Consider the following 126,685-nt stretch of genomic DNA (forward strand, 5'->3'; position numbering starts at 1 on the left):
TAACAAAGTAAAGAAGACTAATAACGATAGGTAAAAAATAATAATAACAAAAAATAAAAAATGCGAAATATGCACGTTGAAGAAAATAGAAAAAAAAAATTAAAAACATTTATTCAATAACATAAAATAAATCATAAATCATGAATATTTAATTTTAGAAAACAAAGATCAATAACGATTTCCAATATAGAGGCTCTGATATAGTTGGAATGCCAATACGAAGTTGAGAGTACTTACACATATATATATATATATATGAAAAAAATAATATTTGTCATTAGTGTGGTTACTATTATCATTTTACATGGTAATAAATTTTATATGTTTATATAAATAAAAACAGCTAACAACAAGTGAAGTACTAATTATGTTTTCAACGGCTTTGCCTTGCTCATGCCAAACAACTAAAGTAATTTCTCCACAACATGATAATGATCCCATGTATATATAAAAACCATATAAATATTGGATCTATTGATATATATATATATATATATATATATATATATATATATATAGATATCTAAGGTATTGGAGGTCTCAATGGTAAAGTCAAGCTTTTGTAACTCGGTGATGAACTCCAGATTTTGGCTTCCCAATTTGCTGGTGAGCACTAGGTTTTCTAATTCGGCTTTAACACTTAGCTTTGACTAAAATTCGTCTTCTTACCTTCCAATAGTGGTTTTAATTCTCAGCCTCGTAAGAATATCCTTGAAGCAATTCAATAGTTTAAGTATTAAATTCACACAACTCTTAAAAAAAGGAAAAAGGAAACGAAAAGAAGACGGAGTTAAAAAGATGAAAATCATAATATTTAAACAAAAAATAAAAATAAATAGAAATTACCTTGTATAGATGAATTGAGAGAGATGGAAACCAAACACTCAAAATAGAAAATTTTCTTTTAAATATAGGAAACTCGAAGTCGAATCTTCACTTTACGTAACGTGACGTACATTAAATATACGCTTTCTTATTCACCTTGTTAAAAAATAAATATTTATAATTCTTTAAATTTGAAAAATAATTACTTTCTTAGAGTAGATATATTATCCAACCTTTCAGCAAAAAAAAAAAGAAAGATATATTATCCAGCCAAGCAAGCTATTAATAATTCTTTTAAAAAATAGCTATTTTTCTTTTTACATTTATATTTCCTTCTATCAAACGTACTGTTAGATCCGGAGCAGATTGTATGTAAAGATACTAGCCAATGATGATAGTTTGTTGTGGCAAATAATAATATTTTAAAAATTTAATTATAAATGTTTTTATATGAATTTCCAACTTAACATATTGGTGATAAATTTACTTGGGAAAAGAATTTGGAAAGAAACGGGAATGGAGCGTCGACATAGAAGAAGGCACAAGGTGCCGTGGCATTGACAAGACCACGAGGCTAAGGGGGATTGGTTTTTAGTAAAAGCAAGGAATGGAAAAAAAAGAGGGAAAAAAAGGTAAAAGAAGGGTGGTATTCGTACACATAATATTTGTTTGATTTACAAAACACCAAGCAACGCCCACAATATACAAATCAATGTCTCTCTCTCAGATACCAAAACCGCTTTTCAGTCACTCGTTTTTTCTTTTATATAGGTTTTTTGCCTCTGCATTTGTTGTTTTTTGGGTTTTGATTATGAGGCCCCACCTCGATTTTGTGGTGTACGATTGCTGTTTTCAGACAATGAAAGAGAGGGTGATAGAGATAGAAAGTGAGAGGGTTCTACACTTTTTGCATGAGAGGCCGACCTCTCCAACGTCATTGTTAATTTCTTCTTGGTATATTAATTCTTTATATTATATACATTTTTCACGGGCTTGCATTTTTTTTTTTTTTACCACGCTCTTCCAACCATTCCAACAAATTACAATGTCCTTTTAATTAATAAATCAAAGGATTTTTCTTTTCATTTTTTTTTTTTGGGTAAATGGTTGGTTTTATATTTGGCTGATCATCATCAACATATATATATATATATATATATCGAAAATCTTTTTGAGTGTTGATGAATCAAATTTATAGTCAGATTTTGTTCGGTTTCTATTTTGTCGCTTGATTTATATAATGTACCTACTATATACATATATATAGTAGCGGTCTATTAGTTTTTTATTTAAAGTTTTCACACTTAGAAGGTAGAGATAGACTCTCTCTCTCTCTCTCTCTCTCTCTCTCTCTCTCTCTCTCTGATGGGCTAGCTTGGTTATTTTTCCAAAGAAATTTTGAGCTTTTTTTTTCTTTTTTTTTTTTTTGGGCAAAGCGGAAGAAATTCTGAGTTGCGCGTGGGCATATCTATATTATGGGATGGTACTGTGCCTGCAGGTTATTTCTCTGTAAAAAATAAAAAAATTCTTTCTGTGTAAAAGGGAGAGAAAGAGAGGGTCTACCACGAAGGTAAGTCTGAAAGGGCATGTGGGTGTTGGGTCTCTAAGATCAAAAAACCAAAGAGGCCGTGACTTGTTGTGAGGTCAATCATGGGTCAAATCCCACACAAGAAAACGAGGGGAGGGATAGAGAGGGACTCACCCAAAAAGCTTCATAACACACAAACAAAAACAAAAAACAAAAGAGTCTCATCAATTTACCCCCAAAAAAAAAAAAAAAGTCTTATTAAAAGCTGTGTAACTAATCAATTATAACACTATCTAGTTATTATACAGCATCAAAATTCACTAATTCATAAAAAGAAAGAAAAATCAAAATTCACTAAATTACCAACCTCATCTCTTAATTCACTTTCATCCCATGCATCCTCGACCTCTAGCTTCTATTCTCTACCATATAATACTCGATAAATTTTGATCATCTTCAAAGAGGGATTAATCTATTAGATAGGGCCCTTTGACCCAGTGTTTGTGTTTATGAAATAAAGTATATGCACTAAAGCAACTTTTAATAATTTTGAGATTGGTCACATATAGATTACAACAAATAGAAGAAGACAATACTTGTGTCCAGATTTTGCAGAATAGAAAGGGTGCTTTGATAGTGATTTTTCACCAATTAGAGTTCATTGGAGGAGTATATAATTTCTGTACATATATATGAGCCCATAGAATTTTGATGCTCATGACTTTTGTTCATGGCAAATCAAAATCCAATCCAAACTCTTATTTATTTGTTTTTATTTTTTTCTGTTGCAAAGTCAATTATTATTTAGGCATTCGATTTTTCTTGCAGTCGAAGTTTCTGTGAAGTTTGGATTAAGCTTTACTTGGTCGGTCTGCAATTCAGACTAGACAACAAAATTTTTAAGATTTTTCATGAGGGGGAGATTCTAGACACGGATATTTTGAGTCATCCTCTCATATATGTGCTTTATCTTTCAGTATACCAATTTCTGCGTAATTTTTTTCCTTTTTTTTTTTTTTAATAACGAAAGACACTGATTTTTGAGGATTCCCCAAAAAAAAAAAAGAAAAAAAAACCATTTGATCGTTACTAACAAGAGATTTTGTTACTTTAAATTAGAAAATTTTATGCATAAAAATATTAGTCATATAAAACTTACGTGGATTAACTTTATGATTAAAAGTTTTAATTTTAAACCAACCAGTCAAACGTGTATGTATTTTAATTTTAAGACTAAAACTCGAAATAACATTTGATCAAATTAAAATTTTGTGCACGTCGTGACTATAAATATTAGTTTAAAAATTAATATTTGTTGTGATTAAATATGACCCTTGCTGCATAGCATTTTGTTAATTTATATAAATATGACCAATAGTATTATTTTGACAATTTCTTTTGTTAACATTTTATTTGTTAATTATATCAAGAATCTTTAACAGAAGGCATGGGAAATTAGTAATTACTGCTGCACTGAAAGTCCAAAGTATATATATTATATATGACCTTGGTGAACAAAAGTATATAAAATATATAGCTAAATGTAAAATTGGACATTGAAATTGTGTTGCTCATAGCAGCATTAATATACTATGAAAAACGTTATTTCAGTGGGGATAGAAAAAAAAAAAAAAGCAAAAATGGTACTCCAATGAATATTTTCAAAATCCAGCAGAATATAACATGGATATACTAGAAAATGATGAACAAAATATATAATTATATAAATTGTAGAATATCACTATTCAGGTGATTTCTAAAGCAAAAGCTGGAAGTAGCAACTGCTTTTTGAATAAAGTCAAATGATGAAATATGCCAGGATAAGGAAAAAAAAAAAAAAAAAAAAAAGAAAAGGAAAGAAAAGAAAGAAAAAGAAACAATAAAAAATGAACAATTTGAGTACCATATAGAAGTCAAATTTTAACACTATTACTTTCACTTTTTTTAATGCTGTTTTCAATTGGATATGGGTCCTCAAAGAAGGAAGATGCTCCCAAAACCTTGGTAATGATCATGTCTAACTAGCTGATAATTTATGCCAACATTTAGTATTGGATTTATTAAGAAAATGAACAAAGATTCAATGCCTTCCTAATGAAAATTTTATCATGCATGTGGCTCTATCTGCAGAAACCCTAATGCGATTTGATTTACACCCACATATCAATTTTCACTTTTCTCTCTCAGTTTGTTTCATTGAAAATAGACCTAATGAATTTTCTACCAGGTGTGCGGTTAAAATTTTTCTAGGGTTCTAGCATACTTAAACCCCAAGTTGATGACGAGCCATATAGACAACTGTATATGATCAACTTTTTCCAATCCCATTGGAAGTTTTCTGTCTTTTTATGTTTATATTCACATGGACTAGATTACCACACACACACATATATATATATATATATATATATATATATATTAATCATCATTATACCACTTGTGTTTTTAAATTCCTTACTCTAAATCACTGAGAATCATCTTTCAAATGATACGCCAAAATTTGGCAATATATATGTATATACAATATATATAATTCATATTAGAATATTCAAACTTTATAATACAATGCAAATTATAAATCAAGCTAATTTCATTTGCAGTGCATCCTTACTTATATGCGCATTGTATATATGTTGATTTTTATGAAGTGTAGATATCCTAATGAGATTAATTAGTACTATATATATATATATATACAGATACACAATCCCTTTTTACTCAATGTCACATCCTATTACGAATAATATATTATATGATATACACACACACACACATCCTATTACGAATAATATAATATGTATATACACACACACACACATATGAATGCCCACGTCTCAGAGCCAAAAGAAAAAAAAAAAAAAAAAAAAAGAGAATGCCCACGTCGTATTACTAGTGATAGAACTTTGATGTCCGCATAACCTAAGCGACAATGTCTAGGATAATAAAATTATATAATATATACACACACATTTACATGTTAAAATATTAAAATATATACTGCTTTAAAGATCATATATAGACTGACGTATACATTTCCTGAAACATGTATCTGATTACCAGATAACCTTGAAGAGTAGGTCATGGATTCAGTCAGATGTAGTTTTTTGTGTGATATCCATGAAGCCCTACGGACGTGTGGTCCTGGGCTGCCTCAATATCCGCCTTGTTTTTTTTTTTTCCCTCCTGTAAACACATATCAGCTTCTTCTTCCTCTGGATATATATGTCTAAAAACTGCTTAAAGCTAACAAGGCATGTTACCTTGGGAACTATCAGAATGGTACTAGTTTTGAGTTTTGATGAGTACCGATGAATTATGGTTTTACCGCTGACCAAACGTTCATAGACTAGCTAGTTTTTTCTAGATTAAACGAATTATTTAATTAATTTTTTTTCCGTAGTTTTAGGCTGTGATTAGTTTGACAAGTGAAATTTCTGGATAGGAGTGGAAGTGGTAGGCGGTGGTGGCAAGCCAACTTAATTAACTAGGTTCTCTGCTTTTTTGTCTATAATTGTTAGCTTTTTAATTTTTTATTTGGCATAGCCTTTTTAATATACTTTGTTGCTTCATTAGCTTGACCTATAATATTATCCTTCTATGATCAAAGTTGTGTGTTTATAATTTTGAATTAATGCAGATAGCATGAACTATAAAAATAAATGAATGTATCGTTTCCATTATTTGATTAGAAAGGAATTAAAAAGAAAAGAAGCATATAACATAGAAATAAATAATAATAATAATAATAAAGAAAATATACTAACTATATTCTATAACTTTTACGCTTTAGTCTTGGGATTTTTCTTTCCTTGCCACTTTTCCAAACTTCAAAATATAAAACAAAGGTTCTTATATACGTGAAGAAAAAGAATATATATATATATATATATATATATACTTGGTAAAAATGAGGAAAATGAATATATATGATATAACATTGAGGCAACTTGTATTACCAAAAATATATATATATATATATATATATATATGTATATTGAGGCAACTTGAACCTCTAGATTTTGAGTTGGTGGTGATTCCAACGTCATTCTCTTGACAAGATTTGAGATATTTGTTGTTATGTTAGTGAGCTGTATAAATGGTTCTTAAGGCGGATAAACGTTCAACAGGAAGAGAGAGGGACTAAAAAAATGAAAGTTTCATTTCATGTCCAGTCTAAATGCAATAGAAGCAGTGGAAGCCAAAATTTGTCAGACTCAAACAGGGAGTGACATTACCACACCCACACTACTTTTTTTGATGAATATTGAATACATTACCACACAGCTGGAGAGTAAAGGAAAAGACAAATCCATTGCAATTTTTCTACCTTTGTTTAAGACCCAAATTGAATCTTGGCATCCCTTTCTATATTGCATGGCTTTTTCGGTTGGTTTATGCATTTATCAACCAACACATTTTCTTTTACATTATACATTGCATGCAATCCGATATCGATTTGGAACTCACATTATGTGCAAATATTTGGTATCATTCTTTCATTTAGGCATTGAAAAAAGCATCATGAATGACAGAAGCAATATACCTTCAAGAAATTGCATCATCTTTAATTTCTTCATTATAAACATACCCAATTCGACATTTTGCTTCAATCTGCATTGGAGTAGGTCGAAATTCTTTTTTCCTTTTGGTGGTAATAGAGTTGGTCAAGATTCCTAGTAGTAAAAAAGTAGTATAAAAAGTACGAAAGTTCAATTAAAAAAAGAAACGAAAGATTCTTATCAGGATGTGATTCATCAGAACCCAAATATAGACGCACCAGAAGACAGAACAAGAAGGCCCAATGTAATCCCCCAGAATCTTCATAGTCTATTATATACAGCAAAATTGGTCTCCATTTTATAATGTTGGTTGGGCCACCTGAAGTTTGTCTTGGAAAGCCTTTGTTTGTTTCTTCGATTAATGTGATTGGAAATATATACTCCATTTTGATTAATTAATGTGTTTTGAAGGACGTAGGATAATCAAAACCCGACACCAACTGCCCCCTTATTTACCAAAAAAAAATAATAATAAATTTCTTGTCTAATTTTAGAAAATTGTCTTAATTATTGGGTTTAAGGGATCAAGGAGTAGCAGCAATGCCATAAAAAGGACAACAATTTTGAGGAAGCTTCTATTTACACCACAAATAGTAGTAACTACTAATATTAATCTTGACTCGTTCACTTCATAAATTTTTCATTTTCAATTTTGATATATTTGGTTTTTCTAATCGGATATTTCAATAAATTATTCTATAATTTAAAGTTGAGCAATCTAAAAATATTCTACCACCGAAGAAGATCAAATATTCTCTTAACTGTGTTAAAAGGTAATTTGATCGTGCCAAAAGAATAACTAAAATTTTGAAACAATTATCTCGCACTTTTGTTTTATTATTAGCATAAGGTTGAAATTTAAAATTCAATGCCATAAGGCCCACCAAATATGTTCTCTAGATTGAATATGGTCCATATTTAAAATAGTCTATGCAAATGGTAACTAAACCAGCCCAATTTTAGAAGCATGAATAAAGTATCCGAATCTGAAAAATAAATTCTTCCTTACCATATAATTTTCAAACTTCCCTATTAACGATTTCAAGCTAAATGAAGAAACCCATGATAAAAATATAATAACTCTTCTATCTATTTATCTCAATTATAGCTCTAACCAAAAACCATTAGAAAATACAGTGCATAGTATATAAAATTCCTTTACTATGGTTACCGAGCTAAGGGCGTGTTTGTTACGCAGGACTGGGCAGGTCAGGACAGGATCCAGTCCCAATCCGGTGTTTGGAAAGTAAAAATAGGAGGGGGACAGGTTTGTCCCGTTGATCATTTTATCCCAAATGAAGGGGATAAATCTGACCCATCTGGAGGCTGGGTCACTTTTGTCCGACTGAGCTCTCTTCTACCGCATCAAGTCCTTTTATTTCCCGCCACTGATAGGAATCTTTGTCACGGAGGTTCTTGGCGGTTGAGTCTAAACCACTTTCTTTTTGATTCGGAACCCTAGGAGGAGAAGAAGCAGAACTCAGCCTCAGTCATGAACGATCATATCTCCGGCGTGTTTCACCGTCCCATGGCAGGCGTTGTTAAAAGAATCCGGCTAGAGAACTTCATGTGCCACAGTCACCTGGAAATCGAGCTTGGCGACTCTGCCAATTTCATCACCGGTCAAAATGGAAGTAAGTCTCCTCTTTCTATCTTCTCTATGCCTAGGGTTTATGACATCCAGAATTTGTTGATTTTGCCTATGGTTTCAATTTTCTCAAGTTTTTGTTTTTTATTTTTTGAGTGTATTTCTCTGTTTCAACCATACGCACGGTTACCTTTGTTCTCTCTGGTTTTTTAACCTTCGGATCAATCTATATAAATTACCCATTTTTCTCCTAAACGACAATGCAACACAAAATATAATCTATGGCCCATTGTCGTTTAGTTTATTTGTTAAATATTTAATGATTTTGTGTATTGCCCAATGATGTATAAACTCAATGTAATGAGCGGCTTAGCGTGGTTTTGTTCCTCAGGAGCCTTTTGTCATCACCGCCTCTTCTTCTTCTTCTTTCTTCACACACACACACACACACACACACACACACACGCAACCATACACATAATACACACATTCTCACAATTACGGTGGTGTTGAAAGGCTTTCGAAGAACGCCATTTGCTTGAAACTGTGGATGAATCATTCAAAAGCTATGAGGTCCGAGGGCTTTTTATATTTTTATTTTTGTGCATTTCGCTTTTCTAGATGGAACCCATTTGTGAATGAAGCTCCAAACCGGGCTTAGACTTGTTAGAATCTCTTTTTATTTATGGAAATTTTGATTTTTGTTTTTGTTTTTTTTTTTTTTAAATTTCGCATTAATGTTTGTGCATAAAGTATAGATTTTTTTTATGAGCTGCGTTATAGACAAGTGAATGGAGATAAATATGTATTTTTGTGTTTTATTTTAGATTTAATAATATAGATCTGAATGCAAAATAGCTGTTTTAGTATGCTTAACTTGGTTGATTACTGGATGTTTTGTTGGTTTGGGTTTGTTTCTTTGAGTTACTTCTTTTACTACTGGTTGTATAGTTGCTTAAGACCCAAATTTTGACTTTTAAGAATTGTATTGATTGCTTTTGCCCTATGATGGAAAATTTTATTCTGGGAAGTGGTACCGTGAATTTTCACATTGGAGTTTTTTTTTTACATTTTTGCTACTGTTACCATCACCACCACCACCACTTCTTACTCTCTCTCTCTCTCTCTCTCTCTCTCTCTCTCTTCTCAATGCGGTTGAAGATGTAAAGAGGCTCTTATTGAAAATTCAGTGGCTATGCCCCTAATGACCAGCAAGCTATGAGATCTGAGGGCACTTTAGAAAGCTTTCTTTTGTTACTGGCTGGCATTTTACTTTCTACAAAAGCAGTACTTTAAACCCTTTTGGTACTTCCTAGCATGATTGTTAAAATCCCGTTATTTGCAATGCTGTTAAACTTTTATTGATATATTATGTAAATTTTCCCTCTTCCTTTAACGTTGAGAGAAACTTCATTCTTTGGGCATCAGTATTTTCTCTTGTGCTTCTTTACTCTAACCATTAACTGGATCCTTTTGATTAGTGATTCTGTAGCCTGCAGTATTGCTTTAATGAGTTAGACACTTTTAGTTATCTCTTAGACCTGAAGTATCCATAAAGATCTTTCTTAATTTGCATTTAAGGTGGTTGTTGAAATTGTTTCGGACTTTCTTTTAGGTTTCAGTGGCCTGAAGCATAGTGGGAGCACTGTAAATATAACAGAGAATTCAAGTTTGTGAATAACATATAGTTGGTTTATATTTTTTTTTTTTCAAGAGGCATTTTTTGCATTTGAGATATTTTAATGTGCTTCCTATGCTTGCAAAATAGTGTTTTAAGACTTACTTCTTAGTTCAATTTGGTTTGTTTATTTATTTATTTTATTTTTTGTTGCAGTTATGCAAATGTTCATGTAGAAATTAAAAATGAAGGGGAGAATGCTTTGAAGCCAGAAATATATGGCAATGTCATAATTATAGAGCGTAGGATTTCTGAAATAAAACTATAATTATAAAATAGTCCAATCCAGTCCGATCCTGCACCAAACATGGGACAACTAGTCCAACATTCAGTCCAGAACTATACCAAACACAGTACTGCACTATTCGATCCTGTCCGATCCGAACCTATCATGTCCGATCCGAACCTATCCTGCATACCAAACGCCCCCTAAGGGTTTGCAATCTATGCTTTCTTGGGAATTCCCTGCAACTCAAAGAACCTTTTTGATGGATTGGATTTCAACTTCAAGACTCTGTAGAGGAAACATCTTATGCAGCTCATGTAAATTGTAGCTCCGATGCATTGCTAGATTTGATGAAACTCATCTCCAATGATAAATACCATTCTGGTATTGTCATTTTTTAAATTTGATATTAAATACCAATACTAGTAGTAAATTTTAACATTCATACATTTAATAAAACTGCTACTAACATACTCTACCAAAAATATTAAAATAAAACAATGCTAAATTTTAAATTTTATTAAATAGAAATAGATTCCACTTTTAGATTACTTCTTACAAATGAAAAACAAAATAATATTAATCATGATTGTAGGATCAAAAGCCAAATTTGATACAATTTCCCATTTAATGGTCCAAATGGAAAACTATTATTATATTTTAGTAAAGACATATATCCAAATGGCATGCCAACAAGCCTTGAGATGCTAGTGAGGCTGATTTTGTTATTACAGTTCTTGTTCTTGATTTGATTTAATAAACAGAGTAATCATTTTTTTTTCTTAATTACAGCTTTGGGAGGAAATGGAATCTTTTACCACGTCGAGATTGTATATACTCTATAGGGCTAAATTTAGGAATACAGAATATCATTGAGAAGGTGCCTATTAGGCTTTTCTATTTTGGCTAATTCTATTTTACACAAATATATCTATATTTTTTCAATTTATCCAAATTTGGTTTAAAAATGTTATACCACTAAAGATAAAAAATACTCTTGATTTTCTTAAAAGATAATTTGATCGTGACAAAGGGATAACTATAATTTTGAAGCAACTATCTCCACTTTTGTTTTGTTAACATAAGGTTGAACTTTTCTTAGAAGCAAATAAAAATAAATAAAAAAGGCTGAACTTCTAAAATTTAGTTAAGACAAAGCACCCGACGTATATTAGATTGAATGTGGCCTTTACTTAAAATAGTCTATGCAAATCCTTAAAGTAATAAAGCAGTCCAACTTTAAGGCTGCAAATCCTCATGTATCTGATTCTGAGAAAAAAAATTATTCAAACCCCCTTATAAATGACACGTTTATCTATTTATACCAATTATAACTTTTAAAAAAACAGTTTAATAGAATTAGTGACAATAGAATTACCAAAAAAACAAAAAAATGAATTAGTGACAATAATATTATTAAAAATCATTATATTCATAATGACGTAACCCAAAAAAAAAAATCAAATATTATTTATTAAAGTAGATTGGATAACATTTTTCTTATAATTTTTTAGTGACTGATTGGATAATAATATCATTCATAAATATTAGCAAATATATATATATATATAAAAGATAATTTTATGATATGATTGTATTTAAAATTGATATTTTTTGGATGCAAATATCGATTTTGATGTATATAGTATACAAGATATATGTATTTAAAAAATATCAATTTTAAATATGTCCGCATATAAATCATCTGATCATAAAAAAATTTTATATATATATATATATATACAAAGATTCATGAAATGGAAAGTAAGATAGTGAATCTTTACACTCTTACCATAATTATAGGTAATTTTTTTGCTTTTTCCCAAATCTGGGAATATCCATTTCAAACATTTTTATGCAGAGAAGTTCTACCTACACTACAAATTGCACTGTAGACAGTTTCTATTCATATTAAAATTACCAAAAAGTCCGAACCTCCTACCACTCTTTTTGAGCCACCGTGGTTGGCATTGTTCGACTATTTCTTCTCTGCTTGCCCAGACGTACGAATGCATTTTCAGTTAATCTACGACACATGGATTGTGCTCTCTGTCGGTGACTAATGGTGGGGGATCCACGATAGCTTATCCTTTTTTAATTAATTATTAGATATTATCAAGGAAGTATTATATATACATACATATATATATATACATATATGATCCTGCCTAGCCATATGGTGCCATAATTACAGCCAAAAGCAATCGTTTGGGTGGGTTATAATTTGGCTATGAGGTTGTCGTGGTTGTGTAGATTGGCATGTTTTGGGTTCATTGATATGGGTTGTGTCATCTCAGGAGTTTGGGAATCTATTGGTGTTGGTGGGTGGTGGTCGGCAACCGTATAAAGTATTCAAAAGGTTAACGTTTAGGGTGTTTTGGTAATTTCATCTGGATAGGAAACTGCATAAAGTAAATTGCACAAAGAAACTCTTTTATATATTTGATCTCCACACCTGGTTATGTAACAACAAACAACTACCAGTCTAATAATCCAATCTTAAATCATAGATTCTTGTACTGCTCACTGCTCAAAAATAGAAGAAGAAAAACATCCTTAAAAGTCCTGACAGTTCATAACCAACAATTTTTTCAGAGCCCAAATGCATAATCATAGGTTCTTCTTCCTCTTGCTGGTTTTACAATTCCTCAAACTCTGCTCCAGTTTCTCTTCCAACCCACATCATCGTCTGTTCCCCTGCAAGCCACCCCACCATAGCTCTTACCCCTTCTGCAACACCTCACTCCCCATCACCACCAGAGCTCAGTCCCTTGTCTCCCTCCTCACCCTTCATGAGAAGATTCAACAGCTCTCCGACAATGTCTCTGCAATCCCAAGACTCGGCATACCCTCTTACGAATGGTGGTCCGAATCACTCCATGGAATCGCCATCAATGGTCCTGGAGTTTCCTTCGATGGAGTCATCAACTCCGCTACAAGTTTCCCACAAGTGATTCTCACTGCGGCTTCCTTTAATAGGACGCTTTGGTTCTTGATTGGTTCGGCTATTGCTGTTGAAGGCAGAGCAATGTACAATGTTGGGCAAGCTGGGTTGACTTTCTGGGCACCCAATATCAATATTTTCAGAGATCCCAGATGGGGGAGAGGCCAGGAGACTCCAGGTGAGGACCCCATGGTTGCTTCTGCTTATGCTATTGATTTTGTTAGGGGTTTTCAAGGTGCCAATTGGATGTCTGGTAGTGGAATAAGGAATAGATTTGGAGAGACGAGAGTATTGAAAGATGATGATGATGGGAATCGTGAGGATGATGATCTTATGCTCTCTGCTTGTTGCAAGCATTTAACTGCTTATGATTTGGAAAAATGGAAGAAATTCAATAGATATAGCTTCAATGCTGTGGTGAGATTTTGTTCCTTTATTTATGATAGAATCTAGGTGTTTAGAATTTTTGAGCTTTATTTTTTAATATTTTTTATAGGTTTCAGAACAAGACTTGGCAGATACATATCAGCCCCCTTTTCGTAGTTGTGTTGAACAAGGCAAAGCTAGCTGCTTGATGTGTTCTTACAATGAAGTAAATGGTGTTCCTGCTTGTGCAAGGAAGGATCTCTTGGATCAACCTCGGAATGAATGGGCGTTTAAAGGGTAATCTTTTTTTAGAGCTCTAGTTGTGTGTGAATAGAATAGAGATATATTGGATATTCAATCTTGATTTTCGTAGCTGAGTATGTTATGGCCTTTGGTGGCATGAAGTACAGATATATCACCTCTGACTGTGATGCTGTGGCCACGGTTTTTGAATATCAGAATTACACTAAAACTCCTGAGGATGCAGTTGCTGATGCTCTTAAAGCAGGTCATTATAATTGTTTTATTTATTTATTCATTTTTTCCTTTTTGTATTAACTTTGTTGAGAATTTATGGCAATAATTATGAACTAGAATTTATGGATTTTTTTTTTGAAAAGTGTTACAGTTTATTCAGTTATTTATAGGGACGGATATTAATTGTGGAACATACATGCTTCGGCATATGCTCAATGCAACTAAACTAGGGAAGGTGCAAGAGGAGGACATAGACAGAGCTCTTATCAATTTGTTCTCTGTTCAGCTTCGTCTCGGGCTGTTTGATGGGAATCCTAGAAAAGGGAAATTTGGAAGTTTAGGACCTCAAAATGTCTGTACCTCAGAGCACAAGAAATTGGCACTTGAGGCTGCAAGACAGGGAATTGTTCTCCTTAAAAATGATAAAAAAATTTTGCCTTTGAAGAAAAATGAATATTCCTCTTTAGCCGTCATTGGCCCTTTAGCAAACAATGCAAGTAAAATGGGTGGAGGCTACTCAGGTATCATAAAATGTCTGTACTACACCTCTACAGTTTATTAGGTTCATATAAATTTCCTTATTATATTTGGATTTTAGGCAAAGTTTCAGAGTTCGTTAAGTCTTTAGGTTCTCAAAAAACATTATTGCTCTAAATTTGATCATGAATATTGATAATCTATGACTTGTTAGCCACATTCTCGAATCAGTTTTAGAATAATGAAATCCAGTACTGGGCTGAAGCTTGAACTACTAGCCTCCATACTCCACTTTCCTCCCATCTCTCTCCCTCCCTCCCAAAAAATATACGATCACCAAAGAAGCGGGAAAACTGGCATTTGGATTCAATTTCACAAGTGTTCTCAAGCTTACATTATTTCTTGGGTTACTGCATAGTACACAAAATTCATTTGTTACTGCTCCTAAGCTAAGGATTTGCAATTAATACTTTCTCAGGAATTCCCTGCAACCCAAAGAGCCTTTTTGACGGATTTCAAGATTATGCAAAGGAAACATCTTATACAGCTGGTTGCCTTGATGTAAATTGTACCTCTGATGTTGGGTTTGATGAAGCCATTCTTACTGCCAGAAAAGCTGATTTTGTTGTTATAGTTCTTGGTCTTGATTTGACCCAAGAAACAGAAGATCTTGATCGAGTTAGTCTTCTCTTACCTGGTAAACAGATGGCTCTTCTATCCACCATAGCTGCTGCTAGTAAAGAACCAGTGATTCTAGTTCTTACTGGTGGTGGGCCTCTTGATGTATCATTTGCTGAGAAGGACCCACGAATTGCAAGCATTCTCTGGATTGGCTACCCTGGGGAAGCTGGTGGTAGGGCACTTGCAGAAATTATCTTTGGAGATTATAATCCAGGTAGGTATCTAAGAACATGAGTATACCACTCTGAAGGTGTTTTGATGCATGCCATGACAAATAGATCTTTTTTCTTTGTTATGTCCTTATAGTCATTTCCTGGTGTTTAATGATTTAGATATGCTTACATGATCCAGAAACAAAATCCATTATATGTAATATGATAAAGGTTTACAATTCAAATACTGTTAAATAAATTTAGGTTGTTTGTAGTCTGTTACGTATCTGTATCCTTTTTGACTTTGGTTTTGAGTGGCAAAGCCTAACATGATATTTGGATGTAATATAACACAGGTGGAAGACTGCCCGTGACTTGGTATCCTCAGTCATTCACCAGTGTCCCAATGAATGATATGAGTATGCGGGCTGATTCTGCTCGTGGTTATCCTGGAAGAACATACCGATTTTATACTGGAAATGTTGTTTATTCATTTGGACAAGGCCTGAGCTACAGCAACTACGTTTATGAATTCTTATCAGCCCCAAATAAACTAAGCCTAACAGGATCTTTGCAGGCTGGTTCTGGTAGAAAAGTACTACATCAAGTAGGAGATGGGCTTGATTATGTAAACATAGATGAGGTAACTTCTTGTGATTCATTGAGGTTCTCTGTGCAAATATCTGTGAGGAATGATGGAAACATGGATGGTGGCCATGTTGTGTTGTTGTTCTCAAGAGTGCCAAAAGTTATCAAAGGCACTCCAGAAAAGCAGCTAGTTGGATTTGACCGTGTGCATACTACTTCATATGGCTCTACTACAACGAGCATTTTAGTGGATCCTTGTGTACATCTTAGCATTGCAAATGAATATGGAAAAAGAATACTGCCATTGGGTGATCATACATTATCGTTAGGAGATTTAGAGCATCTTGTTTCAATTGAAACAAATTAATGCAACATGTCAATGAAAAAGGTAAATTTACAGATTCAGCATCATTTTTATTGTTGAAACACAGCGCTTGTGGGGAAAAATAATGCCTTGATGGAGCTGAGAAAATGGAAAAAGAATCTTGTGGCCTGATTCCTTTTCTTGTTCCTGAGACTGCCCCCACAAGGTACCGTAAAATAGAAGAAGAATAATCCTTTTGGGCGGAGTTTGAAAGTGTATGGAGCATGTTTGATTGTTGATACTATCTTACTATATCTGTCATCCAGGTTGATTATTTTATCGGGTATGATAGAGAATGAAGGCACAGTTCTGATTATAAAGCATAAATCTCTGAATCCCTGTTAGTCTGTAGCTTAATGTTTCTGTTTCAAGGAAATAAATCCCATATTGCAAGGTTAGGAATTTTCCTACCTAGTTATCCTTATGATATAATTGTGCTTTGGAATTTTATGCAACAGATTTGGCAATCAAAGGCCAACGTAAAATGGTGACCCCTATTCATATATAAAGTCTAGTGCAGACGGCAAATTTAGCATCTCACTGATGGCAAAACATCTCTTTTAATTTATTATCTAAAGTTGAATTTAATTCCCATGATCTGAGGATGTCTCCCTCCGTATAGACTGGTAGCAGATGAAAATCCAATGGTGACAAACCGAGGAAGAACCTTCTTCAAATCAATCTGATAAGAAAGACTGGTATTCTCTTTCGAATCCTAGGTGTTTCCATACTTCCAATGGAGACTTAAAATTCTTCATAGCAGCATAATAGTCGATCCACGCGTTGATGTTATCTCGCTATGCAGGCTAACACTCCAAGGAGTGTAAACCGCAGAAGCAATTTGAATTGCTGTTGATCCGGACCATGCTCAACTGGAGAATCACATTGAGGGTTCGAAATCATGCCGAACTCGACATGGTCATTTTGGTTTCAAGATGAGTCCATGGTTGTGGTATTGAATAGGCATACATATCCTCCTGCTGAATTTGGTGGGATTTGAGAACCCAATGGGGCAAGTTAAAACACAATGCCATGGCCATAACGAGGAGCACCTTGAGTGTTGATGGTGAAGGAGAAATGGGTTGTGAAGTTGGCGAGTCCCATATAGGGTCATTCTCAGCATAGGTGGCTCACCCAACTCGGCATAAATAATCAACTCAATGGCTACAAAAAAATAAAAAAAGGCACTGCATCTCCTTGATACTGTATGTTGGTTTGGTCATGGTCGAAATGAGATATTTGGAAATGATCTGAATAGGAGGCACAAGGAAGAAGAAAAAGAAGGGTCAATATGAACAAGAGAGGTGTTGGTGTTGGTAGAAGGTTGCCCCAAATGAAAACCATGTCTCAGATAAATTTGACAGAAGAAAATGAACAAAGTTTTATAAGTCTTGGACAGTTTATAAATGATTTTGTTTAGAAAACTAGTAAGCGCAAAATGAAATTTTAATTTTTTTAATTTTTTTTAATTGTTTACTAAAAAAATCCGAGATCCCTGGGGAGAAAATACAGGTAAAACCATAAAAAATAAAAAAAATAAAAAAGACCGAAGAAGCTGCTTCTTTTGACTGCAACAGATTACATTCTGGAATCAATGCTTTCCGAGGAGTCTGAAATGAATCAACTTCACAGCTTGTAACGAATCAGTTTCGATAACACCTGCAAAGAAAAATAAAACATATAAAATAAAAACGTAAAATAATCAACTTCCATATAATGAATAATTATATGTACAATAGAATAGAAACATATTTTAATAAATAAATAAATAAATAAACGTGTAATACCTTATCCAAACTTTCTAATCTTCTAAATAATAATTTTAGATCGGATAATAAATAATTAGTTTCTTTATAACAGTTCAGTGATATATATTTTTTCGAACAACAGTTTAGTGATAATTAATAATTAATAGAGGAAAGCGTTGATTTTATTAATTACTGAGTGAAAGAGAGATTTTTTAGATATTGATAAATTGGTATAAATATAGTAATATATGATGGATATAATTGCAAAACTAAATGCGGATAAATTAGTTAAACAAGGTGGAATCATATTACTAGTGAAACATAAATAAGGCATGAGATCTCATTCTAAATAGATCATTCTCAACACATATTTAGAACATTTTCCTTTAATATTCCATGGGACAAGAACGGAATCAAATTCAATTTTGCAGAGTCAGATAACTACTCCTTCTTAAAGCAAAGCCCCAAAAAAAAAAAAAAAAAACACTCCTCCTATGTTATTGTTAGTATTTGGGCTTAGAAACAGGCCCAAAATCGTTGATTGGATTGGCTTGGGCTTGACAACTAGTCCGCCATACAAAAATTCCATAGGTCCTTTTCGGGGCAAGCGAGGAAATATAATGTTTTGATAATAATAGAGCATCAGTCTCTGAATCCCTTGTTAGTCTGTAGCTTAATGTTTCTATTTTAAACGAGTAAATTCGATATTCCATCCAATGGGAATGTAACTTTTTGGTTTAGGAATATTTCTACCTAGTGCTAAATAAATCCTAAGTAGATTTTCTCAGGAAAATTTGACAACATATAAGTGAGTAGTAGTACTGGTTCAAGTTTACTAATCAGAATAACTAAAGCAAATATGAATCTGGTCTCTCTGTCGATTGGATTGGGTTGTTGGTATAATTGTAAGTTGAATTTTATGTGGAAGCAGATTTAGCACTCAAACGCCAATGAGAAAGAAGATGGTTCGCATTCATATGTGAAAAAAAAGTCTGCACAAGACAAAATAATGCATCCATTTGTCACGACTCTCTCCACCTTTTTTCTTTCTTTAATGAATTCCATTATTCCAGGTCATCATGTTCTGTCATTATGAAAAATGATAAAATTGATTACACAAAAAGCAGCCGCAATGTCTTTTTATGCTATATATATGCATCATGAAGGTTTAGAAGAATTAAACCTCCACAAGAAAACCCATTTGTCTAAACCTTGGAAAGCATATTTCAAGAAAACCTCAGCACCAAGTTGCAGGGGGTGTAGAAATTTTGATTTTGGAAGACAGAAGAGGAACAAAAACTTAGCTAACTGAAAAGCACTTTACACTTAGGCCCCGTGTGGAATGCAAAGCGGAGATAGCTTTTTAAGGTTCAAATTCATAGGGTGTTCAGTTAATTTTACAGAAGACTTTAGAAGAGCTGTTGGGCATTATGGAATGTGACTTTTTAAGAAAGCTCTTCTAAGAAAAAACAAGGAAGCTGTTATAATTCAAATTCAAACTTTGAATGAAACTTCATAATTCCCCTTATATCCCAAAAACTACTCTAGTATTTAGTAATTATACATATACTATTAACCTTTTTTTGTTTGGTAATTACATGTAGTATTAACCTGGAAAAAGAGGTCACTTTTCACTTTTCATTATTCCAAGGCCTTTATTTCGATTAGCTGGACAAACATGTCCAGGTATTACTCTGTGACCCAGTTATAAAATAATGTGGTGGGCCACCATATTTATTTGGCATAACTCACTTGATAGATAATCACAAATGGGAGGTAATTTTGTGAACATTTACAAGTAGTTTTTCAAGATAAGACTGAGTTATTATATAATAATTTTCAAGTTTTTGGTGCATAAAATTAGACCCATAAAATGATAAAAAAATAAAAAAGAGCCCTCAATTTAAATTAAACCTAACGTGGAGTTGGTAATTAGGGTGACGTAGCAAAAGAGGATAAATAGGTTGGCTCACACAAGAGGTGTGTATGGGTTTAGTAATTTGAAAAGGGAATGCTAATAAAGTATTTGGTGTTACATTTTATACCTACTTTAATTTTTCTACTTCTAAGATGCTTTACGTCATGAATTACAAAAGCTCTACCAAACTTTTCTAATATGTATTGATCTAATGTCTATAATACTGATAAGAGGTATTTATTTATTTATTATTATTTTTTTATATAATAGTGCATCACCAGAGCATAAGGCATCATTTTTCTCTTTAGACATCATAGAACCACGACGTTCGTCTACTTTTTACTTTTATTTTATTTTTTTGTGAAAAAAGAACTCAATTGTAACTTTTACATATAATTTATGTATATATAAAAAAAAAATTACATATAAAAAAAAAAAAGAAACACAAATGCTTATGAAAATTATCTTAAACTCATCAAATTAACGAATGGGAATACAAATTAATGATAATGAAACATTATTTGATAAACAATTTGTTATCCATAATATTATTGCACCTAATAATCAACAATTGATAGATGTTGGCATATCCATCTATCAATGTTGGTGGTATTATTTTACCAAAATTTCATTCCAATTTGAATTTTCTACAACAATAACTTTTAGAAATAGGGTGTAAAATGACCACCCAATATAATAAACAAAATTTTTTATTGACTTTTTAACAAAAGTAAAGGGGGGAAACCAAAAAACAAAACAAAAAAAGGCGTGGATGGATAAGCCAAATTGGGAGCGAATCGATTCTTTGGCCGAAGGATGAAATACCGGACCAGATAGCTCCCACCCTTTTTTTGCCACATGGATCAAGATGAACCGACCAATACAATAACTAAAAAAACATAGTGGGTTCTTTTTTTTTTTAAAAAAAAAAAGGGGGAATAATAAGCAATCTCATAGTTCATTCCAACAGGTCCATTTCCCATTTTGTATTCCTTTTAAAAGAGATCAGATCTTTCTCTTCTTCCAATTGCACCAACAGCATCAATACCATTGACATTTGACTTTTTAATGCGAAAACTATAATTCCTTTCATAACTAGCAGCAAAAAAATTTTGGTGCTTTCACAATCACAAATATCCAATCCATCTCTTTGTTTATCAATTTTGTTGAACATTCATCTTAACTTATCTAGAATTCACTTGCACATACATGTATTTATTATATTAATTTATTCACATTCATGTATTGTTGTTATGTCAGTTGCTATCCAAAAAGTTGGTATACCTAGTAGCACCCTTGCGTTAAAATCATTTTTATATCTTTAAAAATGAATTAAAGATTAATGTGTATATATATATATATATATATTTCAAATTTTTCTAAAACAAAAAACAATCATGATATATTCATATATATTTTTATTGAACTTAATAAATTAGATTAAACCAATTTTTCATTACAAATCAAATATTAGAATCTTAACAAATCATAAAAATAAAGAACTATAACGTACTTTATTTAGCGACCATTGAATTTCGATAATGAGTCCCACTTCCATCGTTATTTTTCTTATTTTATTTTATTTATTTTTATAGTAATGTCCATGTTTATAAATGTATGTGCACTTCGCCCTAATTTTCCTGTAATGCTTAGATGGTCGTGCTCCATGCGATTCAACGTGTCCGAAGCAAAAGCTCCCACGTCATTACATTTAATCCACGTGTCACGTCCTGCAGTTTCACTGTCCAATGCCATCTCTCATCTGTAAGGGTTTACGTAGACCAGAAAAGTGTCGAGAAAATAAAAGAGTTTCTTTACATTTTTTTACTTTTTTGGAAATATGGTTTGCTCCCAACAAAAAAAAAAAAAAAAAATGATCGCTGATTTTATTTATTTATTTATTTTTTTCTTCAACGAATAACTTTACTGGATTAAACACTATATCACTACTTTAAGGTAAATTCTTTTGAAAAAAGATTACATCTCATCTTGAATTCAAAACTTGTTTGGTTAAGGACTTGGGAGGAGAACTCTTTTTCTTTTTTTTTTTTTTGCTTTATAACCTGGGATAATAAACTTTTATATATATTCATATGGTATGTATGATATTGATCCTCTTTCCATATACATATGATGATGTTAATCTTATTTATTTATTTGCTCTTGTGTGTGAAATGATAATATTATTGATCTATGTAAATATATCTTGACAATTTAAATCAATTAAGTACAACTCAACTAAAAGAAATGAATTAATAGAAGGGACAATTACAAAATCTCATTATTTAGTTTGAAAGTTTTCATAATTATCCTTCTCTTTTGAATTTTTTTTTAATTTTTTCAAAAACTTTCCTTCTACTTTCATTTTCCCTTAAAATTATTCATTTTCAATATAAAGTAGATAATTTCATCCAAAATTAATAAGTTAAAAGACCATAATGCCCATCTAATTCAAACATATAATTTACCTTCATAACTTTTGAAAATTAATTTGTACCTAGACATACATGCATCATATCCCTAAATTTAACTTACAATAAAATCTACTGAAATAGAGGAACCCAACATTAGTTGCTCAATAAACAAATTCGTCCAAGCATTCTAGGTAGAATTGCTCACTGTTTCTTTCTTTTGATTTTTTTTTTTCTATTTTCACAAAAGTATAGTAGGTGGTGAATAATGGTTTTGAGAGCTTGATATATGATAAATTATATGTGTTTTCTACTGTGCATATTATATATTTTAGTTATAGTCTCGATTCCAAATCAATATTATTTAAAATTTGAATTGAAAAAAACATTAAAAATGACACAATCTTCATATTTGATTGAGAAAGGAAAAAAAAAAAAAATGACACATAGAAGATAGAAAGTCATTGAAAATTGATGCTGGATTTTTTCATTGCAGTAAATTTTATCGTATAGAAGATAAATCTAGAGCTATGATGAGTCATTGGCTACAAGTTACAATGGTTTGATTTTAATGAATAGATTTATTTTAATTAGATGGGTGTTATATGGTCTTTTAATTTATTAATTTTGGATAAAATTATTTATTTTATGTTAAGAAGGGATAATTTGGAAGAAAAATATAATTAGAAAAGAAGCATATGGAAAAAAACAAACACAAGAATAATTATGAAAATTTTTACAACTAGGAGGTAAATTTTTGTAATCATCCCTTAATAGAATATTGCACGCAATTAATATATCTATAAAAAAAAAAAAAAAACCCAAAATATTTGCACAGAGAACAAACAAAGCAATGAATCATATACTTGTCATATAATATATTTTTTAAAAAGGAAAAAAAAAAGAAAAAAGAAAACAAGAAAAGTGAGAGAGGAATGTTAAAAGTGTGGAAATAAGAAAGGGAAAGAATAAACGTTATTCTTTACCAAAACCCAAGATAAAGCTAACTTTACCAAAACCCAAACTTAAAAAAAGTAAAAGGAAAATAGAAAAGTCTAGAGTTTTATAGAGGGCGGTGGTATATATGGTATAATTGCTTGCATGCTAGTCATTAAGTGAGTAAGAGTTTATTGTGGTGGGTTATAAAAGGGTGGAGAGGATTATCAGATTGATAAGACTACCATTTTTCAATCTGACCTCTGCTTCTTCATCTTGTAGACTAAAAAGCTTAGCTTTGTGCTTTTTCTTTTTTTTAGCTGATCATAAATCATGAGCGACCCAAAATATGCCTATCCGTATCCAGCTCAAGGTAACTTCTTCAATTTCTTCCTTTCCAGTTTCTTTTAAACTATATTTTATACTCTCTCTGGATTTCTTTTTCTTTTTTTCATTTTTTTTTTCATTTCCAAATCATTTTCCTTGGTTTTTTGTTACTTTATATTTAGGCAATAATTCCCTTATTTTTTTTTAGTGACTACTTTGCTTGCTAGTATATTTGTTTGTTGTGAAGGATTTTTTATTTATTTATTTAATTTTTTTGGGTCTTCTCCCCGGGTTGTTGTAATTATATTAAAGCTCTGATATAAATAATTATATGTTTAAAGACTGGTGGGTGATTTTTTTGGCTATTTTGGCAGGTTATTATCAAGGTCCTCCAGTAGTGGCTCCTCCACAGTATGCTGCTCCACCGCCCAGAAGAGAACCAGGATTTCTTGAGGGATGGTAAGCGCAGAACCATTTATTATACTAGGATTTCTTTCTTTTTTTTCTTTCTTTTTTATTTTTATTTTTTATAGAAATTGGCTAACAAAGAAGAAAAAAAATACATATAATATTGTAACATCCTAAGAATGGATTTGAAAATTTTCCAGAAGAATCGGTGATCTAAAATTCTGGAAAGGGAATTTTAATTAATCATTTTGAGTGGGGATAATCTATAATATCTAAGAAATTTTCTAATAATTTGGTTTGGTTGTGATGTGTTTGTTTGTTGTCTCAGTCTAGCGGCCTTGTGTTGCTGTTGCCTTATTGACGAGTGTTGCTGCGACCCCTCCGTCCTGTTTGTCATCTAATAATTTCCTGTAAATTCATCCATTTTTATCGTATTTTGATATTTATATTTATACATGGTTCTTGTGCCTTCTAGCTTTGTTATTGTTGTTGAACCATTTTTCCATTTCATAGTGTTTATGTATCAGACATTTATTCTCTACTTCTACCTTGCTGTTTTTAATTATGTCCTTTTCTATTTAACTTCGATCTATTAATTTGTCAATATTCTGGTCTCTCTCTCTCTCTCTCTCTCCAAAAAAAAGAACAAAGAAAAAAAAAAGAGAAACAAAAACTGGGTATAATTTGTACTTTTTAGTGTAAAGAATATCGTTTGTTTTTTGTTTTTAAGTACATGTTTAACTTTTGAGACATTTCTTCTTAAATTGAATAGCACATTCCATAAATTAAAATGTGCCTTTTGTGAATGAACGAATTATAACTAATTCTCTTTAAATTTCCAAATTACACTGTAATTTCTTATTTGTTTCTCCTAAACTACTTTGGTTCAATTCAAATTATGTACGAGATAGGAAATTTTTAAATTTTAAATCTGGATTACAATGTCAATGGGGATGAGATAGACGGTGGGGTCGGGCGTGTAGAATTTTCGAGTTTGCTTGCCAGATATTATTTTATGATTTCGTTAAAGCAAAGAAAATAAATATTATTGATTGCTTTTTCAATACTCCAAAACGCTGCAAATCAGGAACTTTAATGATGGAAATCTACCACTTAAAAAAAAAATGATTTATAACCAAAAACACTTGCACATTCTGATAACTCTCAAAGCAAACCAAACATTATATCGAAATCATTCTTGTTTTCCACTTTTGGCACGTGGATCCTTTGTACCCGTAAGCCTGTCTCATTCTCTGTCTCATAAGTGAAATTAAGATACATTATCTTAAAATTGTAGTCTTTCAAAATTTAAAATTTTTATGAAAATTTTGATTTTTTATGGTGTAAAAGAAATTTAAATTTCAAGTTAAATGAGTAGAATTTTATTAATATTATCAAAATGTCTAAAATTATGCAAAATTTTATAGAAATTTCAATCAAAATATTCATATTAAATGTTTAACATTTTGGTTAAAAAATATATAATTTTCATTAAATTTTTTAAAATTTTCATGAAAATTTTGGAATATATATGAAATTTATTTAATTTTTAAATTTTTATAAAATAATTCATAAATATTATTGATATTTAATAAAAATTTTTATAAAATTAACTTTATTAATATTTTTTATTTTTAATTATCTTTCAAATATTTAGTGATATAAATAAAAAAAATTAAATTAAATAACTTTATTATTAATAAAGTATATATATATATATATAAATATATATTTAGCTATAGATTTAGTATGAAAATGATCTATTAAAATCTTATAATTACAAATTAATAGATGATTATATAAGAATAAAAAATAATAATCTAAGATAAAATATTATATAAAATTTATATTTGTAGTATTCAAATTAATAACATTAAACAAATAAAAATAAAAAGATGATAGAATATATTATACTATACATCAATAATAATCACATTTAATATGGGATCCATATGATTTGACATATTAACAATTATATAAAAATTTTAAGTAAAAAAAATAATAGGATGAAAAATTATCAAGAGGATATATTTTTTAATATTTATTTATTATATTTTACATCTTAAAATGAGAATAAAAAAGAAATTAATGATTTTCAACTATCCAAGAGTTTTATGTGGTATTGAAATGATATTTATGAAATATAATATAATTATAATAATTGTTTTGTAGATCTTAATTAATAAATAATTTTATCATACATATATTTTTTTTGCATATTTTTGTTAATAATAATTTATTTATTATTATTACCGTTTACTATAAATTAATTGATTAAGAAAAATATTATACTTATTCAATATTTTAGTAATTTTTTATTTAATTAGATAATTATTTGATTAAATAAGCTAATTCAAAAGTTTCAATAAAATTTTTATTTTTCAAAATTAATTTTCATCATTTTTATGAGTTTTTATTGATATTTATTATTTTTCAATATTTTCATAAAAATTTTTATATTTTGAAACGTCGATATTCCAATTTTGAACCCTGATTAATACAAGGAGAAAAATTGAAAATTATGTATATGGAGAAGAATTGTGAACGTAAAAAGAAAAAAATGATGTATATATTATGATAGTATGGAGAAGATAAAATATAATAGTTAATAAATTTTCGGTAGATGAAAAAAATGTTGGTAAGTAAAATAAATGGTTAGAGATGAAAAGTCTGGTAGATATATAGATGAGGTGGGTAAAAAAAAAAGAATGGTGGTAGATGAAAAAAAAATATTGGTTGAATAAAATAAAATAATGTGATTAAACTAAAAATATATTTGCTAATATTATTTTTATCATATGACATTAAAGAGGTAATGTTAAAATTTGATATTAATATTGATATTTATTATTGGAAAAGATTTGCCAATGGTAAAATGTAATTTGTCATTGGAGATAGTAATGTTAAAATTTGACATTAATATTGATATTTACTATTGACAAAGGTATGCCAATGGCAAAATATAATTTGCCATAAATTTTTTTTATTATATTAAAAAAATAGATAGTTATTTAGGGGGAAAAAAAAAATCCTCTTCAATGTATTTGTTTAATTGGAGATGCTGTTAGATTTTGTCTATAGATTTTTTTATCATATCAGAAAAATAAATAGTCATTTAAAAAAAAAAAAAGAAAAACCTCTTCAAAATATTTATTTAAATATCCTGTTAAACTTAAGAAAAAAAAAAAAAAAGACATTGTTAGGGTGAATCTCTACTTTTGGAGTTTGTGGAGTTTTCTAAAATTTTTTTTTTTAAATATCAAATTTTTTTCAAAAACCAAAAAAAGTTAAGAAAATATATGTAATTTTTTTTTTTGGGTACAAAGCTATATGTAAATTAATAATTATAAATATTTCTTTTTGCATATTATCATTAGAAAATAATTTTAAAATTAACTCTACATTTACATTATATAAATTTTAAAAATGTCAGTTTTTAAATCAGTTAGACAGTTATACATATTTACCATTGAAATGCTTTAATTACCGCTGTCTTAATTTATTAATATTATTTTTTCATATAAATCATCATTGTCCCCTTCATTATCACTGCTTTCCGACCTTTTGATTTCTCTGTTAGAATAGCCATGAACATGATCTCTATGGACATGAAAATACCGAATATGAAAGATCAAAATGAAATTATGAAGCAATAGGATGGTTCAGCACCGAAATACCTGGCGCAAAAGGTTGAATGACTTTCATGGATTCTTTCAAAATGCTAGGACACGGCCAATGACCCAGATATGCCGTGTTTTTGTGCATGAATGATGGGGTTTGGGTTGGGGTTTCATCAAAATTTGCCACAATAAGCGGCCCCTTGAAAGGATTTATTTATTTTTAATAGTTGAGTTGATTTGATTTGATTTGTTTTATGGCTAATAAATTGATAATTGGGCTTCTGCCAAAATGCTTATTTGAGTTTTTATGATTTGTTTAGTTTTTTGTTTTTCCTTTCCTTTGGATTTCAGATAGGAATGATTGACTTCCTAAAAAATTTTTGCATTTGAAATACTTGAATGGATGATTGATTTTAACAGTAGAAGAATTGCAAGAAAGGAAGGAACAATCAGATGTGCGATGAGTTTTGCGGTTTCTTGTTTTTTATGGGCCGTTTTCTTTCCAAATAAGATGATTTAATGGGACAAGATTCCGTTAGTAAACCTTAAAAGTTTTTAAAAATTACATGGTTTAATTCATTGAAGGGACAGAGTTTGGAATAGGATTTTTTTTTGGGACAAAAAATCCATCTTCACTGGAGATTATTCGGGACCCTAAATGTATACACCTTTGCTCTTGTATGGAGTATGGACCCCACAATGGCAATGACTTCGTGAGTTAGAGGCATTGAAGTTTTGTCCTCCTTCGTTGGGTTTTATCAATCTCGAAATGGTCTACATAGTAAAGTTTTCAAGGAAGATTTTCTAATTGGATAAGGATGCTTTTTGGGTCCCATGAGATGACTATAGTTTTGACTTCCTGAGTCATGAGTGATAGGTGAAATAATTGTTTTATTATTATTATTATTATTATTGGAGATAAAATCAGGTAGTATTTTCACTATCTATTTTTACATCATTTTTTTATAATTTTTTAACAGGTGTTAAAAATTATAATAAAAATATCAAAATATTCAATCACATTTATCATTTTAATATTATATCAATTAATTTTATCAAATGTTGAAAACTTGTGGAAAGATCATGTAACAATAACCATTAGTGACCATTAATAATTGCTTTTACAAAAGAAGAGTTGAATAAGATGAACCAAAAGATCTTGGCAAGAAATGAAAATTCTTTGCAAGCGAAGCAAAAATATTTTCTTGTCCGGCACTTTCCTTCACCAGAACTAGAAAATCTTAAAATCAAGAAACTGACAAATAGAATTTCTTGTAACTTCATACTGATCATAAACCTGTTTTAGAACAATTACTAAGTATGTGCTTGTTAAATACAATGAACAAATTTGTGCAACATACATGCAGTAAGAGTTCGTCTAGTATTAAGAAACATGTTGGGAAAATGCAAATCCTTAGATGACTTGACTTGCGAATCCTGGCATCATTGCATCTTCATTAGCAATATCTATATTTAACTCAGCTTCTTCGCTTGCCGTGGAGGGGGCCAGGTTATTGTTTGTATTGCCCTCCTTGTGAATCCCATTAATATTTTTGGCTATTCTATTCATTCTAAATTTTTGGGAATATTAACAACAAATCCATTATAATGATTCCAATAATGGAAAATTTTATAGATATCTCCTTAGGTTTGGTAAAACATAAAATATTTTCTCTTTAATTATTTATGATCTTAAATTAGTGTCATTTCTTTAAATAGAAGGTAAAACATCATATATAGTACAAAAACAAAGTTTATATCAAAGTTAGTTATCAATTGATAGTGTGGAATGACTAGAACAAGGGAAATCTCTTCTTAGGTTTTGTAAAACGTCAAACATTTTCTTTTTAGATGTTTTTATGATCCCAAAAGAAACTGTTAAAATGTGAATTTATTATACATATTAAGCATGTTTAAAATTCTCCTTTACAAGTGTCAATTCTTCTTTAAATGGGTGGTGTTGGAATGGTAATGGGATTACTAGTGTCTAAATAGGTGGTATTGTGATGTTAAAGGAATTACTAATGTCAAAATGGATTGTTAGGATGTGAATTTTCTATGTATATTAAGTTTTCTAGATTCTGCTTTACTAATGTCAATTCTTCTTTAAATGGGTGATATTATGACTATAATGGGATTACTACTGTCTAAATGTGTGGTATTCCTTTAGTGGTTTCAAATTTTCTTTTATTTAAATGATGGTATTGTGACGGTAATGAGATTATTGGTATTTAAATGGATGGTATTATTGTGCTAATGGATTACTAGTGTCAATTCTTCTTTAAATGGGTGGTGGTATTATGACGGTAATGGATTTAAATTTAGATTTTTAGATCATAAAGTTTTAATACCATGTTCAATTATCATTTATTTTAAAAATTTAAATTGTTAATATATGAGTTTGTTATATATGTCAAATTTATCTAACAGATTTGAATGGTAAAAAGTCTATTATACCCTCATATTGATTAAAATAAATATTAATTTAATATTTACTCTTTTATCATTGTATGTCAAAAATTATAAAATATATTACGTAGAAGTAACATATAAAAATATTGACCAGAAAATGCAAAGTAATTTAAACTTCAAATATTTATGCAATTCAAGAAATCTTTTTTTCTTTTTTTTTTTGACATTTTTATATCAAATATAAATAAATTTGTCAAATTGATCTTTGACCATTAATTTTAACAAAAGAAATTAACGGTTGAGGGGTGGATGAGAAATTTGAAAATCTCAAAAGGATTAATGATATTTTATGAAACTTGAGGAAGGTCTCTGATATATTCCCTTAAAATGAATTTAATTTGAGGCTGCGAAATGATCAATCCTTGAAACACCATACCTTGACAAATATTCCAGATTTTATGTTCGACAATGCCACTGCTTTTCCATAAGGGTCCTCAGCAGAGAATTGATCAACTCACAAACAAAAGAAACCCAATGATAGAAAAGAATGAAAAAAGAAAAGGAAAGTGAGAAAGAAAGGAGATTACTCTAATATTAGACACCTGCTCGAAGCATTGTTCAGGCGGGTGAAACAAAGGCTTGCAAATGTGACATATTATGTCAAAGTGAAGTTGGCTTAATTATAAACAATTTATACTTATAACTGAGAATTGTATTATATATCATATGTGTGTATATGTATATATATAATATCACGCTTAATTTACATATAATTCTTTAACGTCTTAATTTTTTTTTTTCCCCTTTTCTTGTAATTACTAAAGCAGAAAATTATAATAAATTCACACAACCAGCACAAAATTATTCTTGAATTCACTCCACATACACTTTTTTGTTTAGATAAAGAGAGACAGAGAGACAGAGAGACAGAGAAGAAAAAAGCGAGCGAGACAGGTATGTTTAAAGTGTGGAAATAAGAAAGGGAAAGAAAAAAGAGTCTTTACCAAAAGCCAAAATAAAGTCAACTTTAAACGCGGTGATCGATATTGTATAAGTGAAGAAGAAATTATTGTGGTGGGTATGAAAATGTAGAGAGGATTATCAGATTAATAGGACTAACATTTTCATCCTGAGCTCTGCTTCTTCATTTTGCAGACTAAAAAGCTTAGCTTTGTGCCTTCTTGTTTGTTTAAGCTGATCAAAAATCATGAGCGACCCGAAGTATGGCTATCCTTATTCTGCTCAAGGTTCTGCCTATCCTTACCCTGCTCAAGGTAACTCTTCTTCACTTTTCTCCTTTCTAATTTCTTTTAACATACTTTGTACCTCTCTCTGGATTTCATCTTTGCTAAAGTTTTTTTTTTTTTTTTCCAAATTATTTACCTTGGTTCTTTTTTACTTTATAATTAGGCATAATTTCCTAATATTTTTTTCTTTAATTACTCTGCTTGCTTGTAATTTTCTTTGTTATAAAGGTTTTTTTTCTTTTTTTTTTTTTTTGGGGTTCTTCTCTCTAGTTTGTTGTAATTATATGTTTAAAGTTCTGATAAAAAAAAAAAATTATATGAGTTTGGGGGGTGATTTTTTTTGCTATTTTGGCAGGTTATTATCAAGGTCCTCCAGTAGTGGCTCCTCCACAGTATGCTGCTCCACCGCCGAGAAGAGAACCGGGATTTCTTGAGGGATGGTAAGCTCAGAACCATTCATTTATTATACTGAGAGTGATTTCTTTATTTTTTATTATTATTATTATTATTATTATTTTCTTTCAGCAATTGGCTAATAAAAAAGGAAAAAATAATATACATATAGCATTGTGACATCCTAAGAATGGATTCGAAAATTTTCCAGAAGAATCGATGATCTGAAATTCTTGAAAGGGAATTTTAATTATTTTGAGTGCGGGTAGCCTATATTATCTAAGAAATTTCCAATAATTTGGTTTGGTTGTGATGTGTTTGTTTGTTGTCTCAGCCTAGCGGCCTTGTGTTGCTGTTGCCTTATTGACGAGTGTTGCTGTGACCCCTCCATCCTATTCATCATCTAATAATTCCTGTAAATTTTTCCATTTCTATCTTATTTGGATATTAAATTTCTCCATTTCTATCTTATTTGGATATTTATATTTATACATGGTTCTTGTGCTTTCTAGCTTTGTTATTGTTGTTGAACCATTGTACCATTTCATAGTGTTTTTGTATTAGACTCTTATTCTCTATTCCCATTTTGTTGTTCTTGTGCTCTTTTTAATTTTACCTCCATTAATTTGTCAATATATTCTGGTCTCTCTCTCTTTTGTTTTTTGTTTTTAAGTATAGGTTTAACTTTTGAGATATTCCTTCTTAAATTGAATAGAACCCTCCATAAATTAAAATTTGCCTTTTGTCTATGAACCCTTTCTCCAATGGAACTGGTCGAACTATAATTAAAATCTCTTTAAATTACCAAATTACAATGCAATTTCTTATTTGTATCTTCTAAACTACTGTTGTTCAATTCAAATTATGCACGAGAGGGAAATTTTTCAAATTTTAAATCTACATTACAAGGTCAAATAGCCAATTGGATAGACAATGCGGTTGGGCGTGTAGAATTTTCGAGATTGCTGATAAATATTAATCATTGCCTTTTCAATACTTCAAGACGCTGCAAATCAGGAGGGCGTGTAGAATTTTCGAGCTTGCTGATAAATATTAATGATTGCCTTTTCAGTACTTCAAGACGCTGCAAATCAGGAACTTTAATGATGTAAATCTACCACTTAAAAAAAAAAAAAATGATTTATAACCAAAATACTTGCACATTCTGATAGCTCTAAAAACAAAATAAATATATGCATAATATCGAAATCATTCATCTTTTTTAATTTTGGCCTTTTGGGTTTTATCTATGTTAAAATGTTCAACATAATAAGGAAGACTTCCAAATTGGATAGGAATGGTTTTTGGGTCTCATGATATGACTATGGCTGTGACTTTGTGAGTCGTGAGTGATACGTGAGGAATTATTTTCTTTATTAATTTTCTTATAGTTGCTTCCCAACTGCCATTCTTGCAAGGCCCCACTTGCAAGTTTAATGGTGCTGCTGAAAAAGAAAAAGAAGAGAAAGTAAAATATTTTTCACGTCTAGATGAGAATGACCAGGTAGAGTTAAAATACATTTCAACAATAAATAAGATGAACTGAAAGAAAGACCCAATGGGCAGTCCTCACAGTTTCCCTATCCCACTGCCAAAAAGAAGACAGCAACAATCTAGCTACTCGGACAACTTCTCTCAGGAAATACCATTCTATTAGTTAGGAAGTAAGCCCGGATAGCAAGCTGCCTAAAAGCTTTCAGGCTATAAATGGTATTCTTCTACTGGTAGATGCATACAATGTATATTAAAGAACAAGTTGCTCGGCAGGTATCTTCAAGCCACTCCTCTCCTTTTGCAAGAATTGAAAATTCTTTGCAGGTGAATGATATATATTTTCTTTGTCCCGCATTGTCCTTAGCCAGAACTGGAAAAACTTAAAATTAAAAAAAAACTTGCTGGCAGATAGAATATCTTGCAACTTGACATCGATTAACTTATTTCAGAGCAATAAACAAATATATGCAACATACTTGCAGCAAGAGTTCGTCTAGTACAAGAAACAGATAACTGATATATGTAACATTTTATAGAGCGATTTCATAATTGATCAAGAATATGCCATATAAGAAAACAACACATCAACTGAAACCTGTACACGGTAGGAGCCTGATAGACACTGCATACGAGAAGTATGAGTCTCAACTCTTTTATTAAGATGCATTGTGTTATTTCTTGTGTACATGCATAGACATCAAGCAGCAACTGCCTCATTCATAGGGATGGCTGGTGTTTCCTTCGGTTGTGCATCAGCGCATGACTTATCATCAGATTGAGTAAATTTAGAGCCACAGCCACCACCACATCCTCCACAGCCACTGCTTTTCATATTGTTTCCACAGCCACCACCGCATCCTCCACACCCACCACTTTTGACTATGTTTCCACATCCACCACCGCAGCCACCGCCACATCCCCCACCACAGCCACCACTCCTCACTATGTTTCCACATCCTCCACCGCAACCACTGCCACATCCTCCTCCACAGCCTCCACTGGACGACTTGGCAAATCCTGGCATCATTGCATCTTCTTTAGCAATATCTGTATTTAACTCAGCTTCAATTGCTGCAGAGGGGGCCAGGTTGTTTATATTGCCCTCCTTGTGGATCCCATTGATATTTTTGGCTACTCTATTCATTTCCAAATTTTTGGGATTAACGACAAAACCATCACATCTTTCCTTTTTCAACATATCAGAAGATATAAAAGCCAATATAAGACTGGGGACTAGCATCCATCCTTCCTTAACCTATTTTTTTCCCAAGACAGGAAAAGAAAAATCTTATAAGAGTTAGTTTTTCAAATAAGGTGGAATGATTAGAGTAAAGTTTGAGGTTGCAAAATGAGTCCTTGAAACCCTGTACCTTGACAAAACCAGATTTTAAGTTCAGCAATGCCACTGCTTTTCCATAAGGATCCTCAGCAGAGAATTCAACTGCAGTCAAAAAGTCTTGTTCACTTGAATGTTTCTCGCAATATTTAGGTTCATAGTCCAACTTTCTTCCAGGAAAAAATTTCACCTGTACCAAGATAACTCCAGTGAATATTTTTTCTTGTAATTACTAAAGCAGAAAGTTATAAAAAATTCTCACAACCAGCACAAGATTATTCTTGAATTCACTCCACATACAGTTTTCGGAATGAATTTTAATGTGCATAGTTTTTGCGTTTGTACATGTGTTTCGTGGATTACTATGCAGATGAAGTCAACTGTATGGTTTCCTACCATTTTATTACTGACGAGCTCAAAGATATGGTTGTCTTTACTGGAATTCTTAGAAGATTGAAGGGACCAATGAGAATTCATCAAAGACCAGCCAGTCCCGGTAAACTCTGCAAGAGTACATATCTCACCAGATTCCATGATTCCAATCACCTCCTTCCTGGGACTGCCATTTTCATTCACCTTTGCCCTTTCAGCAGTCCTAAAATGAAATCCAAAGTAGCATAGAGCATTTTAGGGTTTCAGAACACAGTCACAAAAACAGTGAACATGATACATGAAAAGCATCCTCATTCTGAAAATATTTTCATCACCTTCAGATGTATTTAATTTAAATACCCAGATGGATATGGTATTCATACACCACTTTTCCATGTAGGTAATATGGATATGAAAAGTTGATCTTACAGTAGCAATTTTCACCAAATACTGAATTGATCAGGTGAACTATAATACAGCTTTTGGAAAGATATTTCACTGAGTTCTTTATGGTAGTGCTAAGTATTTCCACTTTCCTCATTCTTTAAAGCAATAATTTAAAATGGGAATAGTGATCATATATTTGCTATATTATAAAACTTGAACAATCTATGGAACCTGAAAACTTAAGGTTGTTTGAAAGAGAAATAAGGCTATCAAAATTGTTAGCATCTTTAGATTGATAACTGAATGTTCATCCATATTATATATCTATGATTATGGCTCGTTAGTTTATAATATTTGAGGGGAATAAATTGGAATGTCATGAATTTTAAGACTCCCATTCGAGCCTGTATCCACATGAATCAATAAAATGTAGGACAATGTTCACTTGCCATGGGAATTGGAAATGATGTCTGCTTTAACTGTATGTGTACATATATAAGTGTGAGGTTTCTTATTAAAATCCAACAGTATTCTAGTCAAGATGCAGCAACCTGCAATTACAAATGCACATGCTTGAGATGGAATCTACTGAGAAATCTTAACATTCTTTTCATATATTTTTTTTGATAGGAGAGAGACCTTAACATTTTTAATCAGATAAATATAAGAAATGCATATAATCAAACATGGAAAATGTAAGGATACGAATAAATAAAAATCAGGTAAGGTTAACTTGCTAGCTGGAAAACAGAGAAAAGGATACCTAATTTGGAGACTGATGAGCTTGGTGCCACTTTCATCAATTACATGCATCCTGCTATTGGGATCTTTAATCTTTCCAGGAAGAGGAAAGAAACAAGAACTTTTTGACACTGGTCGAGAATGAACCATGTCAAGCGTGCGTTGTGCTGGGGCTGGAACTGTCAATGAGACAGCAACACGTAGGCCAATGGGTTTTGAGTTCACATTTCCAGAACATGGCACCAAGTCTAACCATCTCTCCATAGATAGTTTCGATACTGGGGCCAACAGATCCTTGAGTGAAAGTGAACTAGTGCCCAATGTTTTGGATGTCCTAGTTAATGGTAGGTTAGAAGGTGAATGAGATATGAGCTCAAAAAGAAGCTCTCCAGTTGGTTCACACTGGAACATAGCAACCTGTTTCTCTTTGGACTCTGATAAAATTGTGAGTTTCCGTTTAGAGTCAAAAAATATATCAGGCTGACTTTTAGTAAATGAGACAAAAAGACTTCCTTTGTGCCCATCTGGTAGGTTCCGAACACCCACAAACTCCAAAAGGACCTGGAAATAGGATTCAAGGTCAATAAAGACAAAAACCATTGGAAAATGGAGCTTGTCAGTAAAAATTTTTGGGTAGTATGTCTATACAACACTTGAAGAAGCAACAAAAGACCAGATGTTACAACTTACAAGCATGCTTTACACCATAACATAAAATTAAAACCAGAATAAATTGTGATCTATCAACAAAATACCTTGTTCCAAAAAGCATGTTCGAGGTTCTAACTAAGAAACTACCCTGGTACTTTATATTCATTCAAGTAGAAATTTCAAGTCCTAGAATCTTATAACAATATGATTATGGGAATTAAAATCCTGTACAAATTTATAATAAAGAAAGCCAAAAATTCTGTAGGGAACCATACCATCATTATCTGACTTAATAAAATTGACTTATGGATGAATGACCTTGAGTACCATGGACACGCTAAGTTTAAGCTCAAAGTAAAAATACCATGCGCCCATCTCCTATATTCTCTTCGAGCTCCAAAGAATATAAAAAAGGAGAAAAGGAAGAAAACGATAAAAAAAAAAAAAAAAAAAAAAATTACCTCCACAAATTTCACCTCTGGAAGCTGCATTTTTTCTAAATATTCATTCGATGTAACTGCCTCCTTGCTGATCATGTTTGGTGACAAAGGAATGTCTGTAACAGGAGATGGAGCACTGCCTTTGTACATTGACCCTGCCCTCCAATATCTTGTACCAAATGTGTCTTCCCACTGCTTGGTAGTACCAGAAAACCCAACATCGAGCTTCATTCCTTTACTTCTGTCTGAGTCCGTGTCATCATGTTCCAAGATTTTACCTATTAGTTTGTTCAGGTCTTTACCATAAGATACAGGATTCAATTGATGAGAATGCCAAATGAGGTCAATGTCATAAGTCGGAACACAAAAGCGATTTAGAGACTTCTCCCTGTTTCTCCTTATCAGATGAAGAAACCCTCTATACCTAGCCACAGCTCCTTCAAGAAAGAGATCATTGTTCATATGGGGTCTAGACACCTGTTGAAGAAACAATTGCACAGTAACAGAAAGAATGAAGTCAAGTAGAGAATAATGAAAAGCTAGAGGAGAAAATCATTGTAATATGCATTTGATGTGTTTTTGAACATGCCTACACACATAATCATGATTCATGAAGCAACAATGATCAAAATGCTAACAAAAGCGTAATTATTAAACAAAACTGTAAGGTATCTACACGATGCTTTTGATCATGTATGCAAAGAATTCGGTTACCAACATAATTTTATCAACTTAAATATCATTTGTGCGACTCATCCCAAGATCACAATTGGCTTTACTACCTTATGAAGCCCTTCCAACACACAAAGAGCAACATTCTAATAACCATTTTCAAACTAAAAGTTTTCAAGTGGCTGGTTCCTTTTTTACATCCCTCTATTTACATGCTAGCATGAGATAACTTTCAAAAAAACCTAAGAGTGTCAAAATATCAAACAACAAGAAGTCACCCAAGCCTTCATGTTTATAATTGATGACATGATGAAATAGGATCTCAACAAAAGAATTTTCGAAAGTATGACAAAATGGTCACAGTTTTAATTACCTGGTAGAAGAAAGGATTCTGTCTTTTAACAGCTGAAACCAGATCATATTTGGTGCAATTCTCAAGTTCAGATATTCTTTCAGAGATATCCTCTGATAATGCCCTCTTTAAGTTTAAGGTGTATGGCTCCTCAGGATACAAACTATTCCAAATTTCTTCAGTTTTCCTTCCACAACCCCCTTGAACAGAGGAAATCACGTTACTATTATCAAGGACCCTCCCATAAAATTGCTCACAATCAGACTTATAACGAACCTGGACAACATTAACCACCATAATAATGAAAAGCTTAGGAAACTACTCAAAAAGCATTGAAAGAAAGTAAATGAGAGTTGTTAAGTCCAGAAAAGCATACTGGATTGAGCCTGTGACAATGCCAAATCCATTCACAATCAAGAGGAGCAACAAGAGGTCCTTCAAAAATCAATTTCTCAGAGTGTTTGGCAAGCAAAGGAAGCCAACAAGCATTATACCTGAAAATGAAGCCATTAAAAGCTCTGTTTCACAAACTTTACAAACCAGATTTTGTTAACGAAATCGAACGAGATCAGTTTCTTTTTCCATGAATTACAAAAAAAAGTTGTTGTATTAACCATTTAATCGAACTCTTTCAAGCTCCAACCTAATAATCCTAATTCACATTAATAAATATATGAAAGTAAAAGAGAAAGTGAAAGAGTTGTGAACCTATAGATAGCTCGGAGTAGGACAGGGCCATCATAGAGGTAGCGATTTCTATCAACAGCAGTGAGAAACTGAAGCTGGCGTTTGGCTACACCAACAAGCTCCACGCTTATTCCAATCTTCTGCGCTTCGATCCATTCCATCTCCTGCTCTATCTCCATCTTCACCTCTCAATTCAAAAACCAGTAATCGCGATAAAGAAAGATAAAAAAAAAAAAGAAAAAAAAAGGCTAAATTTAGTAGCGAAAATAAAATCAGATTGAATCAGAATTCTAATCGAAGAAGGAGATGAACAAGAAAATGAAAATCAATGACAAGTCAAAACACGCACATTTTTGGTGCTTATATAGTTTGTTTTGAAGCTTCCGTTTCTTCCTGACTTTGTAACTTCCTGGTCAGATATTAAATAGCACACCCACGATACTTCCTTCGTATATTCTTGTCTAATGACCACACTACCCTTTTATTATTCAGATAATTATAATCCTACCACAACACGGTTTATTATTATTATTATAATTATTGAGCTATATTCTTTTTTATCCCAAAAAAAAAAAAAAAAAAACAGAAAGAAAGATGGAGTAATTTTCAAGGGGAAGTTCCTTTCTTATTTTTATATTGTTTTTCGAAGTTAAAAAAAATTTCAAAAGTGGAAATAATATTACCTGTATTCAAACTCCAATATTTTTCAAAAGAAAATTCAGTGTGTTTAAAATTTAGATGTTTACGTGTATATATATATATATATATATATATATATATATGTATTTGACAAAATATAATTTTGTAAAGTTTTCACTAATCAACAAAATATCTCATTCATCCACTAATAATAATAATAATAAAACCCATTAAATATTGAGATTGACTTGTAGCCATTAGATCATCCTTCAATTGATCAATGTAATTTGATTAGCATGGTAGATGGAAAATGTCTTGAAACTAAGGGTAGGAAGAAAATCACAAACCAAGTTAGCGTCACATGAATTATCATTTGCAATAATGGACCACAACATGTTATTATAATAATAACATTTTTGTGGTCTTTCAACGAATGAAAAGAACGCAACAAAAGAAAACTTATATAAAAAAAAAAAAAAAAGAACACAACAAAATAAAAACGTAAGCATGGTTTATCCAAATATGCAATGCAGTACCAAATAATTGCATCACACATTCATTGGCAGTACAACTACTCTCAACTATGCAGTACAACATGAGTATTACATGCTGATCAACGACTTCAGCTTTTTATTCACCACAAAAAAAAATAAAAATAAAAATTTTAAAAAATGATCTCCAACTTCTTCTCACTTTGATTTAATCAGACAAACTATTATCAGTTTAATTTGTTTTTTTTATTTTTCTAATATATATTTATATAGAATGATAAGACCTAGTTATTTTAGTAAAATAAAATATGTATTCAATTTAGAATTTGATGGATTTAAAATAAATTAAATATTTTAAAATATTTAATAGATTCTTATAAAATTTTAAAATTTTATAAATTTTATAAGAATCTAACGAAATTTTTAAAATTAAATTTAAATTTTATATTAATAATTTTTTTTTCACAATTTTACTTTTAAAATCCTTTTCAATCTATTAAAATTCGTTATTTTTTTAAAATATTTTAAAATCAATAATTTTTTTAAATACCTACAACTTTTTAAAAAAATTTATGAAATTCTAATTGAATACATTTTATTAAATTTGTATTAATTTTTTTAAAATTTAAATCGAACACCTTTAAATTTCTAAATATTTTTAAAATTTTTTAAATTCTAAATTTGAATCCACCTTTTTAGTCTCCATTATTTATTTGAAATTAATTATTAATTTTACCGAATTAATTATTAATTTTACCGAAAGCATAGCATGTATCCTCTTCGCAATTAAGCTATTTTAAGCACCGTTCAGACACAGTACCAGCAAAACTTGCAAGATACAAAAATTTCCGTCTTAAATATGAAATGATATATAAACTTGCAACAAAGTTTACAAAATGCAATAACTTGAGTTGATATAATTTACCCTTTTACCTTATTAAGCAGAAAAAAATAGCTAAATATTTGTATGTTATAATATGACAATCATCAAAAGTCAACCATTTGTAACTGGCTCAGACAGTACCAAAGCAAAATCCAAGCATGGTGGTTGAAATATCATGTGTTCTAAGAAGCCTCGAGTATATAACATAATGAAAGAAGGTTGGGATTTCTCTTTAAAATGTCTCTTCTGCTTTTTTCTCTGATCCAGAGCAGTGTCAACTAAAGCAGCAGCAGATTGATGGTGCTTTCATTTGTGGAATTCACAGTTCAAAGCTCAAAGCTTCACCTAAACTTGTGGAGATTTTAGTGACATTAATGGGCAGGAAGTCAAATATATGAACCTTTAGGATCTTCTTCTGTTTGAGACTTTTGGGGCTTTCGTTGATCTAAATATTCCTCTTCAATAGTTTCCTTGAGGATGAACAATCTTTGTATAACTACAGGCTCAATCATTTCCCTGGCTTCCCTAATATCAGTGTCTTCCTTGTTGAGATGGTATGCATCAAGCATGATCTTAATCCACTTGTGTAGCTCTTTAGGAGTACTGCTTAGCCATATAAAGAGTAGAAAACAAAATATTTCAAATACCGATTGCTATTATTGAGAAATAAGTTCAAAAAACTGAAGAAGCAATCACTCTTACGTATATAAGCCATTGGGATCCTTGGCTTCATGTTCGTTCCCTGGGGAGAAAGCTGTTGCTAATGCTGAGAACCGCTCTTCAGGATCTGTGATGTTCAGTAAATGCTTGAGTAGCTTTACTTCTTTTGGTGAAATGCTCCTAAGACTGCTCTTTGTGGTCGTGTACAAACGATACATTATGTCCTTTACCTGCAGTTAGATGAGTAATTTTGAGGAGACAGAAAAAGCTAGAATTGTCGCTGCGGAATGGGAAAGCATAAATAATTAACAATATGGCTATAAAGAAAAGAAAAATAGTTTTATAAGTTGCTGCTCAAATGCTGACACCGCGAAGGGACATGATGCAATATTTTAAAAACTGAAAGATTGTAATATTATTTGATAGTGTGCTAAGGATATAGAAATAAACCAACTCATGCTTGATCCTTTTAACCCTCCAAAATATCATGGTTAAATAACCCGTGGCTGTGCTACAGTTGAAAACTTGAGCAGACATCAAGACAACATATTTTAAAATCATCACAGAATATGACTCTGAATGTTGGATGAAAACACAAAATTGGAAATCCTTGAGATCCCAATGAAAAGAAGTACAATATTAAAATGTACTTGCCGTAAAATTTGTTGATGTCTATTGTGATGCATTGACAGGTCACCAAAAAGAAATCATGACTACATTTGTGTGGAATACAAGGTGGTATAATACCTCGTTCTTCATAGTCGTAGACTGCTTTGCTGAAGCCCAAGCACTGTTTATCAACAAGACCAATGAAGAATCTAGTTCCTTTGCTTTGGCAAGGCTTTTGATCTTCTCACAGGCCACATCCATTGATGGAGAGTTAAGGATATCATCAAATTTGGCCTGAGCAGCATTGAATGTTTCCACAGTCTCCAACGTGTTATCATAAGCACTGACGGCAGACAGGCATCTGGCCCCAAGCCGAGCGATTGCTGGTAAAAAAGTTGAGCCAGTTATATAAAAAAGAGACTTCTAAATGGCCAACATATCGATTTATTATTCCTTTTATGAAATTTATGGGCTTGAACATTATCCAGTCAGAAATCCAACTGGAAGTGAAATCATTATAAAAATATCTCTCCTTTATTCAAATCAAGTTTCATTATGAAATTATAACCAGACATCTTGTTAGAAACAGTAGAAACATTCTGACAAGTTATACATTTAAAACCAACTCAAGCAACTATTCATAGCATAAATTTAATCAAAAGAACAGATGCTGAATATGATCTTGTAATTACCATCACGATCCTCCAAACTGTCAAACGTTTCTGCGAGTAGGGTGAGGTGGCGAAAAAATTCCCCTGTGAAGTCTTCACGACGTCGTGCAACTACAGCATTAATGTCGGTAGGGCTGTCTTGTATCTCCTTAAGAAGTTCACTGTGTCTTTCCATTTCATCATCAATCTGCAATGCTCACTCCTGATCAAACATAACCAGGAAAAATCTCTAAACTCAAACTAGCATCTGAAAACACAGTTATCTATTCACTGCTTTGTTGTCATATTATTCATTGAATTTAAAAGCAGAATTATATCATAGTGATTGTAAATTGGAAAACACGATGTTTATTATTGACTTGAGAGCACCTTTTCAAACTCAAAATATGTTTGATTCACAGTTCTATATTTAAAGAAAATAGACAAATAAATAAATAAATATAAATAAAGAAAAAAAAAAAAAAAAAAAAAAGAGATGGGGAAAAAAATTGTAGTACCCGAATATTTTTTGTCAAAATTTTTTGGAAACTTTAGTTTGAAATGCTGTTTGATTGCAAGTGTAATGCCGAAATATTTAGTATGAAAAAATTTTAAAAATAAAAATAAAAAAATAAAAAACTTTTTTGGTTGAATTATTTTAGTTAAAAGGGTTACATACATTCGAAATAAACAACCAAACTTATAAAGCTTCTTTCACCCAAATCTGATAATAAAATTTACTTCAAAGTGAGAAATATTCCTGAATTCTCCATAAATCAAAGTAATAAAAGATACAATATTCAAAATATTTGTGTTCTCTTTTCTTGCCTTAATTATTTCAGCAACCAAACATAAAAAGTGAAAACGAATATATAAGATCCAAAAGAAGATAAAAAAGAAACTATACCTTCTTCACCTTTCTCCCCAAGGAAATCAATTTTTGTTTCATAGTAGCTTCAGTCTCACTATCAGCACGCCTTCTGCAGCGATTATAGAAGCTCTCCCTATACTTTTGCCACTCTTCCCTGAACACCAAAAACTTTCTCCATTCCCTCGACTTGGGCTTCTCATTCAAAAACACATCAATCATTTTATCACAAAACTGAGTGATGGTGTAGCCCTCTGCAACTTCCACCTCCACTTGTTCTTCTTCCACTTGAGCAGTGGCTAAGTTACTTGCTTCGGGTCCTGAACATAAAACATTCTATCTTAATATTCCAAAAAGACCCAAAAGAAAACGATTAGAGAACAGAGGGAAAACAATATCAAGATCCCACCTTTAAAAGACAACAAAAATCTCCCTAATATTCTTGTTCGGTTGCTAAGGAGACCTTTCATGTAAAAAATAAAATGTTCAGCCTTGAGAAAACCCAGCTCAAATAACCCAGTTGTATTTTTTATACACTCCCTACTTCCAAAAACATTTCCCACCATTTTTGAGCAACCAAAGAACACATTCAAAATATAAAAATCAACAATTTTACAAAAAAGGAAAAAAAAAAAAATTCTAAAAACACAAAGTTTGCAAGAACCAAAAAGAATGATAAGGAAGCGAAGCAAATAAAATCACAAAAATTGGAAGTGAATAGCAACTTACTGGTTAAGGTGCTGGAGTGGGCATTACAGACTTTGAAGAAAGGACTTATCCTTCTACCTTTTCGCTTGGAATTAAGACTTTGTTTGGAAGGAGGTAAAAGAGAGGTGGAGGATATGGGGGGAATTCTAAGGAAAAGATTATCGACGAAGGGGAAGAAAGTGATGGTGTTGAAGAGGGAAGGTTTAGTTATGGAGCTTGATAACTTCAAACCCAAGAAATTGTTCATGGTTGTGTTGGCTATGCTCGGCGGAACGGCGAAGAACAATCAGAGTTAGCACCACCCGAAGTCGCTGAGCCTCAGGGGCTGGTAACTAGTATGCCATGATTCTACTTCCAAAAGAGGATAAAGTGTTTTCTGAAAAAGAATGGTATACGACATCGTTTTTAAGGGCCGGCTTCCCACCAAAACGAAGCGTTTTCCTCAATTTAGCCTTTTTTTTTTTTTTTTTTTCCAAATAATTTTATTTATTTCATATCCTATATATCCTGGTTTATTTTTTATTTTTTATGATTTATGATTTACCCTATATATCTTGGTTGTGATAAGCCATTTGAGTTCTGTTATGAAATAATTTTTTTTGTGCTGATTTTTTTGTTTTTTTTTTGGACAAAGTTGACAAATTTTTCTAGTGTTACAATTAGGTAAATTCACTTGTTCATTATTATTAATATTATTATTTTTTGGGTAAAACATCAAAATGTATTTTACATACGCTTAAAAGCATAGCCCTTTTAATTTTATTTCCACCCCCCCCCAAAAAAAAAAAAAAGGAAAAACAGAACCTTCCATCGAAAGATATGAATTTCACCAACACATATGTTATCTCTTTGAAATCAATTTAAGACTTTCTCGCCAAAGCTGTCTCTGCTGCAAAATGTTTTAAATTTTTTTGGTCCCTCATGAACAAACCATAGAAATTTAAAGCATACAAAATTTAGCATTAAGCCTAAGTTGTGAACAAACACTGAAAGTATTTATTAAGTTTGGTCATTTAAAGACAAACCCAGATAGCTAAGATCATTGTCTGTAATATTTTTTTCTTTTGGTTGCTGGAACAATCTGTTGTAATATATTACAATATATACCATCATAATTCCGATCAAGATTTTTGTTTACTATCCCAAAGTGTGTAATTATATAAGAACAAAGAAAAATCTTAAAGTGGTACTAGCCATTGTTATTTTCAAACCGATCCTGCCAATTCAGCTTTTAAGTGAATAAAAAATACAACCTCAATAAAATCCAACACGTACGGTACACACATGGCATTCACTAGCTTGCATTTCACAAAAACTTTCTATTATAACATCTTTTATAATATCCAAAGAAAACCCAGATCTAATTAATGCCAGGCAATTCATATCCAATTCCGGTGCTAAAAGTCACAAACTAAAGCCAAAAAGATGACAAAAACTAGAAGATGTATTTCTTTTTCTTTTCGATCGAAACGAATAAGGAAACGGATTCTTCAATGAAGACATAATGTTACAAGCTTTGGAACCACCTCCTTTTCCTTTTCCTTTCATCAAAACCCAGCTGTATATGGTCCTTTTTAATACCTCTTTTCCCCCAACTCCCAACTTTGGGAGACCCCCCAAAAAAAGAAAAAAAAAGAAAAAAAAATCGAAAATAACATAGAAACTCCCAACCAATCTTTCTTTCTCTCTCTATGCCATATATATAAGCTTTCTGTAAGAATATCACTATCTGACTAATACCTATGGCTCGAATGAATGTTGATCATCGCCCTGAAACGGTGATTGATATTGGGAAGGTCAACAACTTCACTGGTGGGTTGGAGTTTTCTAATCTTACTTACACGGTAATAAAGAAGCAAAAGCAGGATGGGAAATGGTTAAACCAGCAGGTCAACCTGTTGAACAGGATCACTGGTTATGCACCGAAAGGTTGCATAACGGCGGTGATGGGTCCAAGTGGGGCCGGGAAGTCAACGTTCTTGGATGCGTTGGCTGGGCGGATTGCGAGTGGAAGCCTCCTTGGGAAAGTGTCGTTGGATGGCATGACGGTGAGCCCTAGCTTGATCAAAAGGACTTCGGCTTATATAATGCAGGAGGATAGGCTTTTCCCTATGCTTACTGTGTATGAGACTTTGATGATTGCTGCCGATTTTCGACTCGGCCAGATTTCAATGGTTGACAAGAAGACCAGGGTTGAAAAGCTGATTGGGCAGCTTGGATTATCTGTAAGTAATCATTTTATGAAAAAAATACTATTTAACATCACTAGTAAGTTTCATATGCCATCTCACGTATTATTGATATATATATTCATATTATATGTATTTTGAATTTTTATTGATTTTCAGTATTTTGACTTATTATGTAGCTTACTTACATTAGGGAGGGATAAAAACCTAGGTATGTAATTGTTATTTATTTTTAATGATCAATTGGGAGAAATTTTCATAAAACTTTGGACATAAAAATATATATTTGCATCTTCAATTGATCAATATACACACACACACACACACACACACACATATATATATATATATATAAATATGTATATATAACAACTTAATTTAGTTCTTGTTAAGATTTCTCTAACAAGTAGCTAATTGATTAAAAATATTTTGTTTAGCGGCCTATATTTTCATCAATTTAATTACAAATTGATTAACCTCCAATAATCACTAATCCATGATATACTTATATTTTTTGGTGTGTGTTTTATAGACAGCTAGAAACACATACATAGGTGATGAAGGGACAAGAGGAGTGTCGGGAGGAGAGCGTAGGAGAGTTTCCATCGGGGTGGACATTATTCATGGACCATCACTCCTTTTCCTAGACGAGCCCACTTCGGGTTTAGACTCGACTAGTGCTCACAACGTCATCGAAAAGGTTCACCAAATAGCTCGAGCAGGAAGCACAGTCGTTCTCACCATCCACCAACCTTCTTCCCGAATCCTACTTCTCCTCGACCACCTCATCCTCCTGGCTCGTGGTCAGCTCATGTATCAGGGCTCACCGAAAGATGTCAGCCTCCATCTTCGCCGAATGGGTCACACCAAGATACCCAAAGAAGAGAACACCATCGAATACCTCATCGATATTATTAAGCAATATGATCAGTCCGAGCATGGAGTCGAAGCCTTGGCTGAATTTGCACTTACAGGCGTCAAACCCCCTCCGTTATCGTATAACGGAGACAAGTCGGTTTCGACTGTGGCTTCGGCGACGATGACTCCGGCTCGGAATAAGTTGGATGACTCTGTGGATAAGAAGGGAATTATTAGGAGCGGTGGAAACAGAACACCTTTGCGTGGGAGTGAAAATTCTATCAGTGATTTTGATCATAGTTTGAGAAGCCCTTATAACAATAATAATTCCAGATCATGGACTGCTAGTCCCAGTGGTGGGGTTTCACACTTGTTGAAGTTTACAACTTCTCGGCAACGTCCTGATCAGAGAATGCAAAATCCCATCAGGTACAGAAAGAAAGAGTATAAATATTGGACTTCCATGCATGATCTAAGATTATTATTATCTTCTACCATTATTTTTCTTATTTTCATCTTATTTGATTATATATTATTTTTTTATATTAAAATTCTAATATAATTTTTTAGGATGACCAATTAAATTGTTAAATTGATGAAATGGATAACTGTAATGGTTAAATATTTTTATCTGCCTTTATGAAAATAGAATTTAAGTCATACAGAATAAAAAAAAATTTTAATTAGTTTGTAAATTAGATAATTTGTTAAAAAAATTAAATTGTTAAATTATATATGAATACAAATAATAATTTTTTTTATTTGATAAAATACCATATCATTTAAAACTATTAACAAAAAAGAAAAGTTAAATGAAATAATTGTTATTTGAATTAATATTTTTTATTAAAAGAATAAGTTAAATGAAATAACTGTTATTTGAATTAATATTTTTTATTTCTTTGTTCATGTTTTTAAAACAATGTTAGTGGTCGAAGGACAGGAACAAAGGGTACAAGAAACAGAAGATTTCCACTATCATCTCCATCCATTTATGTTAAAGATATTGATTATGTTTTTGGATTGTCGTTGTTTTTCTGTGCGTGCAGTCCATCTCCTGGATACTATAGCTACTCGAGTGAGATCCTTCCAGGCACACCAACACCTCATAGCAGTGACTACACCGTCAACGAAAACGATTATCTGACACCAGAACATGAATCTGAAAACCACCACATGGCATACAAACACCTCGGTCCAAAATTTGCCAATTCATTCTTCCCAGAGATTTGGATTCTCATGAGGAGGAACTTCAAGAACATCCGGAGAACACCAGAGCTTTTCCTCTCGAGGCTCGTCGTCCTCACATTCATGGGCTTCATGATGGCGACAATGTTCTTGAAACCCCCAGCAACTCTCCAAGGGATCACAAACCGCCTCAGCTTCTTCATCTTCACAGTCTGCGTCTTCTTCTTCTCTTCCAACGACGCCGTCCCGGCCTTCATCCAAGAGCGCTTCATCTTCATCCGCGAGACCTCGCACAACGCTTACAGAGCTTCGACTTACACCATCGCCGGACTGATAACCTACCTTCCATTTCTTGCGCTGCAAGCAGCCGTGTATGCAGGCATTGTTTGGTTCGCTTTGAAGCTTCGTGGGCAGTTTTTGTACTTCTATATCGTCCTTTACGTTTCGCTTCTTTCGACGAACTCTTTCGTGGTGTTCGTGAGCTCGGTGGTGCCTAATTACATCCTCGGTTACGCGGCGGTGATCGCTTTCACCGCCTTGTTCTTCCTCTTCTGCGGATACTTCTTGAACAGCAATGACACTCCTTCATATTGGAGTTGGATGAACAAGATTTCGACCATGACATATCCATATGAAGGGCTTTTGATCAATCAGTATCAAACTACGGATGTTTTTGGACAAGATTCGTATGGAAAGAATGTGACTGGGATTGATATATTGAAAAGTCTTGGTGTTTATGATGAAGATGAATCGAAGAAGTGGGAAAAGGTAGTAATAATGTTGGGTTGGGCTGTTTTTTATAGGATTTTGTTTTACATTGTTATTCGTTTCGCGTCTAAGAACAAGAGGACGTAGAAGATTAACTCATAAAAAAGGAGTAAGAAAGAAAGAGATCTAGAAAGATGCTTCTTCTTGATTCATGTTTAATTGAATTTGATTTGCAAAGCTATACTGCACATTAATATTGTTTTTATCATATGAAGATTGGCCTGTTTTTATATAATAATGTTTTCAGCTTATTGATTATATTGGTACTAATTAATTTATTATATATGTAGATTTAATCATAAGATTTGTTGAGATTGGTTAGGGAAAATTGTTAATTAAAAGAATTAAAAAAACGAAAAAGAAAAAGAAATCAAAGTTTAATATATTGTTTGCTATGAACTATATTGTCATTAATTGAGAGATGTGAATAAATTCATAAGTATAGGTGTCCTTTGGGGACGACGTAAATTTAATTTTATCATCTGATAGGGTTCTGAATTGAAACTTTAACTATGTTTTTTAATAATTAATACCAATTTAATTTATTTACCGAATTCAATTTTTCCCGTACTTGTAGGGACAATCCAATATTAACTTTCCTCGATCACACAAAATCACTCCGAATTGGAAGAACAATTTTCACTGCAAGCTATTAATATATTTCATTAACAAAAACTAATATATCTATATATATTAGTAATATAATAATAACATCGTAACATGTATTTCAATGATCCTAGATTAAGGTTGTCAAATTTGATCTGTTAAGTTATCAAATTCTGATAATAGATCTAAATGCAATTTAGGAAGAAATGGAAGGCGAGAGAACAATTTATATATATTATAATTATAATATTTTGATTTTATAAAATTAAAATATAGTATAAAATTTTAATTAAAATAAAAATGATCTAATTTTTTTGATTAATTTGAATCATACTTTAATTTTATAAAATTAGAATATCTTATCTGCTTCAAAATTATATGCTCGATTTGAAATGATATCTTACCTTCTAGCTAAGTACTGAAATTCCAACATGTGCTACTGACATTAATTTTAATTTTTTTTTTTTGGCTAAAAAGGGACATTAATTTTCATTTTGATTAATGTTAATTAGACCTAATCGATTAGTTTGATTTTATATACGTCATCCATGATTTCATTACAAATATCTGTGCCCCAACGAAAAAGTGTAAATTAAATAAAAAAAAACTAAAGGACAAAACGAAGATAAATAAGTAGTAATTAAAATAAAGGGAAAAATAAGTGAAAATTCTTAAATTATATGCATAATTAAATATTGGGTTAGAAACTGACAAGGTTTAGTACTCGGAATATACCGATGATCTGTTGGAAACATCGATGCATAGTTTGTTGGCCACCGGTCCAACCAACATTTATTAGTATAAAATGTTTGACCCATTAAGTACGTATTGTATGCCTTGAGAGAATGTCATATATGCTATGCCTTATAATTAATTTAAAGGTATTATAATCATAGGTCATGGGCGGCTCTAGCCCAAGGCTATACCCTTAATTGACTCTGTTTATTGGCATTGGTGATCTACTGTACATGCCATGCCTACAGCATTTTTTTCTTTTTTTGGTTTTCATTTAAACAATTATGGATTAATTATTCATATCACTCTTGAAAAATGTTATTATCCATAAAGAATAAGTATTTTTGTAATATAGTTCTACAAAATGGTTAAAAGAAATATTTATAACGGACCACTAACAAAATTAATGTTTTTCTCAAACAACAATTTTAAGTTGGAATCCTCATACGTTTATATATTGAAAAAAAAAATGAAATAAACTTTTAGTAAATTATTACAAGAGTCTTGTATTAGCATGTTATTGCCTTTAAAATTTGTTGAACTAAGTCATTTTAACCAACCAAAGCAATGATCAAAAGGGCCCCAAAAAAAAAATATTTTAAAGCAAGGAAATTAAAAAAAAAGGAAACAATCTGAAAATGATTAATTGATACAAATAAAATAATTAGAATAATTGAACATTAAATTCCAATTACATGAGCTACATATGTAATTAAAAAGAGAAGAAAAGAAGCACCAACCATTGTCTTAATCTTCAGCTTTATCCCATTGGAAATTTGAATGCCCTTCAGAAGGGCATCTATATTATTGGTTCGATGAGTTGACCCTGATGTTCTTAATTATTCCAAAACCCAGGCGACCACGTGAGGGTACTACAGTAAATTACTATAGTCGCTTGCCTGCGGATTTATACCTCATTAACAAATCAAACTGAATGTATATGAAACTGATTATGAAAATTATACAGATTATGAATATTGTTTTTTATTATTCTTTTTTAATAAATTTTTTATTATATATACACATATATAATACAAACACAATTAGACATTAAAAGGTAAAAAAAAAAAAAAAAAAAAAAAACCGAACCAATATAAAAATGTTTGAAAAGTATATTTATTTGAGTGATTAATTTTCCTATTTTGAAAAACTTCTCGTAGATTAATAACTTTAAATTGTTTGGAGTTTTTCTGTTGTTGTTGTTTTTTTTAATTATTTTTGAGGATGCAGAATATTTGGATAGTTTTTCTTAGAAAACACAATTTCTTTTATCATTTGGACAATAATTAATTGTTAATTTGGAGATACAATGGGACAAAAAATAGATTTTCTTTTTCTTTTTTTTTTTTTTTTGGGAAAACAACAAACATTAAATAGAGTTTGATATAGTTTAACACATTTTCGTTGATTGAGGGTGGATATGATAATTGAGAGGATGTTTTCAAAATATAATGCGTTTAATGTGAATTTAGAAGAAAGAATCCCTGCAGTGTGACATATTAAGGACTATAAAGTTCAAGCAAATCTTATTAAATACAACACCATACATTTTACATTTGATTATTTGATAGTTTTGACATTGTCTTTGAGAAAATAAATTTCTATATATTAATTGATTATTTAGTGTATGTTTGAAATAATTCGTAAGAGCATGATTACCACAAAAGCTCAGCCCCTTCTTTAATTCCCTACCTTCTCTCTTTTTTCCTTTCCTCGGTTTGTGTTTGCTTATTAGAATTTATTGTGAGAAAGACTGGGTATTCACATTTTAATGCCTCCATGAATTTTTATTTTTTATTTTCTTTCAAATTTTTGTTTATGGTACTCGAAGTCTTGGTTTTTATTTAATTTGAGGGTTGACTCAACCTCTAATTTATTGGTGTAATTCTACATTAATTTTAATTAATGACAATCTTATAATTGAAAAAATTCGTCGGCAGCAAACTCTCTCTGTGAAAAAAACCCTTTTTGCTAATATAGTTTAAAAAGAAAGCATTTTGATTTAGGATATTTCTTAAATCTCTTTAGTTGTCCAGGGATTAAAATTTATCAATTTAATTAATTAACTACTTACACCACATATCTCAAGTATAAAATGATTTTTTTGGGGCTAATCCTATTAAATATTGTAAAATCCATTTCGAGCTGGATCCTAATTCATTATTTTATACAAAATAGAAAGAAATTATAAAAGTTATATTGTTAACAAGAGTCAAAAGTATAAAATAAGCTTATAAAAGGTATACAATTGTTTCTGAAAAATGAAAATAAAAAACCAAACCTAATTTCCATGATGTTGCATCCAAGGTAACAAACAAGGAGAGAGACGAAAATAGACCAAGATGAAGGGTTGCTCGCCCTATTATTTAACGATCTTTTTAACTAAAATACAGATAATCAAAAAGCCACTACCAAAACAAAAAACAATAATAGTCATTTTATATCAATTTCTTCCTTAAAAAAATATAAATATATTTCTAATTAACTTTTTCATTATTATAATTCAACTGGTACCTAATCTTCCTTCATATGCTTATGCATGTAACAGTATTCAACACATTAGAAGTCAAACTCCATTTTATCAAAATTTCTTCAATCTCTTAACCTTCAAACCCTTTTCATAATTATTTGATTCTCTGAGAGGCTCCAAGAGATCAATCTAAGAAGATGCTTTTACAAGTTTTCTGCTAAACAAGGTCCCTTGTATTTCCATCCAACGTGCCGGAAAAATGGAAAATCAAGAAAGATCTTCAGGTTAAGTTGAATGGAAATTACAACCTTTTTAAGCATAAAAAAATAAAATGGGGTTGATGGAATTCAGAAGATTTGGATTGGTTGTTGGTGATCAGAGATAGAAATTATTGGTCTCCTATTATGAGTTTGATAACCCAATGGGGAAACTTCCTAAGTTAAGCCGATGATGGAGGTTTTGGACAGATGGGTTTCAAGAGCAGCTGAATGTTTTATCTTTTGCCTTTTCATACTCTTTCAATCAACTTTTGCACAAGAAGGTAAGTATGCTATAGAATTTTATTAGATCACAATCTTAAAATATTGTTCATAAATAATACTTGGAGATATATATAGAGAAATATAAATTAATTGACTACGCACAAAGATTATTTTCTCTTGTAAATTATGTTCTAGGACTGGTATTAGCTTTATTGAAATTGATTTCAGTCAGCTAGGATTTGAAAACTTAAGATTTTAGGTGGAAAGAGAACCATCAATATTTGTAATATATGTAGGAAAAAGAATAGTACTCTTTTATATGACATGCACAAACAACAAAACCTTACTCTAGAACTTTAAATAAAATATACATTCAAACTGATAATTACCCATATGGGATTTCATCAAAAACATTGAAAAAATATTCGATCTACTAGAGGATTTATGTTTCCTGACACAAAAATGGTCACAGGATAGCCTAGATTTATTAATTTAAGCCATATTATAATTCAGATTTTTGAAGTATGAAAATTCTCAAACGTAGGCTAATTAATTTATTGCAAATGATGTTTAACCCCTAAAATGGAAAAAAAAAAATAAAACTTTGAAAATGCAGGATTTCTGAGCATAGCATGCTGCGCAGGAGGTAATTATACAGAGCAGGTTACAAATATAACTTGGGTATCGGACTCCCAAAGGTTCCCTGATACAATAAGTTATTGCCAGAAGATAAGCAAACCTGTTGTGAACCAAACTGGCTATAATGTATCTCGGATATTCAACATACCGAAAGGGAAAATATGTTACAGCTTGCCTACAACAAAGGGTGAAGATTATCTTATAAGGGGTACATTTTTGACCGGTCTCACCGGATCTTCCTTTTGGGTTTCGGTCGGTGTTAATGAAATTGGTCTAGTGAGTTCTTCTCAGGATTTGGAGATTGAGGGGATTCTTAGAGCAACCAAGAACTATACAGATTTCTGCTTGGTGGAGAAAGAGGGAGCTCCTTATATTTCAAAGCTTGCTCTGAGACCTCTGTGGGATTTGGAGTATTTACAGGAGTTTCCTAACAGTGTTCTCAGATTGGTCAAAAGGATTAATTTGGGTGGGAGTGGAGCAGATATCAGGTATGTTAATTTTCTTTGCTTCTTGAGATTCTCTTAAATAAAAATTGGCTAAAATGACTTCAAATTCAAATTTATTTTTGTAAATATATATATATATATATAGTAGTGAACTTACATGCTTATCCTATGGTAGGATCTCACATTCATTGATTATTTAATCATCAAAGGATAAAAGATGTGTATTACAAAATAAGTATGCAAGTTTGTTATATCAAAATTATATATATATATATATATATATATAGATATAAATTTTTTTTAAGCAAAATTATATATATATATATATACATATATATGTATTAATTTTCTCATTGGCTTTGGGAGTAAGAAGACATGAATGCAGATATGCTTTGATCTTAAGAAGACTTGAATGCATATATATACTTTGATCTTTTTTTTAGTTAGACTTAGATGGCATATTTGGTGAAGCTTATGATAACTTAGATGGCATATTTGGTGAAGCTTATGATAACTCTATAATGAAATTTTTTTATGATCCTAAGTACAAATCACAAAGAAAAATTCTGTTCAGTCCGTGATTAAAGATCTTTTAGTTAGAAGTTTTTTAGTTACAAGTAAATAGATTTTCTCTACTAAAAATGATACTTTAATCGCAAATTAACTTTATAAACAATGAGATGAGACATTTGGTCACGGATTCTTTTTTTTTTGGTTACAATGATATGTCACACAAAAAACCAAAGCACTTAACGATTGATTTCATAAAAAGAATGTTGTAAAAACGATTTTGCAAATTTCACCCAAAAAAAAAAAAAAGAAAAAAAGAAAAAAAAAAAAAGAGATTTTGCAAAGGAAATCTGAAAAAATGGGCGTTAAAAAAAAAAAAAAAAAAAAAGCGACAAAAGGGAAAAAGCTTTTCGAAGATAAACAAACTCACATGGTTATGGTAATTTTTTTGCTAATTTCACAGCTTCCCAGATGACAAAAGTGACAGAATTTGGGAACCCATTTCGAGTCTTCAACCCACGAATCAAATTGTTTCAGGACCCGATATCAACATCTCCAACTATCAAGCTACAGTGAAAGTACCTCTTCAAGTTCTGCAAACGGCTCTGACCGATCCTAACCGATTGGAGATTTCACTGCGTGACCTTGACACGCAGTATTACGAGTACCTTGTGTTCCTCTACTTTCTTGAGCTAAACAAGACAGTTGAACCTGGCCAGAGGGTGTTTGGTATCTACCTGAACGGTGAGAGAAGAAAACCCACATTTGATATACAGGGTAATGGGTCCAACTATAATGAGGTTGTTTTCAATGTCAGCGCACATGGGTTTGTTAATGTGACCTTGATCAAGGCCTCTGGGTCTGTTTTTGGTCCCCTTTTCAATGCCTATGAGATCTTTCAGGTCCATCCATGGTCTCAAGACACTAGCTCGGGAGATGGTAAGTTCGATTTTTCAATACATTTTCAAGTTTTCAAATTGCAAACTAAATGGTAGTCAGATTATTCAGAAACCCCTCTCTGTCAACCATTCTAATCTGGTATTTTTGTACAGCGGAGGTGATTTTAAAGGTGAAAGATGAGTTGTTGGTGCATAACCGGCAGAACAATCTCTTGCAGAGATGGTCCGGAGACCCTTGTCTTCCAATTCCATGGGATGGCATTTTTTGCGGTAAATTTCAAGGTTCTACTGTCATCACCAAAGTGTAAGCTTTTCCTCAGGATTTAAAGGCAATTGAGTTTCATTGAAAACATGATCCTTAATCGGATTTATGTGCTTTTGTTCCCATATAATTCATGTAAATTTTGATTTTTGATTTTTCAATTTAGTTGTATTTGTAGTGTGTTTGCTGATAAACATTACACTTACTTTTGTTTTCAGGGATCTTTCTTCTAGGAATCTTGGTGGACCACTTCCTTCGAATGTTACTAAGTTGACCCACCTGAACATCTTGTATGGTTATGGCACGTTTTTCTTGCTTTGGGCTTTTTATATGTGGCATGTTGTCTTGAATAGATGTAACTCTAATACAATGTATTGCTTCAACTGATTGTGGCATGTAGGAACCTGAGCTCCAATGTTTTCACCGGCGAAATTCCATCATTTCCTCCTTCCTCCATGTTGAAAGAAGTGTAAGTTGTCCTTTTTAGTCCATTTTTAATCTGTTAATTAGATTAATTTTAGAAACTCATTTTTTATTTCCTTGGTTCTTGTATATTGGACCAAATCTTCAAAGCAAGATTTTGATTTCAATATGATATTCTGATTGTTAAATGAGTATCGCATTCCATCTGTTAACTGATTTACATTATATACTATCAGAGATTTGAGAAATAATGATATCACGGGAATGCTCCCAGGATCTTTTGCCTTGCTTCAAAACTTGGAAATATTGTAAGTTTTTGTCAATGTTCATGTTTTGAATTCCTATCCAATATTAAATTATATTGGACCAATGAACATAATGCCACAAATGTGCTTGCTTCCAGATATCTTGGTTGCAATCCTCGGTTTGTCAAAGTGCCTCCACCAGGCTTCAATATCTCAAAGCTAAACATAGAGTAAGAATCAATTATCTTCACATTGACACAAAATTCATTTATTGAATAATGGAAAACCAAACTAATCTGAAACTCGTTGATCTATTATTTCCAGCCCTCAAGGATGCACTATAGAAGGACAACGATCTTTAAAACGGGGCATCATTATAGGCTCTGTTGCATGTGGTTCTTTACTACTTACTATTGTACTTGGGATTGTTTTTGTTTATTTTTACAAACAAAAATTAATGCCTCGGGGAAGATTCAACAGGAAAGGAATTAAAGGATACCCTATGACAAAGAGTGAGTATTGTGTTTCTACTTTTGGCTTTCAAATAATTCTGTTTTCAGAATGAGATAACTTCAGAATAAGAAACATTTGGTTTGCATCATTTCTGAGAACATAATGGTACTTAATCAGATTATCATGTTCTGGACATGTTTTGAAGTTAATATAGAGGTAAAAACAGAATATACTGACAGGAATTACTTCCACAGACATTTAAATCTTGTTATGGGCTAATGAACTATGGGTGAAAGATGATCATAGGCATAAACGAAGCAGATGCATTCTTAGTGGTGTGTTATGGTGCAGTCTAATATGTATAGAATGACAAAAGGCATATCCAAAGTCAAATTAATGCAGGACTGAGAAAAGAGAGAGAGATTAGAGAGAGAGAGAGAGAGAGAGAGAGGGGGGGGGGGGGGGACAAGAAGAGAGAAATAAAAGAGGGAGAAGGAGGGGAGAAGGAGGAGAAACAGGGAGAAATAGAGAGAAAATCAAGGAGAAAAAACCAGTGAAACAAACATGTATTTTGTAATGTTTAGTAATCAAAACTGAATGCCTTATTCCTAAAAATAACCACAAAAAAATCCAATAAACTATGGAGATGTCTTAGGTGAAATAGTATAATCTAGTACCTGAGTTCATGAGTTTCCAAGGTAAGGAATTTCTTTGTGATGTATATATTTTTTTCTTAACACTCATGTTCTTAAACTGCAGATATAATTTTCTCACTACCAAGTGTAGATGATGTTGCTATAAAGTCAATATCCATAGAGACATTTACGCTTGAATACATTGAAGCTGCCACCCAAAAATATAGTACTATGATTGGTGAAGGAGGTTTTGGGTCAGTTTACCGTGGCACTCTACCTGATGGTCAGGAAGTGGCAGTGAAGGTCCGATCAGCAACATCAACTCAAGGAACTCGCGAATTTGAAAATGAGGTAGTTAGCATATTGTAGGACTCTCCCGCACAATTCCTTTACTTTTACCATCTGCATGTGATGAAGTCAATTTCTGCAATGAAAGATTGATAAAAACTGTGCCAGTCTGATGGATGGTTATCCATGTCCAGTAAAGCATTGTTCCCTTTTTGGATTCTTTATAGTCCGTATCTCATGTTTGTGTGCCTTACTCATGGCAAAAACTTGACGAAATTGATATTATTTTTTCTTCATCCTATTGCTGCTGACATAATCACCATAAAGCAATGGTTTTAACATCTTATTTCCACTAACAACTCTTTTATTTGATTTCAGCTAAATCTTCTGTCAGCTATTCGCCATGAGAATCTGGTGCCTCTTCTTGGTTATTGTTGCGAAGCTGACCAAGAAATTCTTGTTTATCCATTTATGTCAAATGGCTCTCTACAGGATCGCCTCTATGGTACTTCAATGCATGCAGTTCTTCCACACTCATGGTTCTTCGGAGCTTGTCTTTATTGATATTTGTTACTTATATAATTCCAAATTATTAACAGGGGAAGCATCCAAAAGAAAAATACTGGACTGGCCAACCAGACTTTCAATTGCTCTTGGTGCTGCTCGAGGCAAGTGATATTAATTCATTTTATTTATTTATAATTTTACTTTATAGAAGTGTAGACAGAAATCTAAGTGAAACTTGGCTGTGGCATTATTCTGCATCTCTATGTTATAAATCATCGTGTAGTTACAAGTTCCAACATCTTTTAAAATCAATGTACATGTAAAATTATGCACCGTTATTATGAAAGCACTTTTTAGGTAAATAAATTCAATACAATCAAAAACACTTATAGCCATAGAATGTAATATTGTAAAACATCCGGACATGAATTGTGCATACTCCGTTTTGTTGAGGAAAATTCAGAATTTGGGGAGGCTTCTGAAAATAACACAGAAATTTGGAGGAGGAGCTTATTTATTCCTAAAGAAGGATTACAAAGAAGTTATTATATTTCTATGGCTTTATCGAAAAGGGCTATCAAATTTGAATATGCTATCCAAAAAAGTAACAACAAAAAAGATTGACCATAATTTTGGTGGTTTCTACAGCCTAATTTAACCTAGGGCATATCGGGGTGGCTAACAGATGTAAGTGCTCTAATTTTCTTCCTAACATGATGATTGAATATCTTAAGGTGAGATCTTACAAAATGTCAAAAGGTCCTGAAGAGAGATTGGTGAACATGAAATATGTGAATTTGAGGATCTCATTTGAAGATAATGAGTCTGAGATAAGTGAAAGACATCAATATGCCCCCAAAAATATTATAGCTTTTACTACCTAAATACCAAATCCCATTTACACATACCAACAGTTCAAATGCTCCTTCTTTCTTGACCTCTATCTGCTAGTTACCATTGACAATGTACACACACATACACGAAAGATACATATATTCTTTGAGGATAAGAAACTCTAAATAATGTCCTCAATAATTTTTTTTTTTTTTTCCAGGTTTGATGCATCTTCACACGTTTGCTGGTCGTTGCATTATACATAGGGATGTCAAATCAAGTAATATACTTCTGGATCATAGCATGTGTGCAAAGGTTGCTGACTTTGGTTTTTCAAAATATGCTCCTCAAGAAGGGGATAGTGGTGCTTCCCTAGAAGTCAGAGGGACGGCTGGGTATTTGGATCCAGAGTAAGACTGCTTATTTATTATCTCTACCTCTGCTAAAAACCTATGCATCTTAAGTTTCAGGAACTCTGAGTTAAGTACCCAATATTTTCCCTTGTTAAATCCAAAGTTATTGCTAACTTGTCCACTTCATGAACTAGTGCATGTCAACATTTTTTTTTTTTTCTTTTTATATGTTTAGTTTTGAAAAATTATCCTAATTATTCCATGCATCTTGAAGCTGGTTTAGTGTTGGAATTGCTTGATAAAAGCTTTATTCATATTTATACCAATGCTTCAGGTACTATATGACCCATCATTTGTCAGATAAAAGTGATGTCTTTAGCTTTGGAGTGGTTCTGCTTGAAATTGTAAGTGGTAGGGAGCCTCTCAACATACGTAGGCCACGAAATGAGTGGAGCCTGGTTGAATGGGTATGGTGGTTTAATTTCATGTGTCCCTAACTCCTAATGCCTCTGTTTTTAGATGGCTTCATGGTGTTTTTTTTATTTTATTTATTTATTTATTTTTGGGTTATTCTGTGACCCTCACAGATTTGAGTGTTGACAAAGAAAAACCTTCTTTATGTAGGCTAAACCGTATATAAGGGAGTCAAAGATTGATGAACTAGTGGATCCAAACATAAAGGGAGGGTACCATGCAGAGGCTTTGTGGAGAGTGGTGGAGGTGGCATGGTCATGTATTGAGCCCTTCTCTGCGTATCGACCATGCATGGCAGACATCGTACGAGAACTAGAAGATGCTTTGATTATAGAAAATAATGCATCTGAGTACATGAGGTCCATAGAAAGCTCAGGATCCAATCACTTTTCCATGGTCTTTGAGAAAAGAATTGTTCCACCACCCACTCCTACAGAAACTTCACCTATTCTAACACAAAATTTGCCTCCTCCAGAGCCAAGATAGTAATTTGTGGGTGAAATTTTTATTATTTTTTCTTTAATTCAAATCACGCTATGAGATGACAAGAGAGAATGAGGAAAATTCCTCACTGCTTCATATGAAACTACTGTTTATTCTCTTTTTTTAGTTTATACACTCATCTACTTTGAGGAGAAGAATGTAGATTTATGCCTATTTGCCCGGAATGAATAAACTGTCTAACTGGCTTCTGAAAAAATGTTTTTATTGCCATTTTCACTTAATCTTAGGTACTTGCAATGGTAGAAACAGGTACCTGATCAAACTAATACCAGAATAATATATAAGTTACTATACTCCAAATGCCCCATTTTTCCTATTCCTAACGAAACATATATACTTTTATTTTGATTGGTGTTTTATTCCTTTGGCCTATCAAACAGAAAACTAATCGTGGTTTTGAGAGAGGAGGGACCAGAGGAAAGTATAGAAGAAGGAAACTAATCGTGGGGAAGGGAAAAGGGGGAGTTATTCTTAAAAAAAATAAATAAATAAAATAAAAACCAAGACTAAATTATTTTACGCATACAAAATTATTTTTGTTTTCTTTTTTTTTTTTTTTAAAAAAAAAAAAAAACAATAAAATGTTACTGATAAGAACGATGACAAAATTTTGAACTGAGATGAGGACCAAGTTTCCACGTAAGAGATGTTTCTAAAAGGTCCATTCACGCTAAAAAAAGGAAAAGCTTTATTTGAAAACTCTGTCTTCTTTGTCTTCTATTTTGGTGTGTTTTCTGTCTACTAAACTTTTGATAACTTTGGTATGCCCTTCATATCTATGAGGCCGTAGGCTCAAGACGTGCTTCCCAAAACTTTTGAGAACAAAGTATACATAAAAGCCCATTTGAATTTTGCATTGTAATATACAATCTTTAGAAAGTCTTTTTAGCCCTTAGACTCGACAAGTGTATGATTAGCTTAAACTGTAAAACCAAATTTCCACAAGAAAGTAAAATCCTTGACCTGTAATTCTATTCAACGTATCAAAGTAACAGATCCAACAGAAAAACTTCAGTTAAGACATTTTAAATTGTATCAATATATTTGAACAATCCCTTTGCACATATCTAGGATACTTCTACAAAATTGGCATGCTTCATACAATAAATTATCCGTAATGGAGAAAAAGAAGCCTGATAAGAGGCAAAATAAAACAATATTCGGTTGGAAAATGCATTTACTCCATGTTAAGGATGCAATTAGAACAAACAATAGAACAAAGCTCATTTGAAAAAAAAAAAATGAAAAAAAGAAAAAGAGAGAGAGAGAGAGAGAGAAATTTTCACAGATGAGCTAAATAAATTGGGGTTGGTTTTTTTTTTTTTTTTTTGGGTCAAAGAAATTGGGGTTTGGGTTTGTTGAGTTGAATTGTATATAAATCTAAATCCAGTGGAAGTTTTATTATCATGATAATCTGTATGCCCTCTAACTTTCTGGCATAATCCCACTATAACACAATAAAATCTGTGTCATTAGAAAGATATTCAGTAGAAACTCATCAAATACCTTAACAATGAAGAACTTTCCTCAAAAAGTGTATTATATTCACAATGTGTGAGCTACATAGCAGCTACAATATTCTAACACTCGTATGGATAGGCATAAAAGCAGGGAAACCCAGGAATACGGACTTACAAGATGGGATACAAAACCAAGAAATCTGTTCAAATTCACAGTACAGATAACTAATAAGAGGACGCTTAAAGGAGTTGTATTACAACAGAGAAAAATAATCCATTAGAACTTCATGAAGTAAAAAGAGATGGGTTAGCCGATGCTGTACCCACTTGGACTTCCAGTAGTTCAAGTCGACGTTCAAGTGTATCAAGCTTCTCATTCAATGAAGCTAATTTGCTCTTTGTTGTAGCTTCTGAAAATAGTAAGAAAAACAAATGTAAACGACAAGTTGTGACTTTAAAATTTCATTATCAGTTCCCAAAGAAGACAAGGTTTCCATAACATGTAATACATAAATCAGAGTAAATCAGACAACCACCAGGATTGAAGGAAGAAAAAAGATTCAAAATCTGATAGAGAGACTATCAGAGGGACCAGGAGTAACAATGATTGAGGGAAAAAGTAATGTTATTTATCGAAATGTTTAGATAAGTACATAAAAAAATGAAATCAATAACAGCTGCTGCAAATTGCACTGCAACAATGCAATTATGCTAAGCCATTCATTAAAGGACAGAAATAACGTTTAATTACATCAATTTCAGCCACAGCACAAGCACAACTAGTCAAATTTTAAAAATGATAAATCTATGCAAAGGAGATTTACTTGCAGCTGAAGGACTTTATAAAAAAAAATTGTGCAGCTATAATGTTTAGCTTTAGCAAAGAGTTCAGTGATTGAGCAACTAAAAAAAAAAGAAGAAGGTAAAATTACACATTTAATCTCACACATTCATGGGTTTTCCCCTCAAAAACCTATTTATTTAACAACCGAAGAAAGACAAGCACAATCAACCCAGAATCTATAATGAAAGACACCCAAATCAGCAAATTGACAATGCAATTCAAAGAAAACAATCCCAATATCCTTAAATGGAAGACCACCGAAATGAAGAAATCTACCAAAGCAAACTGAATAAAGTCAACCCCACAAGCTCAAAAACAAGAAAAACCTATAGGCGTGACCGAGTTGGTGAAACACAACTTCAACTGAATCGCACCCAAATCACGGAAAAAAGCCAGAAACGCCAGAAGAAAAAGAAAACAAGAAGGGAAAATGGGTATAAAGTGGCAATTACCAAATTGGACAAGGAATTCGAAGAGGCGACGAACGTTGAGGGAAATATGGGAGATGAATTCGCGATTCTCCCAATCAGCTTGTACCGCTATTCCAACGTTCACAGCATTTGTAATCCCTCCAGCCCGAGCCATCTTCTTCAATCTCTCTGTCTCTCTGTCTCTGTCTCTGTCTCTCTCACCCACAACCACAACCACAACCACAACCACAAACACAAACACAAACACACACCAGAGAATCGAGATCAACGATCTAAAACAAAGTTGTTGTAGTTTCCTAAAGCTCAGAAACAACTGGGTTTGGGGACTTGGGGGTCGATCCAATTCTTCTTCTTAGTAATTTGATCATAGATTTAAAGGTTAAAGAGAATGGTTTTGGGGCTTGATTGGTTAGGCTGGCTGGTACTTGCTGGTGCAGGATTGATTTCTAAGTCAAGCTCTCATTATTACCGGGGTTTTTATTTTTATTTAATTTTTTATCTGCACTTTACAGTTGGGAAATATTTACTAATCATAGAGACTATAAAATTATCCACTTATACATATTATTTGTCCTTGTCTCTATTATCTGATCATTTCAGTTTATTTTGTAAGTGTAATTATATTATCTCCATTCTAGGTAAAAATAAATTATTTTTATTTAAGGTAAATGTGTTATTTATTAAAGAGCACTTTTCCTAAAAGTTACCAATTTTAGTTTTTGTTTTTTTTTGGTTGGGGGGGGGGGGGAACTGATAATTTTTTTACCTTTGATCAATTATTTTCTCACAAAAACCATATATACCTTTGCAGGACTTGAATTTAATTGAATTTTTCTACGAGATTACGGCAAAATAATATCTTTGTAATTCCCATCCTTGTTTAATCATTTGTTTTTACTAATAGGAGTGTTGTTGTGTCTGTGTGTGTTCATTTATTTATTTTTTTTTAAACTTGCAATAAAGCGTAAAAAAAAAAAAAAAAGAATTTGAAAATTGCAATCCATTGCTTTTGTTGGGTTTTATAACCCTCATATTTGGTTTTAGACTCCTTTTTCACTAGAAAAGAAAAATATGAGCCACTTATCCCTATAAAACATAAAGATTTTATCGACAAGGGTAACAATTGTCTTTGTCTTTTTTTTTTTTTTTTTTTTTTTTTTTGATTGCTAAACCTGTAAACCATACTACAAATAAAACTAAATCGATCTTCTAAAGCATTGCAGAAGAGATATTTAATCTTCATCCCAAGAATACTGCATAAAAGAGAAGATGAATGTGAACTTTCTTTTCACAGCCTGATGTGCATGAACCTTTATAACTCAAGCAGAAGGAGTAACTGATAGTAAGCCATTATGCCTGAGTAATGCCTCTGGTGAAGGTTCTCGCCCTCGGAATGCCACAAAAACCTGGTGTTGACAGAATCAGCTAAATGAGATCTAAAATGAATTTGCTCAGCAATAGCAGTTATCAATGAGAGTAGTAGCAGAAAAAGAAATGAAGCTGGTATTTGCTAATGCCATGAAGTTCAAAAATGAAGAGACCTTGGAAAAATTTGAATCTTTTTATAAAAAGATTTATCATTCTATAATAATCTATAAATTAGAGTCTGACCTCAAGTGGTGCTTTTCCACCTCCAAGAGCAAGGATAGTTTCTCGGAACTTGTTTCCTGTTTCTTTGACAGCCTGTTGTGCAGGACATATTAATCATTTTTTGATATTTGAAAGCTAGTAACTTAACAGACCCCAACATGTTTCTTAAGCTTCAACTAATAACGACTAGCATTGGAATTTTAAAAAAAAAAAAAAAAAAAAAAAGTGAATCAATTTCTGATCCCCAGAAAGATTTTACAACATTGTTGGGAGATGTAGCAAAGAGCAGATTAGATGAAATCCTGCAAATTTTGGATATCAACTGAAGGATAATGACCACAAGAACTCCAACATTGTCTACCTCTTTTCACTTGCACATCTTATAATTGTTGCTAATTTATCAATGATTATCTTTTTTAAGATTTTGGTAACAATCATGTTCATCCAAATTGTGCATCAGAAATGCTACAGAATCATCTATGAGGTGTTTTATTGCACACTATTTATTAAAAGAACATTGCAGATATTAAAAATCAATCAAGCTATATGTAGACAATACCTTGATGTCATCCAATCCAGCATCCTCAAATGCAGAGAAAGCATCAGCCGACAACACCTCAGCCCACTGCAAAATAATAGAAATTTTGTTCCAGGATTAGATTTCACAGAAAAATAGAATGATATATATATATATATATATATATATATATAAACAAAAAAATTATATATATATATATATATATATAAAGGTCCATTGAGCACACAGATCAGACATATTTTTCTTTATGCTGTAGTTTCTTTTTATGATGAGAATCATAAAGCAGGAGTGAGTGGAACATTCTCATCATGAGTATACAACTTGTTTCCATATATGCCATTGCAAGTCATTTAAAAGAAAGGAAAAATAATACCTTGTAGCTGTAGTATCCAGCTGCATATCCACCTAAAATTTGCGCACAGAAAAACATGTAGAAGGGCAGGTAGGAGCTAAGAAGAGTTAGGCGTTCAAATTAAATTTTGAAAGTGGAAATAAACCTGCAAATATGTGGCTGAAGCTGCAGAGGAATCTGTCTTCTGGAAGTGGAGGGATCACGTGTGTTTTTTCAGAAACCCTCCTATCAATATCATAAATGGATTCAGATCCACCAGGAACATATTTTGTATGCAGCTCCAAGTCAACACTGGCAAATCTTATCTGAAAAAATAATAATTATACATACTAAGAATTGAATACATCACACCAGCATTTCTAATTCAAACCTTTGATAAGTCAGAAATTCTTCATGCTACTAAAAGAGCAATGCTTGGATGCTCTGCCAATAAAATACGGAAAATATGCTAATCTCATAAAAAGAAAAATTTGGTTCCTACTAAATTTACACAATATCAAAGCTGCAAATTGTACTAACCTGACGAAGAAATTGGGAGCCAGCACGGAAAGTCCTAGCTGCAAGAAGCTTCAAATATATACCTTCAGGAAGACTCTCCCCAGTTTCATAATGTTTTGCTATGCTCATCAAAGTATCCCTGAATGATCATAATCACAAACCTATATTAAATAAATATGCTTGCAATTGCAACATACTGCATGAAAAGGAAAAGAGCTCAAAGTTTGGGATTTAAAATTCACAACAGGAACTGCCATCAAAACCAATACCATATGAGGTAATATGTATCTTATCTCTCAGGTCTTGATAGAATACCTATGGTAACACCAATTCTCCATGAACTGAGAGGGTAATTCAACAGCATCCCATTCTATCCCCCGAAAACCAGCAACTAGACCCTCATCCTGCTTAGTCAGCATATGCTGAAGTGCATGACCAAACTCATGGAAGACAGTCTCTACCTGCATAAAGCAGTCATAATTTCTTGTATACAGAATAGACAATATATAAAGACATCACAAATTTAACAGACACTCTAAGATGAATGAGATGCAACATTGTATACCTAACCACTGAACTCTATTGACCAAAACATAAAAAGGATACAGATAACATGCTACATAACCAGATATCTTTACTGTGGAAATTCTATAGGACACCTGGACATTCCCAACAGCAGAAAGACGGGGCCTTCACAAGCGCAGTCCTAAGTTCAGGCTTACATAAATGCATTCATATGAACCATCCCAATCACAAGACAAACACCAGAACATATAGGAGCTAATTGCCCAACTTGCTTGTGTTAGTTTGGGGCCTATGCCATGCAAAATACATACTTAATATTTGCACTTCCCATTCTTATTCCTTCTATTTAAACTTGAGAGGAATGAGAAGCCCAATAGAAATAGAACTATTATGTTTTCATTCCCCCTCTCCTTGCCTCCTTTTCCACCTACCAAACAACCGTATAATCCCTTTCTTTCCTCCATTTTCTAACATATTCCATCATTTCTCTTATTCATAAACATAGCTCAATGTCATTATAGGTTTAATTGTAATATACTGTGTCAGCTCAAGCAATGCAATTAAGATTACCTCAAGGAAGGTCATTAGGCTTGGCTTGTTCCCTACGGGTGGTGTTTGGTTGCACACCATGTTGGCCACAGGCAACCTTGCGGAGGTACCATTGCGCGACAAGGCACGACTTCGGGCAACAACCTCACCCATCCATGCACCACCTTGTTTCTCTGCCGGTCGAGAATACGGATCAAAATAAAAATATGCAATAGGGCTACCTGAAGAGTCTTTGACACAGTAGAATTTCACATCATTGTTCCACACCTAGACAGTAGAACCATATATTAATGGAATTCAGAATTCATATTCACATTATGGTACAAAACAGAGCACATATAAAGCCATCAAATATATACCGGGGCCAGACCATCAGCCGGCTCAATTTCAATTCCAAAAAGCATCTTTGCAAGGTTGAAAAGACTATTCATAACCTTGGGCAAAGAGAAATATGGACGCAATTCTTCCTGCAGTAGACAAAGGCTAGAAAAGTAAGTCTTCAAAGCAGAGCTAAGGGATTTACAAAAAGCTTAAAAAAGAATACATAAAAAAGTTTCCTTAATATAGTTTCACTGATAAGAACTACTATTTGGTAATGATAAAGTTCTCACATGATAACCAATCAAAAAGGATGCAGAAACGGACATTGTAATGGCTGTTCATTGATATATTAAAATAGAAAGTAGGAAAAGAGAAAAGGTTGCTCGAGATAATAATGACAATCTTTATATACCTCCACCTTGAAAACTTAGTATATAGCAAAATCCAATAATAAGAATAATTGAATTTATGTATGACTACATGCATACATACACAGACACAAGGAAACCCAACCTCATTGATGTCAAACTTTGACTCACGAAGCCTTTCACTCCAAAAGTTGATGTCCCAATGGTTCAAATCATCTGCTTCTAGTGCGCCTTGCTTTTTGGCGAAAGTCCTTAGTTCTTCCACATCTAAAAGGATGAAAGGTACGAGATCATACTCAGTTGCAGCTGAAACAGCCTTTATTGAGAAATGGTTAAATAATGAATATCACCAGCCATATTTCTTTTTGAAAAAAATATTATACAGCAGAAGCATAAATTCAGAACTGGAGCTCACAAACCATCAAAGAATAACAAAAGAGCCAGCATTATGAAGTAATTTCAGAACATAAAATCCTATCAAAGATCTAAATTTCATTCTACAATTTAAAGGATTATGCAAATAATTTTGCACCCACTAAGTGAGCATAGATATATCATCTAAACATGCTACCTTGAACTGCAGCATCCCAGGAAGCACTGCGAAGTTTCTCGAGGAGCTTTTCTGCTTTTTCAACAGTTGCCATTTTGGTTGCCATGCTTAGCTGTTAAAATATATTTCAGCATGCCTATTACTGGAAACAAACTTTGCTATGACACAGTATACCTACCTCAGCATAGTTATTGTATCCGAGAAGCTTAGCCTTTTCCAACCTAAGCTTCAAAAGTTGGTCAATGATTGATGCATTATCAAGATCCCCATTGGATGCACGAGTCACATAAGCATGGTAGACTTCCTCACGCAAAGTCCGATTTCGAGCATGTTTCATTATAGAAAGATAACTTGGAACATCTAATGTTATCACCCAGGGCCCATCCTCAGCAGTAGCATCTTCATGCCCCTGTAGAGATACACAAATTATTTGGAAATAGTATAAAAGACAAGGAAAGAAAATACACATACTTGAAGAATGAAACACATGAAGAATAGTGCCATACGTCAGATTAATGATGAAATACCTTTGACACTGCTCTTTGTGCAGCCAATCCAAGTGTAGTAGCTGGCAATCCTTCAATTTCTTTCTTATCAGTAATAAATTTGTCTAACCTCTTTGTGGCATCCAATACATTCTCCTCAAATTTTTGAGACAGTCTTCCCAGTTCCTGCAAAAAAAAATCATGCCAATAAGAGATAAATAATGGACAACAAAGAAATAAAATTACTGTATCATCCATAATCACCTTCTCTGCTCAAATTCCAAGAATAAGGTCAATGACTGACACTCAGCATTTCCAATTCAAGGAGAAAGAATGCATGAAAAATAAAGGCCAAGGACTAGAAGCCCATATGAACAGTGCCTCTGTTTTTAAATGCTTATAATTAAAAATCTCAAGTAACAAATTCGATAACCATTATCTAACGCAAGTAATTGTAAATTAGAACACAAGCCTTCGTAATATGATAGGAACCAATGGTACAATCGAATTGAGGATTTGATAAGTTATCCCAATTTCAATTTGGAGACAGTTGCCGTACTTGTGTTCCTTCTATTACAAATAGAAAGCGAAATTGTATGTAACAATGAAGCAAGTACTTGATACTTATATAAAAGAAAAGAAGAACCAATATTTGATTCAGAAATTTCAATTGATCACCAGTGGGGATGGGAAAAATCCTTCCATCCTAGTTACTTTAGTAATAGCAATATAAACACACCTGTTCGATTTTGTTAAATTGGTCTCTTTTATCATCTTCAAGAGAAACACCCTTGAGTACCGCTTTTTTTATTTGGGCTGGAATCAAAACAACAATTGTAGTTGATAGAAAATGTTAGACAAGAGGCAAGAGACAAGTATTACGTTTTCAGTTAACGACGTAAGAAATGGTTCGATCATTCCATTTATAACGCTATTTAAATAAGAGAATCGAAAAACGAGATTTCTACTTATATATATATATATATATATATATATATTGTGGCTTTCAGTTTGCCATTTTACATGGTATACAAGATGTTAGAAACTCACATTCCACTATGCGTTTGCGTGCATCAGTGAGAGTTTGCCAATCAGGAGAGTCTTGAATAGCTTTAAATGCATTATAGAGAGGTTTACTTTGCCCCAACCTTAGCTGAAACTTAACTCTCTCCGGCTGGAAACATGATCAAAAACCTTATGCACTAAAAAGTGACATTATAAAACCTATGGTTTCAAATATCAAGATAGATTCAGGCTTCATGGTAATCACTAATCACTTCAGGAGTTGAAGAAAAGATCCACACACACCTGGACTTCTTCAACGGCGGAGCGAAGGTCGGGGGAATCCTTGACAGACTTGAGATGGCTGATTACACCCCAAACCACATTATATCGGTCCACGATCTTCTCCAATGGCTCTACCAAATTTGGCCACGAAGGCTCAACCGTGCGCTCCAGTTCCACCAAATCATCCTCCTACAAAAAACCCAGAACACAAAACCAACTACCCATTACTCAAAAAATGATAAAAAATATCCAAACAATTACAAACAAACAAACAAACAGAGAATAACGAAACAACAACAACAACAACAACAACAAACACGTACAAGTTTCTTCAAGAGGGAGCGAACACCGGGACGCACGTGCTTGGCTTCGACAACATCGAATGGTGGAAAGTCGAAGTCTTGGAGAAGTGGGTTCGAGTGGATGGAGTCGTCTGAAGCAGTAGCAGAAGTGGTCGCCATTGAAGGAGCAGCAGAGAGGGAGGAGACTGAGACTGAGACTGAGACTGAGGAAGAAGAAGAGGAGGTGATGGAATTGTGAAGAATAGAGAATAGAGAAGGAAGAGGAGGAGCAGAGTCGTATTTAGAGGAGAAGGAACAGAGACGTGCACGACTCCGAGTGTGCTCAACTTCACGGAAGAGTGAGTGATATATTCTAATACTTATATGCCTCGCCATGAAGGAGTTGAGCTTCTAGTAGAACTCTCTCCTTCTCTTTCCTACTACGTGAATTTGCTATTCCCTCCTCATTTCAATTTTTCTATTTTTTTTATTTTTATTTTTCTACGTGAATTTGCTTTCTCGGTTTCAATAAATTACTAATATTTTTAATGCAATTTTTCATAGTTTATAAACTAAATGTACAGTAGTATTTTATTAAGTAACATGTTAGTAATTTTATTTTAAATACTAAAAACTTAATAGAGAAAGGGATCATTGTAAAAATAAACATTTAAGCTGCCACTTAGTAAATAAATTTTTTCTATTGATTAATTATTAATAATGACAAATAGTATTTATTTTTTTATTTTTTGGTCTTAATCTCCATTTTAAGTAAAAAAAAAAATTATTTTTTTTGGATGGTTTTTTATTGAGGAATTTTAAGTGTTATTTTTATTCAAGGTAAATGAGTTACTATTATTATTATTATTACTATTATTATTTTTTCCTGAAAATGAGTTATTTATATTAGTTATTAGTTTAAAGAGCATATTTATTAAAACTTACCGCTTCTAGTTCTTATTATATTTTATTTATTTATTTATTTATTTTTTGGGGAAGGGAAATTGAAGAATCTATTAAACAAAAGCCATTGACACATGAGAAGGGTATCTGAGAGCTAGGAAGGACTCTCTTCAACCCAAACAACAGAATCATTCGAAATTAAAGCTTTCTTAACCATCAAGTGACCCATAATATCATGATCTGTTTGGCTATATTTTCTGCTTTCAGTTTTCAAAATATTATTTTCAAAATAAAAAAATAAATTATTTTTATTTGTTTTTGAAAACAAGGCTATTTAACCAGTGATATTTGAAAACAGTTTTCAAAACTCAAAAAACAGAAAACAGAAAAATATCATTTTAATATTTTCTAAATTTTATTTTTTTTTAAATTTGTTTTCGAAACTGTTTTTAAAAACTGATAATCAAACAGGTAATTTTTTATTTTAGAAATAATTTTCTGTTCTATAGAACAAAAAACTGTTTTAAATTCTAATGGTCAATCAGGTCCTTAGTCTCTGGAGGAGAAAACTCACAAGAAACAGAACAAGAGATACTTAGGTGATGTTTTAATAGCAAAGCAATCCTCATGGAAACTAAACTGATTACCAAGAACCAAATCTACCGCACCTTTACAATACTAATTACCAGAACTACGTCATTGAACCCCAATTCTCTCGCAAAAGATAAACAAAGGATGGAGCCAAAACACCCATCAGGAAATAAGAAAAGATAGGCACATATTTTACCTCCGCTAGACTTCAATTTTATTTTAAGTTCTCTAAGAGAGATTTAACAGCAAAAATAATATCTTTGTAACTACCCATTCTTGTTTAATCGTTTGTTTTTACTCTTTAAGGAGTCACTGTTTTTTTCACTTTTGCAATTGAACCTAAAATATTATGGTTAGACTTCACCTCCATCGCATTGAAAATTGCAATCCGTAAAATGAACCACTTATCCCAATAAAACTTCAAGAATTTATGGACCAAGGTAGCAATTGGTACAAATATATCTTTCTAGAATTTATGGACCAAGGTAGCAATTGGTACAAATATATCTTTCTTTCTTTGTTTTTTATTGTTTGTGTGTTCCTTTGTTTGCTAAATCAAACTATAAATAAAACTAAATGGATCTTCCAAAACATGCAGAGATATTTTATCTTTCAACCCATGTGCAGAGACCATAATGTGAATATTCTTTTAACAGCCTGATGTAGCATGAACCTTCGCAACTCAAGCAGAGGCGGTAACCGATAGTAAGCCGTTATGCCTGAGTAATGCCTCTGGTGAAGGCTCTCGCCCTCGGAATGCCACAAAAACCTGGTGTTCAGAAAATCAGCTAAATCAGATCTGAAGTTCAAAAATGACGAAAATTTAAAAAAGTTTGAATCTTTTATAAACATTGTACAATCCATATTTAGAGTCTGACCTCAAGAGGCGCTTTTCCACCTCCAAGAGCAAGTATAGTTTCTCGGAACTTTTTTCCCGTTTCTTTGACAGCCTGTTGCAGGATACATTAATCATTTTTTGATATGTGAAAGCTAGTAACTTAACAGACCCCAACATGTTTCTTGAGCTTCACAACTAACAGCGACTGGTAATACAGGTACTCGAATAAAAAAAATGAATCAATTTCTGATCTCCAGAAAAATTTAATAAGATTCTTGGGAGATGTAGCAAGCAGCAGATTAGAAGAAATTCAGCAAATTATATCAACTCAAGGGTAATGACTGCAAGAACTCCAACATTGTCCACCGCTTTTCACTCCCACATCTTATAATTGTTGCTAATTTATCTAAGAGGTGCCTAATTGCATTATTTATCAAATCAATCAAGCAACATGTAGACAATACCTTGCTGTCATCCAATCCAACATCCTCAAATGCAGAGAAAGCGTCAGCCGACAACACCTCAGCCCACTGTAAAGTAGTGAAATTTTATTCCAGGATCAAATTTCACGAACAAGAGGATAATATAGAGAAACCAAAATAATAATAATAATAATAATAATAATAAAAGAAAAAAGAAAGGGTATATCGAGCAAAAAGATCAGACATATTTTTCGTTACGGTGTAATTTCTTTATAACAAGAATCATAAAGCTGGAGTGAGCAGAACATTCTCGTCATGAAGGTACAACTTGTTTCCATATAGACCATTGTTAGTCGTTTACAAGAAAGAAAAACTAATACCTTGTAACTGTAGTATCCAGCTGCATATCCACCTAAAAGTTGCACGCATAAAAACATGTATAAGGTGAAATGGAAACTAAGAAGAGTAAGGAATTCAACTTAAATTTGGGAAGTGAAACAAACCTGCAAATATATGGCTGAAGCCGCAAAGGAATCTGTCTTCCGGAAGCGGAGGGATCACTTGTGTTTTTTCAGAAACCCTCCTATCAACGTCATAGATCGATTCAGATCCACCAGGAACATATTTTGTATGCAGCTCCAAGTCAACACATGCAAATCTTAGCTGAAAAAATATAATAGTGTAGTCTTAGAATTGAATGGACGGAGCATTCTTAAATCAAACGTTTTATACGTCGGAAATTCTTCATGATACTAAAAGAGCAATGCTTGGATACTCTACCAATAAAATATGCAAAATGTGCTAATCTCATAAAAGAAAATTTTGTTTCCTACTAATTTTACACAATACAGTTGCGAATTGTACTAACCTGACGGAGACTTAGGGAGCCAGCACGGAAAGTCCTAGCTGCAAGAAGCTTCAAATATATGCCTTCAGGAAGACTCTCCCCAGTTTCATAATGTTTTGCTATGCTCATCAAAGTTTCCCTACATGATCATAATCACAAACCAATGTTAACTAAAAATGCTTGCAATTGCAATATCCTGCATGAAAGCTGTAAGTTTTGGATTTTTTATTCACATTAGGAACCGCTACCAAAACCAATCCCACATGAGTAACATGCATGATTGTTACTGAGGTCTTGGTAGAATACCTATGGTAACACCAATTCTCCATGAACTGTGAGGGTAATTCAACAGCATCCCATTCTATCCCCCGAATACCAGCAACTAGACCCTCATCCTCATTAGTCAGCATATGCTGAAGTGCATGACCAAATTCATGGAAGACAGTCTCTACCTGCAAAACCGGTCATAGTTCCTTAATTACAGAAAAAGCAATATATAGACATCATAAATTTAACAGATACTCTGTAATGAAAGTGGATGCATCATTGTAATCTAACCACAGAACTATAATGACCAAAAAATGACAAGGATATAAAAAACATGTTACATAACAAGATATGTCTACTGTTGAAATTTTACAGGACAATTGAACATTCCCAACAGCAAATAATTCAGACTGGGCTTCACATGCACAGTCCCAAGTTCAAGCTTACACACTTACATTCATATGGATTATTTCATCACAAGAGAAACACCAGAGACATAGAGGAACTAATTGCTATACTTGCTTGTGTTAGTTTGGGGTCTATGTCACGTATAATAGTTGCACTTCCTATCCTTTTTCTTTCTCTTTAAACTTGGGTGGAACGAGAAGCGCAATGGAAGTAGAACTAATTAGTTTTCTTTCCCTCCCACCCTCCTTTTTCACCTACCATCATTTCTTTCCTCCATTTTGCTTATCTTAATTGTAACATATTATGTCAGCTAAAGCATTGTAATTAAGATTACCTCACGGAAGGTCATTAGACTTGGCTTGCTTCCTACAGGTGGTGTTTGATTGCACACCATGTGGGCCACAGGTAACCTTGCAGAGGTACCATTGCGTGACAAGACACGACTTCGAGAAACAACCTCATCCATCCATGCACCACCTCTTTTCTCGGCCGGTCGAGAATATGGATCAAAATAGAAGTATGCAATAGGGCTACCTGAAGAGTCTTTGACACAGTAGAATTTAACATCATTGTTCCACACCTGGACAGTAGAACCATATATTAATAGAATTCAAACTTCATAATTACATTATGGTACCAAAACAGAGCACATATAAGCCCGATGAAGTATATACCGGAGCCAGACCGTCAGCCGGCTCAACTTCAATTCCAAACAGCGTTTTTGCAAGGTTGAAAAGACCATTCATAACCTTGGGCAAAGAGAAATACGGACGCAATTCTTCCTGTAGCAGACAAAGGCTAGAAAAGTAAGTCTTCAAAGCAGAATAGAGGGGTTATTAAAAATTTAAAAAAGAATATATAAAAAAGTCTCCTTAATATAATTTCAGGGAGAAGAACTACCATTTGCTAATAATAAAGTTCTCACATGATAACCAATAAAAAAGTATGCAGAAACTGACATTGTAATGCCTGTTCATTGATATATTGAAATAGAAAGCAGAATATTGAAATATGAAGCTGAAAAAGAGAAAAAGATGCTGGAGATAATAATAACGATCTTTATGTACATTTGATAATAATGATGATCTTTATGTACATTTGACTCGAGAACTTAGAACTTTTCACCAAGAAAAACATTGAGACCTTACAATAATTGCTTAATCCAGTAAACTAGTAGAGATCAATCCTGTATTAGATGTACTAATCCTCAAAACTGCACCCCAGCCACCAACCCCCCACCCCCAAAAAATAATTAGCAGCAGCATTAGTAGTAGTAGTAGGTAATTATAATAAGAATGAATGTCTAAAAAATATTTTTTCATTAAAAAAAAAAAAAATAGAACTTTCAGAAACAATTGATGAAACGAGAACCCTAAACAAAAAATAATAATATGTGATACTTAATTTTATAGTCAAGGACTGCATGAACTATAAAAGCTAATAAAGTATTTAAAGTTATGCATGAGGTATGCGCACACACAAAAAACCAACCTCATTGATGTCAAACTTTGATTCACGAAGCCTTTCACTCCAAAAGTTGATGTCCCAGTGGTTCAAATCATCTGCTTCTAGTGCACCTTGCTTTTTGGAGAAAGTTTTTAGGTCTTCCACATCTACACAAGGTTCAAGATCATACTCAGTTCCAACTGAAACAGCCCTTATTGAGAAGTGGATGCATTAAAAATAATGAATTCTACCAGGCAATCTTCTTTTTGAAAAAATATATATGTATATTATATCATACAGCATAAGCATAAATTCAGAATTGGAGCTCACAAACCATCAACGAATAACAGAAGAGCCAGCATTATAAAGTAATTTCAGAAAAAAAAACCGTACCAAAGATTTAAATTCATGCACCAATTCAAAGGATTATGCAAACATCTTTACAACCACTAAGTGAGCATAAATATATAATCTAAAAATGCTACCTTGGACTGCAGCATCCCAGGAAGCACTGCGAAGTTTCTCAAGAAGCTCTTCTGCTTTTTCAACGGTTGCCATTTTGGTTGCCATGCTTACCTGTTAAATTTTATTTCAGCATCCTTTTACCGAAAATAAATTTTGCTATGACACAGTATACCTACCTCAGCATAGTTATTGTAACCTAGAAGCTTAGCCTTTTCCAACCTAAGCTTCAAAATTTGGTCAATGATTGATGTATTATCAAGATCCCCATTAGATGCACGAGTCACATAAGCACGATAGACTTCCTCACGCAAAGTCCGATTTCGAGCATGTTGCATGACTGAGAGAAAACTTGGAGCATCTAATGTTATCACCCAGGGCCCATCCTCAGCAGTAGCATTTTCATGTCCCTGTAGAGATACAAAAAACAGCAAATCTGAAGAATGAAACAAATGAAGAATAGTGCTGTACATCAGATTAATTGTGAATTACCTTTGACACTGCTGTCTGTGCAGCCAATCCAAGTGCAGTAGCTGGCAATCCTTCAATTTCTTTCTTGTCAGTAATTAATTTTTCAAACTTCTTTGTCGCATCCAATACATTCTCGTCAAATTTTTGAGCCAGCTTTTCCAGTTCCTGCAAATAAAATCATGCCAAAAAAGGATAATAACCAACAACACAAAAATAAAATAACAGTATCATCCACAACAACCTTCTCTATTTAAACTCCTAGAATAAGGTCAATGACTAGATGCTCGGCATTCTAATTCAGGGAGAAAGATTAGATAAAAACAACCAAAGACTAGAAGCCCATACAAACGTCCTCCCATGTGTCTTAACAGATATCCTTGCATAAGTTATCATATCTCTGTAATTAAATGCTTATATTTAAAGCACTCAATTAACAAATCCAACAAGCATGATTTTAGACAAGTGATTGCAAATCAGAAAACAAGCCTTCCTAAGATGATAGGAACCAATGGTACAATTGAATTGAGGATTTGATCAGTTACTATGACAGATATTCCATATTCAATTTGGAGACAGATGCATCATGCATGTGTTTTTTTCTTGGATGAGAAACAAAGTCAACTACAGGTGCATATATTGTACGTAAGATAAGGCAAGTACTTGATACTTGTACATATAACAAAAAAACAAATACTTCATTCAGCAAATGATAACCAGTGAGATTGGGGAAACTCTTCCATCCTAGTAACTTTAATAATAGCATCATAAAAGATAAACACACCTGTTGAATTTTGTTAAATTGGTCTTTTTTATCATCTTCAAGAGAAACGCCATTGAGTACCGCTTCTTTTATTTGGGCTGCATCAACACAGTTATAGTTCAAAGAGAATGTCAGAGAAGAGTCACTACGGGGTTAAAAAAAGCTTCAAGCACTCATACATAATGTTCTTTTACCACACGGGGGGGGGGGGGGGGGGAAAAAAAAAAAAAAAAAGGGGAAAATCAACCAATGAGAATTACTATTTGCTAATAATTTGGTCGATGAGAATTACTATTTGCTAATGAAAGTTCAAGAACTACTATTTGCTCATAATTTGATCAATGAGAATTCAATCAACCAATGAAAGTATGTATATATATATATATATATATTGGGGCTTTCAGTTTTCCATTTTTACATGGTATAGAAGATCTTAGATACTCACATTCCACTATGCGTTTACGTGCATCACTGAGTGATTGCCAATCAGAAGAATCTTGAATAGCTTTAAAAGCATCGTAGAGAGGTTTACTTTGCCCCACTCTTAGCAGAAACTTAACTTTCTCCGGCTGCAAACATGATCAAACACCTTTATGCACTAAAAAGTGACAATACAAACACAATTAAGTCCCGAGTACACAAAAACATAAAGTCCATGTTTAGATTCAATTTTCATTCTTGGAAACAAAAATTTCTTCTTTTTCCTCTTGATTGAATTACTTGTTCAAAAATACATACCTGGACTTCTTCAATGGCGGAGCGAAGCTCGGCAGAATCCTTGACAGCCTTGAGATGGTTGATTACCCCCCAAACCACACTCAATCTGTCCACGATCTTCTCCAAGGGCTCCACTAACTTTGGCCACGACGGTTCAACCGTGCGCTCCAGTTCCACTAAATCATCCTCCTAACAAGACCCAGACCATCAGACTCAAACACACAAAACTCGGAAAACCCAGAACACAAAAACCCAAACAAAATTATCAAAATCCAAACTTTAAACAGAGATTATGGAAATCCGATAAAATTTTCAACAACACGTACGAGTTTCTTCAAGAGGGAGCGAATCCCGGGACGCACGTGCTTGACTTCAACAACATCGAATGGTGGAAAGTCAAAGTCTTGGAGAAGTGGGTTGGAGTGGATGGAGTCGTCCGAAGCAGAAGTGGCCGCCATTGATGGCGCAGAAGAGAAAGAAGAGCAAGAAGAGACTGAGAGTGAAGGAGGGAAGGAAGAAGAAGAGGAGGAGGTGGTGATGGTGGATTTATGAAGACAGAGAGAGAAGGAAGAAGACCATAGAGGACAGGGATGGGATTTGCGTAAATGTTTAGGGGCAAAGAGGCGTGGAGGAGGACAAGTGTGTTTAAGGAGGAGTGAGCAAGAAGAGAGTGACATACGGGTCGCCATGAGCATATTGACTATAAGAAGAGCTCCCAATAGCCCTCCTCTTCTCTTTCCTACAACGTGAATTTCCAATTCTCTCTTCATTTCATTTCAGTTTTCCTAATTTTGTTTTTTCATTTCCTTTTTTTGTTTTTGTCTTCCTTTCCACGCAAAGTATCTTCTTGCCCTTTTTTGGTTGTTTTTTTTTATAGTCCATATTCTATATCCTTATTCCATTCATATAAGTTTGGTAAATTTCTCTTAAGCTTATGTTTTAAGCGACAAACTTGATATTATCTTCATACTTTAGTCAAAGATTTTTAATATAAAAGTTAATCCAAGCATATGTAACAGTCCTGACTCTGAAAGGTAATTTCCATATATTATTTTGTTACTAAGGGTAATAAAATTCGTTGAATGACATCACATATTAGAATATATTGCTTACTCAATTTCTATGAAGGATTACCCTTTTAAGTACAATTCTTGAAGGTTAAAAACTTTGGAGTTTACTCAGGACATGGTTCAAATTGGATATTTCTTTTTTATGGTTTTACAATTCCCCTTATAAAATTTATAAAAGAATGATTTTTTATATTGGGTTGAGAAATTCAAAATCAAAATTATTGTCTGAAAATAAAACTTCACTACTATGCTGTTTCTCATAGAGACCGGAGAAATTAATTTAGTCAAAAGGTTTTTGAATTGCTGCTACATATTTAATATAGAAGGTAAATATGATATCAATTGCTAGAAACTCTTCCTTGATCTTTGTTTAGATAAATAATGCAGTCAAGTTTGTTTGTTCATTGGAAATGAAGAGATAAAGATAAGCATCAGCCAAGGCATGAAGTGAATATGATAGTAGCTGTTTTTGATATTTAAGTTTATTAAAAGGGAGTGCCTGCCTCAAATAGTATGTACATATATGTATATATATCATGAAGATCCAAATCACGGTTTGCTGGATTTATACATATAAAACCTCTAGATACACATCCTTGACAGTGGCCCTCCTCATTTGCCAACTAGGGAAAACTCATCTGATGTCTGCGTTCAATTCCTGCTTCCACATGCAATTACCACATAAACATACTGCAAAGTTGTCAAATCATAGACTATAGAATGAAAAACAGTCTGCATTCCATAAAAGAATATCTTTATTATAAGAAAAATTATGTGTTTGTGTTGAATATGACCAACTAATTTTCCAACTGGTATGGTGTCTTGATTTATTTATTTATTTATATCCTTTTGAAGGCTTTGTGGTTTTTCATTAAAAGCTTTAAGAAATTGTTTTACAAATCAACAAAGAATTAGAGTTTTGACAGGCCAGTATTCGCTTATTCTGCACAACCATAGGACTATCTTTAGTATTCAAGTAACTCTTTAACTTAAAAGAGAGGTAATGTTCAGGTAATGACATACCCTAACAGAAGGAATACTCTCTCACTTCTTGTACTTCATGGTCTCTTTCTCGAATCCAATTGTAGGAAACTGTTTAGCATACTCCTCAACGTCATGGCGGAGCTTCGAAATCTCAGATTGAATGTGAGAGGCAGACTGCAGTGTGGTCACGAAATCCTTCAACTTTGTTCCTGGTTTATTAAAATTAAAGAATGCAGACTCATTTTAGTAGTTGAAAGCACCCCTAGTCTCCCAGCCAATCATTACAAAGAACAATGCATATGAACCATGACTAGACAATAGACACATAGCTGAACATGAAATTGATGATATCTTATATTAGATGTTATAGGAACCTTTTGTTTCTCCCTTGACCTTCACCGCCAATTTTACAGCAGCATCAAAAAATTCTGCTACCTTAGCAAAATCCTCTTCAACAAATCCCCTAGAAGTAAGGGCTGGGGTTCCTGAAATGCACAGGAATTCACTAAGTTACTAAGCAGAAGTAACGTAAACATAAAACCATTGTTAATGAGCCTTTACCCATCCTGATGCCACCGGGAACCATGGCAGACACATCACCAGGAACAGTGTTTTTGTTGGCTGCAATGTGAACAGCTTCCAACACTTTTTCGACCCTAGACCCGTCAATACCCTATAAAAGATCATTTTGGAAACATAAATTCCCTATTCTAAAACTTTATGCACCTTTTACAAGATGGAGTCAACATCTGTAAACTCCTCTAAAGGATGAATCAGCACTAAACAGCATATTTGAAATAATCTCAGATCCTTATTTGTTTATATAATATATCTAATTGATAATCCATCTCCGTTACCTTGTTTTTCAAATTCACCAAAACTAGATGGTTCTCAGTTCCACCAGAAACAAGTTCGTAGCCCTTTTCAATCAGAGACTGCAAATCATGTCAAATTTCAGCAATCAGAATATTGGAACTGATGAGAGAACATATGTTAGTAAAAATATTTCAGCAACTTTTTGTCTATTATTTTCTTTGATAACTACAAGCCCTTTTTTTTTTTTTTTTTTTTTTTTTCCCGGTAGCCACAAGATGACTAATGAAGTCTGCGGCATTTCATGGTTTAGTACCTGTGCAAACTTTGATGAATTACTGAGAACTTGCTCTTGATAGGCTTTGTACTCTGGGGTTGTTGCCTGTATCCAATATAATAAGTAGGAAATGTGAACAATAGGATTTTTAAGAGAATTGGAAGTTAGAAAGTAAAATCTAAAGCCAAATTTTGGTAACTTTACAAAGCAGACTGGGGAGGAAGAAAGGTATGATTCAGAGGATTTGTTCCCTACTGGATATTAGGAATTTATTATACGACCAGTTAAAACCTCTCCTCAATATTGCTTCTAACGAACTGCCCATAAACTGTCTATCTTATACCTGACGGCCAGCAGTTTTCAAGAATTATATTCGTTAGGGAAGAGAACTCATAGTCTGACAAAGAGCTATAGTGAACAAACACTAGATACATTTACAATACAGAAGAAAATAAACATTTGTACAGATAAATAATATGAAACATCTTTCAGTGCCTAACACACTTATAACAGTCGGTGGATGAATAAACATGCAGTCAGTGGATGGATCAACATATCCTAATCTCAACAAAAAGCAGTCAATGAGTGAAAGATCCTTATTTTCCGAAACTAAGTGAAAAAGTAGAAATAACAAATATATTATTTTCTAAAAAATTTGATGACAATTTCTCATCTAGAGTTTAACCTGTTTCAATGCAACTGCTAAACCAGTAATTGTGTGGTTATGAGGACCGCCTTGAAGTCCGGGGAAGACAGCCTGGTTGATCTTGTCTTCATAGTCATACAACACCTTCAAGAGAAGTGAGAAATGTATCAATTACAGGTTCATATTTAGTCAAGAAAGAAGTAAAAATGCTCTAAAAGATAACGAGAAGAAAATCTGCAGCAGACAAGGTAATCACAAATAAAATTCCATAGGTGCTCACTTCTTGTCCTTGTTTATTGATTTCTTTGACCCCCTTCCTGAAGAAAATCATGGCTCCACGAGGTCCACGAAGTGACTTGTGAGTTGTGGTGGTCACCACATCTGCATAGTCAAATGGTGATGGGATGACACCTCCTGCAACCAATCCACTAATGTGTGCCATATCTGCCAACAATATAGCTTTCTGTTTGTCGCAAACCTGTGACATGCTAATAAAGTTGTAACCGAGGACTTTTCACAATAACATGAGATCAACACCGCATACTTAAAATATGAGAATCTTAAATGGATTAAAAAAACTGAAAATTTAAAGGAAGTTACCTTGCGAATACGATCATAATCATACAAACGTGCATAAGCACTAGCACCTGCAATTATTATTTTTGGCCTGAACAGTGTAGCACTTTTCTCCAACTGCAAACCATACATATTCAAGTCACAGACACACACACAATCTAATAAAGTAGCTGGGCAAATGTAAAGCTCTCTTTCAATTTAATACAGCCTCTGTATTGAAGAAAATTGCAAAGGTACCTGGTCGTAGTCAATATAGCCAGTGCTCTCATTTAATCTATATGGCAGCGTCTCAAAGAAAATAGACACGGCAGATATCTTTTTGGTATCAGTCTGCATAAAAGGCAAGTAAAGAAGAAACAAAGTTCAATATCATTCTCCCATTATAACAGAACCAACAACTTATGAAAGACAAGAGTTCTTCAAAAAGATTGTGCTCATTTTTTTAAGTTGTAAATCCTAACAGATAGACTATTATAAGGAGTCATGATTAGACAAATCAGTGCAGCAGAAACAATTGCTGGAAGTTCTAGGCACCTGATAACCATGAGAGAGATGGCCGCCATGGGGAAGATCAAGTGCCATAATTCTATCATGAGGTTTTAGCAATGCAGTGTACACTTGAAAATTAGCAGGAGACCCTGATAGAGGCTGCACATTCACTGCAATATAAAAGGTGATACCACATTTAGGAGACCTTGTAGCAATCACATGCTAAGAGAAACAAATCCACTCATGTAAAATCAATTCCTAAGAAAGCTACTCAGACAACTTTTATCCACCAACATCTAAAATTGGGAATTCAGTGGCTTCTAAATAGTGCATGAGCAGTTACCAATCAATCTACTTCTTGGTCACATGTCTTCCAAGTTATATTCTACTTGAGCAAATTTAAACATCCACCCTAAGAAAAGGAGCATAACAGAACTAATGAATGCCAGGCACGGTATCTTATGCATATTTACCTCCCCACTTTTCTGGGTCCAACTGAAACGCCTCCAAAGCACGCTTTTGGCATAAGGTCTCTGCCATGTCAATGTACCTGTGGTATGAATTTTTTCAGTTTCTAGCGCATCATATTTAAGTAGGGTTGCTGAAAACAAAATACAATCTGAGTGTAATTTTGCAGCATATACACAGCCAATTGATTTATACAAATTATGAGAACAAAAGCCAAATAATTGAAAGGGGATTCTACATACTCGTTTCCTCCATAGTATCTAGCACCAGGGTATCCTTCACTGTATTTGTTAGTCATGATAGACCCAACCGCTTGCATCACAGAGACGGAAGTGAAGTTCTCTGAGGGTATGAGTTCTAACCCCTTTTCAAATTAAACAACAGTGAATTATGTCCAATAATAGATAAACTTACAGAAAAAAAACCTCAAGTTTATATGCATGCCAGAGACATTCTTGCCATTTATCTTTCAGTGGGTTGCCAAGAAAAACATTGCAAAGAATAAGAGAAAAGGAAAACTTGCAAGCAATAGATAAAATCAAGTGGTTTATTTGAGAAAAATATCTAAACCATCAAGTTTTAGGATTTTTTTTCTTTAGTTTCAGCAACCACATGGATGATAAATCAAAGAAGCTTCCCATGAATTTATACAAGCCATGTTCATGAAAATTAAACCCCAATAACAGAATTCTAAGCAATCTAACATATTGGTGTAAAGTAAAAAATCTGGATAAGATTATCCTGAAAGAGTGTACCTTCCATTGCCTAGCTTTCTCAAGCTCAATGATATTTGCAATTTCAGGGTCAACTGCTTCAAGTGGAGCATTCAATTGCTTAGGCCACTGTCAGATAAACGATTGGGATATATTTATATATATCAGTAGCAGAACAAAGTTATAGCCATAAGCAATCTAAACAACAAGAAAGTTAATAAGCAGCTTTGCTTACCGTAACACGCGATTTCTCCTTCTCGTACACAGCTTCATTTGGCAAAGAGGACTGCAAAATGAGCCAACAATAAATAACAAAATTAGGTTAACCACGTGCTTGCAACAATTTCCTCTGTTTGGTTTCCGGGAAAATAACCATACATGTAACGTGCATGAAAGAAGGAAAAACGAAATATAATAAACCAGTCTCAAGCTTTTTCTTCTACTTATTTCCACCCTTACGTCAAAAACCAAACATAACCCATTAAAAATAATGTGGAAAGAAAAAGTAAATAACCATGTAATAAAGAGAGCCTCCATTGAAGAGAGGGCGGATCTGCTTGTTGACAGAAGAGGAAAGCCTACGAAGCGCCAATGCCATTGCCATCTTTTTTCTTTTTCTTTTTTTTTTTTCCCCCTTTTTTTTTTTTTTGGCACTCTCTAAGCTCTATGTTCTGTGATACACCATATGGTATATTGTATTTTGCGGTTTGTCACTCAAATGGTTCTGGGTGAGGTTTTGGTGGCAGCAGAGAAAAGTTAATGTTTTGGGGAGGTAGTGAATGGTGGTGTTTTTGTCCTTGTCCTAGGTTGGTTGGTTAACTTTGCTGGTTGGTTAACTTTGCTGCTGATCCATCTAATTATAATTTATTCCCTCTCTCTTTTTCTCTCTCTCTCTCTCTCTCGTCCAATCCTCTCAGGATGAAATTGGGTTTCCCGATAACAACAACTAACATCAGTGGCTTCCTTTCTTTGGACCCACTTCCAATCCTGTACAACTGATATCTCCACCTTTCAAAATTAGTTTTTCTTAGTTTTTGTTCATAAATATGGCATTTGTACAATCTCTCTTTTTTTAGCATATCTTCAGCTTAATATGTATTGTTTCATATTATTATGCCTGTTCAAGCTTTTTTGAAGTTTGAGATATATATAATAACATTTTCATCTTGGATGGGGGGAGGCTCAAAAACCATCTGGGTAGGAAATTTTTTATATGAAGTTGCATTGAGATAATGGAGCATATTGAGAAATATATATACATATATGGATTTATGTGGGAATAGTTAATTTTGTTACATGAGAGGTATATATGGCACCAAAACAAACCATGAATGGCCTATCCGAACAGGGCATTTCTTAGCCACAAAGTGAGCCTCACAGAGAGAGAGAGAGATATTGAATTATAGCCTGATCGTATTTAGTGAAATTAGTGAGACAGATTCGGCCACCCAAGCCTTGAATATTTCCTCGAGAGGACTTTACCAACTCATCTGTCATTTTCGTTTTGGAGGCTGTTACTTCAAGTTAACGTTGTGTCTTCTTTCATCCAAGGATTATTATCGTCATAGACTCATAGCCTTACAATTTTATTATTATTATTATTATTACATAAAAAAAAATAAAAAAAATTTAATTTTGTCATTTTTTTTTAATTTTTTTCCTTTTTTTACAAATATTTTAAAAAAAACTTTAGAAAATGATCATTGATTATTATTATTTTTTAAGGAAAAAAATATATATATCCTTAATTAATTGAGATTTAAACAAAACTGTTAAAGAATAATTTTTTAATTAAATATTTATTAAATAGATATATGTGTCATGTAAGCTAAAAGCCTTTTCAATCAATCCGCATAATAACATATAGATAAAATCCACGTAACTATTTGGATGCCCTTATACTTACTCTTATTCATTTTTTCCTTTTTTTGTACACATGTGTTTTAAAAACTTTTCATCTAAAGAAAATTACATTTTTATACACTCAATTTAATAAAAAATGTTCATAAAATAATGCAGAAAAAGATAATGATAGAACAAAAATACGATATTGAATATATTTCTGCAATTTTGTAACACACACACACACACACAAAGTTGGGCTCTGGTTTAGGTAATGGAAAGGATAAAAATGAACAAACCGTAGACCCAAATGGGAGATATGGGCCTCCTATGATTCCGATTAGAAACAAAAGTGGGAAAATGGACTCCTTATGCGTCAGAAGTTTTGTGGCCCAAAGAGAGGGAAAATGAGTTACAAAAAGCCCAATATCGCTAGAAGGAGGGCTTGAACCTCCGACCTTGTGGTTAACAGCCACACGCTCTAACCAACTGAGCTATTCCAGCTTGTGTTAGGTTGTCAGTAAATGTTAATATTAAAACACAATCTAAAGGACGCCAATTAAAACCCAAAATTTCAAATTCATTAAATTCATGGATAATATATCATGGATAATATATACAAGGGTGAGAATCACATCTGCTGGGGCTCCACTCCTCTGTGTGTGTGACAGAGATAAAAAGAAAGACATAAGATAGATGGGGAGGGAAAGGAAAGAAAGTGTTGAAGTTAAGAGGGACAATGCCTATTTACATTATTCATGCCCATGTCCATGTGCTATTGCAATCAGTATTTTTGTCTCAGGTTCCTCCACTTAGCCAACATGTGCCCTCAAAATCTTGGCCCAATATATTCTGCTTTTTGTTTGACCAATCTGCATGATGACAAAATACTAAACATTACAATTAACTTGAAGATTATGTCTGTATTTTCCACCACCAAATAAAAGAGAAAGACTTGTATATTATTCTCACTTCACTGCTGAATATGTACCATTGTCGTGAAGAGCATTAAAAAAGACGGACGAGATGAGAATGTAAGGTCATCTTCAATTGGGCAAGTACATGTTTCCTCTATGTCAATCTTTAATATTTATAAGTTGCAACTTGTAGCAACATGTAAAATTTCTTGGCTTGCTGTGGCATAATTAATCTGTCCCTTTATATTTTAACAAGCTTAATGTTTTCAGTTTCTTTTGTTTTCTTTTCTTAGCGGAATTCAAGTACCATTCTCAGGGAATGAGGCCCAAACAATTTGTGAAATGTTTAACTAATTAGGTAAGTTTATTTAATATATGTGTTTAATATCTTCTAAACGTCTAGACAAAACTATCCGAGTCCTAGAGATATGGATTACCTTTTTCATTTAGTTTGAAAGAGTTTAATTATAATCTGACCACAGCTATATGTAGAAACCTAATAAAAGAAAATGAGAGGATGCATCAGAAAACTGACAAAAGAAAACACTTCAAATTACAGAGCGATTATATTGCTTTCAAGATGACCATTTATTTAATTCAAACGTCAAATTTTATTCATGAACCAAGCCTGCAAACCAACTTAAATAAAATAATAGATTTTGATAGGTTACATATAATCATGCATGCACATAATATATATATATATATAAAATAGAAAACATTTCTGTGGGATAAAAGGAATCCAAAGAAGATGAGAAAAGAAGCTAAATTAAGAGGGTTGGTGGTGGTGAGGACACCAAATCCTAGAGAGTGAAATGTCTGCATATGGCACACTGTCCTCGGCATTATCTCTTCCCCACTGCAAAATATTACACCAAAACGACAAGTACCTAGTCCCCACGTTATTTGGCTGGCTTTTTTAGGTGTGGCTGTACCAAAATCACATGCTTTTTTATTTCAAAATTATTTCTCCTTTTCATTTACTCAAGTATTCTAGCGGCTGTCAAGATTTCTTTTTATTTTATTTTGTTTTTAGCCTTGTTGTATCAATTATTTTATTCATTACTATACTTTTAATTTTTCCATCCTAATATTTTTAGTTTTCTATCAAAATATAAATTCTTTGTTGTATTGAAACTTGTAATAATAATTACTTGGAAAGATGATGAGCATCCTTGGCTTTATTTCTTCTTTTATTTCGTTCACAAATTAAATGCACGCTGTTATCCACTCGATGTCCTGTATACTTGCAATGGAACATGACCCACGTCAGACTTTCTCTATTAAAAGCGATCAATTGCACATTGAATTGCCACAAGTACATCTTTTTGCTAATTTCATTTGCAAAGCTTTGTTAATTCCGCATATTTCTTTTCTCTTTACACTTGTTCAGAATCTTTCCAGTATATATACTTAACAGCTAGTTGTCGAACATTTAATCTTCTTTAAGAAATTATTGACCGAAAGAAAACTTCTTCGATAAACTAATGACAACCAAGCTATTGATCAATTGTAGTTTAAAATAATAATAATAATAAGGACCTAGATTTTTAATCAAAATCATTGATGGAGATTCTTCATCTAATCTATTAATGATGATAATTTACATGAGAAGGATTCATGATTTTGTGTTTCACGCGTGAACTACTCTTATGGCAGTCTTACCAGCATATTTATCGTATAATGTGCCAAAAATATATGTTATTAACTTATTATTTTATTAATTGAAAATTTAATATAATTTGAATATAAATAAATAAATTTTTAAATAGATAAATGTAATAAAATAATAATACTCATCACTTGTTCAATATCTTAGTAGATTTGTTGGGCCTCCAATATTATTGTTGTTGATAATAGCTAATAATTAATTTATAAGTATTTAATATAAGAGTAATTTTTTTACCATATTTATTTATCATAATTTAATATTTCTAGTATTATTATTATAATAATATTTAAATTATTAAAATATTTATCAAATTCATTAACCAAATAATATAGTAATATTTTATTAGTTTATTTTTTTAATTTATTTATCAATTTAAAAATTTATTTTTTTAAATTTTAATATTTAAATTATTAGAATTAGTAATATTACAAATATTAAAATATTTATCGTACGTGTCAAAATATTATTAATTGATATATTTATGTAATTTAAATATAAAAATATATTTTTTAAATAAATAAATTAAATATTATTATATAATTCATCCTACCATTTGATAAATATAATATATTTAGCATTATCGAATATTAATAATATTTTAATATATATAATTTAATAAATAAATTTAAACAACATTTGTATTATTATTAATAATCTAACTACCGTCTGTGAAGCTGTCCTTGCCCAAGTCAATTTAGCGCATAGATCAAAACTCGCCGAGAACCAGTAAATTTCTTTTAGGAGTTTGTGCAAATTCACCTTATGAAATACATGTGACTAATTTTGTCCGTACATTTCTCCAGTCAATCTTTTCAAATATCAAATACATGTCTCTCTAGAGGGTGTCAATAATAGTAGACTGTCAAGTGGGAGATAAAAGCCAATATAAGAAACTCAGGCCCACCCAAAAAAACTGGTGCAGAAAAACTATACAAAAAGTCTACTTCAAATTTCATAACTAGTTTGTTGCTTATAAAGCGAAACAAACTGTTAGCATCCAATTTTCACAAATATATATATATATATATATATATATTATACTTTTGAAGAGGCATATATGCAAAGAAGCTTGGCGAGCAAAACAAAAGAGCAAACATAATTAAATCTCTGCTAAAATGGAGATTGATGATGTGAGCTGCCGCCGGCGATCCTCGTACTTTTCGGGTTGCATGATGTCGCCCTTATGCTTTTCTGTCCATGAAGATCAAACAGAGTACTCTCGCATTGATTATTGCAACAGCAGCCAAAGCAAAAGAAGGCAAAGATGGAGAAATTTCCTTAAGAGGTTGGTTAGAGATAGCAAAACCATATATGGATCCAAACCCACGTCGTTTAAGTATGATGCAGTCAGCTACTCGCAGAATTTTGATGAGGGTTTTCATTCCGATCAAGAACCCAGAAGGCATTCCCAAGTGTTTCCAGTTGTTAGATGGGATTTAGGTAACTAAATAAATACCATATCTTGTGCCTATTAATTAGCTAGAATGTTTTAAGTTTATATCAATATATATATATATATATATATATATATAAAGTTTATTTTTGGAGATCTAATTCTCTCTGGGTTTTGTTTTTCCTAAACTTCCCCGCTGATTAGTTCCTTCAAAATTCAAATCTTCCTTTAGATCTGCTAGCCTATATGATGATATATATATATATATAAATGTATTTGTATATCAGCCGGACAAATTTTCTTAAGATGAAAATTAAGGAAGCATTAGTTTTTTTTTTCTTTTTTTTTTGGTAACGTTGTTTAGATTGATGAGTGTATGAGTGTGTGTGTGTGTGTGTGTGTGCAAAAATTGGAGTATTTAATTCCTAATACTTTTTGAACAAAATTACCATAGCAGTACAACTTGCTTGTTTACCATAATTATACTAATGTGACAAGGATCATATAGAATGGTTAGAGAGAATTAAAGAATGACCTTTTTGTTAAATAGTCTTCCACATCAAGAACCGTACGTCTCCTGATTCAACTTCTATGCAATAAAGAAATTAATTCCGTTTCGTCAAAAATAAAAAATAAAAAAAATGAGAAGTATTGACTTGTTTAAGGTTTATTTACCATTTTAAATTATATTAATGCGTCAATCATTCAGAATTAGTGCCGTTTTGGTATTTGAAGTGGCCTGTATATTGTATACTGATTCAACTCTCTCGAATATTCCTACAAAAATAATGATAATATATGTATATATATATATATATATATATATATTCTTAAGGGTAAAAAAAAAACCTACCCAAAAAAAAAAAAAAAATCCTTCTCTCTCTAAACCCAATCTAATTACAAGGAATTATTTCAATAAATAATAAATAAAAAAATCAAGGAAAGAGTACAAAATTACACAACCCGGCCGATTTGTGTTGGAACCGGATGATAAAATAGTCCAAAAAGGATTTTTTTCCTTTATATTTAAATTTAAAATTTTTATATTTTCTTAGACAAAAAGGTCCAAAAAGTTTTTTTTTTTTTCCTTTTAATGTTTATAATTTTTTGGGGCATAAAAAGGTCCACAAAGTTTGAATGCATACACCTTTATTTATTTATTTTGAACAATTTACCTAATTTCAAACCATTCAAAATCCTTTCGTATTCCGCATAACTTGATTTATACTCCTATAAACATAGATAAAGATGCTCAACTACTGAAACTATCTGCTTCATCGTATGTATATACCTTTTTTGAAAGAAGTATACTTGTATACTTCGTCAAGAAGGAGTATTGTCTCATGCAATCCCAATAAACTGATGGTTATCTCTAATTTACAAATCTTTATAAAAACTTTTAACATATATAACATAATCTAAATTATATTGGACAGAAACAGAATATCACACATGTAACTGAAAAACTTCATCTTATCAGAACCAAGAGTCTACAACGATGAATATTATCTCCAAAGGAATAAAGGATATATATTATTAGGTTCTCAAAATTAATTAACCCCTCCAAAACCGTTATTAAATTAAAAGGCAACTACCCAATGCTCACCCTAAAAAGGGCCATTTGTCACCAAAACAAAAAGCACAGAAAAGGCCACTTTGGAAAGGCCCATTAAATTCCAAGAGATCCAATCTATAAGAGGCTATGAAGCCCACACACTGAAAGGCCATTTATCCATGCTCTTCAGGTGTGACAGTGATTTAACAATGGAGGGGAATTATCAATGATTAGCTCGTAATTAAGTTGCTTTAAACTGGTAACTGGCAAAAGAAAGTAAAACTTGAAGATTGATCTTTGTGTTGTAAATATGTTGATACACCTCTTGGCTGAGATTCAGTTACATATACTTATAATGCCTCAACCCTCTTTAGGTAACCATTTTTCTGATGCATTAAGAACAAGTACTTATTGTAAACAGAACAACATGTCATAACTTTTATTCTACTGACAAGTAAACACAAACAAGTATTAGTCAAGTACTCTTCTTTCGTAAATTTCAATCATTAGAGATCAATGTCATTGAGTTAAACTAAATGTTATAGTAAGAGCACAACCTGCTTTAATTACTTATGTGCTATATGGTCCTTATAAATCATTCTAGTTTTAGTGTATCAGTGCTAGATCTTTATCAAGCTTTAGGATTATGGACAACACTTTTTTCTCTTATTCATCACAATAATAATTATCTGACTGACATTTTTTAACATATTTCTGAAATTGTAATCCATAAATTACATCATTTTGTTTTCTGGAACTAAATCTTACATATGTATATATATATATATATACATATTCGGCTTTTCATTGATAACTTGCTCATAGAGAATGTCAGGTTGGTCATTTGAATTGAGTCATAACCAGCTCATCTCAGTCCAAGAAGCATTCTTCTATATATGCTTTATGTGATTGTTTAGTAACTGGTAATTAAAATATCTCTGCAGCCCTCAATCTTTTCGTTTTGTCTACATTTGAAGTCTGCTGCAGTTTTCATTGAGATATTTATCAAAAGTATTCAATATTGAAATAAAAATGGTAATTGGTAATCTTTTTGTTTTTATTTTTTTTTTCAATGACATGAAGGATGTGAAGGAAAATTTTACCTTTCATAATATTGCTCTTATTGGTGTCTATTAATGTTATTGGCTTGGCTGGCTTAGTTGAAGCTGAACCGGCACATTTGAAACCTCACCAGAAGTACTGCTGATAGCGAATGGAATATTCAAGGTGTTTTGGCTTGCTGGATCCATGTCCCTTGTGCCATAAAGCTGAGAAATTAATAGAGACTTGTCATTAAGATTTTTGGATATATTTTCGTACTTTCTTGCTCTACTATTTTAACTTATGTGTTTGATGTGTTTGTATGTATGTATGTTCTTCAGGGAAATATACAGCTTTTTTGTTTGTGTGTTTGAATGGAAATATATACCTTCTTGTACAGTTCCATGTTTTCTTGACGAATGGCAATGATCTTCTTATGTAACTCCATGTTTTCTTCATGAATAAGACTACCCTGTTGTGGAACCAGCAAAAGAATAAAGTATGCTATATAATTATGAAAAATTATAAAATTAATTGTGAAAAATTTGCAAATATATTTTTTTGAAGACCTTTTGATTTATCTCTTGTATCTCGTCGGTTAATAATTGTTCCTGCACAGTTTACAAAATATGTTAATTAAGTACTTGATGTGCTTCAAAATGAACCTCTAGTGGGATTATATTTATGTATGACATGCTAAGGCTACTAGTCCAAAAGTACCTCTCTAAATTAACATCAACAAAACTAACATACAGAACAATTTGGTCAAGAATCAATTAGGGGTCTTATGTACCTTTTTCATACGAATACCTTTCAGACTTATTTCCAATCGGTTCTCAATATTTTGAAGGTCTTTGACACCCAAACCATAAAGTTCTTGCCCCATCAATTGCCTGTTATATATATAAACAGTACAATCTTTGAGGTCATTATTAATTCCACATAATTCATGTAAATTTGTAGCATTTTCTACACACACACACACACACACACACACACACATATATGCAAATATATGATATAAGTCTACACAAAGTATAATTCAGATAAACAAGAAATTAAAATTGGTACCTATGGTTCTCTTGCAAGTTCTGCAATTGATGCCTTAAAATTGCTGCCTCCCTTTGCCAAAACTATAGCAAGCACACGTGAAAACAAATGAAGTGCAAGTGATATATATCATGAAAATGCTTCACTACTCCATCTCTGAAGTAATAAAACTTCTTTTCCGCATAATTCCAGTACAGGTCATAGTGCAAATAATAATCTAGGACTGTTGAAAAGACTTAATAATTAGTACAGAGCAGTATACAGTCTTATAATCTAGTTCTTGTTTATCTTAATTTCTAGTTACCCCCAATTTTGACTGTGTTGTAAGCATGAACCAACCCATTATATTGGTCTTAAAAATTCAAAAGCATGTGTTTTGCCTTCATGTGCATAAGTTATCTATAAACTTAATGCCCAAATATTGCATTTAATTGACTGGCTCGATAGCCAGAGAGTTATAACTTTCTGCATATGTTCAAATAAATATGTATTTTAATTTTAATAATTGATTAATATGCCATCCGCCAAGCATGCATGCATCTAGAACTAGAAAGATGAAAAAATAGTGGGTGATGATAATGGAAACGTACCGTGACTTCTGATGCTGGGTTGAGTAGTTGTTGATGTTCCTCCTTTGATTTTAGATATTTTTCTATTACTGATTTCATGCTGGTGGAAAGTAAATATAATTAATGACCATATCTTAAACAACTATATATATATATATATATGTATGTTTTTTCTACTGTGACAAGGTAGCCTATTGAATGGTGGGTGATCAATATCTATTCTTAAAACGATAAATGTATGAATTGTAAAGTGGGTGACCTTGTCTATCAGAGAAGAAGACTATATATATTTGGTAATAAAGAACCATATTTACTACAGTTGCAGTAGCAGATGCATTTGCCTTTTAGGGAGCTAGGTTGATGACAGACAAAAATGAACTAATCAAGGTTGGTGCATACACTACAGTACTATGTAGTGAATATCCAAAATTAGCATACCATGGTTATATATATACACAAAGCTTTTATTTTATTTTTTATATCTCGAATTTGAAATCATTATTTGAAAAAATAATAACTTTACCATTAAATTGTTTAGTACATACCAAACTCAAACGGTTTAAAATATATACACCAGAGCCAAATGGCTTAAAATGTAATTATAGATGGAGGAATGCATTGACCAAGTGAATATTATATCAATTACTCAAAAGTGATAGCATTAATATTTGACCAAAATAAAAAATAAATTGGTGATAACATTAATATTGTGGAAAATGTTGCCCACATCTGTAATTGGTGCGTAATGCAGACTATGCCATCTACTATTGGTTGAATTTTATGCATGAGTTGGTAATTAGCATTGTATTTTATTGAAATTGCAGTCATCTTATTTTTGTTAATCAAATTTTAGGTTATGTTAGTGCTTAAGATTTATTAAATAAAGAGACTTGTGTATATATATATATATATATATATATATTATATATTTTTCTGGTGAAAGTTGAAGTTAAGCTAACAGGAGTGTAATATAACAAGGCATTAAATTAATTTGTCAAATTTTGGATATTAATGCAATTAAAAAACTTAATGTTAATTAAAAAAACAAATATAAGGGTCACATGTGAAAATAAATAAGTGAGATCAAATGCAAATAGATAAATAAATAAATTAGTGACACAACATGTTAAATATTACGTATTCACTATATATTAACCAAAACTAACAGCTTGCTGTTTGTAGTTGATGTATAAGACGTTCAGAAAAATAAGTTATTTAGTACTATTGTACTATGAGTTTTTGATACATTTTCAAATTAGATTGTCATATATATATATATATATATATATATCTAAATGGGGTTAAACTCTAAATAATTATATGAAGAAATACTGATATCAATGACAAAGATCATTATTCTAAAGATAGTAAGATACAATAAGATGGTACACAATTTCATGTATTATATGCTTGTGTGTTTATAAATCAAATTCTTACTTTAAAACTCTCATGCTGTCCCTGATTCGAGATGTACTATGTATACATACATATAATATGACTCATTAGTTTACGTGACTAATTGTTTTATAGATCAGTAAAGTTACTGGGATCTTTTTGATGCTTCAGATTGGGGTATCATATGATCAAACCGCTAGTAATGGTTGCTGGCACATGCATAAGGGTACTATCATAGTACAGTTTTTAAACGTTGAATATTTCCAACACACGTCCTTTTTTTTTTTTTTTTTAATAATAAAAAAAGAAAGCTATACAGAAAGATAAGGATGCAATTCATGCCGAAGGTTTTCACCTAGATAACAGTTTGAAGTATAATATTTTTAATGAATACTATTCTAAAGAGGCAGTTCATGTGGGAAAACTTTTTCAATTCTGTGGGCATAAGATTATTGAAATAAAAATTAAACATTAGCTTTAAGGGCATGCAATTGATATATATTCTACCTAACACACTCTAACAACACTTTTAAGGATTGAATTGAATCATTGATATGGACTAAAAACTGCAAAAAGTAGTGCATATAATAAGTAAAGGGAAGAGGTGCATTGAATATTGAAATGAATTAATATATTGTTAAGCTTTTAGAATTAGAGTGATGTATATAGAGCTCTAGAATGATGCGTATAGAATGATGCGTATCTGATATGCACAATAAAAAAATTATACATATATATATATATATATATATATGTTTATATTTACAAACTGCCAATAACTCATTTGAAATCATTGGTGTTATTTTCAGTATTTTGTAAAAAAATTTAAAATTTGAAATTATTATTTAAGAAAACAATGACACAAATCTATTCAATATCTATACAATAACATAAATATATAAAGTTGATAAAGTAATTAACCGTTCATTAACGAGCTTAAAATTCTTTGTTGGATTAACATTTGTGCGTGCACGACACATATGCGCACACACACACACACAAACATAGAATAAATCTTTTATTAGAAAATCTATGATTTAAGGATGATTAAATGGCGAAATAACCATGAAGTTAAAGTGATAATTAATATTTACATTTAAATTTAGATCATAAATAAGATATGACATCCTTTAATACTTACAATCCAATTATCTTTTATTTATTATAATCAAGAATCCTTAACTAGAGAATTTATATATATATATATATATGTATATATAGGCCAAAACCAAAAATTGTGACCTCACAATCACTAGATGGAGCATCTGGTTTATGTGAAAAAGCACCTGTCTGATAAGCAATGCCAACATGGTGAGTTTAGATTCTACTTTTTGTTATTGAACACAAATTAACATTGTAGCTATAGAGCTTAATATATTAATGGGGTTTAATTAGGTAACTATTTGGATTCAAAATTGTTAATTTTCCACATAAATACTTGGGGGAAATTTGATTCAAATGATCAGATCAGGATGTTATGGTTAGTGAATAGCATTTTCTTTTTTTCCTTTTTTTTTTTTGTTTTTTTGTTTTTTTGTTTTTTTGTTTTTTTTTTTTTTGTTTCCTTATGTGTCTTTATCAATTTTTAATTAATATTTTTTCCTGTCAAGTAGCTAGTACTCTTTTAATTCCCTTTTACATACAAGGTTAATAAAACATAATATCTACCATTAATCCTACCTAGCTTTACCAAAATATGTTTTCTTTCTCTTTTTATTCAACACCTAGCTACTTAGAGAACTCCATAAAATAGATATGTAATTGATGACAAGAGTTTTTTTTTTGGGGACAAGTAAGGCATCTATATTATATACTTCTGCTATGGATGCAGATAAGGAATGAATGAGGTAATTAATGACGTTGAAAAAAATCTCTCTCTCTCTCTCTCTCTCTATATATATATATATATATACATATATATATATAAACTCAAACACCTTCCCAGTAATGCTTTCCCAAGCATATATCAGCTTCGGATTTTCTCTATATATATGTTTCAACACACATAAACTAATAAGGTATTGAAATATATATAAAAGAAATATTGCGTCTATCTATATATATGTATAATATATATATATATATATATAAATTTTTTTTTTTCTTTTCCGAAAATCAATTCTCCTAGGTACCCAAAGCAGGTAACATGCGGCTTGGATAAACTTAAATTATCATATAAATTAAATTATATTTGAGAACTTTTCTGCAGAAACATGCTGATAACTGAGAAATGAGAATCACCTACGAATGCATGCGAAGTATACATTTCACTAAAATCGATCTGAACTATATATATGTATAACATCATTTTGCATATGTACTAACATTCATAAAGTCTATCTATATAGAGAATTTTAGTTTTTGAAATATGAGAACAAATTAGTGACTGAGCTGAGGACATATATAGAAGACTACATATATATAGCTATCTGAAAACTGCATAATATGAATCATATATATTATATGAAAACCGAAAATAATAAATTTCTATTTTCTATAGGGATCTTAAAAATATAACCAGATCAGCAACAACAACCAAAAAAAAAGAAAAAAAAAAAAAAGAAGAAAAAAGAAAAAAGAAAAAAAGAACAAACAAACAAACAAAGAAAACAAAATTAACAAAATATTATGGTGGGAAAAGAATGGGAAAATTAAAAACCTGGTGCTAGCAAATTCATAGAGCTTTCCTGTGCTGGAGAAGATTACAAGGCCAACTTCTGCATCGCAAAGAATTGCCAGCTCTTTCGCTTTCTTAATCAATCCCTTTCTACGCTTTGAAAAAGTCACTTGCCTGCTTGTTGAATTATCGATCCTCCGAATCACAATCTTCCCTCTTCCCATCGCTTTCTTTCTCTTTAGATTTTAGGGTTTCTCTGGAAGGATAAAATTGTTATGTGTGCAATAAAACAAGTAGAATAGGGTCTGAATATAGAGGATGGTGTATAGAAGATTGACTTACAAAGTTGAGCCAAAGTAATACTTTTTAATATTGACAATGTTGTGGTTGTGATATGGTGTATGAAAGTTTTATATTGCATTTCTTTTTCTTAACTTTATTTAAAAAAAAAAAAAGAAAAAAAAAAAAAGAAGAAACTTATCGAAGTGTTAAAACTTTAATACTTATTCAAAGGTTAAAAATAATAAAAAGAAGGTACATAGATATAAAACAAATCATTTATAAATGTGGGGTTAATAAGTGGACTGAAATAATAAATTAGTTAAATAATTTGTACTCATTACAATATAAATTTCAAGGGTGAATGATATACAGATCGTAAAATTGTTTTATTGTGATTATTTTTATAGAACGTTTATAAGTATAAATAAATTTTGAAGTAGTGAAACATAAAAGTATTTGATTCTTTTGTGATTTTAAGAACTTTTTCTTAAGTATTTATAATATCTTATCTCTACCTCATTAACATAAAAAATTCCTCATTTTATCATTCAAGTCTTCAAAGTCTTCTTTAAAAATTGCCAAGCAACCCAAAAAAAAAAAAAATGTCTTGTGTCAATATTCATTTATACTGAAAAGGGGAAAAAAAAGACATTGTATATAGATGTTAACTTGTATGCATATATATATATATATATATATTTTTTTTTTCTTTTTTTGTTTTGAAATGATATATTTTTTTTTTGTTGATTAATACTACATAGTCTTATACTTATTATTGAGAGGATGCGTGTATATATACATTGGAAATATTCTGTTAAGCAATGGATTTTCACCTAATTACATGAAATATGAAATGAAATATTTCATAAGTTATATACATTTGGGCACTAAACGGACGGACAACACAAAAAACTCTAAACATTGCTTAATAGAAAATGACTATATATATTTATATGCATACACTACCAATCTCATATACTAGTTAAAGATAGCTATCTCAAACTGAAGACAGGATACTGGTAAGTATAACCAAGGAATTTGGGGGTATCTCCACGTGTAAGACAATTCGTTGGGTTTGGAGAGGCGTTTTTGGATTTGGTAGTTTCTATATTGGGCAAGAAGTGCAAAATATACATGCAAATCCAGATCATATAATGGCAATATATATATATATATATATATATATTTTTTTTTTTTTCCTTTTCCTTTCTTCATACGCCCTTGAGTTAGTGGTTGGAACTGCCGTAGATACACGAAAAACAATTACAACTTTCCAACCTTTTCTTTTCACTTTTTATCTGCTTCCTGCCTTATATCTTAATATAATATATAATATAAATTAGGGAACCAGCCCATTTCCCTGAAATTGACTTTGGGGTTGGCCTTTATATTTTGTGACATCAAAATCACTCAAAAGAAAATTATACATATATACATATTCATCACCAAAACTAATAAATCAAAGTTTAGTTTTTTGGGGGTTTCAATAACTTACACAAGTATATAAAGAAATTAAAAAAGAAAAAAAGAAATTTCCTTAAGTTTTTGAGAATTTTATCTTTTTTTGTAAAAAAAAATACTTGGATTTAAAAGGACACTATGAACTACTTTAGGCACATAAAAAAAGAGCTGTGGACGTTTATACGTTTTTATTATTCGGATCTCAATATTAATAATAATTTTTGAAAAAATTATTATTAATATTATTCACAGAAATTGATATTGATGATAACACAGTACAGATCATTTACACAGTAAAATTTCCTCGTAAAAAAATATTGTGAGTAAAAAACGACTGACACACTTGTGAAGTACTCGATATATATAAACATCCGCCAATCGAGGTGGTTCTTGGCACGCTCACATTGAGCTTAGCCAATGCCAAGCAATCCGTACACCACAGACAATTTTGGTAATTAATCAATGTAGTTAATGTAGTTAATTAATTTTCCCATGGCCAGAAAGAGTAAGTCACTAGGAAAGGGCATGGCTATCATATTTAGAAATTTTGGTTCTAATTAATTGTCAGTTTAATAAAGCTTATAATATATTTTAATCGTATAATATAAAGTTCAAAGGGGGCCGCTTGGACACCAATAAGCATAAAGTTGTGGTAACTGTCTCTAAACACATCTTTCTATTGGCTACAACCCATGTGACTAAGATTTGTTAGACCAATAAGATTCGATTTGGCTTGAAATTCCAATGACTAAGGGGCCCTCGGATTAAGGGCACCCAAATTCAAGATTATATTAAATAATTGTAAATATAATACCTTGGATATGAGCTCGGCCAGGTGTCAATCATCAACAAATCATACAAGAACATAGACCAAGAAAAAAGGTGATTTTCTTGGATAGTTGCCATTAGTTTATAATCCCAACAATGGAAAGTGTTGCTTTAATGAGTCATACCAGCATTGAATATAATTATTATTATTATTTTTTAAGTTTGTGAGATTACAGTACTAAACATTAATTATTAAGATAAGCACATGAACTTTATCATAACTTTCAATTTCCCCCACCCAAGGAAAGAAGATAATGGCTCTTTTCCGGAAAGAGGAGGCGCATACCTCTTCTCAATAACAAAAACCACATGCTCTGATTGGACTGAAAACATTGTTAATTTCACATAATACTTGACAAGTAAAAATTAAAAAAATAAAAAAGTTAGAAAGCCTAATTCATTGACTACTAGTACATGGGCTTTAACTTTTACTGTGCACCTGCTGAAGACGAATGTGCTATTTCATTCACTTTAACCTACGGTTTTGCTCTCTCTCTCTCTCTCTCTCTCTCTCTTTCTCTCTCATTTCGATACCAATATGCTATTATTATGTCGTTCACATATTTAATATAATTAACAAATTAATTTAATATGGCACTGAGTGTCATTAATTTATTAATTTTCTTAGGTTGCAAGTTGAGAACCAACCTTCGTATATCAATTTATTTTTAATTTAAAACTTTGCAGATGATTAATTTTTAAATTCTTCAGATTAATTAACCAAAAGTTTAATTTTATTGGTGAAAGCTATGAGCAAGATGATATATATATATATATATATATATATAATATAGACTATGCCCCAAATGTATTGTTCATCCTGCTTAATTTGTAATTTGTTTTGGTTTCTTTTGGAGCTATTTCTCTAACTTCAAACTGTACTCTTTTCTAGAAATTAACTAATTAAGCGCTGCAACAATAATAATGCCTGCAGCAAGTTGTTTTATTTTTGCTAAAAAAAAAACGTCTCCTGATAGTATTATAGGCATCAGATCTGTGCTACGTGACATTGTGATATGGGATCATCCAAAAAAATAATAAAACTTATCAAGACTCGAACCTTAACTTCTACACCCGCAGATGTAAAATCTGAATAGCTTTCTTCCGCTAATTTACCACTTTTGGTGGTAGCTTACAGCAAGTTATTGATTGACGCAGTAGGTATCAATGATATGTATAGAGAGATAAGTTGGAATCCTAGCTCTAATTTATTAATTTCTTGCATATATTATATTAAGATATTAGGTATAATTTGTTATCTGATACTAAATACTTTAACTTTACATGAATTAGCATAAACAACAGCTTGAATTAGCATAAACAACAATATTAGTGATTTAAAAAAAAAGGGAATATGAGGTACTGCACTTGAGTTATGGGTGGAGATTAATTATATACATATATTACTATTAGCTTTCAAATTAGCTTTCAAATCATGATGTTGAATATATATATATTTATTTATTTTACGATAGATGTTGGTAGTATTTTAACAGTCCAAACCTCTCAAAGATATTTTAAATATTTTATTATTTTGGATGATAATACTAACGATTATTTCTTTAAAAATTATCATTTTTAGAGATGTTTATACGGTTTTAATATGCAGATATTTATACTATGAAAGAAAGATATATATATATATATATATATAAGTGTACACATATCACATAGTAGTGATGAAAATGGTAGTCCTTCATTGAATTAATCCTTGTAGTTAGAAATAAAGTTAAATATATTTTACAACATTTAAGACAGAAAAAATTATCATCAATAACCATTATTATATTAACTATCTTAAAAGAATAAATGTTTTAAACTTAAAATGCTATATAATAAGTTCAATGGTGCTATACTTATTAAAATATTTATAAAATTAATTTATTAAATAATATAGTAAATAATATAATAGTTTTTAATTAATTAATTTTTTTAATTTATTTGTTTATTTAAAAGTTTAATAATCTATATTTAAATTATATATAAATCAATAATATTTTAATATATATTATTTAATAAATATATTAATAGCGTTACCGTAATAAAATAATGTTAAATTTAGTTTGGTTGGAATGAAAAGATGCTAATTGAAAGAAAGAAGAAGCTGTAATATTCTTTAAAAAGTTGAGTTAATTTGTAACATCAAATCAACCACCATACCAAGCTGAAAAGGAAAAGTCTAATTTGTAATAAGTTGTGAGAGAGAGAGAGAGAGAATGAATAACATATCATATCAAACCCGTATGGTTTAAAATTATTTAAATTTAGACATTAAATATAAGGTTTTAGAATAAATCACCATCAATTAAAATTTTTAATACAATTAAAAAAAAACTATAAATAAATATTAAATGGGGTCGAGTAAGGTTGATACAGCGATAAACCTGTGTATGGCTCCAAACACTCTTCCTCACTTCTAGAATAAAAATTAGTACAGCCTGATTAAAATAATATATTAAATATTTGATGAATAGCTAGCTGGTAATATTTGGGCGCCAATAGGCCTTTAGCCGGTTTCGGTAATTTTTGGGCCAGTAACTCCTAGAAACATTGGGCTTGGTTCGCCAAGAGTCTTTTATGCAGCACTAAAATTACCAAAAATCCTTTTTAACTTTTTTTTTTTTTTTCCCTTTTAAATATTTCAACATTTTTTTTTTATTTTTATTTTTTTACTCTGTATGTACTTCGAGCTGATCATCAAAAACCATTGTTAAACTTTTTTATTTTTTTTTTAATCTTCTGGTTTTTTTTTTTTTGGCCGAGACCATTAGGATATATGATTGTTCATTTCCTCCTAATCATCATTATCGTTGTCTTACTCATCATCATTTTCATCTTCTTTGAACAGAGCTAATATTACGGTTGGGACAAAGAGAAACGTTGATTCTGTTGCAGACGCTAAATGCTAATGCTTCTAAGTTAAATAGTAACTAAAAAAGATCATATTTGGTTCCCTAATGGCTGTCATATCCAAGATGATTGATTAAAAAAAAAAAAAAAATGCTTGTCACCAGTCTTCCTAATGGTTGCTGCAGGCTGAAGAAGATAAAAAAGAAAATAAATAAATAAATAAAATGGCGTTAGGGAAATAAGAAAAAGGAAATTTTAGTAATTTCATAAAAATGGAATGTGTGCATAGCAATTTAGGTAGTGTAAAAAGCATCATTCAACCGAATATCATGCACAACCAATTGCATTTGCAGCATTTTTTTTACCAAACATTTTCTTTTTAATTGTACTTCAGACTTCAGTTTTTATTTTTATATTTTCTTGCTATTAAAATTAAACTTCAATGACCACAACTCTGTTTATCTGAGTTTTAGTTTCCAATTCTTGGAAGGGTTTGTGCTATCTAATTTGTCCAAACAGAAAGCCCAACATATGGACGAACAGACCGATCCATATTACCGCAGCGAAGCCCATCTTATTGTACTGCTGAGCGAAGCTGCATAACACAGGACTTGATACTGCAGGAAAATCAGCTCCCATATTTTGTTCTCACTAAACTTTTTGACTTCATCTTCCAAAACCCAAAAGAAGAAATGAAATTCCCTAATTATCTAGCAGCAGAACTGGAGGAGTATAAGTCCTTGAATTCTTCTATGGTAACGTAAGAAGTATAAGTCCAGGTCCAAGTCCAAGATAACAACATGATTTTGAAGAAACATAACAAGGATGAGGATTCCGAGCCCAACATAAATATTCTTGCTGAAGATTTGTTCTCAAAGGAGGAAAAGCAACGATTCAAGGATATCAAACATTTCCCTCATTTGGTTAGGGAGATTATGCGTTCGGATAAACAGTTTCCAGAGGACAATGGTGAGGGTTCTACAAGCTGTTTCTATGGTGCAAAACAACTGGATAACGCCGGGGTGACGTTTGTGCTCTGTGAAGAAAATAAATTTTTATCTGACATACACCAATATGACGAGCTTACAAATATCTTTAAGTTTGTACTTCAGGAATTTTGGAAACTCTGGAAAACAAGACGACACCGAATGCATCATGAGAAATGTCATGGCGTTTGAGCAGTTTTTTTATCCAAATAACCCTCACAAATGCAGTTACATTTTTCTGCCGGATCAACTCATCAGCACTGTTGAAGATACGGATTTCCGGTTTGACAAGAAAATTATTGACAACTGGCTTGGTAGCAACAAGCAGAGGTCTTCAAACTGTGTAGTTTGTGGTAGTAAGCTTGGTTATAGCTTTCTGAAATGATTCCTCTATTGACATCTTGATCTACAATAGCCTGATCAAAAAATTCAACTGAATTTGTCAAAACAGAGCACCAATGAGTCGGAGCGATTGAAAATGTTAGATTTGACTTTTCCTAGTTCAAAATTCGAATATCACAAAATTTGAGGCAAAAGTGCAATTTCCAAAATTCTGAACCAAACTATAAATACAAAAAATTCTGAGGTAAATCTACAAATGCCATAAAATATAGGATATTTTTGTAATTTCAAAAATTTGATGGCTATTGCTGACGTGTTGGATGATGGGTTAGTGAGGTGGAACCATGTGGCAGCTTACGTGGTTGATGGTGTGGCACTGCTGATGTGTCATAGATCTTCAGACTCGGCTTGGCTCGATAGCTCAACTAAAAGGTATGTGGTGATAAATGAGTTTTTGATTCCCTTATTTCACCATTAATTATTGATTAATGGCTAAAAAATTCAAGATTTATGTTATGTTTAATGCTTTTATTGAATTTTTTAAGGTGAGCTTTAGATTGGAGCTGATTTTATGTTATTGAGTAAAAAACTAAGTTTGGAGCAATTTTAGCAAACATGAAAATACTTACACGCCAACTTAAGAGTATACAAGCTTATACTTCACGCCAACTTAAGAGTAGACAAGCTTATGCTCCATGCCAATTTGAAACAGTCCATGCTGAAGGTCCACACCAAATAGTTGATTCTCCACAAAATTAAGCTTGTTTTCACAGATAGAGTGGCCTTAAGATATGCTAAAATGGCATGTCCCTTAGCTTCTACACGCCTTGCTCTCTTTTAAACAGCGAAAACTTAGCTCCAGTTCAGAAGTTCATTGGTCACACTCATCTAATTTCGGCATAATCCATGCAACCTCCACGCTCTTCTCAGGGCCGTCTCAAGCAATTTTGAGGCCCTAGACAGAGAAAAATATTTGGGGCCTTAATATTTTTTTTTTTAAAAATTAAATATTAGTTTTTAAAAAGTAGATTTTTATATAAAATTTAATTTTTTAGTTTTTTGAGATGCAAAGTTTATAATTAAATTTTTATATTCAAGTTTTGATAATAAATCATTTTTAATTGATAAAATTGATAAATTATTTAATCTTTTTTGAAACATTGTTGAGTGTAAATAAGATTTTATTAATTTTAATTTTGAATTTTTTTTTTTTGCTGAAACTATACTAACAGGTATTGTCAATAGTATTTTATAAGCTATCCAGGTGTTAGGAAAAGAATTTAATTTTTTTTATAAAGTTTAATATCTCGTGTTGTTTTTAATTCAGGATTTATTATTTCTTTTAAAACTTTTAGTTCTGAAAATAAATCTAAACCATTAATATCAGATAACATGTCATATTTTAAAAAATTTTCAATATGCAAACATTTTTCTTTTAGAAAATTATTATCAAGCAATTTTAATTTTTCTACATCATGCAAAAAACTAAAATTATCTTCATATATCTTAAACTGTTCAAACCTAATTTGAAGTGAAGAAATGACATGATCAACTATATAATTGAAATAATTAATTTTAAAAGATTCTTCAGGTGAAAGTCTCACCTCATTAGTTTCATTCTCATCAAATTCTTTTTTTCTTCTAATTACAAGTTTTTCACGAAATTTTGATTCTACATTCATTTCATTAGCAATCTCTTTAGCACAAATTATAGCAGATGTGAACCCATTTTCTCTGTAGTCATTAAAAAATAAAATAAGACCATTTAGCTGATCAAATGCAATGACAATATCCATATCTTTATATTGTAAAAATTTACTAACAGTGTTAATTGCAAACAATATATCATACCAAATAATCATACCTAATAAAAATTCAAAATTTTCAATCTCATATATTGCTAAAAAAATCGCTTCACTTTTTGTTTTAGGATCATCACTAGCTTCTGCTAGTTGATATAAAGCATCTCTTATTTGTGGAGCTTGATATTTTATTGCTTTAACACTTTCGAGACGACTTTCTCAATGTGTTTGTGACAATGGTTTAAGAGTTAAATTAGAAACATGATCTTATAAAATTTTCCATCTCTTTGTAGAAGAAGAAAATAATGAGTATATACATTGTGTCACGCCAAAAAATATTATAGCACTAAGACAAGAATTAGCCATTTCACAAAGCATTAAATTAAGACTATGACATCCATATGGTGTATAAAAAGCTCTAGAATTTATATCTAACAATCTCTTTTGTACGCCTTGTTGTTTACCTTTCATATTAGACCCATTATCATATCCTTGTCTTCTTATATCATTTATATCAAGTTTAAAATTTTTTATTACACTAATAAGCATATCAAAAAGACATTTTCCTGATGTATCATCCACTTTTAAAAATTCTAAAAAGTACTTTTCTATTTTGATTGGATTTGTAGAAATATCTACACATCTTAATATAAGAGACATTTGTTCTTGATGACTTATATCTGGGGTACAATCAAGTATAACTGAAAAGTATTTTGCTCTTTTTATTTTTTTAATTATAATATTTTTTATTTCTAATCCTAATATATTTATTAACTCATTTTGTATGTTATGGCCAAGGTAATGATTATGAATTTCACCATTTTGAATACGTTTAAGGTGTTCTTGCATTATAGGATCAAATTCTGCAATCATTGAAATTAAACTTAAAAAATTTCCATTGTTATCTTGATAGATCTTCTCATTTGTGCCATGAAATGCCAAATTATTTTTTGCAAGATTTTTAACTACAGCAATAATTCTTACTAATACGTTCCTCCAATGCTTTTTTTCCTTATTTATCTTTTCTTGTAAATTTTGATCAATAGTTTTATTTTTAAGTAATCTCATTTCAATATCAAACCAAATATTCATATTTATAATATGTTCACTGCTTGTTTCATGACTTTTAAGCTTGGCACTAAGATTTTTCCAATCTTGACATCCTTCATTTGCTCATTGGATTGTAGTTGATTTTTAACTAAATAATTTACAACAAAAGCAAAATATTTTATCTAATTCTTTTGAATATACTAGCCATCTCCCATCATATTTTTCTCCATTTGGTAATTTTCGAATGTAATGAATAGTAGAAAAGTGTCTAGAATTTTCATCATGTGGAAAACATAAATTAGTGTCTCTAATTGGACCTTTTTCAACTAATAAATCTATTAAATTTGTATTTATGTTTTCCCATTGTGCTGGATCATATATATTTTTAACAATAGTTTCATCAATATCATTAAAATTTTTATCTTCTTGATCAACTAATTCATCTTCTTCTAAATTATTATTATTTTCTTCGTTAATATTAATATCTGGTGAATTAGATTCATGATTATTAGAAAGTTCTTGACAGATTTCTTTTTGTCCTAATAAAGTATCATCTTCTAGTGAAAATTCAATTGTTTTTTCATTTAAATTTTCTGGTTTTTCTGAGTTTTGATTTTTAGTATTAGTAACAAATCTATCAAGTGCTCCTTTTTGAGATTGAACAAATTCTTCTATTTTTTTTTTTCATACATGTTGCATATCCAGACTCATATTTTCTAGCAGACATATTTATATTCAAATAATATAAAATATATATCCCTAATATTTTATCAAAATTAAAATGCTTAAAATTAAAAAAACAATAAAACCTGATTTATGCATTGTACTTTCAATTTGATGATACTTTAAAGTCTGACAATATTATCTGCATGAATATGATAAAAGAATAAACAAATATTAACTTTTATTTAGATTAATTAAAATAAGCATCTAGGAGAATAATTGGCGCAAATTAAAAACACCATGTAAGGATTCAAATCCAATCAATTTAGATGAATAAAAGATATAAAAAATAATAAAAATACAAAATACAGAACAAAATCGTGAGCTATATATATATAAGAACAATAAGAATGATTAGTAAATAACATCATCATGAATTCATATAAAATAATATATATATATATATATATATAATATGAGGAGAATGAATGTAAATTCATTAAAATAAATAAAAACCAATAAGCTTACCTTTAATTTTGGGACCTTCTGGATTAAAATTGCAATTATGTATGTTGAGTATCAAAGATTAAACAACTATGAAAGATGAGTGAATGAGAAGAGATGAGTGAATGATAAGAGAATAAAGGAAGTTAGCAGGGAAAAAAAATGCATGAACTCTGTAGAACAGGAATGAGTATTTAATATGTGTTTTTCTTCTTTTTTTTTACCGTTACAATCTAATTAATTATAGAAATCAAATATAAAAAATTTCAATTAAATTTTATTAGTGTTCTTTTCCAAAAATAAAGATAATTATAGATAATTATAGCAATAAATGATCAATTAAAGATAATTTAAAATCATAACAATAACCAACTTCTTATATTTCCAAAATAAATTAATAATAATATTTTATTTAATAAATATATATGTATATATAATATAGAAAATATACTTTTTGGGGCCCCAATAAAATGGGGGCCTAGGCATATGCTTTAGTGGCCTATGCCTTCAGCCGGCCTTGGCTCTTCTTTCATCAAACTCGTGAAATTCAGCTTGTTTTCGCAAATGTGATGGCGTTGCTCTACACCAAGATGGCATATCCTAGCCTTGCTCCACACTATGCAGCCCCCATTTCTCACGCTAGCTACAGCTCATTCCATCTCATGCTCTCCTCACATGACCATAAAAAATGATAATAAAGTGTCAGATGGGGAGTGTTTTTGATGAAAAATGGAGGGTTTATCTTCCATTTTTAATAGGGTTTATGGCATTAGGAGGAGAGTAATAAAAAAAGGGTGGCTAGTTTTTGAAAAAAAGAACAGGAGGAGGCCACATTGGAGAGAAAAAATGGGCTAGAGAGCTTGGAGAAGAAGCTAGAGAGCAACACCTACTTTAGAGAGAGAAACAACTAATTCTAGAGAAAGAAAGCTTGGGTTTGGAAGAAGATTGAAGAATTGAAGGGATTCATCTCCAAATTGCTGCTACTTTTGAGTTTTCTCTACTTTCTAATCTCTTTAAATTGTATTTGAATATATATATATATATATATATAAATATATTGTGTATTTGACATGAATTTAATGATAATATATATTCTATTTTGGATTTGCTTTATATTTTATAAATAAATTACTAGATTTATTATCTAAGATTTTGATGGAATCTCTACCTTGGTGATAGTTGATTGATAGGTTGATTATTATTTCATCTCGATCTAATTTTTTTGTGCAAATCTTGCAATTAATGTTTGATATATTTTTGCAATTGGGAAATCTCTTGGATATTGGGTAGACTTTCTAATCAAGCCTTGGAAAAGTTTAATTTAATAAATTGGCCACTAGATTCACACAACCTAGATCTAGAAGCTTGATTAGGAATTGGGTGAAGGGATTTCTAATTTTCATTAAGAACTTATAATTTTTAATTTCACTTTGGAAAAAAGGGATTGGATTAATTTAGAAACTTTCTAGATTAAAATTTGAATAGAATTGGTCTTTTATCAACTAATTAATCAAATATAAGAGGGTTAGATGGGAAGTCAAAGTCCTAGAGCTTAGATTACAATATTACCATTTCCATTATATTGTGTGTTGTTTCTTTTGCATTCTTATCCTATTATCTTAGTTTCGAACTATGTTCGAATTAGATTAGTATTTAAATGTTAGTTTATTTCTTTGTATTTGATTGCCTAAATAAAGTTGAATTGCGATTATTATGGTATTTAGCATTTAAACAAGTCTATAATCCCTATAAGTACGATATCTATCTCTCATGAGTCCACTTTATTACTTGATATGATCCATACATTTGTGGTTTACAATAAATTTGGTACCATGTGGAAGGCATGTAAGACTCATGGCATGTTGACCAGTGTGTGAAGACCTGCAAAATCTTTGAATGGCTTGTGGAGGTCTGGGTGAGCTCATTCTCTTCATCTTGACAAGATCTATCTCATAATATGCTGAAATATCTGTTTGGAGTTTGTTTACAATGAACCCTATTTTTGAATTTGAAATTCTTATACCACTTGTTGTGATTCGACTATACGGACTTTTTAGAGACTATAGAAAGTGCTTTGAGAGATTGTTTTTTTTGTATTGATTTCAGAAAGAAATAATACATTTTTTTTCTTGTCAATATTTTCTGTTTTGTTTTCTTTGTTTTTTTTGTATTTATGCGGTCACAAAATCACAACAAAAATGCCCCTCCCCTTTTTAATTTTTTTCTCCCTCTCTATTTTTTTTTTTTTGTTTCAGTTTTTCATTCTTCAAAATGCCAAATGCAAACCCTCGCTTTATCTCCAACAGTACCCTTTGAGCCATTTCACCAATAAAAAATGGTATCCTTCGAGTTCTCTCTCTCTTTTTTTTTTCTTTTTTTTTTTTTTTTCTATTTTTGTCCTTCCTATTTTTTAAAAAACATTTTCCCCCTTATCTACATTTTATCTCTTATTTTTCTAAAATTTTAATTATTTGAAATAATCAAAATATTTGTCTAGAAGTTTTTAGTAATATAATACGTACTTAATTATAATTTGTATTTGATTACAATTATAATTATTTAATACTGAGTTAATAGCAATAAAATAAAATAAAATTATATAATCAGAACAAAAATATATTTAATTCTCTTTTTGATTTTTGTTTCCTAATTTTTGAATTTTTTTTGGTTGATTAATTCCAAATAAAATAAAATTTGTTATTTTTTTCTCCTTTCTTTTGCTTCAAGGAATTATATTTATTTATTTATTTATTTTTTAAAATTGGAATCAATTTATTATAATTGTCTAAGAATCCAAATTTATATTTATTCCTAAAATTTTTGCAGGAAATGAAAAAATAATATTATTTTTAACCTATTTGTTAAAAAGTTTTGTTTTAGTATATGGTTGTATTTCTTCAAAGTAAAAATTGAAAACAATTTACACTACTTTATAGCAGTGCCAAAATTTTTTTCTTCTGTCTGTCACTTGGAATAGTTTGTTTATCCAGATGAGCCTTAAATCTACAATTACATTTTTCTGCTGGGATCAACTCATCAACATTGCTGAAGATGTGGAATTTCTGATTACTGATTGACAAGAAAATTGTTAACAAACTGGCTAGGCAGCAAAGATGCTGTGGTTGCCTTGATTAAGAAACTCTACGACCAACTTATGCTATCACGTTACTTCTACACTGATCTCTCCGCCACAAACTTAACATGCTGTGGTTGGCTTGAATTTTGAATTTTTACAAGAGTTTTAGCATTTTGTAAACGGTTAGAGCCATTTACAATGTCTCTTGTATATAGAAATTAACAAGACACATCGCCTCTTGTAAAAACTTACTTGCTCTTCTCTACCAATTCAACCATCAAGAGTCTCTTCTTTGTGAGCCTTAATGAAGCGAGGAAGGCACAGAGGGCATTCGATTCTGCAAGAGAATACGCAGTCAGCTCTTTTCGCAATTGAAGAAGAACTAGTCCTACCTTTTTTTTGCTAAACAAACCTTTGATAAGAGATCGATTATGGGTGAGAATGTCATTTTTTTTATCTGACACATTAAAGTATGCTTCTTCGCCATTTTCTATAATAATAGAGTACATGTATATATATATATATATATATATTGTTTTGTATCCCCTATATATATATATATAGATAACGCAAAGAATTATCAAAAAATATTGTGTTAGTTTGTTATTTATTATTGTTATTACATTTATTATTTTTGAGAGCATATACACAGAATCTTTGTAGAATACCGTCGTCTTGTTAAGCAATCGAAGAGACAATGCCCTATAAATAATTAAGAAAAACCCTTTTGGTTGTGATCCTTGGAACTAGTCCTATGCTCAAAGTCTACTAATCAACCAAATGAACAAGTCTAGCTACTAAGAAATTAATAAGTGCCAATTGCCAAATTCCGTAATCTCTTTGGATAGAGATTGGAAAGTCCTCTATAAATCATGTGCATGTATAGTTTATGTTGCAGTTGCAAAAATGGCGGTTCATTGAAGATGATGCTTCTTAAATTTTAATATTTTTCTTTTCATATTAGTTGGATATGCAGAAGTCGTGTCGCTTGTCCTTTCTTGCCTTCTGGCTTTTGAAAGTTTGGACCCCACAGTAATAGTGGGAATCATCAATATACATTAATTTGATAAAAACAAAAAAACAATATATAAATTTGCCTTTTTTTTTTTATTACATAAAACAATATATAATTGGCATGTATAATTGACTTGAAAACAACACATAAAAAAAAAACAAAAAAAAAAACAAAACAAAAACAAAAACTATAAATTTTTCTAATCTTTTCTCTTCCTATTGTTTGAGGTCGGTCCAATCTAAGTCCGGCTCTTAGCTTGACCTTAGTTCGAATTATGACGATATATACATAAATAGTTTGTATTTTGAAGTTTCATAATTAAATACATGACTTTTTAAAAATATGTAACGACTTCAATTAACTACAAAAACAGAAGAAAATTAATGGGAAAAGAGATTTTAGGCAGAGGTACACAAAGTATTCTCCCAGGATTATTTTCAATATGTTATATACAAAAAAAAAAAAAAAAAGACACGAACATGTTTGTTGTAGGTATCTAACTGATTTGAATATTCTAGTTTTAATTTAATTAAGTAATTATTTTCTAAGAATAAATAATCTAGCTTGGTTCTCCACGGCCATCATATATCATCAGTTATGGTTAATTGGATACTACATGGCAGGTTACTGTGATTTGATTACTATTTTAACTTTTTATTTTGGATGGAAATTACCATTTGAACTTTAAATAGGACTGAACGGTCATAGAACAAATTGATTTTTGAACCAAAGTCGTACGATTTGTTACACCTTGTGGATCAATAATTAAAAAAAAAAAAAAAAAAAACTAAATTTTGTCTTATAATTTCCTTGCTTGTTTGGTTCTCTTTAACTTTATTAGCAACGTGGTTGCATGGCCTTCGTTGAAGGTGTGACGGATGATTACAGACACATATATAAGTGCAGAAAATATGACAAAATAAAGAAAATTTCTATTTGATGTTATACCGAGTTTTATGTATTAAACAATTTAAAACAAAAATATTAAATTCAAATGACACATATAAAACAAATGATTAACTTAATATAACATTTTAACAAGAAATTTTAAGACCAAATACATAAATATACAACCATAATTTCTTTGGTTAGACTCATCTAACAAACATCAATGGACCAATCCAAGATAAGCACGGGGAGGATATTCATATTCGTCAACGTTTGCCAAAAATATATATATATATATATATATATAATTTTTTGTCATTTTCTTGCGTTGACTCTACTATTCCGGCGATGTATCTGTTCCTCTCATTTCTTAATTCTTGTATACAATTACAAGTCATTCTCAACTGAATTTCTTTAATAGAATAAAACTAAAACGGTGATGGATGAAACATGGCAATCAAATAATTATTTTTCATATATATAATTTAAACAAAAAATATCTCATAAATAATATAAACTTCACCATAAATAGTTCCTCTCAAGCCTGTTGAATATCATTTCCCCTGTTGATCTCAAGTGTCATGGCCATTCCCAGCACTTTCTGCAACTCACCAACTCCAACTTGTATTTTCTTCTTCTTTGTCATTCTTCTTTTTCCTTTTGCAGATTCAATTCAATTCCAAATATCTCGCTTCGATTCTAACCAAGAAAACATATTGTACCAAGGAGATGCAGCGCCTTCAGTTGGAGCCGTAGAGCTAAACAGCAAGTACAACTACCTATGCCGAGTTGGTTGGGCCACCTATGCCGAGAGCGTCCCTCTTTGGGACTCAGAAACCGGAAAGCTAGCCGACTTCACAACCCATTTCTCCTTCACCATCAACACCCTAGGTGTTCCCCACTATGGCCATGGCTTTTCATTTTTCCTTGCTCCTGTTGGGTTTCAAATCCCTCCGAACTCCGCGGGTGGGTTTTTAGGCCTATTCAATACCACCACAAGTGATTCGTTACGAAACCAGATTGTCCTGGTTGAGTTCGACACGTCTTCTAATCCTGAATGGGATCCTCCAGTCGAGCATGTCGGGATCAACGAAAATTCTATTTCTTCTGCCGTCTACACTCCTTGGAATGTTAGCTTGCATAGCGGAGATAACATCGATGCATGGATTGTCTACGACGCGGCCGCGAAGAATTTGAGTGTCCATTGGGAGTTCCAAAAGACCTCAAATTCAAAAGAGAATACCAGTCTAGCATATCAAATCGATTTGAAGACAGTTCTTCCGCAATGGGTCACAATTGGATTTTCAGGAGCTACTGGTCTGAACGGAGAGAGACATGTGCTTAATTCATGGGAATTCAACTCAAATCTAGATATAGAAAGAGGCGATGGAAACAAAGCTAGAAGAAGGAAATTAATATTGGGTCTCACAATTTCGGGCGGTGTTTTCATTCTTGGGATGATTTTAGCACTTTCGATGCTGTTTTTACGGCGGAGTAAGCAAAAGAAGAAGAGAGTAACTGAGCAGGCAGAGACAATAAATTTAACATCAATCAATGATGACCTGGAAAGAGGAGCAGGACCGAGAAGATTTTCTTATGTTGATCTTGCTTCGGCAACCAACAGCTTCTCAGACGAAAGGAAACTCGGTGAAGGAGGGTTTGGAGCGGTTTACAGAGGCTATCTAATTGATTTAGATATTACAGTAGCTGTGAAGAAAATCTCACGGGGTTCAAAGCAAGGAAGAAAGGAGTACATAACAGAGGTGAAGGTCATCAGCAGTTTAAGACACCGAAATTTGGTGCAGCTCATCGGGTGGTGCCACGACAAAGGTGAGTTCCTTCTTGTCTACGAGTTCATGCCAAATGGTAGCCTCGATGCCCACCTCTTTGGTAAGAGGAAGCCTCTTACTTGGGCTGTAAGGTACAAGATATCTCTTGGGATTGCATCAGCATTGCTCTATCTTCACGAAGAGTGGGAGCAATGTGTGGTGCATCGAGATATCAAATCGAGCAATGTCATGTTAGATTCCAATTTCAATGTCAAACTTGGAGATTTTGGATTAGCAAGGTTAATGGACCATGAGCTAGGTCCCCAAACAACAGGATTGGCTGGAACATTAGGCTACTTGGCTCCAGAGTATATAAGCACAGGAAGGGCTAGCAAGGAGTCTGATGTGTATAGCTTTGGGGTGGTTTGCTTGGAAATAGCTACAGGAAGAAAGTCCGTGGATCCTATGGATAAGAATTGTCAGATGGGATTGGTAGAGTGGATTTGGGATCTTTATGGGAAAGGAAACCTTGTTTTGGGTGTGGATGGGAGAATCCAAAGTGATTTGGACAAGAAACAAGTAGAGTGTTTGATGATTGTGGGGTTGTGGTGCGCTCATCCTGACCGAAGCTTAAGACCTTCAATTAGGCAAGCAATTCATGTGCTTAACTTTGAGGCAACCTATCCAAATCTTCCATCAAAAATGCCTGTTCCTCTGTTTCATGTGCCGTCACCCTCAGTCAGCTCCGGTGAACCCTCGATAACAACAAGCATCGCTGTGGGTCGTTAACTGGAATTTAAGCAATAAATATGTAATTAGATAAGTATATGCTAAGGTCAATAATTTATTGTTGTATTAATTTTTTTAATCAAAATTGTTGTATTAATGTTTAAATCTAATTATATATGTACTATTGGATGGTTTCGTGGACCGTGTGAAGCCAGCTAAGTTGATTATTTTGTAGGGTTTGAATGGATCAGGGAATGAAATTTAATAGTTGCAAGCATAAAATTTGGTAGTCAATGCCGATTTATGTTGCAGTGTAAAGCCGACCGATTGGATTAATATAAGAGATTAGAAAAGATATGCTGAAGTACACAGGAAGAAAACGATCTGATAGGTGATCATGACTTGGGAAAGTCATTTGCAAGGAAATCTATATATTATATCCTTTAATGGGGCCCCTAGAGCCGAGTTTTTATATACATAATTTATTTATTCTTACTTAAGGTTTTGGAATGGAATATTAGATTGTACGTAGTTATTGGACTGTCCCATGTACGTCTCGGGGGAGTACAAAAATTTGTTGTTATCATAATGTTTTTTTTTTTTTAATAATAAATCACCAGAAATTATATAAAGGATTAATTAATGAATTAAATCATTGAGATTTGGAACGAAGAGGGGCGCCCCGAAAAAAAAAAAAAAAAGTCAAAATGAAATTGTCATCTTTTTATTTTTATTTTTATAATTATCTTTTTATTTTATTTTATTTTTTTATTTTTTTCATTTTGATGTCTTTGAGCCTATAACATTTCAATTTAATTGTAGATGTGCAAAACTTACCAACTAAACTAACATCATTTATCTTTTTTTATTTTGATATCTTTGAGCCACAACATTTCAATTCAATTATAGGTGTGTGTAACTTACCAACTAAACTAACATCACTTAAATACTAAATTGTCATCAAATCATAATTTTATACTATCATGATTCAGCTAATAACCAATGATGATAAAATTGGTACTTATTTGCCTAATATACTCCTGGAAAACGGGGAGAAAAACGAACAGTTTTAAATGTAGGAGCTTTAATAGTTTTGATCGTTTGAGGACATAGATGATAAATATGAAATTCATGAATCAAATTGCAAATCGGTGCAAAATTGACAGGACATAGCTGCAAAAAAGGCTAATTTTTATTTAAAAAATCAAGGATCTACTTTTTATTTATTTATTATTTTTTTGGTGAATGAGCATCCACCATCAAACTACTAATTTTGGGTTGAAAGTATCAAACCTTGAAATCTAAAACATCATTGTCACTCCAGAAATTGTGAAATTCTTGGACGTAAACTAACAAAATATTGCATAGAATGTAAATTGCTGATTGGTGAGGGTGGGTCCACCAATCATATTGGGAAGATACTTCAATTTCTCCCCTTTATCTTTTTATTTTTACCCAGACAATAATAATAATAATAATAATAACAACAACAACAAATAATTATTTTATAATCCTCTATGTGACTAAACAAAGTGCAAAACGTCTAGCTCAATTTATCATGAGATTAAGTATTTGTTTGGCAGATTTTTTTTTTTTTACCAAAATTTTTTTTGTTAAAAATAAAAATATTTGATAAAAATTAACAAGTACTTGTTGATAAAAAAAAAATAATTTTTTTAAGCTATTTAAAAAAAATTTAAATTTTATGCTTATCTAGAAAAATTCTTTTTTCTAGTTTATATTGAAACTCAATAAATATTTAATATATCTTTTTTAGTTTAGATGATAAATCAGTGAATATTTAATGCAATTTTTTATTTACGATTAAATACTTATTAGTTTTTTAATAAAAAAATTTTTCTAAAAAATATTTTATACAAAATTGTATAGACTAAAGCTTTATTTTTATTAGCTATACCAAATAGATTCTAAAGATTGCAAACCATGTTCTATAATTGCATTATAATCAAAAACCATAATTATTAATTTTATATAATATGTACCAAATCAAAAATAAATGGCTCAATATAATGGACCTAAATTGCAACATCATCGGGCCAAAAGGTATCAGTTAAAATGCAAATAACCCCCAAAACATATTATTCTAGTTGTGATCCTGTGGAGGTCTATTGTCAAAGTCTATTATCGGCTATTTGTTTATTGATTCTTGAAAGATCCTGCTTTTTAATTTATAAATTAGTCTTCGTATCTCCTTCATTTTAGTAATATATAATAATATATACGACTTATGTGACTAATATAGATTTTGAGTTTAGAATATAGCAATTCCATAGTAAATAGGCATCTCACATATGCATATACTTATTCAATTATTATATATTATTATAATTGCGTAACTTATTTACGGTCCAATGACTCCAAAAGTTCATTTTTTCCTCAAACCAAAACATACTATTAATAATACAATCCTTATTGGCCTTTTCTATTTCGCTTCTCTTTATTTTTATTTTTATTTATTTATTTATTTGGTTAGGTAAAATGATATTGTATTCTAAAGAGAAGGGAACGTGTGACTTGACCCCGCCTTCTCATGGATAATGGATGCGAGAGGCTTCTTCATAGTGATTTTTTATTTCAAGATTTTTTTTTTTTTTAAAATTTAGTATGGGATTCAAATTGGGAATCATTATTGAAAGAAGAGAATGGTATTTCTAATAATTTATCCTAAAAGACATTGTTAATTTTAGAAAAATATTATTTATTACTGTAAACAATTACCAATAGCACTATATGCAAACAATATTATATATCAGATAATAATTTAAATATTTATAATTAGAGGATTTGCTTATAGAGTTTTAGTATAAAAATAATCTAATTTAATAATTTAAATGAAATTTGGAAGACCAAACGTAGCTTCAATAGTTAATAAAAAAAAGACAAAAAAAATCACATATAGCCTTAATTAATTTCTTTGGCTCGGCTGACCTGGGCCAACTTTAACTAGGAGATCGTTAATCAGTTCTAAAGCCAAAATATAATATTTATTGTTGCCCATTCATTTTCAAGCGTTGACACTCCTATTCTGGCGATGGTTCAGTCTTTACACGTACATATTAAAATCGCTATCAGTGGAAATTGTCAATATAAAAAATAAAAATAAAAAATAAAAAATAAAAAAACTAAGGGGCGGTGGATGAAACATGATCATCAATCCATCATTAAACATATGATATATAAATTAAATACAAAATTATTGCATATAATTATAAAAAAATGATCATCAATCCATCATTAAACATATAATATATAAACTAAATACAAAATCATTTCATATAATTATACAAAGTTCTCTGTAATATATGTAGAAGACTTAAAACTAGTCCAATATTTCTTTGGTCCATATCTTTCAAGCCATGTCTACCAATATTTCCTGCAACCTACCTCTCTTCTTCTTAGTCATACTTCTTCTAATTCCTTGTTCCAATACAATTCAATTCCAAATATCTCGTTTCAATCCGGACCAAACCGACATATTATACCAAGGAGATGCAGTTCCTTCTGTTGGAGCCATCGAGTTGATTAACAAAGTGAATTATCTATGCCGAGTTGGTTGGGAAACCTACGTTGAGAGTGTACCTCTATGGGACTCACAAACAGGGAACCTTGCCGACTTCACCACCCATTTCTCCTTCAATATTTACACGCAAGGCGCAGCTCGTTACGGCCATGGCATCGCCTTCTTCCTTGCCCCTGTGGGATTTCAAATCCCACCGAATTCAGCCGGTGGCTTTCTCGGCCTATTCAATACCACAACCAGCGACTCATCTCGAAACCAGATTGTCCTTGTTGAGTTCGACACGTTTTCGAACCCTGAATGGGATCCTTCATTTGAGCATGTTGGGATCAACAACAATTCTATTGCTTCTGCAGTTTATACTCCTTGGAATGTAAGCTTGCATGGCGGAGATACCGTTGATGTGTGGATTGCCTACAACTCTACTACAAAGAATTTGAGCGTCAATTGGAAGTACCAAACCACCTCTGATTCGAAAGAGAATACTAGTCTGTCTTATCAAATAGATTTGAAGCAGATTCTTCCCCAGTGGGTCACAATTGGATTTTCAGCTGCTACCGGTCAGTATGTAGAGAGAAATAGCCTCAATTCATGGGAATTCAATTCGACTTTGGATATAAAATTAGAACAAGGTGATGATGGGACAAAGGCAAGAAGAAGGAGACTAATATTGGGTTTCACAATTTCGGGTGGTGTTCTTTTCATAGTAGGGATGATCATAGCATTTTCAATTTTTTTGTTTAGAAAGAAGAAAAAGAAGAAGAAATTTGAGACGACTGAGACATTAATCAGTGATGATCTAGAAAGAGGAGCAGGACCAAAAAGGTTTTCTTACGGAGAGCTTGCTTCAGCAACAAGCAACTTCTCGAACGCAAGGAAGCTCGGTGAAGGAGGCTTTGGTGCTGTCTACAGGGGCTATCTGATTGATTTAGACATCACAGTAGCCGTGAAGAAAATCTCAAGAGGGTCTAGACAAGGTAAGAAAGAGTACATAACGGAAGTGAAGGTGATTAGCAGCTTGAGACATCGGAATTTGGTGCAACTTATAGGATGGTGTCACGAAAGAGGTGAGTTTCTCCTGGCGTACGAGTTCATGCCAAACGGAAGCCTTGACACCCACCTATTCCGAAAGAGGAATTCTCTCAATTGGAGTGTGAGATACAAGATATCTATCGGATTAGCCTCGGCGTTGCTCTATCTTCATGAGGAATGGGAGCAATGTGTAGTGCACCGAGATATCAAATCTAGCAACGTGATGCTAGATTCCAACTTGAATGTGAAGCTTGGAGACTTTGGATTGGCTCGATTAATGGACCATGAGCTCGGTCCCCAAACAACTGGGTTGGTTGGAACATTAGGCTACTTGGCTCCAGAATATATAAGCACAGGAAGGGCTAGTAGGGAGTCGGATGTTTATAGCTTTGGAGTGGTTTGCTTGGAAATAGCTACAGGAAGAAAGTCGGCTGATCAACCGGAAATGGATTCACATATTGGATTGGTAGAGTGGGTTTGGGAGCTTTATGGGAAAGGAAAGCTTCTTTTGGGTGTCGATGAGAGACTTGATCATGAGTTAGATTTGGACAAGAAACAACTAGAGTGTTTGATGATTGTGGGGTTGTGGTGTGCTCATCCTGATAGAAGTCTAAGGCCTTCAATAAGGCAAGCAATTCATGTGCTTAACTTTGAGGCAACCTATCCAAATCTTCCATCAAAAATGCCTGTTCCTTTGTATCACATTTTCTCTCCATCAGTCAGCTCCGGATCCGGTGAACCTTCAATTACTTCTAGCGTAGGTTTGGGTCGTTAAAATAATGCTAGAATATATTATGACTGTAAAATATGTAAGATATATAACTAAATGTTTGTAACCACTATGTTTTTGTTTAATTATTATCATTATTATCCTTTTTCTATGCCTTTTTATATATGGACTGCCTAAAATTGGTGGACTACTTTTATCTCTTAAACGTTTTATATTTCCATATCCATTCGTTGAATATATAAAACAGATCAGATAAGATATTGAAGAGTACAGGAGCAAGAAAACGATCTAATAGGTGACTTGGGAAAGTCCTATGCAAGGATTGACCGCAAAGGAATATTTATATTATCTACTCTAAGTGTAGCCTGATTCTCCTCTATAGCAGGAGTTTTGTTTTTTCTCTTGCACCTTTTGTAATGTATTATTCTGCTTAGCAAGTTGCATTATATGTGTCTCTAGTAATTAATATTAATTTGTTTGTTCTTTCAATTTGTTGTGATAACACACACACATACACGTATATAAATGTTTTGTTGATAATAAACCATTTGAAATTTGAACGTTTTAAATTTTAATTATGTAATTAGATAATTATTGTGTTTTGAAATTAATAGCAGGAAGCGTGGAAAAGTCAAGAGAAGAATTGTACTTTATCGTGTCTCTTTCATCGCAATTGCAGGTTATCAGGCTACATCTTAATCCGTCCAATTAGGTTCAATCATGGGAATTAATAATTAAGTTTTTTTAGGGCAATTGATAATTAAGTTAATTAGGCGTAACGTTGAACAATATTAATCCAAAACTCCTTAGTTTATGTATTTTCCTTTTTTTTAATCATAGAGAAGAGAGTGACTGCTATAATGTTATTAATTTATCTAAATTTACCAAAAATGTCATATATAAATTCATTTCCGGCTTATATTTTTTCAAAGTAACATACATGTACAATTAAGCTCAATTAAAGTTCACTTTATCTAAGTAAATTAAGCTCTATCCTTAATAACCATTGAATTTTGGAAGATTCACCTCATTAATGAATGTGAATTTTAGTTTAATAAAGTACAATAAACTTTACTTCAAACTAAATGATACACATGTAATAAATTTTATTACAAAATGCGGCTGTCCCTCTCAATAGTGTGAACGCCTAACATTAATATGCTGTTTTATAAAGGGCACACATGTATCTTATAACAAATTTGCATATGTAATATATATATTATCTTACATATGTAATGTATTGGTAGTGGATCGCTTTTCCATTTTTTTTTCCCCATATCATAACTTTTGTATTTTCTATCCCTTTGGAATAGCCGAATTGGTAATAACCATCACTGATAAATTTTAAATTTTGAGTTTTATGGCCTAGTGTTAAAATTTTTCTTCCCAATTTATCAAAAAAATCTATCTATATATAAATATATATATATTTTTATTTTATTTTTTTTATATATACCTTTATATTTTTTAGGTACCTTTAGTTCTAACATTACAACCCTACCATTTAGCCAACTTTTACAGGTCAAGTCAGGTAAGGAAAAGTGTAATGTATGTGAAAATAGGTAATGCAATCAAAATTTTCTTTTTTTGTTTTTGGGGAAAATTTTCATTTAAACCTATTCAAATTTTGTCTAATTACATTTAAATTTATATTTTTGAAAATTATCATTTAAATTTATAATTTTTACTAGTTAATTTTAATTATCAAATATTATTTAATTATAAAATGCTTATTTTTAATTTTTTCCGTGACTATTAACTATTAAAATTGATTGATAAAAACTAAAAAATAAGTTTAATTTGATAAGTATGAAAAACTATTAACCTCAACTATAGAGAGAGAGGTTAATGATAATCTTCCAAAAGCGCCAATTTAAGTCTAACTAACTAACGGCTTTTTTTTTTTTAAAACATTTTTGATTAAACAGGTTATGGAAGCGTGATGGCCATAACTCCACGTCCCCAAACTTTGGTGAAGTGGGCTTCTTGTTTGCCTTTTCAACAACTCGGCCATATTTGGTCCGTCCTGGCCCAATGTCATCAGGTCGTTTTTGTATAATAATTTGTCATCATTTCTATTTATTTGAGCTGATCACCCGCTGCATAATAAACTTGAAGAAATGAGGACAAGAAAATAATAATAATAAAGCTAAACAGTGGAACGATGCTGTACGTAGGATTATATTAAATATGAAACCAAGGAGGATCAGATTCTCTGCATATAATTAACAAAAGCTACTTATGCTAAAATAATAATTCTACTACTAATAATAATAATAAAGAAGCAGCATTCCAAATATTGACTAAATGAGGAACACGTTCTGATATCACTTTTTTTTCACCCCCCCCTAAAGATAATAACTTAACTAAAAATGTTAATTAACGTTTCTGTGGGACAATCCCACAGTAAAAGCTAACGGTTTTATTGAATAATAATCTCAGAATTCCCTTGTCTTAATATCCCTCCCCCAAAAAAAAAAATACCAGTCAAAATTTTCTGCTATATGTGTAATTAATATACATTAAAAGTCACAATTCTTTCAAATGATAGATGCTATTATTCTTTCAAATAATATAAATAAGAGAAAAGAAAGAAAGAAAGAAAGAAAGACGGAAAGGAAAAAAAAAAGAAAAAAAAAAGGAATTGATTAAAAAAGATGGATGATAACCAAAAACAATTGATTTCAAACTATAGATTCATTACCGCAAAATAAATTCCATTATTAAGGATCCATTAACAAACATAATGGTTGACTTGTTTGGAAGTCAATATATTGACTAAATTGAGCTTAGACAGAAATCTCTTATAAACACGTAAAAATTGCTTGATACAAGAGGGTGTTCGGGTGTTCCATTTATCTTTTATTAGGAGTCTTTAGAAGTCATAATTTCTCTTAATCAGAAATTGTATTTGGGTGTTAAATATAAGACAAATCTATCTGATCAATACGAATACTTTTAGCTCTTTTATCATAAAATTTAAAATCTATTTATACATATATATATATATATATATACATGCACAATAAGATTTAAAATAAAAATAAAAGTTAAAATAGATGATTATTCATTTAAAACTTTTGAATTTAATAAATCGTAATATCAAATTTAAAAATTTTACACGATTAAATTTACCTATTTTCAATTTTTTTAAATTGAAAATATCTTCATTGGAATTTAATTATACATATATACATATATATATATATATATATATATATATAACATGTTAACGCAACTCACTAGAAGTCCAACATGTTAAAGCAACTCACTAGAAGTCCACCTGCGAGAGTCAACAGCCCACGTTGACCGCAACTTACTAGTAGCTCGCACTGCCTGTCGATTTTATTTACAGAAATCATTACTTAGTTTATTCCAATTATTTAGTTATTGGAGCTTTCCAGGAAATCCACATTGAATAACTTTCTATTTTTTGCACATGCCCCATTTGAATATCTTAGCAATATGTAATTTTACCTCATTTCATGCCACGTAAATTTAGCTCCGAAATTTCATCTTTTAAGGATCGAATTTATTCCTTATAGGATTATTTCACTTAAA

At 31.8% G+C, this 126,685-nt stretch overlaps 14 protein-coding genes, 2 long non-coding RNA genes and 1 other non-coding gene across 23 annotated transcripts; 9 read left to right on the forward strand and 8 right to left on the reverse strand.

Moving 5' to 3' along the window:
* Positions 1–12,850: 12,850 nt before the first annotated feature.
* Positions 12,851–16,877, forward strand: LOC107425123 (probable beta-D-xylosidase 6). Its single transcript, XM_016035055.4, has 6 exons — positions 12,851–13,765; positions 13,845–14,011; positions 14,125–14,222; positions 14,362–14,712; positions 15,147–15,563; positions 15,858–16,877. Exons 1-6 carry the CDS (start codon positions 13,007–13,009, stop codon positions 16,454–16,456), a joined length of 2,391 nt encoding a protein of 796 aa, XP_015890541.3. The 5' UTR covers positions 12,851–13,006; the 3' UTR covers positions 16,457–16,877.
* A 6,759-nt stretch (positions 16,878–23,636) lies between these two features.
* Positions 23,637–24,742, forward strand: LOC125423963 (uncharacterized). Its single transcript, XR_007242709.2, has 3 exons — positions 23,637–23,839; positions 24,168–24,252; positions 24,530–24,742. It is a non-coding gene; the product is annotated as an uncharacterized LOC125423963 (long non-coding RNA).
* Positions 24,743–31,166: 6,424 nt separating this feature from the next.
* LOC107425116 (protein CYSTEINE-RICH TRANSMEMBRANE MODULE 11-like) lies at positions 31,167–32,508 on the forward strand. Its single transcript, XM_048479999.2, has 4 exons — positions 31,167–31,307; positions 31,389–31,507; positions 31,836–31,920; positions 32,208–32,508. Exons 2-4 carry the CDS (start codon positions 31,441–31,443, stop codon positions 32,278–32,280), a joined length of 225 nt encoding a protein of 74 aa, XP_048335956.1. The 5' UTR covers positions 31,167–31,307; positions 31,389–31,440; the 3' UTR covers positions 32,281–32,508.
* An 824-nt stretch (positions 32,509–33,332) lies between these two features.
* LOC107425115 (glycine-rich domain-containing protein 1) lies at positions 33,333–39,510 on the reverse strand. 3 transcript variants are annotated; one of them, XR_001582085.4, is made up of 9 exons: positions 39,027–39,341; positions 38,695–38,812; positions 38,340–38,594; positions 37,316–37,771; positions 36,226–36,764; positions 35,100–35,298; positions 34,738–34,893; positions 33,963–34,622; positions 33,333–33,737 (listed from the first exon to the last, which is right to left on the reverse strand). XR_001582085.4 is itself a non-coding variant. In XM_016035041.4 (9 exons), exons 2-9 carry the CDS (start codon positions 39,182–39,184, stop codon positions 34,065–34,067), a joined length of 2,439 nt encoding a protein of 812 aa, XP_015890527.3. In that variant the 5' UTR covers positions 39,355–39,510; the 3' UTR covers positions 33,784–34,064. The 3 variants fall into 3 exon arrangements, 2 of the variants coding, with proteins under 2 accessions (XP_015890527.3, XP_015890526.3); XM_016035041.4 differs by lacking the exon at positions 33,333–33,737 and adding an exon at positions 39,355–39,510 and having other exon boundaries at positions 33,784–34,622; positions 39,027–39,184; XM_016035040.4 differs by lacking the exon at positions 33,333–33,737 and having other exon boundaries at positions 33,784–34,622.
* A 1,470-nt stretch (positions 39,511–40,980) lies between these two features.
* Positions 40,981–44,872, reverse strand: LOC107425107 (uncharacterized protein At4g37920). Of its 2 annotated transcripts, XM_060819193.1 has the most exons (7): positions 44,535–44,872; positions 44,215–44,268; positions 43,845–44,125; positions 42,980–43,145; positions 42,426–42,670; positions 41,721–41,908; positions 40,981–41,621 (listed from the first exon to the last, which is right to left on the reverse strand). In XM_060819193.1, exons 1-7 carry the CDS (start codon positions 44,758–44,760, stop codon positions 41,405–41,407), a joined length of 1,377 nt encoding a protein of 458 aa, XP_060675176.1. In that variant the 5' UTR covers positions 44,761–44,872; the 3' UTR covers positions 40,981–41,404. The 2 variants fall into 2 exon arrangements, with proteins under 2 accessions (XP_060675176.1, XP_015890518.1); XM_016035032.4 differs by lacking the exon at positions 44,215–44,268 and having other exon boundaries at positions 44,535–44,871.
* A 1,383-nt stretch (positions 44,873–46,255) lies between these two features.
* On the forward strand, positions 46,256–49,603 carry LOC107425076 (ABC transporter G family member STR2). The gene is made up of 3 exons (XM_016035008.3): positions 46,256–46,738; positions 47,235–47,989; positions 48,610–49,603. The coding sequence occupies exons 1-3, from the start codon at positions 46,256–46,258 to the stop codon at positions 49,601–49,603; spliced, it is 2,232 nt and encodes a 743-aa protein (XP_015890494.1).
* A 3,823-nt stretch (positions 49,604–53,426) lies between these two features.
* Positions 53,427–61,461, forward strand: LOC107425077 (nodulation receptor kinase). Its single transcript, XM_060818697.1, has 15 exons — positions 53,427–53,868; positions 54,426–54,936; positions 55,868–56,343; positions 56,457–56,607; positions 56,784–56,855; positions 56,966–57,034; positions 57,225–57,296; positions 57,392–57,463; positions 57,558–57,745; positions 58,446–58,672; positions 58,988–59,114; positions 59,209–59,277; positions 60,171–60,360; positions 60,638–60,770; positions 60,928–61,461. Exons 1-15 carry the CDS (start codon positions 53,775–53,777, stop codon positions 61,261–61,263), a joined length of 2,787 nt encoding a protein of 928 aa, XP_060674680.1. The 5' UTR covers positions 53,427–53,774; the 3' UTR covers positions 61,264–61,461.
* Positions 61,462–62,784: 1,323 nt separating this feature from the next.
* On the reverse strand, positions 62,785–64,476 carry LOC107425108 (protein BRICK 1). Its single transcript, XM_016035033.4, has 2 exons — positions 64,038–64,476; positions 62,785–63,151 (listed from the first exon to the last, which is right to left on the reverse strand). The coding sequence occupies exons 1-2, from the start codon at positions 64,168–64,170 to the stop codon at positions 63,027–63,029; spliced, it is 258 nt and encodes an 85-aa protein (XP_015890519.1). The 5' UTR covers positions 64,171–64,476; the 3' UTR covers positions 62,785–63,026.
* A 661-nt stretch (positions 64,477–65,137) lies between these two features.
* LOC107425118 (probable cytosolic oligopeptidase A) lies at positions 65,138–71,880 on the reverse strand. Of its 2 annotated transcripts, XM_048478815.2 has the most exons (17): positions 71,403–71,880; positions 71,101–71,268; positions 70,843–70,966; positions 70,532–70,608; positions 69,835–69,978; positions 69,486–69,716; positions 69,329–69,419; positions 68,903–69,024; positions 68,428–68,535; positions 68,090–68,335; positions 67,310–67,455; positions 67,016–67,133; positions 66,642–66,801; positions 66,518–66,549; positions 66,166–66,231; positions 65,628–65,699; positions 65,138–65,422 (listed from the first exon to the last, which is right to left on the reverse strand). In XM_048478815.2, the coding sequence occupies exons 1-17, from the start codon at positions 71,754–71,756 to the stop codon at positions 65,336–65,338; spliced, it is 2,346 nt and encodes a 781-aa protein (XP_048334772.2). In that variant the 5' UTR covers positions 71,757–71,880; the 3' UTR covers positions 65,138–65,335. The 2 variants fall into 2 exon arrangements, with proteins under 2 accessions (XP_048334772.2, XP_048334773.2); XM_048478816.2 differs by lacking the exons at positions 70,532–70,608; positions 70,843–70,966 and having other exon boundaries at positions 71,403–71,878.
* Positions 71,881–72,178: 298 nt separating this feature from the next.
* LOC132804395 (uncharacterized) lies at positions 72,179–73,624 on the forward strand. The gene is made up of 2 exons (XR_009639507.1): positions 72,179–73,294; positions 73,340–73,624. It is a non-coding gene; the product is annotated as an uncharacterized LOC132804395 (long non-coding RNA).
* LOC107425117 (probable cytosolic oligopeptidase A) lies at positions 73,246–80,288 on the reverse strand. Its single transcript, XM_016035046.4, has 17 exons — positions 79,819–80,288; positions 79,514–79,681; positions 79,221–79,344; positions 78,797–78,873; positions 78,037–78,180; positions 77,724–77,954; positions 77,568–77,658; positions 77,128–77,249; positions 76,311–76,418; positions 75,971–76,216; positions 75,268–75,413; positions 74,983–75,100; positions 74,618–74,777; positions 74,495–74,526; positions 74,157–74,222; positions 73,733–73,804; positions 73,246–73,623 (listed from the first exon to the last, which is right to left on the reverse strand). The coding sequence occupies exons 1-17, from the start codon at positions 80,260–80,262 to the stop codon at positions 73,537–73,539; spliced, it is 2,436 nt and encodes an 811-aa protein (XP_015890532.3). The 5' UTR covers positions 80,263–80,288; the 3' UTR covers positions 73,246–73,536.
* A 717-nt stretch (positions 80,289–81,005) lies between these two features.
* On the reverse strand, positions 81,006–86,634 carry LOC107425121 (serine hydroxymethyltransferase, mitochondrial). 2 transcript variants are annotated; one of them, XM_016035052.4, is made up of 16 exons: positions 86,043–86,634; positions 85,764–85,814; positions 85,571–85,657; positions 85,058–85,179; positions 84,821–84,897; positions 84,393–84,517; positions 84,096–84,188; positions 83,883–83,975; positions 83,563–83,760; positions 83,322–83,426; positions 82,676–82,741; positions 82,404–82,481; positions 82,108–82,219; positions 81,921–82,031; positions 81,586–81,755; positions 81,006–81,252 (listed from the first exon to the last, which is right to left on the reverse strand). In XM_016035052.4, the coding sequence occupies exons 1-15, from the start codon at positions 86,130–86,132 to the stop codon at positions 81,607–81,609; spliced, it is 1,557 nt and encodes a 518-aa protein (XP_015890538.3). In that variant the 5' UTR covers positions 86,133–86,634; the 3' UTR covers positions 81,006–81,252; positions 81,586–81,606. The 2 variants fall into 2 exon arrangements, with proteins under 2 accessions (XP_015890538.3, XP_015890539.3); XM_016035053.4 differs by having other exon boundaries at positions 81,006–81,220; positions 86,043–86,628.
* A 1,166-nt stretch (positions 86,635–87,800) lies between these two features.
* On the reverse strand, positions 87,801–87,874 carry TRNAN-GUU (transfer RNA asparagine (anticodon GUU)). Its single transcript has one exon. It is a non-coding gene; the product is annotated as a tRNA-Asn (tRNA).
* A 2,980-nt stretch (positions 87,875–90,854) lies between these two features.
* On the forward strand, positions 90,855–94,188 carry LOC112492597 (uncharacterized). Its single transcript, XM_025076732.3, has 2 exons — positions 90,855–91,399; positions 94,068–94,188. The coding sequence occupies exons 1-2, from the start codon at positions 91,075–91,077 to the stop codon at positions 94,112–94,114; spliced, it is 372 nt and encodes a 123-aa protein (XP_024932500.1). The 5' UTR covers positions 90,855–91,074; the 3' UTR covers positions 94,115–94,188.
* LOC107425112 (MADS-box transcription factor 23) lies at positions 93,366–99,949 on the reverse strand. 2 transcript variants are annotated; one of them, XM_060818804.1, is made up of 9 exons: positions 99,922–99,949; positions 99,622–99,835; positions 95,589–95,667; positions 95,020–95,081; positions 94,742–94,841; positions 94,518–94,559; positions 94,337–94,420; positions 94,011–94,175; positions 93,367–93,885 (listed from the first exon to the last, which is right to left on the reverse strand). In XM_060818804.1, the coding sequence occupies exons 2-8, from the start codon at positions 99,801–99,803 to the stop codon at positions 94,047–94,049; spliced, it is 678 nt and encodes a 225-aa protein (XP_060674787.1). In that variant the 5' UTR covers positions 99,804–99,835; positions 99,922–99,949; the 3' UTR covers positions 93,367–93,885; positions 94,011–94,046. The 2 variants fall into 2 exon arrangements, with proteins under 2 accessions (XP_015890524.3, XP_060674787.1); XM_016035038.4 differs by lacking the exon at positions 99,922–99,949 and having other exon boundaries at positions 93,366–93,888; positions 99,622–99,895.
* A 15,958-nt stretch (positions 99,950–115,907) lies between these two features.
* LOC132804470 (L-type lectin-domain containing receptor kinase IX.1-like) lies at positions 115,908–117,884 on the forward strand. The gene has a single exon (XM_060818875.1). It carries the CDS (start codon positions 115,908–115,910, stop codon positions 117,882–117,884), a length of 1,977 nt encoding a protein of 658 aa, XP_060674858.1.
* A 3,317-nt stretch (positions 117,885–121,201) lies between these two features.
* Positions 121,202–123,184, forward strand: LOC132804566 (L-type lectin-domain containing receptor kinase IX.1-like). Its single transcript, XM_060819230.1, has one exon. The coding sequence runs from the start codon at positions 121,202–121,204 to the stop codon at positions 123,167–123,169; it is 1,968 nt and encodes a 655-aa protein (XP_060675213.1). The 3' UTR covers positions 123,170–123,184.
* Positions 123,185–126,685: the final 3,501 nt, after the last annotated feature.

Source organism: Ziziphus jujuba, chromosome 7 (genome assembly GCF_031755915.1).
Source record: "Ziziphus jujuba cultivar Dongzao chromosome 7, ASM3175591v1".
NCBI lineage: Eukaryota > Viridiplantae > Streptophyta > Magnoliopsida > Rosales > Rhamnaceae > Ziziphus > Ziziphus jujuba.

Bases quoted from the DNA above. Each gene is read 5' to 3' on its own strand.
- LOC107425121 (XM_016035052.4), bottom strand. From the start codon at position 86,132: ATGGCAATGGCATTGGCGCTTCGTAGGCTTTCCTCTTCTGTCAACAAG. The intron at 82,032-82,107 runs GTAAAGGCTCAT...TGTGCATTTCAG, and splicing joins TCCCGGTGGCATCAGGATGG to GAACCCCAGCCCTTACTTCT. The intron at 81,756-81,920 runs GTTCCTATAACA...TTAATAAACCAG, and splicing joins GGTCAAGGGAGAAACAAAAG to GAACAAAGTTGAAGGATTTC.
- LOC107425123 (XM_016035055.4), top strand. From the start codon at position 13,007: ATGCATAATCATAGGTTCTTCTTCCTCTTGCTGGTTTTACAATTCCTC. The intron at 14,012-14,124 runs GTAATCTTTTTT...CATGAAGTACAG, and splicing joins AATGAATGGGCGTTTAAAGG to ATATATCACCTCTGACTGTG. The intron at 15,564-15,857 runs GTAGGTATCTAA...AATATAACACAG, and splicing joins CTTTGGAGATTATAATCCAG to GTGGAAGACTGCCCGTGACT.
- LOC107425117 (XM_016035046.4), bottom strand. From the start codon at position 80,262: ATGAAGAGAGAATTGGAAATTCACGTTGTAGGAAAGAGAAGAGGAGGG. The intron at 78,874-79,220 runs GTGAGTATCTAA...GTGTTGATGCAG, and splicing joins ACGTAAACGCATAGTGGAAT to CCCAAATAAAAGAAGCGGTA. The intron at 74,527-74,617 runs GTTTGTTTCACT...TGCAACTTTTAG, and splicing joins CTTCAGCCATATATTTGCAG to GTGGATATGCAGCTGGATAC.
- LOC132804566 (XM_060819230.1), top strand. From the start codon at position 121,202: ATGTCTACCAATATTTCCTGCAACCTACCTCTCTTCTTCTTAGTCATA.
- LOC112492597 (XM_025076732.3), top strand. From the start codon at position 91,075: ATGGAGATTGATGATGTGAGCTGCCGCCGGCGATCCTCGTACTTTTCG. The intron at 91,400-94,067 runs GTAACTAAATAA...TGGCTGGCTTAG, and splicing joins AGTTGTTAGATGGGATTTAG to TTGAAGCTGAACCGGCACAT.
- LOC107425077 (XM_060818697.1), top strand. From the start codon at position 53,775: ATGATGGAGGTTTTGGACAGATGGGTTTCAAGAGCAGCTGAATGTTTT. The intron at 54,937-55,867 runs GTATGTTAATTT...CTAATTTCACAG, and splicing joins GGGAGTGGAGCAGATATCAG to CTTCCCAGATGACAAAAGTG. The intron at 60,771-60,927 runs GTATGGTGGTTT...TTCTTTATGTAG, and splicing joins AGTGGAGCCTGGTTGAATGG to GCTAAACCGTATATAAGGGA.
- LOC107425112 (XM_016035038.4), bottom strand. From the start codon at position 99,803: ATGGGAAGAGGGAAGATTGTGATTCGGAGGATCGATAATTCAACAAGC. The intron at 95,082-95,588 runs GTACGTTTCCAT...TGCTTGCTATAG, and splicing joins ACCCAGCATCAGAAGTCACG to TTTTGGCAAAGGGAGGCAGC. The intron at 94,421-94,517 runs GTCTTCAAAAAA...GTTCCACAACAG, and splicing joins TACAAGAGATAAATCAAAAG to GGTAGTCTTATTCATGAAGA.
- LOC107425108 (XM_016035033.4), bottom strand. From the start codon at position 64,170: ATGGCTCGGGCTGGAGGGATTACAAATGCTGTGAACGTTGGAATAGCG. The intron at 63,152-64,037 runs GTAATTGCCACT...TACTATTTTCAG, and splicing joins CGAATTCCTTGTCCAATTTG to AAGCTACAACAAAGAGCAAA.
- LOC107425107 (XM_060819193.1), bottom strand. From the start codon at position 44,760: ATGAACAATTTCTTGGGTTTGAAGTTATCAAGCTCCATAACTAAACCT. The intron at 44,269-44,534 runs GTAAGTTGCTAT...TTTACATGAAAG, and splicing joins CCACTCCAGCACCTTAACCA to GTCTCCTTAGCAACCGAACA. The intron at 44,126-44,214 runs GTGGGATCTTGA...TTTTATGTTCAG, and splicing joins ATTTTTGTTGTCTTTTAAAG to GACCCGAAGCAAGTAACTTA.
- LOC107425076 (XM_016035008.3), top strand. From the start codon at position 46,256: ATGGCTCGAATGAATGTTGATCATCGCCCTGAAACGGTGATTGATATT. The intron at 46,739-47,234 runs GTAAGTAATCAT...TGTGTTTTATAG, and splicing joins TTGGGCAGCTTGGATTATCT to ACAGCTAGAAACACATACAT. The intron at 47,990-48,609 runs GTACAGAAAGAA...CTGTGCGTGCAG, and splicing joins AGAATGCAAAATCCCATCAG to TCCATCTCCTGGATACTATA.
- LOC107425116 (XM_048479999.2), top strand. From the start codon at position 31,441: ATGAGCGACCCGAAGTATGGCTATCCTTATTCTGCTCAAGGTTCTGCC. The intron at 31,508-31,835 runs GTAACTCTTCTT...CTATTTTGGCAG, and splicing joins CTATCCTTACCCTGCTCAAG to GTTATTATCAAGGTCCTCCA. The intron at 31,921-32,207 runs GTAAGCTCAGAA...TTGTTGTCTCAG, and splicing joins CCGGGATTTCTTGAGGGATG to CCTAGCGGCCTTGTGTTGCT.
- LOC132804470 (XM_060818875.1), top strand. From the start codon at position 115,908: ATGGCCATTCCCAGCACTTTCTGCAACTCACCAACTCCAACTTGTATT.
- LOC107425115 (XM_016035041.4), bottom strand. From the start codon at position 39,184: ATGGAGATAGAGCAGGAGATGGAATGGATCGAAGCGCAGAAGATTGGA. The intron at 37,772-38,339 runs GTAATTAAAACT...TTTCTTCAACAG, and splicing joins AGAATCCTTTCTTCTACCAG to GTGTCTAGACCCCATATGAA. The intron at 34,623-34,737 runs GTACAGGGTTTC...GGAAAAAAATAG, and splicing joins TAAAATCTGGTTTTGTCAAG to GTTAAGGAAGGATGGATGCT.
- LOC107425118 (XM_048478815.2), bottom strand. From the start codon at position 71,756: ATGGCGAGGCATATAAGTATTAGAATATATCACTCACTCTTCCGTGAA. The intron at 69,025-69,328 runs GTAGCATGTTTA...TCATCCTTTTAG, and splicing joins CTGGGATGCTGCAGTTCAAG to ATGTGGAAGAACTAAGGACT. The intron at 65,423-65,627 runs GTCAGACTCTAA...TGTCAACACCAG, and splicing joins GTGGAAAAGCACCACTTGAG to GTTTTTGTGGCATTCCGAGG.